This window comes from Ochotona princeps, chromosome 21 (assembly GCF_030435755.1).
Source record: "Ochotona princeps isolate mOchPri1 chromosome 21, mOchPri1.hap1, whole genome shotgun sequence".
Lineage (NCBI taxonomy): Eukaryota > Metazoa > Chordata > Mammalia > Lagomorpha > Ochotonidae > Ochotona > Ochotona princeps.
Genome location: NC_080852.1, coordinates 24,858,628 through 24,980,523, shown reverse-complemented (window position 1 = coordinate 24,980,523; position 121,896 = coordinate 24,858,628). Strand labels below are relative to the sequence as shown.

General features: G+C 54.1%; 3 protein-coding genes across 5 annotated transcripts; 1 reads left to right on the top strand and 2 right to left on the bottom strand.

Moving 5' to 3' along the window:
* Positions 1-786: 786 nt before the first annotated feature.
* Positions 787-63,933, bottom strand: POC1A (POC1 centriolar protein A). Of its 2 annotated transcripts, XM_004581519.2 has the most exons (11): positions 63,588-63,929; positions 62,646-62,730; positions 60,084-60,255; positions 59,543-59,722; positions 58,254-58,361; positions 57,243-57,358; positions 50,159-50,292; positions 42,454-42,522; positions 38,973-39,071; positions 15,707-15,850; positions 787-1,436 (listed from the first exon to the last, which is right to left on the bottom strand). In XM_004581519.2, the coding sequence occupies exons 1-11, from the start codon at positions 63,603-63,605 to the stop codon at positions 1,338-1,340; spliced, it is 1,224 nt and encodes a 407-aa protein (XP_004581576.1). In that variant the 5' UTR covers positions 63,606-63,929; the 3' UTR covers positions 787-1,337. The 2 variants fall into 2 exon arrangements, with proteins under 2 accessions (XP_004581576.1, XP_058535061.1); XM_058679078.1 differs by lacking the exons at positions 787-1,436; positions 15,707-15,850 and adding an exon at positions 30,316-30,483 and having other exon boundaries at positions 63,588-63,933.
* Positions 63,934-64,118: 185 nt separating this feature from the next.
* On the top strand, positions 64,119-98,826 carry ALAS1 (5'-aminolevulinate synthase 1). Of its 2 annotated transcripts, none has more exons than XM_058679074.1 (11): positions 64,119-64,646; positions 85,119-85,339; positions 87,257-87,484; positions 89,294-89,443; positions 89,837-90,059; positions 91,703-91,887; positions 92,618-92,797; positions 93,133-93,297; positions 95,845-96,113; positions 96,937-97,099; positions 98,535-98,826. In XM_058679074.1, exons 2-11 carry the CDS (start codon positions 85,141-85,143, stop codon positions 98,693-98,695), a joined length of 1,923 nt encoding a protein of 640 aa, XP_058535057.1. In that variant the 5' UTR covers positions 64,119-64,646; positions 85,119-85,140; the 3' UTR covers positions 98,696-98,826. The 2 variants fall into 2 exon arrangements, with proteins under 2 accessions (XP_058535057.1, XP_004581578.2); XM_004581521.2 differs by lacking the exon at positions 64,119-64,646 and adding an exon at positions 84,105-84,262.
* A 6,144-nt stretch (positions 98,827-104,970) lies between these two features.
* On the bottom strand, positions 104,971-120,918 carry TLR9 (toll like receptor 9). Its single transcript, XM_004581522.2, has 10 exons — positions 120,720-120,918; positions 117,561-117,638; positions 115,568-115,746; positions 115,099-115,194; positions 114,844-114,948; positions 114,603-114,728; positions 113,737-113,887; positions 113,536-113,657; positions 113,104-113,268; positions 104,971-108,057 (listed from the first exon to the last, which is right to left on the bottom strand). The coding sequence occupies exons 1-10, from the start codon at positions 120,742-120,744 to the stop codon at positions 104,986-104,988; spliced, it is 4,119 nt and encodes a 1,372-aa protein (XP_004581579.2). The 5' UTR covers positions 120,745-120,918; the 3' UTR covers positions 104,971-104,985.
* Positions 120,919-121,896: the final 978 nt, after the last annotated feature.

The following is a 121,896-nucleotide window of genomic DNA, read 5'->3' as shown; positions in this document are numbered from 1 at the left end:
GCTGCAGGGTCACCGGAGACAACTACAGCAGGTCCCATGAGGCCTCTTCCCTACCCACAGAACAATGACATCTAGTTTGTCATCCTACTGGGGATGCTGCAGGGCAGGGATAGGGAAGATCAGGGGGCTTCCCTAGAGCACTGCTCCACACTAGATTGGGACAGTGCACACCTTGCAAACACCAAGAGTGGCTTTGGAAATGATGAGTTAGAGGCACAGAGAGGCTTGGTCACAATGTTGAGGTCACACAGGTGGTGGTAGGCAGACCCCAGGCCAGAGAGCTTCCCTAACATTTTGCTGGTTTTGTTTGTTTTGCTTTGGTTTTTAAAATCAGAAATCAACACGGGCTTCCCCCACACCCCCTCAGTACAAGTGCTTAGAGAGTCGGGCTGTGTTCCTACCTGGAGGCTGCAAAGGCTGGGAATCATTAACCACGTACATGTGTGGTACTTGTGTTGGGGTGCTGACAGCTCCTGGGGAGATGCCCATCCTCAGCCCCCAGGGCAGGACAGGTGAAGGACACATACAGAGAACACTCACACAGAGGCAGAGGAAGATGCCCTGGGGACCCTCCTGAGCAAATGGAAATGTGGGGCCTATCAGAGGGAGGTGGATGTCACACAGGCTCTGGCTGCCTTGGTGGAGCCACTGCCAATGGAGGGTGCTTGGGCCTCACAGGCAATCCTGGCTGGGCCTGCCCCAGGCACTAAGCTCGTTCTCCTTTTATGGGCCCCAAGCACTGGATTAATGAGGTTTCCACCAGATCAAGCCATTCCTGCAACAGGATCAGTCAAGTTGGTTTTAATGTTCCAATTCCTTTGCTCTCCTGCAAGCAGGGAGGAGTGAGCTGCCAGGCCCTAGTGCACATGGCCAGGACAGACAGAAGTCAAGGTCGCTGCACAGTTCCTGCCTACCCCAGAGGGCCTGGGCAAACCTGACTCCTAAGTGCCCAATTGAGCATTTTTTTTCAGATCTGAGGAGCACTCCTGATACCTCTGACCAAGGAGCCATCCATTTCTAGCCCATGGCAGGTGTGGGAAAGGCATGAGGAGCAAGCCAGGTGGACAGGACCAGAGGTAGCAAGTGCTAACAAGGGGCTCCCTCATGGTAAACTGAACGTGGTCCTGGTAGGTTGATTTCAAACCTCTTCATCGTGGGGCTGCCCTCCTGCAAACAGCAAACTAGGGCCAGAACTGCATTAAGCCATGGGGCTCAGGGATGGATGTGATTCCCACTGAACTGAAACCTCTCCCCTTTTATTTATCCAAGTCCCATGGTACAAATCCCTGGCCTGCCACCCCCCAAATCAACTGCGTTCCTGATTCGTGCTCCCATGATCACGGTGTTGTTCTGTGCATGATTAGCTGCTGGTTCTCCAGACACTGCTTCAGCTTGTCTTCCGTCAGCGTCAGCCGCTGCTCCAGGATGGAGACCGTCTGCAAGACAAGTGACCGTCAGGGGCGCAGCTTGGGGGCCCCGGGCTGCCCTGCTTGCCTGCTTCTGCCCACTGCCCAAAAGGCTGGGGGTCCTGCCTGGTTCCCTGTCTCTCGTGGTTGTGGGTGGTACAACTCTTGCCTTCCCACCCACTCCTGGCTCCAGAGGGTGGATTTGTACTGCTTGTGAGCAGGGGCAGGACACAGTAAGGGAACGCAGAGGGCAGGTCCCACTGTTTTTGGTTACTCCCCAAGACAAACCCAAGAGTTGGGAAGACCTGGCCCTGGGGGCTGGTGCAGAGGCAGAACCAGCTGCAGGTAGCCTGGGCTCTGGCCAACCGCATTAGCCGTCTCCACTGCAGAGGTGAGCAAAGTGTAAGCCAAATGAAGGCACTGCCCCCAGGCCTAGACCCAGCTCAGGCGCCTCCTTTCCCCACCTGGAGGGGCCTCACCAAGGGGCAGGGGCTGCAGGCTGAGAGGGCAGTCCCCTGAGCTCAGGTGGACCACTGCAGGAATGTGCTACATGGGGGTCTCTGAGGAAGGGGCAAAGGCTGCAGGGAGTACATAGTCCCGGACACCTGACACAGGTCTCAGTTCTTACGCTGCTTGGCCCACATCAACCATGAAAACCATGCCTGTCTTCCTGTGTCCTTCCTGAAGCTGAGCCCTCACTCTCCTCACCAAACCCAGGATGGTGGCTGGTGGCATGTTCTGCCCCTACCTCTGGGGCTCTCATGCTTCATGGGCTGGGGCCAGTGTTGCAGACATGCCAAACTCCCAGGCACGCTGGAGAAAACTGCCCACTTCTCGTGGTTTTGGACAGTGTAGGCAGGCAAACAGCAACGAGGAGAGCCCACATGCCTCTTCATAGGGGTGGCCTACACAGCCTGCCCTAAAATCACCACCCCACTCTGACCAGGGGGCAGCTCCACCCATCACCTCCTATTCTTCACCAGGGATTGTTGAGTACCCATTGTATGCCAGGCCCACACCCAACATAGGATAAGGGCATGGGGTGGGGGGACAGATAAATGCCCCTCAAGAAGTTTTACCCTCATCCCTAGGACTCTATTCTGGGAGGCAGTCTCTAAGGCTGCTATGGGTTCTCCCAGCGGCACACACAGACGTCTGCTGCCAGGGCAATGTTCCGCCTGGCCCTTAACTCACCGAACCAGGTACGGACAGACCCTGGGAAAGTCAATGCACTAAGGGGCAGAGCTGGAAAAGCCGGCCGCATTCCCCCATGCAGGCAAGCCAGTCGTGTGTATGCACGCGCATGTGTATGATCGTGCACATGTGTCTGTAACTTGGAAAATGGCAAAGGAAACAGCCCCTGGCCCTGCATTGCTGGAAGTTTCCACCACTGCTGCAAGACTCACACAGACATGAAACATTCTTCACCCAGACTTTTTCCAATGGCCCTGGACCCAAGGCCACGGTGGGGAGCCAAGCCTTTTTTTTTTTTTTTTTTTAAGTCATTTCATGGGAAACTAATTTCCAAATGTGGAGACATGTATAATGTGCTGAGCCCACCCAACTCGGGGCCTCCAAGCAATCCTGTGAGGCATCCATCTTCCAGTTAGGGGGTTATGTGACCACCAGACCTGGTGCTGGGAAGTTCCTCTAGGCGGAAATGCATCACCAACTGTACAGCCAGCCCCAAGTGGCGATGCCAGACAGCAGAGGTATAGACCAATGCTCCCTACCCCTTAGACCTGCGTTCCTGTTGCCAGCCAGGCTCTGGAGACTTGGGTCATCTGCCTCTCCTGTATCTCCTGCCCCCAAGTCTCCTCTGCCAAGGAGGCACCCCAGCCATACTGGGTCCCACTGTGCTCCATCTGAATGGGGAGGGTGCCTGGCAGACAGGAGGTTCTGGGCTTTGTGGGCCTGGGAACCTTGGTGTCACAGTTTTCCTACCAACTTGACCCCACTGTAGCACAGTGACTCCTCACGGTGAGGCTGAACCTACAGTCTGGTCTGGAATTTTACCAGGTGCCTCTCTCCCATGTCCAAGAAGAGTCTCCTCAGTGGCCGAGAGGCCCCACTGGGGCATCCAAGTGGTGACTGTCAGCACAGTGCAGCTGGTGTGGTGAGGGGGACAACCATTGGGCCACCTGCAGGAGTCTGCCTGGGCTGGGGGGGGAGGGGAGAGGGCCTTGTGCACAGCATGTGGGTATGTGAGGCACCCTTGGCAAGGACTAGTCTGGCCATCTCACAAGCCTCATTTGCAATGTGTGATAGGCATCTGTCAGTTCAGAGCAGCAACCGGAGAGCACACGCCTACACCAGTGCCTGGCACCCCACTGGACTTGGTAAACATGTGCTGCCTCAGTATCCCCTTGCCCCACCCAGAGTCCCAGAGCCCAAGCAGGGGACCCAGGCAGACCCTGAGACCCAGCCTAGCCCAGCCTGGATAGTGCCAGCTACTCACTTCCCCTCCTGTCCTGGTCCAGCCCTAGGAATTCTGCCATGGGGCCTCTCCTTGCCAGGCTCAGGGACAAAGCCACCCCTGCGCAGGAGGGCCAGCAAACCCACCATGGCAAACATGCCTACGGGCTTTCCTCAGCCCTGTAGCGTCGAGTTTTCTTTATTAAGGGCAAAGGAGAACTGACCTTCCCGGGGACCCTGACCCATGGGACTCTCATCTGATTGTGTCTAGAGGAGCAGAGGCCAGACACAGCACACTAAGCCACTGCTTGGGATGCCTACCTCCTATACTGGAGTGTTTGGTTCCAGTTCCAGCCCCTCAGGTTCCGACCCAATTCCCTGCTAACACTCCCTGGAATGAAGCAGATGACAGTTACAGTGCTGGGTCCCTGCCACCCACTGGGAGACCCGGATGCAGTTCCTGACTCCTGGCTAATAAAAAAAAGGAGAGGCTCGGAGGAGGATCGGGTTGGGGCCAGGTGTCAATGAGGGAAACATCCCTGCCCGGCCCAGGAGTCTGTGGGCTCCAGGTCCTTACTTAGCACAAAGGGAAGCAGAAGGAAAAGCTGGGAGTGCAGGACTGCTTCTGGACAGCCTGTATGGTCAAAGTGACTGGGACAGAGGTCCATTTCCCAGAATTCCTGCTTTCTAGGAAGGCTTTCTAGAGCCTTCCACAGGCCCCTCCCATTTGCTGAGCCAGGAGGAAGTAACCCTCCCCACGGTCTGGGTGTGGAGCCCAGACCTAGGCCTGCTGGAGGAAGTCCTGGGCCTGGGCTCTAGGAGTCACCCTGATGTCTTGCTACACTCTGGCCTAGGGTGGCCCTGGCAGCTAGTACTCAGAGTGGCCACGCGTGCCCATCTGCCTTCCACAACTCCTCAGGTCAGGCTGTCCCATCTCTAGCTCTCTGAAAGAGAAAGAGGGGTACAGGTGAGCTGAGGGGCCCTGCAGGTCAGGATGATGTCAGCAAGGCGGCAGTCTGACTCCTCACGGGGCTAAGTAGTAGGGCCTGACAGGGAGGGTCCTACAGAGGTGCTGGGGACCAAAACCCAGAGTGGGGCTGGCTCTTGGGAAACAGATGGAAGATCTACGGTCTGGGGTTTCCACCCTGACGCCCAGGTTGCCTAATCCCCTTGGGAACAGGAAGCCACAAGTCCCAGGACCCTCAGCTACAAAGGATGAGGAACAGGGGACGCCTTCCACGGGCGAGTATGGTACTCTGGCATGCCCAGGGCCAGACTGAAGAATGCAAGCTTTCCGGAATGGGAGAAGAGGCCTGGCTACAAGCTGAATAACAGAGGGAGTGAATCTGTGCTTCAAACCACAGACCAGGAGTGCATCCCGAGCCAGGTCCCTTCCAGCAGCTGCTCTACCCACCTCAACATCCACTGTAGCCTCTGCTGAAGACCTGGCTCAAGCAGCTGGAGCCATAATTTCTCCAAAACCCTGAAACCACTCGAGGCCCTCAAGACTCTCCTCGGGAACATCCAACATCAAGTACCCTACCTCAGCTGGTCCCCCACCATGTTGCAGCACCAGTGCTGGCTGGCTGCTCTAGCACTGCTGACAGCAAGCGACACTTTGGCAGGGGAAGAGAATTAGGTGACTACCAGCCACTCACTCAACCTATGGCTTACAGATAGCTCTGCATGCTCAAGGCTGCTCCACAGTCCCCCAGCCCCCTCTAGCTCAGGTAGCCCTTCCGCCCAGCAGCCCTGGCTCACCCTGGCCAATATCCCTCCTCATGTCCTCATCTGCTCTCACCACAGGCCTAGGTGGTGCCCATGCCCTCTCAGGTGAATGTGCTGTCGGTGTCTATGGTGGAGGTTCCTTCCTGAGGCTTTACCGTGAACTGATAGGTGGCACAGAGGTGCCCAATGATAGGTGTGGGCTGAGAGACAATAGTCAGTCACATGCCCCCAAGCTAGAGGCACAGCAGCAAGGAGAGCTGCAACTACCTGGGCTCCTTCTGCTCCTGTGCTGAGCCTCCCAGCACTGGGCCTTTGCTCTCAGTACTTTGGGGCTACCTCCAGCTGGCTCCCCTCAAGCCCCTCATCCTCATACCTGGGCTTTGTGGACATTCTCTCTGCCCTACTCCTGAGTCCTTTCATCTTCGGCCTCCACCATGTTTCTGCCTATCCCATTCCTGTCCAAGAATTTGGAAATGAAGACCCAACTCCTGCATCCTAATACCACTGTCACAGCCCAACTCCTGTTTCAAGGCCTGTACCAGCTCCTCTCTTTTAAGACACCCTTCCTAGTCCTGCCTACCTTCCCCTCTTCCCAGGGTATTGTGGCTTTAGCACGAGTGTGCCCCTAGGAAATAGAGTGGGATGGCCGGTAAGTAGGGACCTCTGGCCTACGCATTATAAACACAGGCTAAGGAGCTGTGTGGCTTGGATTTTAATTTAAACTTGACCTCTACCTTGCTGTGTGGCTTTGGGCCAGCTACCTGCCTGAAATGCATTTTGCTTATAAAACCCATGTCTCCCAGGATCAGTTGAATGTTCATTTCTACAATAAACAGCTATGCAGCATGTGCTGTGGGCCAGTCTGGCACAGTGTACACTGTGGGCAACCTGACTGCCCCAGCCGCTGCCCTGGCTATGTCCTGGGGATCAGGTTAGGCAAAGCCCTAGGCACAGGTAGGGTGTCGGAGGCTGGTTTCAGATCAGGCATAGGAGAGTCTGAGCCATCAGGGCACATGGTGGTCTGGCTGTTGCTTCAAGCTCTCTCGAGACAGCAAGTTCCTTTTAATCACTTTCAGGGCTAGGGTGAATGTGTCTTTCCCCAGGAGGTTCTCCTGGAGGGGCCAGGGCTTCTTTAGCCACCTTCATCCCTAACACAGGAGTCAGATTCCTCAGGGGCTATCCTGCCCCACCACTGAGGGGCACCCGGGCCAGGCCAGGGAGGTGTGCTGGGGCTGGCCACCAGCACCCATGCGGGTCTTCACTGTGCCATACAATCTCCTTTGGTTTCTCTGCAAACACAGAAAATGTGGAATTAATCTCTGCTGTAGCTTGGTTTTGACTTCACTGAAATCCTGAAGATCTAAAACAGATGTAATAAAAGGGGACTCTCTGCCATGAGGGTCTTGTGAACTATTAAAACAGAGCAAGGCTGCTGGGCCCTGTGTTGGCCTCACTCCGCCTTGTTTCCTGGTGTGTGTATGTGTGTGCTTGTCACACGCACACATGGAGGGACATGCCTTGCTAATGGTAGGCCATGTGTTGGGGTTATCAGAGGCTATAGAAGCCAGCCCAGCCCACCACCCGAGTCTCTGCTGCTCAGTCACAGACACTGACTGCCCAGTGCCTAATGGTCTGGCACAGGGGCCTTCGGGCGGGGGCCGGGGTAAACGCAAGGCCTCAACAGCCTGTTGGCACCAGTATACTAGCAGCACCACCAAGGCGCAGGCTTTGTCCTTCCTTGCTGATAAAGATGCCTGGCACACAGGAGATGCACACTGAGTGCTGGCCACGTGTCCAGGGATGAGCCTGGCTGGCAAGGAACATCACCTAAACTTGGCCCTGGGCCCTGGCAGGTGTGAGGAGAGTTCAGGGACAGGTAGGAGGGTCTAACCTCCTTGTACCATCTCTGCCGAGCTGGCCTAGTGGAAGGAAGACTCCCGGTCTCAGCAGGAAGTGGGGGGTGGACAGTGGACCAACAGGCACAGAAGCAGCTGGTTCCTCCCCTTCCTCCTTGGCCCAATCTGACAAAGCTGAGGCACTGAGGCCTGGATCTCAGAGCACAGGGACAGAGGGACCCAGGACCACATCCAACTGATCCCCCCCATAGGTTCCTACAGAAATTCCTCCCACCTATCGGGGCTTGGCTATTATCTGCCTAGCCACGCTCTCTACCCTACAGCCTGCTGCAAATACCACAAATGAGCTTTGGCTCCCCCAGCCCAGTTCACATTTCTGGTTCACATTAGCTCAGGAATATAGGATTTCTGTGCAGTTTCTGCATCCCTGCCCCCACTTTTCCTCAGGCTCAGTTCTCTTTGGGAAGTTGGGGAGGCAGTGCTTCTATCCATGTATTAGCTGTTGCTGGATTAAGGAATCTCAGCCAGTTTACCGTTCTCAGTGCTTCACTGTAGCTTCTTTTAAGTAAGTACAGCCCTTCCCACAGCCCCAAAGGAGAAGCAACACAAAGCAGGCCTATTTGGGCCTGGCGTGGTGGCTTTATGGCTAAAGACCTTGCCTTAGGCATTCTGGGATCCCATATGGGCACCGGTTCTAATCCCGGCTGCTCCACTTTCCATCCAGCTCCCTGCTTGTGGCCTGGGAAAGCAGTCGAGGACGGCCCAAAGCTTTGGGACCCTGCACCCATGTGGGAGACCTGGAGGAAGCTCCTGGCTCCCGGCTTCGGATCAGTGCAGCACCCACCATTGGGGTCATTTGGGGAGTGAATCAACAGATGGAAGATCTTCCTCTGTCTCTCCTCCTCTCCGTATATATGACTTTTCAATAAAAATAAATAAATCTTAAACACAAACAAACAAACAAAGCAGGCCTATTCACCAACATTCACAAAACTGGGTGCTCCTGAGGCCCAAGGGGTGTCATTCACACCAAAGGGAGACCTGGGACACAGTTGCGCTGACACCAGCCTGGGTTCTAGCATGTTCTTTGCCATGCATATGCAGGCTACCAGTTGGAGGATGCCTCAGTAATGGGCTCAGCTGAGCACTCCGTAATGGACTCAGTTGTACTGACTCCAAAGGGGAGCATGGGGGGCCTGGGCCCCCGTCTGCCTCCATTTCTTCAAAGGTTTAATTCTCCCAACAATCCACTTGAAGTAGTCAGTTTACCAAGATCGGACAAAATGTGATCAGGCCAAGCCAATGAGATGGCTTGCAGCTTGGGATGTGATGAGGGGGTGTTCTCAAGGTACAAGCCCAGGGTCCACGGCAGAGCAAGGGAAGCCGAAGGGAAGCCTACTGCAGCCTCCTCAGCCTTTCACTGGGGAGACTGCTAAAGGCCAGTCAGCAGGGGTTCAGTTGAGAGCAGCCATGCAGGTCCCTTGGCAGGTACTGGGGCTTCACACATAGGCCTTCTCTGTCCCCTCGCTTGACCGTTCCTTGGGTCTCCAGAGGAGCAAGAGCAAATCACCCAGAGTCCACTCCTTCCCTCCAGGGGGAATAAGCCCCGAGTCAGCCTGCCTGACACAGGGCTCTGCGCCTGCTCCCTGCCTCACAGAAGCAACCTTGAATGACTGAGCATGAACACTGCCAGGCTCTGGAAGTAACCAAAGCCATGGCCCAGCCCATCTGGCAGCAGGCAAGGGCCTTCAATCTGCGGCTTCACTGGGGGAGGGGCTGCTTTTCGTCACAACCACAGACGGGATCAAAGATGGAAAACCACAGAGTTTTCTGCCAGACCCCCATGGGAGCTGCCACCCAGCCCCACAGGCAGTGACAAACATGAGCTTGCCCTGTTTTCCAGGGCTGCTAGCGGGCTGCATGCCATGAGGGGCGGTCAAAGCTTGACACTTGCAGAAGGCGTAGCCTCTCTGGCCCCTCTGGCTCTGCAAACACAGAGGGGTGCATGAGATGCCAAGAAGAATAATGGGGCTGACAAGAAGTTGGGCCTCATCCCCAGCCATCTCCCCCAGTACAGATCAGACAGGATTTGGATCCCTTGGTCTCCCAATGCCAAGTGGTGGCACTCAGGCTGTCTTCAAGTTGACTTCAGCCAAAAGTGTAACTCTTTACTTTGAAGAATGGGTGATCAATTCCAGCCCAAGTCCACAAAGTGCTGGATGTACAGCTGATGTGAGAGGACTCGTTTGTATCAAGACAATCACGAGCCAACAGCCTAGGGGAGGAGCAGGGCTGGGCCTGTAAGTATGCGTGGGGGACTGCTACCGTACACCTCCCTAACAAATCTGGTCTGGGTGCCCTTGGGAGGACAGACAGCTCACTGAACAGGGCAGAAAGTGACAGCTGGCCTCCTCAGAGAGGGACACAGGAGCCCCCATCAAGCCCCAGCACTCCCATCCTCCCACTAACGCAGACCTGAACACTCATCCAAGCAGCCATCCAACAAGGAACTGCTGGGAGCATGGGGGGAGAAGAGGGAGGCTCAGCTCCTAAAGCAAACAGGACGTTCTAATCGCCCTTCCAAAGCAAACAGGCAAGCTCCTCGGCCTGCTCTAGTTAGCAGAGCTCAATGACCTGGGGTACTGAATGAACTCGACCTCCAAAGGGGCCCGGGCCGGCGGGGTTAGCTGGGCTGCTCCCCGCCTGCTTCCCACGGGGTGCAGCTCCAAATCCCGGAGGCCCAGCAGTCTCTGAGTCACAGGCCCCTGAACATGACATCACAGCATTGCTGTGGCCAGCCTGAAGCCCTGGGCACCATAAAAAACAGTTGGAGCAGGAATTTCAAGGCTTGGTATTTTTAAAAAGCAGCAAGATGTGAAACTGGAGTAAAAAATAGCTGCTGTGTGCTTCTGAGGCAAAACCACCACACAGCTCGCTGGGTCCGCGCCACATCCCTCACACACAGCAGCTTCCTCCATTCCTGTCAGCACCCAGAGCCCCATGCCCCACGTTCTTGGCTAAGAGAGACCCCAGGGCCTCTGCAGCTTGCAGATACCATGCAAACCTGTTATCCATGCAGGGTCCAACAAGGAGGCTTGGTGGAGATAGACTTGGCAGCAGTGCTCATTGTAGGAATCGCCTCTCCCTGCTGGCTGCCTAGGTTTCCATTACCTACAAGGGGTACCCCAGGTCACTCTGCAGTGCCCTCACAAAAACCCAAGGAGAAAGAGTGCTGGTCCAGGCCTCTGCCTGCATACCTACTGACAGCCCAGCCCTGTTGGGCGGCCTGGTGATCCAGCCAGCTGGAAACACTCACTTCTCACTTCTGCTGTCCACCCTAGGAAATCAAGAGACAGATGGGCAGCATCGAGACCCTCCCTGCTAAAGTAAAGCAGGAAGCAGAAAAGCTGGGTCAGAACAGCTGGGGCTTCTAGGGATTTAGGCTTCTCTTTGGACCCTTGGGGTCTCACTGAGGCAACTCTTGGAAGCCCTGGGAGGGCCCAGCAGGTGGGTGGCTCCCAGGCAGCCATGGGACAGGAACTTGCTCTCACCAGAAGGCTCAGGGCAGGAACACCACAGAGCCCGTGCACCATGAGGGAGGCACAGCATACAAACTCCTGACCTCAGCCCTAGTACCACCTGAGAATTTCCAAGGGGGCATGAGGAGCAAAAAGCCCTCCAAAGAAACATCTAAACTGCATGCACTGTCAGGAAATAGATTTCCCCTGCAAACCATATTAAAGAATGACTCAAAGAATGACTGGCGGAGCCAGTGCAATGAAGTGGCAGGCTAATCCTCCACCTGTAGCATGTATGGTTACAGGTTCATGTCCTGGCTGTTTTACTTACAATCAGTTCCCTGCTAATGATCTAGAAAAGCAGCAGAGGATGATCCAGGGCCCTGGACCCCTATAACTATACAGGAGACCAGAAGGAGGCAGATTGAAGATCTCTCTCTCTCCTCTCTAATTCTTTCAAGTAAAATAAATAAATCTACAAAAGATAAATATACAAACACCACCTGCTCTTGATTTACTCTTCTTTTTCTTTATCTCTTTTTCTTTTCTTTTCTTTTTAAAACGTTTTTAAAGATTTACTTTTATTTGAAAGGCAGAGTTACAAAGAAAAGGAGAAATAGAGAAATCTTCTATTCACCAGTTCACTCCAAATGGCAACAATGGCCAGAGCTCAGTTCATCTGAAACCAGGAGCTTCTTGGTCTCCCACGTGGGTGCAGGGGCTCAAGACTTGGGCTATCCCCTATTGCTTTCCAGGCATAAGCAGGGAGCTGGATCAGAAGTGGAGCAACCAAAATGTGAACTGTTGTTCATCTTGGATGCTGGTGCTGCAGGCTTAGTCTACTATGCCACAGCACTGGCCCCTCAACAGTTCCCAGTGCCTCCATCACTTTCTAGGACAAGAAAGACCTCTTCTTCCTCTCCCCTCTCATTCTCCTGCCTTGGTAGTCACTGGAGGGTCCCTGGCAGCTGACAAGCCTAAGTATGCCCACTCCTGCCACTCTTGTACCTCCTTTCACTGCCCCCTGGAGAACATGACTGGCCTGGGTGAGCATAACCAGGTAACCATGAGCATCCACAAGGGAGGGTCTACAGCTCTGGGAGCCACATCACCTGCCCCAGGTGTGCCAGGTGCTGAATGGTGGAGCTGACGGGCATGTGGTTGCCTGGATAAGCAGAGCAGCCCTGAAACCCACAGCTGGGGGAGGTGTGTGAAGCTGAGCACACTCTGGCTGCCCAGAGCATGGCCTCTGCTGGCGGCAGGGCCCTGGAGAGCTCAGCAGAGGAACCAGGGGAACCCCAAACAGCAACCTCCCAGGCTCACGGGGGTATTTCCCAAACAACAGTGGGCCAGAGCTGGGAGGTGCTTGCTCTCTGCCTGGTGACCTCAAGGGCCTGACCTGCTGGGTTCTGTCATCACAGGGCCCTGCCCAAGGACTTGGGGCCTTGGGTTTCAGGAAGGTCAAGCCTGGGCTGCAGAAGAATTTATTGATGAGCTGCCCCAAACTCCGCCACAGCTGTTAGATGACAGAAGTTGAGGACACTCTGACATACGGTGGCTGAGATCAAGAGGGTCTGGCTTGTTGGAGAATCCCTGGTAGGTGCAATGGGCAGACAGGGCCTTACTGGCTTGATGAGCCATTATTACAGCCCCGTCTGCATGTGGAATGACATCTGCCGCCAGATCCCAGGTGAGAGGATGAAGTGAGGGCTGCAAAGAAGAGTGCCGGGAGAGCTGCAGGCCTCAGATACCCAGGATCACATCCCTGTACTCTGAGGACCTTCCATCTAACCCAAAAACACTGGAAGACCCAGGAGGCCAGCACCTACTAGGGAGGGCAGTGAGAGGCCATTTAACATGCAAGACTATCCCAAAGTCTCTTTTCCCCATGTAAACACACTTTTGAAAAATAGCATAAGCATTTATAGAAAAGATATTTCTAAGTGTGTCATTATTTTTTAAGGAGTTATTATTATTATTTTGGTAAGAGAATATGCCCCTAACTCAGGGTTAGACAACTAGAATTTTTATGCTGCACAATCCCCAGGTTGCTTTGGTTTCTTCTAGCCCAGGAAGGACTACAGGAAGCCACCCAGACTGCAGGCCTGCTCAGGAAGTCAGAGGCGCAGAAGGGCCAGCCGTGTCACTGCTTCTTTATCACCCCCTTCCTCTAGACCACAAAGCAGAGCAGCTACAGAAGCTGCTTCCCGAGGGCAGGACTGTGACAGCCCTGCTCATGGCCAAGTCCCAGCCCAGACTGCACACAGGGGTCAGGTCCCTACTCTTTTTGCTCAGAGTCCCAATGAGGAAGCCTCTGTGACTATCCCCCACCTCAGAGCACCCGTGGCCTGGCCCAAGAGGCTTCCACCTGACCTGCTCCTCCTTGGAGGCCTGGCTCTGACAGTAGTCAACTGAGCCCCGGGGTCTTCCCAAAGGTGGGCCTGGGGTTCCTTCAGGACCCCTTCTCCCCAACAGGACTCAGTGCTTGTGTGTGCGTGGAAGGAACCCGTCACTCCACTCTGAGGCCAAGCAGTGACTTGGAGCAGGCAGCAGGGAATGGCATCATGGTGAAGATTTCCACCCCCTGACCTTCCCGCCCCCAGCACTGGCCTTGGATCATGACAACGGTGGTGGCAGTAGAGGCACCTGATGCATCAGCATCACAGGGCTCTGCTGGGCACTGTTTCACGAGCTTCACGTAGGCGGGCACAGTGAATTCTCCCAAGTAGCCATTTAGCAGCCGGTGTCCAGGTTTGGAAAGTGAGGCAAATGAGAGGGTCAGTGACTTGCCCAGGTCATAGAACTAGGCCATGGTGAAGGCAGAACAGCTCTGAGCCACATGTCCCACAGACCCCCGAGCTACCTGGCCTCAAGGCCTTTGCTTTGCTCAGGGCACTGCTGAGGAACTACCCTGGAGAGCACAGAGCCTGGGTATCTGACAGCCACACTGGTGCTAAAGGGGCCACATCCAGCCTGTTCAGCAGGAAGCCAGGCTCCCGGGAGTAAGCCTCTAGTGGAGTGCACTGGTTATGTCATCCAAAGGCCAAAGGCTCCATGCCTTACCCACTGGCCACTGCCTGTCACAATCCCCACAGCAATTCCCTGGAAGCACAGTCTGTAGGATGGAGACCTGAAGGTCCTCAGCAGTCACTTGACAAGTGGATGCAGATGGGTGGCTTTGAGAGAGGAGTCAGTGCTGGAGTGACAGACAGCACATTGGGCAGAGGCTGCCCACAGCCAATATCCACAGACCAAGCAGGGAGTCCAGCTACACAACACTTGGAAAGGGTGGTGGTGGTCATTTTGGCTGCAGGTTCCCTGAAGTAGATCACTGTGGACCAGCAGAGCGGGGTCGGCCATGGACCTGCCCTCTGCTGGCCAATCTCAACTTGCCCACGGACTGTGGCTGGAACACCCCAGTGAACGCCCCCAGTCCCAAAGGGGAAGCAGGGCCTGGAAAACAACTGAAGGCCAAGGCCAAGGAAAGCAAGGCCAGATGAACACGAACACACTGGCGTTTCACCCAAAGAATCCAAGTTTCCTTAGGACACACTGGCCTATCAAGAAGGCTCCTCACTTTGCAGCATCTGGGAACACATAGCTTTGCAGGGCAGGTGACCCTTAGCCAAGTGGACTTGCAAAGGAGCTAAATGGTGGGAGGCAGGACAAGAGCAGCAGCAGCACACAGACATGCGGCCACTGGCGAGCCCTCCCTCATCCCATGTGATGTGTGTGTCTAGTAAGGTTACCATCCTTGTCGGAACTGAGAACACATCAGTCCTCTGCACGCACCCTGGAGACGCAACGACAGGAAATGTTTCATGCTATATTCCTCAGGAGCCAAAGAAGCTATTTTTAGTCCTCTTCTCAGACTTAATTTCCAATTTTATCCTATAAGGTTCAAATTAATTCCACCTCCCCTCATCTCTCACTTGATGAGACCATGCAGAACATTATAGGCAGTGTACAGCGGGTTTGAAGTAAGATGTTTTTAAAGTCTTTGCACACTGCTCATATCTCTCTGGGCACACGTTCCTTCTCAGGGACCTTCCAGAAATGCCCTGGTATTGTTCCCAGGCGTCCCACAACCTCCCAGTCTGACACACAGACCCTTGCCTTCACGTGTGCTTTCTTCAGGGGTGCTGCCCAGCTGGGCAACCATGACACAGCTTAGATGCCAGGGTACCGCATGGAGGGCCACCACTACTGGTTGCTGCTTCCTGCCAGGGCTCTGACTGAACTCATTGCACTACAAGGCTGTGTTACCAGCTGCCCACATCTGCCCTGGAGCTTGCTAATGACTGGGGCTCAAGGGCATTGATAACATCTGTTGAGCTGTGGTCTAGTCTTACACACCCATAATCCTCACCATGAACCTGGAAGGCAGAGTCCACAACTACTTGTATATTACAGAAAAGCACAAGGTTGTGTGGAAGACAAGGAGAGGTGTGGCCTCAGACCCAGAGGCTGCACTCTTGAAGTCTCCATCAGCTGTTTGCTGTTTCCTGGGAGTGCCCACCTGGTCATGAAGCCAGTTCTGGTTGGGTGCACTTGGCATGACCAGCACTGGTGATTTTGGAGTCTAGTGGGTCCCTTCTGGCCAGGGCTCAAAGGGCTCTGAGATCTGGGTCCTTGGGTGGGTCTGGCTATTTTATTTATTTGGGATGGAAAACAGATCCATTATATTAAGCTTAAGAACCCAGTTCCTGCTAGCCATCTTCAAGTGGTTCAAATGGCAAACCAGTCAGAGTGGGCGACTGAGTAGGCTCAGCCGGCGGCCTACCTGGGTGAGGACATCCAGCTGGCTCACGATGTGCTCCAGGGTGCTGGTCAGCGCCTGGGGCAGGCTGCTGGGCTCCTGTGGCTGGCTCTGCACCGACTCCAGACTCCTGCCTGCAGCTGATGGCAGGCGGAAATCCTCTTCTGGCTGAAGACACAGAGAAGAGACTTCCTTAGTCTGTTCTGTGCTTGACGAAACACTGAGAGGAACATCTGCTCTGAAGGAGTCAATGGAAAACCAGCAGTTCCAAGTGTCAGAAAGAAGAGAAATGTGGCAGGGTTCCCGCCTCTGTTCACATGTCTGACCTTCTGGGCAGGGGCCAGGCTGGAGGGCGCCAAGGGGTAGGGCCTGGGCAGGCAGGTCTGTGAGTGCCCACAGCTTATTCAAAAGCCCTCTAGGAGGTGGGCTGTCTCCCGACTCTTCACATAGCTTGCACCTTCCAGCAGCATCTCTGTGAGCCCAGAGACACCAAGGCCCACTTTGGCCCTCACAGCACCCCTCCTCCAGGTCAGTTTCACTCCAGTACCTATCCCCAGGACTCCCCAGGCCCCTCCTCAAGGCCCAGCAGCTGCTGCCCAGAACAGTGATCTGGATCACCTGCGGAGACAAAGGCTCTGTGTGACTATCCTAGCCGACGGTGGCAGGAGTTGGAACCCATTGAGCTGTGAGGCGCCTGTTGTCTCTGCTTGACTCTCTGCAGCTCCAGACTCTACCAAGTCAGAGCCTACTAGGCACTTCTGCAAAGCTTTACCCAACCTCGGGAGTACGTGTTCAGTAGAAGGGGTGCCTGCAGCTACATGTGCCTGCAGGAACACTATGATCGGTGATGGCTCACACTTGGGGTTCGCCCCAAGGCCTCAGAGACCCATAGACGCTGCCTCACCGATGGGCACTGCCAATGTTACCACCTCATTGCCCAGCTTCACCAATCCTCGTGGGTTCTCTGCAAGGTAGCACAGTGGCCTGCCTCCTGCTCCCACACCCTGGTGTCTCGTTCACGGGCACTCACAGCTGAAGATGCCTTCAGTCACCTGCTTCCTGTGCCACGTATCCCATCCTCTCCTTACCCTTGCAACTCCTGAATCCCTAATCAGGAACTCTTTGCTGCCTGCTTGCCCCAGCATCCTGTGCCCCCCCCAAAACCCAGGACACTGACAAAGATCAAGGCCCACCAATTTCCCGCTTATCACAGTCAAGGCTATCCCACCCAGAATCCTCCTGCCCACTGTGCCACGGCCCCTGGAGTCTCCTGGTTATGATGATGCTCTGTGAGGATGCTCATGTACTCACCCAGCCTGTGGCCTTGACGACACTGGGCTACCTGCAGCCTGGCCTGCTGTCCTTGGCCTGGGCCGCAGCAGCCCGGTCCCAGGTAGATGCTCTGCCCTCGACAGGCCTGGGGTCTCTGAATCATCCCAGGAGAGGACTCCCAAGCAGCAGAGGAAGACCAGGATGGCATGAGCAGCCCACCTGCAGGCTTTTTGCTCATTAGAAAAGTGTTCTAATGCCATGGGTCACAAACTCATGAGGGCACACTGATCTGAGCGTGGACACATCCAGCTTTGCTGAACATGAGACCCAGGCAGAGGAATGTTTTCGAGCCATGGGTGGTGCCATGTCCTTGTGCCCTTCATCAGCAGCCTGGCTAGGCACTGCTACCATTCTGGCAGACCATGGCCAGGAGGGCTAGGCTCTTCTAGTTCTTCAGGAATCGACGCCCATCAGTGTTCAGTGCCCAGATAAAAGTCTATCCCTCAAGCAAACTTGCCAGTGGCCCACCAGCCTTGCTAGGATAGCCTTCCACCCACCACAGGGGCCCACAGGGCCAGGCAGTGTTGCTGGGAAACGCAGCAGGGTGCAGTGGTTAAGATCACGACTCACAGAGGACATGGCTAAAATCCAAGCTCCACCCGTTGGGCCAGTGTTGTGGCATAAAGCATGTTAAGCCTCTGCCTGCAGTACCAATATCCCATATGGGTGCCAGTTTGAGTCCTGGATGCTTCACTTCTGATCCAGTTCCCTACTAATGTACCTTGAAAAGGCAAAGAAAGTTGGTCCAAAATACTCAGACCCATGTAACCTTCATGAGAGAGCCAGATAAAGCTCCCAGTTGCCGGCTTCAATCTGGTCTATTACAGCCATCTAGGGAACAAATCAGCACATGGGAGATTTCTACGCCTCACACACCACACCACGTAACTCTGCCTTCCAAATAAGTAAATCCTTAAAAAAAAAAAAAGCTTTGCCACTGACCAGCTGAGTAGCAATGGCAAGAAAGAGGCCAAACTTCTCTAGTCCTCTACTTCATCTGGAAAACGAAAATGATGCCTGGGTCAGTCCTTAAAAGGCTGAGTTGTGCGAGGGGTCTGTCTGAAGTTACCAGCACACTCACAGTCCCGAGCCCACGGCTCCCAGGGGTTCCACTTCCAGCCAGGGACACTCTTGCCCTAGACGCCCAGTCTTCACTGCTCCTCCAGGCAAGGCCACTGGAGGCGGGCTGAGGGCCAGCAGTGGGCCAGACTGCTGTGCCTGGCCTGGAAGGGATGGAAATTCTGAGTGCTTCTGCAGAATGGCCAGAATCTCCTGGAGCTAAGCTGCACTTCTGGAAGCTGTGGGGGTGTAGCGAGCACACTGACTGCAGTGACAGACACGCTTCTTCTGAGCCGCAGTTGAGCCAGCTCCAGGGGTGCTGAAGACAGCAACCACAGTGCCCTGGCCCAGTGGGGTGGTCTTCTGAAGGCAGATGAAGGACCATCCAGCTTGCCCAACACCATATGCTTTCATGGGGTCTTTCTGTTTTATCACAACAAACTGGGAAGGACTGGTTGAGGGCACCCAGCTTTGACTCCACGGCTGCCCCATGTTTTTCTCCACTTCCTTGTCAGCTCTCATCAAAGACATGGCAACACCGAGCTTGCCAGCAGCCTGGTGACCACCGTTGTTCATCTGCTGCACTGGCACCCTCATCAGTATCCCCTCACCTCATCTCTTTGAAAATAGTCCTTCCCAACAAGCACATTAACCGTATTCTTCAAAAGGGAAAACCTGAGTTCAGAGAAGTTAAGTATCTTGTTCTAAATCACCCAGCACAAGACAAAAATGACAAAAGCTTGGGCCTGAGCCCCAAGAGTAGGTTCTTCCCAGATGACAGGTGGCCTCTGGCAGGTGACAATGGCTGTCACTGGGCTTCCACAAGCACAGTTGCTTTTCTGCACCGCCAGGAGGCCCCAGATCTTGAGTCTGACACTTCTCACTTGGCTCTCCCAACCATGCCTGCCATGGAATGTCTGCCTGGCACCGAGCTGACAACACAGGAGGCCTCCTGAACACTTGGCTGCACCTCAAACCCCCCACGATGAATTCCTGTGCAGTGAAATCTCCCCAAAGTCTGTGCTTTGGCAAAAGTCCAGAAGCCCTGCCTCCCTATGGCACTGCTGCCACTCCTCTACACTCCAGTCTTCTAGAGTGGGGCATTTCCCTGAGAGCTTGGCAAATAAGCAAGAAAGCCAAGATAAGAAAATGACACAGGGAATAGGGAGAGACACTCCTATCAGGGTCATGAGTAATGATGGGGGCAAAACAACCAGAGTGTTTGCAGGCAGTCATGCCAATAGTGTGTGTGTCCTAGTATCAAGGGTCCTGGGAGCTTTGGAGGGTGCTGAGTAACACCATGTCAACTTCTTATACCATGTCAACTTCCTATACCATGTCAACTTCTTCCTTGCATCAAACAGAAATATCTTAATCCCACAGCAAAAAGAAGGGTGCATCTCCACAATCTTTCTTACCTAAAGAACAAAATCATTAGGGTTTGAGGAAGAGCAGAGATAAAAACCCTCTGTCCTTAGGGGAGAAGCAGGAAACCATCTTGAGTCGAGATCTCCTTGGCTGAGGGTGAGGCAACCCTGCTGGGAGTGCCCTACTTCTGTGACCCCAGGACACAGGGCCTGCCCAAGGTGGAAACTGGATCACGATGACAGAGAACGCCCTCTTTCCCCTCCCCAAGCTATACAGTGGACAGGTACCCAGCAACAGGCATCTCCTGGCATGGGAGAGAGCAAGCCCCCCAGGGGATGCCCCTCAGAGAAGGCTGACAGAGGCGGATGGCACAACACTGAGAAAACCCCTCCCACATCCAGTGCAAAGTAACACTCAATGAAACTCAACTGCTAGGACTGTGGGTTACGTCTTTTCTGCCCTGGACCAGATGTCTGGCATTCACTCAGAAGATTACAAGACACACAAAATGCAAGGAAATTAGACAAAAACCAAACAAGACCAAGAGACAAAGCAATGAGTTAAATCCAATTCAGATGATCCAGATGTTGGCACTATGACCCAGAATTTAAAAACAGCGGATTTTTATGTTAAAGATTCCACTGAACAACGTGCATGAACAGACAGGAAATGCCAACAGAAAAGTAGAGATTGTAAGGAAGACAAGTAGAAATGCTAGAAATTAGAGACTCAGTAATGGAGATAAAGAACTGCTATGGTGGGCTCAATCGAGCTAAGGATGCTGTATTAGTGCCCTTAAAGAGAATGAACAGAGCATCCAAAAGCTATAAGACACATCAAGCTGACACATGTCTAACAGAATACCAGAAGAAGAGATAGAAAAGATGTTTCTATCTGTACAGGTTTGCTGGCAATGAATTTTTCCATTGAAAAAAAGAACCCCCACCCATGAAGAGAAGTGCAGGTTCCATGGTCTGCCATGGAGTGCAAATGCCAGAGCCGAGCCTCCTCAGAGGCTCAGACGGAGCTGTGGACAACACAATCAGGTGCATATGGAGGATATGGCAGTCTATTGGAACCTGCAGAGGATACCTGACATCACAACAGAGGACAGAACAAATCAACCAACTACCCCAGCCATGTGCTGGCAGTGAAAAACTGGGCAAACGGAGACTCTAAGATGGACTATGTCAATCAGTGATTCTGCAGCAACTTCATTGTGCTTGGAACGGCGAGATTGGCAGCAATTCGTAACTGTTGAACTATCAAAACCACTTGAGCAAGACCCTCAGAGCATGCCCCACATCGGGGACCTGGATGGGTGGGAGGCTGGGTGGGGCTTCTCCCTTTATCTCCCCCTTTACCTCAGATACAGAAAAAAAGGGAATGTGGAAATAATAATCTTACCCACTTTCCTGTAGCCCTTGAACCTTTGTGCCCTAAATTAACCATGTAAAGATTATCAAGAATAAATTTAAAAAAAGTCTTTCCCCTTCATTTCTAAAAGATACATTTGTTAAGCACAGGATTTTGATTGGCAGACTTTTTTTTCTTTCACTATCTTTAAAAAATGGTTTATTTTATTTATATAAAAGGCAGAGTTACAGATAAAGAGAAACAGAGATTCTTTGAGCCACTAGTTGACTTCCTGAAAGGCTACAATGGCTGGGGTTGGGCCAGACTGAAGCCTGGAGATTCATTTGGGTCTCTCAAGCACGTGCAGGGGCATAGAGACTTGAGACATCTTCTGCTGCTCTCCCAGTACATTAGCAGGGAACTGGATTGGAAGTGGAGCAGCCAGAACTTAAACTGGTACCCATATGGGATACCAGCACTGCAGTTGATGGCTTTGCCCAGTCCACCTGCATCTCCAGCCACAATAAATCTATAAGCAAGAGAAGACAGGTGTGGGCATTGTAGCTCAGCAAGTTAAGCTTCTGCTTGCAATGTCAGCATTCCATAAGCACCAGGCCAAGTCTCTCATGTGGGAGACCCACATGGAGACTCTATTTCCTGACCTCAGACTAGCCAGGCCCTGACTGTTACAGGTATTTGGGAAGTGAATCAGTAGGAGGATGATCTCTCTCATTCTTTCAATAACATACACATGTTTAACAATATATATATGGGGCCCGGCACAGTGGCCTAGTGGCTAAAGTCCTCACCTTGAACGCGCCAGGATCCCATATGGGTGCTGGTTCTAATACTGACAGCTCCACTTCCCATACAGGTCCCTGCTTGTGGCCTGAGAAAGCAATCAAGGACAGACCAAAGCCTTGGGACCCTGCACCCATGTGGGAGACCTGGAAGAAGTTGTGAGCTCCTGGCTTCGGATCGGTGCAGCACCGGCTGTTGCAGTCACTTGGGGAGTGAATCACCGGACGGAAGATCTTCCTCTCTGTCTTTCCTCCTCTCTGTATATCTGACTTTACAATAAAAATAAATAAATTTTCTTTTTTTTTTTAAAAAAGATTTATTCATTTTATTACAGCCAGATGTACAGAGAGGAGGAGAGACAGAGAGGAAGATCTTCCGTCCGATGATTCACTCCCCAAGTGAGCCGCAACGGGCCAGTGCGCGCCAATCCAATGCCTGGAACCTGGAACCTCCTCCGGGTCTCCCACGCGGGTGCAGTGTCCCAATGCATTGGGCCGTCCTCAACTGCCTTCCCAGGCCACAAGCAGGGAGCTGGATGGGAAGTGGAGCTGCTGGGATTAGAACTGGCGCCCATATGGGATCCCAGCGTGTTCAAGGCGAGGACTTTAGCCGCTAGGCCACGGCGCCAGGCCCAAATAAATAAATTTTCAAAAAAAAAAAAAACTATTCCTTTAAAAAATATATATATATGGAGAATGAGGCAGGCATACTGGTGCTAATCTTCCATCCTGTGATGGAAAATTATGTATCTATTAATTCCATTTACGTCAAATTTCAAAAATTACAAACCCAACAACAGTAACAGCAAGCAAATGAGTGGTTTCTGGGCTGGAGGTAGAGCAAGCGGACTGACTATAAAGGAACACAGGAAAGTTTCTGTAATGATGGAAATCTTCCTTATCTTGACGGTGGTGGTTATAAGTCCGTATTATCTTCTTGTCAAAACACATAGAATTGGGATGGGCACTTGGCCTAGTGATTAAAACACTGGGTTCCTGTTCCACGCCCATGTCCCATACCCAGTCAGGCTCTAGTGTCCTGCTAATGTACACCCTGGGAAGCAATAGTGATGGCTCATGTAGTTAGGTCCCTGCCACCCATGGGGGAGACCTGGCTAGTTTCCACCTCCCAGACTCAGCCTTGATTCAACTGTAGGTTTCCACAAGCATTTAGGGAGTGAACCTGAAAATAGGAGTGTTTGCTCACTTGAGCTCGCACATACTCCCTTTCTGACTCTCAAATAAATACATTTTTTTAAAAGATTTATTTATTTTATTACAAAGTCAGATATACAGAGAGGAGGAGAGATAGAGAGGAAGATCTTCCGTCCGATGATTCACTCCCCAAGTGAGCCGCAACAGGCCGGTGCGCGCCAATCTGAAGCCGGGAACCAGGAACCTCTTCCAGGTCTCCAGGTCTCCCACGTGGGTGCAGGGTCCCAATTCACTGGGCCATCCTCAGCCATCCTCGACTGCTTTCCCAGGCCACAAGCAGGGAGCTAGATGGGAAGTGGAGCTGCAGGGATTAGAACCGGCGCCCATATGGGATCCCGGGGCGTTCAAGGCGAGGACTTTAGCCGCTAGGCCACGCCGCCGGGCCCAATAAATACATTTTTAAAAACTTCAACTCACAGATGCATTGTTTTGAAAAGTGATAAATATTACTATTTTCAAATGACAAAAATTGAGGGAAAAAAGAGAGAGAAGACATGCAACTGCAATGCCCATAGCAGCACACTTATCTATCCATCACCTATACCTACCCCTGATATCAGCCAGCATTGACACCTTGCACTCAAGGTAAAAGCCACAACTCCACAGGCTGGGATCAACAGGCCAACCTCAAGGCCAAAGACTCCGGGTCAGGCCATAAGACCCACCACAGATGTGGGAATCACTTTCCAAATGCAGAAAGCCAAATGGTCCCGTTTCAGTGCGGTGCCAGCCTCAGAGCCTCAACCCGACAGAGCAGCAGTTTCCCAGGCCTCAGGGCCTCAGGGGTTCATCCACAGCCCAAGACAGGGGTGAGGTGTGAGTGTAGTCAGCCGACAGGCAGCTGTGGCTGGAACTTGACCATCCAACACCATGAGCAGACCTGACAGAACCTCCTCTGGTGGTAGAGCAGACAATGATTAACGCCTGCTCAAGGTGCCAATTTCTCTGTTTCTCTTCATCTCTTAACACTGGAGCTTGCCTGCTGCCTGGCCTGCTCCTGAAACTGACACTATATAACAGACAAAAGTGTCCAAGATCTGGTCCACAGACTGAATATAGGACAGTGAGGGAAAAGGAGGTGAACTGGGTGCGGTGGTGGCAGGGGAGGCATGAGCTGGGCTGTCTGCCAGGTGACTTTCTTGTACAGACCCAGCTGGGCAGCCTGTCTGGCCAGTGTCCACTTAAAACACCAAAGCATGTCACCATGTTGCTAAAGCAGGGCCAAGCGTAGTACTGGAGGGCACACACACAGCCTGGGCCTGAACCGTTTCAGCTCTTCCCCCGCACGCAGCCATCTGCCGAGTGAGGATGGGGACTCACATACACAAGAGCTTCAAGTCCTGCTCTCAGGCCTCTGGCTTCGGCAATCTGCCCTCAGAATGTTGACAGGCAGCCACGTCTGCTCAACCTGGCCCTGTTGCAGGAAGCAGAGAAGGATACAGAGCTCGCCTGGGCTCTACCCATGCCCAGCTTATCCAGTGGAACGGGCAGGGCTGTTTTCCTGAAACCAAAGCTTAAATGAAGCAGCAAGGATTGTGGTGCCTCAGGTTAAGCTCCTGAGATGCCAGAATCCCACATGAGCGCCAGTTTGAGTCCTGTTTCACTTACAATCTAGGTCCCTGCTAATGCACCTGGGAAAATGGCGGAGGATGGTCCAAGTGGACAGGCCCTGCCAGCAACATGAGATCCAGATGAAGCTCTTGGCTTTGGTCTGGCCAAGTCTTGGCTGTTGTGGACATTTAGGGAATGAACTAGCTGATCCTTCTTTCTGTAACTCTGCTTTTCAAACAAATACTTAAAAATTAAAAATCTTGCGGGGGCGGGGGGGAAGGCTCAAAAGAAGCTTGGAACCAAGGCTGGTGTGAAAGCTCAACTAGCTACTCTTATACCTGCAAGTGTCGGGATCCCATATGGGTAAAGGTTCATGTCCCAGGTGATCCACTTCCCACCCAGCTCCCTATTTGTGGCCTGGGAAAGCATTGGAGGATGGTCCAAAGCCTTGGGACTCTGTGCCCATGTGAGACCCGCAAAAACTTCCTGGCTTCAGATTGGCTCAGCTCTGGCTATAGTGGCCTTTTGGGAAGAGAATCAGCAGATAGAAGACCTTTTCTGTCTCTCCTCTTTGTAAATCTGCCTTTCCAATAAAAATAAATACACCTAAAAAAAAAAAAAGTAAAAGCAGCAGCCTTGTCATATACTCACTCTACATATTTGCAGATCAGATAAACTGTTACAGCCTTATTTGCCCTATAATTTAGGGTTCTGGTCTGGAATCCAGCGAGAAAGGAAACTTCTGGTTCTAAACATAGCCTTGGACCCAAGAGGAATTTTGGTTTCTTAAAATCGTCTGTTTGGCAGTCTTGCCAGTATTCCTCCAAGCCAGGCCAAGCAGGAACAGGGGATTTGGTTACTGTGACTGGCTTCCATCTTCAGATCAAGCACCAGAGTCCCTCTTTACAGCCCCAGCCAGGCCCCAGCACGGGTGGGGTGCAGGCTCACCTGTGAACGCTCACAGACTCAGGGACTCGGGGCCGGCCCACCAGCCTCTGAATTCAATCAGGCCTGTGCACAGCACTGTCGGGTCTTAAAACACCTCAACTGCAGGCCTCTAGCTGTCAGAAACCGACATTGGGTCCTCTGGATTAAACTGTGCTGACACTGAAGGGCAGGTCTAAAGTGGAAGATGAGGGCTCCTCATGTCTGCTCCTGCCCCGGACCCCAGATCCAGTGGTCCAGAAAAGCAGTGTGCCTAGGCTCCAGGCCCCTCTGTCACTCCATTACACTTGTGCCTGAAAGCATGTGGGTGAGTTTAAATATTCCAGGCCCAAGGCAAGCTGAGGTTCCCACTCCAGGGCTGGGACAGCTACTCTTCATCACTCTGCTAAGTCACTTACCTCATTTTACACGGTTTCTTTCTTTCTTTTCTTTTTTCTTTCTTTCCTTTTTTTTAAATTGGAAAGACAGATATATAGAGAGGAAGATCTGTTTGCTGACTCACTCCCCAAACGGTTGCAATGGGCAGAACTGAGCCAATCTGAAGCCTGGAGCTTCTTTCTGTGTCTCCCACGTGGGTGCAGGGTCCCAAGGCTTTGGGCCATCCTTGACTGCTTTCCCAGGCCATAGGCAGGTGCTGGATGGGAAGCGGGGCCACTGGGATTAGAGCTGGCACCCATATGGGATTGCGGTATGTGCAAGGTGAGGACTTTAGCTGTTAGGCTACTGCATCTGACCCTCTGCACGGTTTCTAAGTGCTCCCCACATACAGGTGGAAAGGCTGCCTTGGCAGGCAGGCAATGGCAAAGCTCTTTGGAATCTGAATATGCCCCTAGGAGCCAGAAGCAGAGCTGATAGGTCTTACTTAATGGGCAACAGGCTTGGGAAGCAGGAAGGAGACAGGAGTGTGTGAAATTAGAAGCAGAAGGCTAAGCCACCTCAAACCAGCAGAGGTCAGGAGCCTGCCAGCACCCATGCCCACTGCAGCAAGGAGCCCCGGAGGACAACTCTACCCTCGTCCCTGTGGGAGTCCATGAGCTAGGAAAGCAACCCTCACATCATTTTTTCAAAGATTTGTTTTTTAATGTAAAGTTAGATTTACAAAGCGAAGGCGAGACAGAGACAAAGATCTTCCATCTTCACAATTCCCTCTGCACACACACATGCTGTCTTAGGCAGCTCTTACTCGGTTCCATCCCACAAACATCCCAAGGGCCCACTATTGGCTGGTACTGAGAAGCTTAGGGTTATCTGCTCTCTACATGGAGCCAGAAATCCCTCCCTTCCCCACACAGAAATAAACACCCAGGCACCTGGAGCAGAAGGAAAAGGATTCTGATGAAGTCCTGGGGTGGACTCTAGTGTGGGTTTTTTTTTTTTTTTGGTTGGTTGTTTTTAATTGGAAAAGTGGATATACAGAGAGGAGGAGAGACAGAGAGGAAGATCTTCTGTCTGATGGTTCATCCCCCAAACAACCGCAACGGCTGGAGCTGAGCCAATCCAAAGCCAGGAACCAGGAGCTCTTCTGGGTCTCCCACACGAGTGCAGGGTCCCAAAGCTTTGGGCTGTCCTCGACTGCATTCCCAGGCCACAGGCAGGGAGCTGGATGGAAAGCGGGGCTGCCGGGATTAGAACCGGCGCCCATATGATATATGGGCATGTTCAAGGCGAGGACTTTCAACCACTACGCTATTGCACCAGGCCTGTTTTTTTTTTTTTTGTTTTTTGTTTTTTTAATTAAACTGCTCTGAACTAATTTTAGACTTGGAAAAAAGTTGCAAAAAATAGGATCAAGAATTTTCATAGATCCTTCTCCCAGTGTGAAGATCTTACATAACAATAAGACAATGATCAGGCCAGAAGTGAACACTGGATAACACTGTCAGTGTAAGGCAGACGGCCCTGGGGCTCCGCAGCACACCCAACAGCTCGAGATATCATGGCCTCAGAAGCACACCTAGGATTTCACGCTGTCTGCATGCACCTGTGTGTGTTTCTCTGAATGGCAGAGAGGCAGAGGGACACATAGGAAGATTCACCATTCACTGGTGGTTCACTCCCCAAATACCTGCAATGGTCCGGGGCTGAGCCATAACTGAACTCCATCCAGGTTTCCCACACGGGTGGCAGGAACCTAGCCTCTTGAGTCATCACCCTGCCTTCCAGGATGCAGAGTGACGGTAAGTCAGCATACCAAGGGGCGCCTCAACTCCAATCCAGAATCCCAAGTGGTGTTTTAAATGCTACACCAAATGTCCACCCAGTGCTGCACTGTCAACATTTATCCACCTGTAGTCTGTGTCTGTCCCTCAGTCTTCCCTTGTCTTTTTTGAACTTGAGACTTTGGAAATAACTTGGTTCCCTTGTCAAGTGTCTGATGTTTCACATGACTGGGTTCAGGTGAGAATTATACACCTTTTTTTTTTTTTAATTTGAAAGACAGAGATTTCTCATCTATTAGGTCACTCCACAAATGCCCGTGATGGTAAGGCCTGGGCTAAAGCCAGGAGCTGGGAACCCAATCCAGTTCTCCCCCATGAGTGGCAGGAACCCACTCACCCAGTCCATCACCGCTGTATTCTTGCATTAACAGGAAGCTAGTGCCAGAGCCTGCTGTCAGAACCAGGTGTTCCAATATGCGACACAAGCCTTTCATCAGCTTCTCATCACTGGGCCAAATGCCTGGCCCAGCTTGTGAAATTCTGACACCACCACAAATAGGCACATCACAGGGTTCACGTAGACAGACTTATTTCTAGCATTATTGCCCTTGATCAGCAGTGATGGACCTTTGCCAGGTCCCCTATTCCAAAGCTACCAACTTGTTCTGTGTGCTAACTTCAGGATGCAAAGATTTATTTATTTTTATTGGAAAGACAAATATACAGAGAGGAGGAGAGACAGAGAGGAAGATCTTCTGTCTGATGGTTCACCCCCCAACTGGCCACAACGGCTGGAGCTGAGCCAATCCAAAGCCCAGAGCCAGAAGCCTCCTCCAGGTCTCCCACATGGGTGCAGGGTCCCAAAGCTTTGGGCCGTCCTCAACTGCATTCCCAGGCCACAAGCAGGGAGCTGGATGGGATGCAGGGCTGCCGGGATTAGAACCGGCACCCATATGGGATCCTGGAGCATTCAAGGTGAGGACTTAAACCACTATGCTATCGCGCCAGGCCCTTTTTTTCTTTAAAGATTTATTTGTTTTGATTGCAAAGTCATATATACAGAGAGGAGTAGAGACAGAGGAAGATCTTCCATCTGTTGATTCACTCCCCAAGTGACCCCAATGGTTGGTGCTGTGCCAATCTGAAGCCAAGAACCAGCTTCTTCCACGTCTCCCACGCGGATGCAGGGTCCCAAAGCTTTGGGCTGTCCTCGACTGCTTTCCCAGGCCACAAGCAGGGAGCTGGAAGGAAAGCAGGGCTTCCAGGACTAGAATCGGCGCCTATAAAGGATCCTGGCACCTTCAAAGCAAGGACTTTAGGGCTCTGCTAAGAATCTTTAAAGGAGAATGTGTTGGTTAGGAGGTGTAATAGCAGCCTCCCTTATCAGAGCGCTGGTTCCAGGCCTGGATCCTCTGCTTCTACTCCAGCTTCCTGTTAATACACCTGGGAAGGCAGTGGACGATGGCCCTAGTCCTTGGGCCTATCACCCACATGGGAGACTTGAATGGAGTTCCAGACTCCTAGATTCAGCTTGGCCAACCTCTGGCCACTAGCATTACTTGAGCTGTGAACCAGCAGAGGTAAGATAGCTTTCTGTCTTGCCTTCTCTCTTGCTTTACCCTTCAAATATAAAATACAGAAAAAAATTAAAAGGAGTGTGTTGCTGCCACTAGGAACCCCATGCGTGAGCCGTGCTTGCCGATGCTGCAGCTGCCCCACAGATGAGGAGCCGACATCTCGGGGAGATGCTGCTCAGTGACAAAGAGGAACAGTAGCAGTTTATTTATAGATCCACTTGAAGACAGCTCATTGTAACTACTGGAGTTGAATTTTTAAAACCTTGGGGAACAAAGGCTGGCTATTTTAAACCCTCCTTGCACTTAGTTCAATGGAGAGTGCTGGAGCCACCGACCACACCCCGGGCAGTACTCCCGAGCTCGGTAATTCATATTTTGTGCAGCATCACAGGACACCAGCAAAGTCTGCCAAGGCAGATCACCAGCACTGGCTCTGCCCAGCCTGCAGAGGCAACGAGCTCAGACCCCCCGCAGTCTTTGCCAGTGGCCCAAGGCTTCCAGAGAGGAATCCTGGCAGGCTGCAAGCGCTCCCCACACTAATCCCCCAGCCCTGAGTCTCACGGGCTCCCCTTTCCTGGAAGATGATGTTGCAGACAGCTGCTGTGAATCAAGGTCATATCATCCCCCACCCTGGCCTCAAAGATGGCCAGCGCCCCCAAGTGGATGGCTGTCCAGGACAGCGGGCAGTAGCTGGCCCCCCAGCCCAACACATCCCCAGCCAGCAAAACAGGAACTCCTGACCCAGGCCCACTGCAGCTCCAGGCCCGGGTCCTCAACCCCTCTGATGTTCAACAGCCACGGTAAGGGGTGGGGGAATTTCTGACTTTTTTCAACACTCCTCACATCCTTATTTAAACAAAAAAGCACTAAGCAAAACTCTGGACAGAAGGCAGAAAAAGGTAAATACAGACTGGGAATTTGATATGAACGAATTATTAATTTTGTAGGGTGTGATAAGACTGCCATTATATAACTGAGAAAAGTTCTTATTTAGGCTAAAATGATGTATCTAGAATTAAAAACACTCCTAACTTCTAAAAATGTAGGGGGTTAGGCAGATGAAATAAGATTGGCAAAATGTTGAAGTGAGATGAGGGGCACACAGGGACTTATTACATTATCCTACTTTTTGTGCCAGCTTGAAAATTTCCACAATACAAAGGTTTTTATTTTGTTTTAAGAACAAGACAAAACAAAAACAAAAAACCCCAGCTGCCTGGTGACTGGAGTGAGCTCTGTAGCCGAGGCCAGGCAGGGGACCCCGGCAGGAAGCTGAGCCAGAAAATCATCGCCATGCTGGTGTCGGACGACTTGCACGACGGCAGACAGTCATCTCCGTCTAGGTCCACCCAGGGTTCAGAGCAGCCTTTGGAGTGGTCAAAGAGAGAGCTGCTGATGGCATCAGGAGTCTTCAGAGAACTCTACAGCAATGTCCAGACCTTCAAAGAAACTAATTGTAAGATAATCTCCATGGAAACCAGCTATTCTGATTTTTTTCCCCATGGTAACCAATAAGAACATAAACACAGGCATTACCCAACACCCTTGCACCACATGGGCAATGCTGCTATCCAATCTGGAAAATATAAACTAGAAAGGCTTTTTTCCACTTAAAATGGAAAAGAAGTTCTGAAACTTCCAGTCCAGACACGCAGATTCTGCCACCCTCTGTTGCCTGGTCACCACCCCTAACAGTCCATGCCAGCTGCCACCAAGCCAACAAACGAAGCCAAAAAGTGGTTTCCTTCACTCAGTCTCGAACCTTCTGGAATGTCAAGAGAAAAGAGTCAGAGCCCTTCACGCTCAACCATGCTGCTCACAGGCAACAAGACATGTGTCCCCCCCCATGCTGACTTTCAGAGCACTCCAGGCACCAGGCACATACAGGACACAGGGGCATAGCAGGCCCCTGCTCCCAGGGAGACAAGTGAAGCCTGCAAGTAATTGGCAATGGGAGACAGGGGAATGTTCCAGGAAGGAACAGGAGGGACTCAGTCAGTTGGCTAGCTTTCAGGAAGGCTGCATGGAGGAAGTGCCACTTGGAAAGAGACTAAAGGCATGAACATAACTCCACTGGGAACCAGGGAAAGTAACCCCAAACAGCAGATTAAAAAATTGAGTATGCTTCTGCATGTGACTCAAGTCTTGTATTTTCAGGTTTCTGAGTTTTTATAAAATGTAATAAAACTAAGAGGGAAATTAAAAAGCAAAGAGCCTCACATGTGGAGGCCTACCCTTCTGTTGTGCACCACACCACTGGTGTGAGGCTCTTCCTGTGGCCCTGGATGCCCCCGTGTGTAGAAAATGACCTATCAGCACAGCCTGATGGGCTACAGGGGGATTGCCCAGGAAACCAGAAGGGCGGTATCCCAGCAACGGCCCCTGTGCTGATTGACAGGTGCCCCCGAATGTGCAGTAGGTTCTCTGGAGGAGGGGAGTTGGCCCAGGTAACAGACAGCAAGAGAGACACCAGAAAACCTGGACTCAAAAACCAACCATCAGATGAATGGCAGTAGCAAAACACTATGTATGGCAAGGGCTCAGATGGGATGGCAGGCCCAGCAAAAGCTCGTGGTAGGGTTGTGGTGAGCTCCATCTTTCTTCCTACACACACAGACCCTCAGCTAGGGGTAGAACCACATGCTGCCTGCCCAGTTCTAAACAGAGCTTGGCAGTGCCTTTGTGTTTAAAGGGTCCATGGGGCACTGTGACATGTGTCTTTTAACACTGGACAGAGAGCAGAACTAAGGCCATTCCCTCCTCCACCTCCTCTGGAAAGCAGCAGACTACAGAGGGCTAGGACATGAATTCCCCAACCATATCTCTCAGGCTGTGGACCACCAGAGTTGAGACCCCTTTTCTTCCCTGATGCCAGTCACAACAAGCCAGAGTGTTTCTGCATGGGCCAGTGGTTCCCAAACCAGACCCCTGGGAAGTTGTCAGAAATGCAAACTCCACACTGAGTCAAACAAATTGGATTCAGGGTGGGAGGGTGCCACACAACCAGGTTTGAGAACCAGGCAAGGGTCACAGCTGTTCTCTGTAGCTGCTATCTCCCGACAAGGTCCTGCAAAAGTCACCCTAGACTGTCCCCTGGGAGCTGTAACACCGAGTAAGTCCCCAAAAACACATGATAACAAAGTCTCCACCATTCCCAAGTCACCTCACAAAGCCTCGGTCCTGTGAAGTCTCACAACCACCAAGCCTGGCAGGACGTGCCCCAAGGAGAGGTTTTGCTCTCCTGTTTCTCACCATACTCTCGCTCCTATGGCAGCTAGTCAGCCAGAACCCCTCCCGACTTCTTGGTCCCTGCGGACACCCTGATGAAAGGACAGCGGCCACTAACTGTGCCGGCAGCGCGGGCTCCACACAGCCAGCCGTGGAAGTTTCGTGGCCACCTGGCATGTATCGACTCATTGGCAGCAGGCAGAAAGCCAGGAATTTCCCCCTCCTCAACCGACTTTAAGTGTTGAAAACATTGGCAAAGGAAGGTACTCCTCTCCAACACACAGAGATCTGAGCATCACACCTGCTCCAAGCCCCTGCAAAGCCCCTGCTGCTAGGGAGCACCTGGAATCCACTGAAAGCCAACACCATGCCAGACACTGTTTCCAGTGGAGACCTGAGTCCTCCATGTTCTCCAGCAGGGAAGCAAATCAGCCATGTCAGAAGGCTTGTGTTGCTCCAAATTCACATGCCAAAATAGTGATGTGCAAGGTAGCAGGACAAGGAGGTGGGGCCTTCAGGAAGTCACTGCCCTCATGACTGAAATCAGTGTCACTGTAGAAGAGGCCCCGAGATGGAGCCAACTGTTCAGCACGCAGGCACGCAGCGAGATAGAGCAATCCACGCACCAGAAAGCAGGCCGCGGTCAGTGAGTCTCTGGTACCTTGTTTGGACACCTCTGCCTGGAGACCCTGAGAAACACTTGTAGTTTATCAGCTGCCTGTCTACAGCACTGCATCACAGTAGCCCAGACGGACTACAAAGCAGGGGATGTAGGGCCCTTCTCCTGCCCACTTCCAAGCCTCCACCTAGCCAAGGCGCCTGACGTGAAAACCTGGATCTCCAGCAACCACTGCTGGCACGCAGGACCCAGAGGTCCATGGCAGAGGGCAAGATCGAGTGCCATGAATATCCAGGCCAGGAGCTGGAGCTCCAAGACACCCTAAATGCACACCGAGGCAGTGCACTGGGAGTGCCAGGCCTCATCCTCAGGAAAGAGGAGCCAGAAAGGAGAAGCAGCCTCCTTACGTGGCGCAGGCACCAGTGTGCGGCCCTCTTCCAGGTAGCAGTTCTATGCCGGTGGCTCTGGGGGTCCGGCCAGGGCTGGGGGCCAGAACAAAGCACAAAGCAGGTCTGTTTCTACCCCAGGCCAAAGGTATGCTTTTCTGCTGCATCTGTCATCAGGAAATACAACTAATGCCTGCAAAGGGCCGAGAACTTCACTGGTCCTTTAACGTCAACCCACAGACACGTCAACACACAAAGCCACAGCTGAGACAGAACCTTCCTCGCCCTGTTCACTGTCCCTCACCATAGCAGGTTTGGGACACACAATCACCAGGAACAATTTAAAAATAGCTACAGCTGGGTGAGCCCTGGCTCTTGGCCAGGCATGGTGCCCAGTGCTGCTTGGTATGTACCATCCAGGAGCTCTCACGAGGAGGGCCCACATCTTCCCATCTGGGAGCAGAGGCCGCCGGGTCTCATGGAGAGCTGGTGTCTCCCACAAGGCTCAAGCAGTGTTCCATCATGGGCTGGCCACAAGCCAGACAGCTGTGCTCCTGACCACAGGTGAGTGGCTGGCTCTCCTTGAAGCGAGCTCTTGAGGGATGAAAGGAGACAAGTCCTCACCCTACAACTCAAGGTTAATGTCTGAACAGGAGGGCAGTCAGCTTGAGGACTCAGGAAGTGGTTGAATTTTTTTTCTGGTTTCACTGAAATATCTCAAACTCCGCATTCCGCCCCTCCCACTGCACGACTTCCCTTCCCAATTGCATAAAAGGCTCTCAAACACTCGGAGGGAGGGGGGCAATCAGAGGAAATCCAATTAAATGTATCTTTGCTATTTGGTAGTGGCTTAAAAAATGCTACCGAGGCTAAGGCAGAAACCTGTCCTCAGAGAGCTGGCGCTTGGGCACTTGACAAACCCAAGGCCAGCTAAGACACCCTGTGCAGGACGGAGCCGTGCAGGTGGGATGACAAGGCCAGGCTGTGGCAGGGAACACTGCAGAACACAAGTGCCTGAAGCCACATCACAGGCACCTGTTGCAGACAACTCCCAGGGCCACTATGTACTCCCAAAGGACCCCACCCACTTTCCTCCAGCCTGTCACAGGTCATGGGCAGCATGGAGCTCTCTGCTCACCCTCAGCTCAGGGCATGGCCCAAAATTCTCCATCCTCTGCAACCTTCCAAACAGAGAAAGTCCCCCCATCATAAGCCTTGAACTCCCTCCTCACGCATAGCTCAGCCAAGAATAAAGGAAAAATGGAACCCATTATTCTCTTTCTGAATGGCTGGGAAATGGCTTTTGCTTTTCAACATGAAATGTGCCTAAAAATAAGCTGTGAATTTCAACCAGAGGTTGAAAATAGCTCTGCAGTGAACAGCGCTCTGTGCAGAGTGGGCTCAAGGACAGCCTCCGTGCCGGGATCCGGGCACTGGAATGCATGGCCACAGGAGGGATGTGAGCAAGACATTTTCCAGGCGGAGGGACTGGCCCAGTTCACAGGCTGCCCCTGCCTGGCTCTGCGGGCGGTGAGCTCAGCAAAGGCTGTTTGCTGGGTCTGCCCCCTTGGATTTTCAGCTGCCATGCCAGAAAGAGCCATGTGGTTGGGAATCCAATACCCACAACACTTGGCTGATGGGTTTCCTAACACACCCAATGCCCAGAGCACTTCAGGCAGCTTTGGAGCCAGTGGCCCAGCATGGAGACAGCGCTCAAGGAGGGCGGGAGGGGAAGATTCCTGAGAAGTCATGCCACACTGCTTGGCTACCAAACCCCTCTCCAGATCTCATCTCAGAGCCAGGAAGACCTGCGGGGCAGGAAGGGAAGGAGTACATACCTAAGTGAGGAAAATTAAATGGCCAAAGGCAAAAGGCCTTTTCTATCACTATTTACAATCATCTCTAGAAGACTCAGTATCTGACACACCAAACATTCCTACAAAGCAAGCTTCCATTAGAAACCTAGGCCGAGAAATCTGGGCCACAGCTGCTGCTGCTCAGAGCCCAGTCCAACCAACTGGAGTCCACACACACACAGGTGGCTTTGAATGGCCAGTCCTCTGCTCCTGTCCAGCCCCTCTCAGTGCTCAGCAGTCCCTGCTGGCCACATCCATTTCTCCCACTATGAGGCCAGCTTCCCATGGCAGAGATTCGCAGCTAAGGCAATGTGCACACACCCACATACACCCCTATCCCACATCATCTGTCAAGGTCTGAAGGCACTGGGCGTCGTCACGGCTGGGAGGGGGCAGCAGACTACCAGCTTCTGGTGGGTAGGAGTCAGGGATGCTTCTAAACGCACCCCCCCCCCCCGAAGTGCACAGGTCAGCCCCCAGCAACAAAGAACAAGCCAATCCAAAGGATTCACACTACCCAAGTTGAGTAACCCTGAGCTAATGGAAGCACACGGTGTGGAACGAGGTGGAGGAGCTGCAGTGCTCCTGGCTCTCAGGGGAGCTGAGATACCCTGGCCAGCCACAGAAACTCCACGCCAGAGAAGTCTTTAGCAGGAAGGGCGGGCGCAGACACGTCAGCTCCCTTTCCTGTTTCAGGAGCAAACCTAACCACTGAACAGGGTTACAAACATGAGACTGCCTCGGCCTGGGCAGGTGACAGAGTTCAGGGAGCGGGTGGTGACAGCTGCATGCCCATGTGCAGGCACTCACTGCCCCGGTACTGTATACCTACAAATGACTCACATGGCCAATTTTATGTTACGTAGACTTGACCACAGTCTATCAAACCCACAAAGAGTATGGCATTCCCCTCAGCCTGGGAGTCCTGAGGAGAGAGGAGCTCTGCCAGTGGACACTGCATGGAGTGCATGTGTTGGTGAGGACGTGGGCCAGCAAAGGACCCATGCATCCTCTTGGAGTCCCAAAGGAGCCACAACAAATAAGGAAGGAGCCCCAATCTCCACTAAGAGCAATTAACAAGTCGCTCACCCACATTATATTGGGACCTCATGGCTGTCTATGAGGTCCTCAGAACCCATGATGAAGTCAGAGGATTGGGCAGAGAGGGTGATTTGCCGGAGCCACACAGCCAGGGCTCAGAGCCGTTTCTCTAATCCCGAGCTCACAACCTCTCCCTTGTTTGAGCCCCACATGGCAACAGCTCTGACATGGTTCTGAAGGTAATGTAGGGACAAGGGGCTGCCCTACATCCTTCTGAGTGGTTTGCCTGGCCACGCTTCATCCCGCCCTGCTGACGACCCTATCCCATGTGCCTCTGTCTGAGCGTCAGGAGTCCTACAGCTTGAGGAACAAGGTGAAGTTTGTGCAGGCTTGAGCAATATTCACCCCCAGGCTCATAGATCCAAATCATTCTCAACAGGCAGAGGACAATGCCCCCTGCTCACCCGGGGCCTCCTGCAGTTTCTAGGTGGGTTGGCTCTGGTCATAGGGGTCAGTCAAATCTCTAACCCAAAGTGCCTCATCTGAGATTGGGCCAGTGAGTTTACTCAGCTGTTCTGTCAAGAAACAAACACAGGGTAAGGAGTTCAGAGTCTGAGCTGGGTCCAGAGAGGTCCTCAACTCTGCAGCTTGGAAATGTCTTTCTGGGCCTGGTGCAATGATTCTGTAGCTAAAGCCTTGCATTGCACACCTAGGATCACCTAGGATCCCATATGGGCACCAGTTTGCATTTTGGCTAGTCTACTTTCCATCCAGCTTTCTGCTTCTGGCCTTGGAAAGCAGTAGAGGATGGACCAAAGCCTTGGACCCTGCACCCATGTGGGAGACCCTGAAGAAACTCCTGGCTTTGGACTGGCTCAATTCTAGTTCTTGCAGCCACTTAGGGAGTGAACCACTGGACAAAAGATCTTTCCCTGTCTTTCCTTCTCTCACTGTAAATCTGCCTTTCCAATAAAAATAAACCTTAAAAAAATAAAAAAACACAGAAATGCCTTTCTAGATAGAAGATGAACTAGCAGCAAGCACACCACTGTGTAACTTGGCCACCTTTGACAAACCCAAGTGCAGAGAACAGTCCCCCAGACGTGAGGCAGGCCAAGAGGGCTGCCCTAGAAAGCAAAACAGAAAGCTGGAGTCGGAATTGTGGCAAGGGGTGTGAATTCACCACACCCACTATCAGAGTATCAGTTCAAGTCCTGGCTATTCTGTTTCTGATCCAGCTCCCTGTTGATATACCCGGCAATATGACAGAGGATGGCCCCTGTGCTCATGTGAGAGACCAGGATGGAATTCCTGGCTCCTGGTATCAGCCTGGCCCAAACTTAGCTGTTGCAGGCATTCAAGAAATGAACCAATGGTTGGAAAACTACTCTCATGAGGATGGAGTTGTAGCCCTAGCCACTGCAGCTCTCTGGGGAGTGACCAGCAACTGGAAGATTCCCTCTCTTCCTTTTCTCTCTGTCTCCCTCCTCCTTCCCTCTCTGCCAGTCTGTCTTTCAAGTAAATAAATCATAAAAAAATAAAAAAATAAAAATTACCACTCTCTTTGCCCTTCAAATAAACACATTAAAAAACAAAACAAAATACTGGGCCCGGCACAGTAGCCTAGTGGCTCAAGTCCTCGCCTTGAACACGCCAGGATCCTATATGGGCGCCAGGTCTAATCCGGAGCTCCACTTCCCATCCAGCTCCCTGCTTGTGGCCTGGGAAAGCAGTTGAGGATGGCCCAAAGCCCTGGGACCCTGCACCCATGTGGGAGACCCAGAATAAGCTCCAGGCTCTTGGCTTTGGATCAGCTCAGCTCTGGCCGTTGCAGTTATTCAAGAGTGAATCAACGGATGGAAGATCTTCCTCTGTCTCTCCTCCTCTCTGTATACCTGACTTTTCAATAAAAATAAACAAATCTTTAAAAAAAAAAACACTTAAAAAATGCAAATATATTTTTAAAAGCCAAAAGAGAAGCAAGAAACCCCAGGTTGACCTACTCCTAGAGGCCCACCATACCCAGAACAGAGGCTGTGAGAGCGTTTGGGGAAGGGCACGTCCGTGTGCCACAGCCACAGAAAGCCCTACCCCGGGCGCAGGAGACTTCCTGCTCCTGTTCTCAGCCCAGCCTTGACTTGCTGGGGGCCTTGGGCGAGCTGCTTCCTGTTGTCCAGGCCAGCTGCCGCCTGTGGGGGAGGGAGGCACAGCCTGTACAGGAGCTGAGGATCCTGGGGCTGTCACAAGCCTCGCTGAACTATTTATTTCAGTCAAAGCTGCAAAACCCTTATAGAATGAGACCATTATCAGTTATCAAGTTTTCCCCCAAATATCTATCAAAAACATTAAATATTTTTAATTCAGGAACACCAAAAGCCTTTTTACCAACAGATACTAAAAAAGTTTCTTGGGTAAGGAACTTCCTCTCTATGGTTAAAAAAACAACAAAAAAAGAGGATCAGGCCCTCAGTGGGCCAGGCTGTGTCTTCAGGTCCTACACTCTGTTAGAACCTGACACTTAAGGCCTGCACCCAGGCTCACCATGGGAGAGGTCCTGCTTCCCAAGGCCTCCATGTGCCAGAAAACATGGCTGCTGAGCATTTGCAAAGCTGGGCACCTGGCAGTCACTCCAACAGCCTCTCCGGGTCTCGAGTGTTCCCTCAAGATTAGAAAGTGAGCACCTCGAGCAAGCCAAGGGCATATCTGGTAGATGACGGGTTCTGACCTCTAGGACCCCAGTGTCTCCATAACCACTGCAGAGTCCCAGAAGCTCAGGACTCACCTTTCCAGTCACTTACCAGAGTCCTGGCAGAGTTGGCCAGCGTGGCTAGGGGCTTCTGCACTTTGATGGCTTCTCCATAGGCAGCAACGTCAAAGTTACTCTTCCAAACCATCACCTGTCAAGATGAGCACTCAAGATGAGGGGCAGAAAAGCCCTTGCCAGTCCCTTCCTTGAGAAAATGGACCCAGAGGCCACCCTACCAGGCCACTGAAGAACAGCTCAACAAACACTAAGGGATGTCTCAGTGCCACCCTGTGGCCTGCCCCATCTCCCTGGGGATGGGGCTTCATTGTGCAGAGCTGCCAGGCACAGGTGTCCTCAGGGTTAGTAGTTACTTCACCCAGGGTCTGTCCCATTCACTTGTTTATCAGCTACCCACCTCCCCGCTGGCAGACACTCCTGAGCATGGAGGCCAGGATGTGACCCTGGGACAAGGCATGAATACACAGATTCCAGGCCAGACCAGAAGGTTAAGATCCTGGCTCTGCCCTCCTTGTGTGGCCCCAGGCAAGGACCTCAAGCCCTACACCTCAATCCTCTCATCTAGTTTCCACACTACTGGGCTGCTGCTAGTCACACCAGAGATTGTTTGGCACACACACTGGCACCCAGGAACCCTCAGCAACATGCCCATTATCCCAAGGCAAAGCTCAGTCAGAACACGCCCCACTGAAGTATCTGCAAAAGCAGAGGAATCAGCCCTACTTGAGAGCAAGAGCACCCCCTGCTGGAGGCTGTCAGCCGTGCTCAGCTGTGTGCTTCAAGGATCTCAAGGCATGGGTGCACAACAGACCAGTGGTGGGTCAGTGGAGGCCAGAGAAAACCACCATGTCCACCCAAAAGGACACAGCCCAGACATCACAGTTGTCGCAGCTGTCCAATGCAGCTGGGAGCTTGGTTCTCCAGGAGGCTCCCCACCATGACCTGAGCAGCATCATGGATGACGGATCCCAACCACAGGGACAGCTAGGCTATCTCACCAGTCACCTAATACATGGTGTTTCGGCCCACACCCACCCTGGTTTACAGGATCCTGTGTAGCTAAAAACCTAACTGCAGAATACACTCCCAGGAGCCAAATGGTCATCATGAACACGAAGAGATGGTGTCAATATCCCCTGTCCCAAGGCCTTCAGGGCAGACTTTCAACAGGCAGCAAGAGAGGGCAGCCAGCGTTGTGGTGCTGCAGGTGAAGCTACTGCCTGCTATCCCATACTGAGACACTGGCCTGAGTCCCAGCTGCTCACTTCCAGTCCAGCTCCCTAATAATGTATCCTAGAAGGTGGCAGAAGATGACCCAATTGCTTGGGTTCCTACTGCCCACGTAAGAGACCAGATGGAGGTCTGGGTTCTGGCTTTGGCCTGGACCAGTTGTGGCAATTAATGACATGAACCAGTGGACAGGAGTGTTTCATCTACTGTCTTATAAATAAAATTTAAAAGCATTTTAAAAAGGCAGGCAGCCAGAAACCAAAAAGGCAAGCAGTAACTGCCCAAGAAGACCCAAGAAACACAGTTTTTCCACCAGGCTGCCTCCAGTCCTGTGGGAATTTATGCTGCCACAGTGCTATTACCATACCACTCCCTGTAGTCCAAGCTGTAATTCAAGCTCCATGCTCAGGGAAGGCTCAAGGTGCCCTGTGCCTTACTCCGCCTTTGTCCACTAGCAAGGAAGAGTGTTCACGTGAGAAACATCTGCTGCCTCTTTTCCAGGCTGTGGTCAGAGAGCCTCAAACCACCCTTTCTGCTTTACTGATGGCAGAGATGTAATGAAAACTCATGTGTCTGGCTGGGGCTGGGGCTGTAGCCAGTACTGTGCACAGAGCACTGCCAGTGGTGCCAATGGTGCCAACTCCCAGCTGTGGTTTCGAGCAGTCAGACTGGCTCTTGCCTAAGGGGCCACTGCATGGCTGTTCTAGAGACTGTCTGCTGCAGACAGACCCCTGTGCTTCCAGTGCTTACCAGGAGACAGGCCACTGCTGAGCAGGTTGGACAGGAACACAGACAGGGTGAAGAGGCAGGACAGCACCTCCTCACAGCAAGCTTTCTACAGCCATGGAGATGCAGCAGTGACACCCGTCCCGAGGACACACGGTGGGTTAGGGGGCAAAAGGCAACAGAAAATGTAGTAAGGGCTTTCAGGCCAAAAGGACAGCTCTCAAAAGTCTGAGGAAAGGCAGGCACTGCAGTGCAGTAGATCAAGCTGCCATGTGGAATGCTTGCATCTCATAGTGAACTGGCAGTTCAAGTCATGGCTATTCCACTTCCAATCCAGTTTCCTGCGGGATGCTCATGTGGGAGACATAGGTAAAGTGCCAGGCTCCAGCCTCATTCAGATCTGGCTGTTGAGGGCATCTGAAGAATGAACTAATGGAAAGAAGATCTTTTTCTGTGGCTCTACTGTCCAAACAAACAAAAATAAATGAACAGTTTTAGGGAAAAAAAAGATAAAAGCAATGAAGTCAGATGAACCCTGGTGCCCTGTCCCACTCTGCATTTGCTGGGATTCAGTTTTCCCATCCACACAATGGGAGCATGAGAGGGTCTGTCCCATTGGACTACGATAAGCATAAAAAGAGGAATGACATTCTTATTGAATTGGGCACATTCGCAGGTTGCATTTAAGATCTAATAATTATTAACTGTTGGTAAAGAATTAGGGAAAGAACTGAAAGACTTCAACCTTTCTATGACACGATAGCCCAGAATCCTTCTCACCCATTCCGGTTTCAGCTGCAGGCGCTTTGAGAGGCTGCCATGCAGTCAACACCTGCCAGAAACCTGTCCTGGGCCTCCTCAGTGGCTAAGATGCACAGTGGATGGCTTGCTCAGATGCACATGGAGGATATGGCAGTCCACTGGGGCCTGCAGAGGACATCTGGTACCATAGCAGAGGAAGGAGGGCAGAACAAATTGGACAACAAATTGTTGACAGCAAATATCTGGGCAAATGGAGACTCTAAGGTGGACTACATCAGCCAATGGACCTTGGAAGGATCTCCTCATCCTTGGATCGGTGAGATCAATAGCAACTCAGAACTATCGAAACTGCTTGAATAGAACCCTTGGAATATGCCCACAAGGGGACCCTGGGATGACATCGAGTGGTCGTTCCCCACCCCCAGGTACTGAGGCAGATGGGAGGCTAGGTGCGGCTTCTCTTTTTACCTCCTCCCTTCCCCCAAATACAAGCAGAAAAAAAAAATTTGAAACAATGTTCTCATCCACTTTTTCCTAACCCTCAATCCTTCCTACCCTAATCAACTATGTAAACATCATATCAAAAATAAAAATTAAAAAACAAAAACAAAAAACCTGCCCTAGGGTGGCAAGGACTCTGGACCTGCGTCCTCATGCCGAGGTCTAGGAGGGCCTTCATGGTCCTTGAAAGCCACCAAGCCAGCTGCTGAGCCACAGCCCGGCCCCAGGATGGTCGCCAGGCTCCCATCTGCATCTGGGCAGTGTCCGTCCCGAATCCCAGGCCACTGGGGACTTACCTGCTCATCAGAACCTCCAGAAGCAAAATACTCCCCAGTTCTTGAAAAGGCAACAGTGGTGACAGGACCCTAGCAGAGGAAACAAAAAAGGACAGACACCAAAAGTTACTCTGGATTCCATGCATGGGAAGAAAGCAGCTCCTGAACGACAGCAGAGGTAGGTAAAGGACCAAGAGCCCAGGCAGCCACAGTCCTCCCCAACCCCAGCAGAGAGGTGCCTGCGGGTGCCAAGTGCCAGCACCACTGCCAAGTCCTCTGTCCTGGAGTGCTACAGCAGGGCCAAGACCAGGCCACAGGAGCGAAGGCAGGCAGATGAGGGACCCTGCCAAGCTGGCATCATTGTCCCTACGTCCCCAGCAAGAAGCTGAAGGTCAAAGCAATGCACTAAGCAGCCCCAGGCCACAGCACCTAAACTGTGCAGCACTGTTGCTGACCAGAGCAGAGAAGTGGGAGTGCCAAGGAAGAGCTCCAGAGACAGGGCACAGGTGGGCCCTCGGGGCAAGGAAGCGGCCAGGGAGGGGTTATGGAAGTGCCTGGGCAGCAGAGCACTGCCGCACATCTCTCTAAGATGCACGTCACTTTTTCAGGCCTCGGGGGAAGATGGGCCTGCTCTGGCTGCCCAAGTGCAGAAGGGGCACAGGAAGCCCAAGCACCTTGAGGGCTGTGAGCATACCCAATCTTGGGAGAATGTGCATGATCTCCTGGTAAACAAACCGGTTTCCTGTCCCACACCTGAGATTCATTCCAGAAAGACGCAGAGCGGGAATCTGCTTTGCCACAGTGACACAACAATCACAGCCACTACCCTCTCCTTGGAACAAGGCTCTTACCACGGTCAGGGCCTGGCCCGTCCCAGCTAAATCAGACCACAAAGCTTTCTCTCCTGCATGAAGAGAGCGTAGCCACTGCTACACAGGCCACCCAGGTCAGGCACACCGGGCAGGCGGGAACATGCGGCTCATGTCCGGTGACTCCACCCCTGGCTCATCCTCTCAAAGTTGCTTGTAAGTGATCTAACTTGCTAACCACTCAGGCTGGCTCTGAGCACTTAACCTACACTGATCCATTTAACCCAAATCTACTTTTCCAAAAGCAGGTGTGGCCCAGCGAGGGAAATGAGCCTGAAGGGACACAAAGACAAAATCTTCAGACTGTGCATGCTTGTCACGTGCCTTCTCCGTGCGCTGGTCGGCTTGCGGGGGAGAACCACAACCCCCAGCACCCCTGGGAGTCCTAACCCACCATTCACAAGCATCATCATTCACTATGGAGAGGAACAAAGCCCAACAGCATCACTGAGTGCGAAGTGCCAGGTGCCAGGCATGAGCTGTGTGGCCCCATTTGCTGAACACTGGCTGCATGTGCAGTGCCGGGGGGCAGGGGAGGGGGTCAGGTGGCCCTCAGATATCCTTCTGAGCAGACAGCCCTCTAAGAAATAACAGGGCTTAAGGGAGGGGTGCAGTTTTAGGTAACTTTTCCTTGATTCCAAAAAATCTGTCATTTTCAATACTAATTATACAATGAGTATAGTAGAAGGTACTGCCACAATTATTTAAAAATAAAGTTATTTTCACTTTGAGGAAAAACTAGAGAATAGAGTAAAGGGAAGGAACCTAACACACTGAGCATCAAAAATGATGGCCAGCTCCATGGTGTAGTAGGCTAAGCTTCCACCTATGGTGCCAGCATGCCACGAGTGCTGACCCGTGTCCCAGCTGCTCCACTTCAGATCCAGCCCCCAGCTTATGAACTGTGAAAGCAGCAGAAGACCCAAGGACCCCCTGCACTCATGCGAAGACCCAAGAGGAGGCTCCTTGCTCCTGGCTTCAGATTGGCTCAGCTCCAGCTGTTATGGTCCTCAGTGGAGTGAACCAGATGATGGAAAATCTCTGTCTCTCCCTTCTGTAACTCTGTCTTTCAAATAAAAATAAAACAAATTTTAAAAACAAAACAAAATGATGGGCCCTTTGCTGCCTGGAGCTGGCTGAGCAATGGCAGGTTTCCAAGGAGGCACGATAACTCAGGAACCAAACCCTCCCTTTTCTGTCATGGCTCGATCAGCACATGCCAAGCTGGGAAGACAACACTGGAGGCAGAACAGCACAGCTGTGGAGGCCAGACTCAGGCCAGAACCAAGGACCAGACAGCAGGTGTTGGCAGCCCTGCAGCTAAGAAGTTCTAGTGCTTGCCTCAGAGACCACGTCTCAGGAAAGCTTGGGATGGAGGGGACCAGCACACCCGTGGCACCTGCAGTCCTGTCAGTGACCAAGAACATAGTTTAAACTCTTGCACCAGGCCCCTCCACATTCCTAGAAAGGGCAGCCTTCTACAGAGGCTCCGTTTGCCTGTCCAGGGCCACCCCAGCAGTCCTGGACACTCAGGGGACAGGAGGGCATAGCCAGACTTGGACTCAGCTGTGGGCCAACACACAGGCTGGCAGACAGTAGGGACTCTGCGGCTGATCCGCTGTGGGGCCTCACAGGCCAGACCAATCAGGCTACTGCTGACTTCACCAGGCCCCACACCCTGCCCACACTGAGGCTCCGACCTTCCAGACTGCTCACCGCTTCTCAAAAACCGTTAGCCACAAGAGGTCTCCTCCTCTGTGTGCCTTCTATACTTCATGCACTGACTCTTAGTTCAGTCATTTTTAATCTTTCTTGGTCTTAAGTTGCTTCATTTAAGCTGGGGGTCTGGGGGCAGAGAGTAGGCTGGTGTTTGGATCACTGATTAAGTTGCAATTTGTGATTCCAGCATCTCATATCAGAGGGCCTGGTTCAAGTCCTGGCTCTTCCAATTCTAATCTAGCTTCCTACAGAGTATATCCCAGGAAGCAGCAAATGGTGGTTCCAGCACATAAGTTTCTGTAACGCATGTGGGAGACACAGAATTTTGGGCTCCTGACTTGGACCTATACCAACCCAAGCTGTTATGGGCATATAGGAACCAATAGATGGAGGATCTTTCTCTCTGCCTTGCAAATGAAGTGAAGACCATTTTTTTAGTTTAGTTAAGCCTACTAATTTGTCTCTAGTGACCACTTCAGATGGATCCCACGAGTTCTAATATGCAATATTTGTACTGTTATAACTTACTTCCAAATGTTTAGTTTCCATGGCAATTTCCTCTTTAGCCTATTAGTCAACGGGAAGCATATTAGAATGTTTTCAAATTTTGGGATCTTGGAAGAGATCTTTTTTAAAAACATAATTTTCATTACTTAATTGTATTTGAGCAACAGAGAAATACATCTCCCCGGGTGGTTCACTTCCTGCAACAGTCAGGGTCCCAATGCAGGCCTCCCAGGTGCTTGGCAGGGACCCCAGTACTTGAGCCATCATCTGCGAAGAGCAGGCCCTTTGGCATGGAGCACGGGCATCCTCCCAAGAGGCACCTTAACGGCTGTGCCCAATGCTCACTCCACGGCCTCTTCCTGGCATCACCAGCAATCGAACAGAACACCTGGTCTAACCTCTGCTGATTGACTCCTCTGATTAGTCTCTCTTGTGCAGGAGGACATGGGTTGGAGGCAGGGATGTTGCCAAGCTGCTTCTTCCCACAGGCCAAGCCTGCCCTGGGCACCTCTGCAGGAACACCTGAGTGTGACTCTGAGAAGTAACTCCTGGCCGGGCCTGCAGTTGCTTGGATGGCAACAGCTCCGACGGTGCCTCCCTGCCTGCAGCCAAGGTTACTGTCCGCCTCCAAAAACCCGGCTGCAGGGACTCATCAAGGCCTGCTCTTACTCTGAGAGGCCAGCCAGTCTTTTAAAGCACATCTTACTCAACCAAACTCTCGCAGGAGTTGCTGCCAGGGGAACTCAAGACTCCTTCTCAACCCTAGAAGAAAACACCTGCTCTCAGCCCTCCACTCTGGGTGGCTGGCAGGGACCACAAGGCCCTTCATTCTGCTGTGGTCCAGGTTTATCAAAACATCCTTCCAAGGGGCTGGTGCTGTAGTGTATCAGCACCTGAAGTGACAGCATCCCAGTGAACACCAGTTCAAGTTCCAGCTGTCCACTTCTGACCCAGCTCCCTATTAAATGGGAAAGCAGCGGAGAATGGTCCCAAGAGCTTAGGTCCCTGGACCCAGGTGGGAGGCCTGGAAGAAGGTCCTGGCTTTGGTCAGGCCCAGCTCCAGCTATTGTAGCATTTGGGAAGTGAATCAGCAGATGGAAGATATTTTTCCATTGTCTTTCTCTCTGATGTTACCATTCAAATACACAAATAAACATAAAAAAAAAAAAAACCTCCATAAAGCACCGCCCAGACAAGGGCCAGCAGAGCACCTGAAGAAACCAGGGAGGCGAGGTACATGTTGGAGAGTACCCACTCCCAAAGTGGCCCACGTGTCAGGCTGCTCTGGCCCACCTCTGTCTCCCTTCCTCCTTCCCTACCTCCAGCCCGGAGCCTGGCGTGCCACAGCACAGAGTAAACACTGCACTCAGGCTGAGCCCCCACCACCGAGTGCAGACCAATGTCTTGTGCGCCTCTGGGTTGGTGGCAAGGGCTGCTCACCTGAGTGTGGGGTCGGCGGGGGCACACACCCATGTGCAGCTCAGTCACTCTACTGAGACACACAGCCTGACTGCACTGCCACAAACAACAGATTTAACTCGCCACCCACGCTCGCCCACCACTCTCCTAAATAACTCTAGGGGATTTCAGCCAAAGGAGCAGAGCTCAAGATTTTGCTGCAGAAACTACAGGAAAAGTAAACCCGTATTCCAAGCACACTGTCCCCACTCTCACCACAAGGAGCTGTGGGGCACAGGGGGCTTAGGACAAGGCTCAGACCATGGCTCCTCTGCAGCCTTACCATCCAGTGGGAACAGAGGACTCCCTCTCCTCCCACTTTATTGTCATGGCAATGGAAGCGCCCCCAAGTTGCACCCTTAGCACTGGCAGCCCCACGAGCTAGGGCTACCCTGGAGGCCTGGGTTACCCCAGAAGCCAGGCCCTGGGAAGGATGACTCAATGGGCAGGACTAGCAAAGGGTGCTTGCCGCCCAAGACCCACCAAAGCCCCCACCAAGGCAAGAAACACTCAAGTCAGGAGCAGCCCCAGCCCACCCACCTCTAGATTTCAGGAGCCACGTGATAAGAGAAGCAAAAACCCCCGGGACCCTGAGGGTACATGGGAAGAGAGAAAATGGGGGAGGCTGGCATTTACCTTCCTGTGCCCACAATGGAGTCATTAAGCAAAAACCCATAGACTCCTTTTCCTAAACAACAAGCACACACCCTCTCCAACTGTGCGGTGCCAGGGCCAGGTCCACAACAAGAACCTGTAACAGCATTCTAATGGGCTCTTGCCCAAGGCAGCCTGGGCTCATGTTCCCAGGGGCGCAGTGGAGAGACTCACATTGGGAGGAATGACCACATTTGCTGGGCCTCCTTTGGAGATAGAGAACAGGGAGTTAGCCTCATAGGTGAGCAAAGAGGCCCAACCAAGTCAAGGCATTGGCCTCTCACAGAGAGGCAGAGCTGGAATGACCTGAGCCCAGTGCCCTGGCCCTTTTTTCTAAAGGCTAGACTGTGGACTGAACAAGAGGGAGGAGTAGCCATGGTTTTCCAAAATCAGCAAGGAGTAGGTGCTAACTGTTTGCGTCTGGAGGTACTAGGCTTTTCTTTGTAAAGGTGAACATTCCTGCTCAGCACACAAGGCCTTGTGAGCCTTGGCTCCCCAGACACATCCCAGAACCCAGGCTCGGGCCAAATAGAGCTGGCAGAGGGGATTGGTGTTCTTGGGACAAAAACCGAGGAAGGAGGACAACGCGTCACCCCATGGCAGAAGAGACTCCCCAGGATGGGCAGATGCAGGCTGCAGGGAACATGCCAGCCACCTCTCAGCCCAACAGGCTCCTTTCTCTGCCTGCCTTGCCCCCATTGCCCTGGAAAAGGAGGGATGAACTGGGAAACCTGCAGTCAGCCCGCTGCACCAGCTACAGTGGGGACAGAAGGCCCATCCAGCTCTCTGGGCCACCTCCAAATCACTCAGCAATATGCATGCCCCAGAAGCCTCTGAGGAGCCATGTGGGCCCCAGCTGCAGCCCAGCGCTGTTCCCAGGGGACGGCATGCACAGCACTAGGGGGTGTCTGAGAAACAGGTGGAGGAGACAACCTAGCCCCTCCCTGTTTCCCCTCTACAGGAGAGCAGCCCAGTAGCTTCCAGACTCGGGATAAACTTGTAACCATAACTCTTGCTGTAGCTAGAATGGTTTCATCTCCCCCAAAGTTCATACTGAAACTGAATCCTCAGTATAACAGTCTTGGGGGCTGTGGCCTCTAGCAGGTGACTAAATCAATGGAGCCTGATCCTCCTGAAAGGAACTGGTACCCTCCCAGAAGGGCTGCACGAACAGAGCTTGATACCCCTTTCGCACACAACTTCACAGGATATGGCATCAAGCACCATCCTAAAAGCAGAGAGCAGCTGCCCTTACCACATCCAGAAGCCAGTGCCTTGGTCTGGTCTTCCCACCCCCAGGACTGAAGAATTCTGTTTCTTACCAATTACTCGGGTTATTTGGTTATAGCAACCCACATCAGACTCAACAACCCTCCTGCTCCACAGAGCAAGCATGTCTAAACACTGCAAAGGGGGGCCAGGTATACACCACAGAAACAACAGAGGGCCCACATGGTAAGATTTCTTGGCTGGAGTACACGGGTCTACCCAAGAGACCCAGGGACTGGCGGTTGGCAACACCCTCCATCCATATACTTCCTGGGCCTTAAACAACCAAAAGGCACATGAGGGCGACCACGGCCTCAAACCAGGCAGCACTTTTGCCCTAAGCCTGCTTCGTTTAGCCTAGACCACCCCACAGTGCCCTAGAGAGATCTCCAGGGGCCTTGTACTCATCACAGGGCAGGTGTACTTCCCTGATGCCCAGGAGCAAGGCTGCTCTCCCCCAGCAGCAGCTGCCTAAGACTGACCGACCGCTCAGCTGACCTCGGCCCCAGCCGATGCTGTCCTCTTACAGGTACTGAGGAAGCATGAGGGGATCACTCCCCCAATGCCAAACAGCTGTGTGGGTCTATCTGCTCAGCTCTCCTGGGGCAGTGCCCAGGGACTGCTGTAATCAGGTCCTTCAAATTCAGTGTCATGAAGTTCCCTTGTGTGGACCAGAACAGGTCATGCAGCAGCAAAGCCAGATGGGACACAGGTCATCACGGGGTCTGCTGGCACCTTACCCAGACCAGGGATCTAAAAACAAGACAGAGATCACAACTCTGACATAAAAAACCCTGTGTGGGAGATGAGTGTGGTAGAAACTGCAGACACTGGCGCTTGGCCCAGCTCTGCCCTTTAAAAGACACAAAGCCATGGCAATGCACTTGGTTTCACCACATGGACTCCAAGTACTTCAGAATCTGCCATCCTCCTCCCTTTTGGGTTTGGGACCCACTCAGGAGTCGTGGAGCTGCTCAGCCCATGGTTCAGGAAGTGGCCAGGCCACAGCTGTGCTCAATAGGATACAAAGGCACCAGCTCCTACTATAGCACCACCTCCCAGGGCAGGATGCAAAGGCTCAAGCCCCAGGGGCTTCACACTGTCTTGCAAGGACAAGCAGGGCATGAACCCTGTGAGTGGGGAGCCCATGAGGACCCCACAGTGGGAGCAGAGCCTCTGAGTGCAGCTCTGGGGGACAGCCCAGTTCCGCAACCCAGTCCTTGCTGCTCGCTTCAGAGTGCTGCCCTCACCTGATGCCCGTGCAGTGTGTAGAGCAATCGGCCCTCCATCAGGTCCAGGATCTTCAGGGTCGAGTCGCTGGATGCTGTGATCAGGTAGTTTCCCGTGGGGTGGAAGGAGAGGGAGTTCACGGCCGCACTGTGCACTGCGGGAAAGGCATCAGTCAGGCGCTGCCCAGGAGGTCAGCCATCCAGGGAGCTGTCCAGCAAGGTCCAGGGAACACAGCCAAAGCCTGACATGGACCAGCAGGGCCAAGCAAGGCTCGGCAAGGCCTGCAGGGATGGGGAGGGGGGCAGGCCAGGTGACCACTGCACAGAAAAGTTGTGGAGAGTCCCACAGACTGCTCGGAAAAGGATGCATTCAGAGCGAAGGGTGGGCAGTAGGAGACTCAGACAGGCAGAGACAGATGGGGCAGAGGGCACTGGTGCCATCCCCTCTCCTACTCCAGCTGCTGAGCAATGCTGTGGCACAGGACAGCGTGCTCAACACGACACAACTGTGCCCATATGATGTTCCTGCCCTGTGCAGGAGGCAGGTGAGCAGAGAACTCCAATCCTCTGAGTGACCTGTCAGGCCTGGGTCCTGAACCCCAACAACCTCCTGCCCAGCCTCCACACTGACCCTCTGTGGGACCTGGGGCACCCCCTTCTTGGCACTGGGGCTCAGGCTAGCCATCCAGCAGGACGGGGTGCTGTGAGGATGCTGCCAGGTAATGCTCAAGAGGCCTGTGCAGCAGCTGAGCCCTCAGACCCTAAGGTGCACGTGGCTGTCCCTCACTTCTGCCCCAGGTCCTACGCAACCCCAGTCCTGCCAATTTATACATCCCATTCACGACTCTTTTTCCCATGGTCCCAGTCCAAGCACAATCTGTCTTGGTAATCCTCATGCTTCAACATCTGGTAACCGAGCAACAGCAACTTAATACTCCTGTCCAACAGGGCTAAGATACTCTTAGCCTCCTCTTTCCATAATCTCATGTCCACTCCAGTCAGAGCCACCTCTGCCAGGAAGTTTCCCCTGATGTCTTTTTTGGGATACTCTCCTTCATTTGTCCTTGCAACGTTACCATCCACTGACTCTTCACATTTATGTGCAATGCCTGACCCATGCCTTGGTCTCCCATGTTGAATCCCTGGCTTTCAGCTCCGTGCCCAGCACCCAGTGGGCTGGAAGATGGGTGGTGACCAGGTGCTTGGGCTGCATGTGCTGAGCACTCACTGTGAGGGACCCAGCTTCTCCCCAGGGCTCAGGGCCTGTGACAGTGGAGCTGGTGGAGTGTGCACAGACCCAAGCAGTCCCTATGGCAATGGAGTTACTCCATGGCCAGTGCACAGATCAACAGGATCACAGACTCTCGGAGAGCTGCCATCCTGGCACCCTGGTACCTTTGTGCCCATTGCCACAGGTGTGGCAAAAGAAACCAGTGGAGTAGAGCGAGGAGAGAATGCTGAGCACTAAGTCATGGTGACAAACAGCAGGGCAGGCTCTGGGACCGCCCCCCACCCTGGCACAGAGAGGACCTGTCAACACAGCCACCAGGAGACAGCCCTGCGGGGGCACACAGAGCCCTCCCAAGCAGCCCAGCTGAAGCACTGGAGTGCTGGGGAGTGCAGACATGTTCCCAAACATACTTAGGGGGCTCTGCCAAGCTTTATGTAACAATGATATTTATATCTGAACAACACCCTCCAGGTGCTGGCAGCTTGGAGGAGGCTAAAGGGGTCTCTGCAGCCAGTCCTGGAAGCAGGGCACTGGGGACCTGCAGGTGCCCTGGGACAAAGGCTGCCCCCACTCCCACCTACAGGGAAGCTGGCGAAGGAACAGCCAGGAGCAGGAGGGAGCAGGGAGCCCAGGGTGCCCCTACACTCTGGGCCACACGGGTGGTAGGGACACAGCACCCTTCCACCCTTACCAAAATGGGTGACCTGGAAAGCGGAGGAATAAAGTCACAACCAAGCCCTGAAGCAGCCCAACAGGCACCACAACCAGCAGGAAGAAGAACAGGAATAAAGCAGGGAGTGTGACAGTCACCACCCACATGTGACAGCTGTGGAAGGAAGCAACAGATAGAGTAGGGATTACCGGGGGAAAGGCCAAGAACAGGGGACTTCTAGAATACATTTTTTGAACCACAAAGGCAAAGTTGGGGAATCCGTAAGAATCTCTTTCTGCCCCCAAAAGGATGCTCGCCTCAGGGTGGCTGGATCCCCTGAACATGTGGGGCTGGCATCAACAGGCAGTGCCTAAGCAGAGATGCAGTTATACCCCGAGATTTTGGGCCCCCAGGGATGCCAGCCTGTGCCCTCAGGGGTAGAGGGAGGACAGAAAAAGGAGACAGAACAACCTGTCCAGGGGTTCCTGCCACCCTAGACTCCTCAACTGCACAGCAGGCCAGCCTTGAGACAGCCCTTAGTGCTGACCTCACCACAGCAACAGCGAGTTCTCCAGCAGGACTTCACCCTGAGCTCTGGGGCAGGCACCCTCCTCCTGCTCTATACCGAGGTGATGGCCACCCAGCCCTCCACCCTTCCAGAGTTGGGGCTAGTGGAGCAGCAGCCGGTGGCAGGAGAAACGCGGGGTGTCCCCAGCTCCCCTAGCCTCCAGACCACACCTCCCACCCACCTGGTTAGGCCCACCCAGGGCGGAGTCCATCCCCCACAGCAAGCCAACAGAAGCCCACTCCACCAGAGATATCAGGAATACCAAAGGGGCAGCAACTGCAGAAGAGGCCTGGCCTGGTCTGACAGGCTTCGGGGCTACCCTGGGCACCAGGACCCACCTGCCTTGCCCACGTGCTCCCGTCTTATCCACCAGGCATGCCTCCTTCACTCTCCTGCCTCTCGCCTCTGAGGTGGTGGGGAGGGGCCAAACCACACAGGTCTTGTCGCTGCATGACAGTCCCACCACCCTGCCAAGGGCTAGGCAGTCCCAGGAGTCGGGGAGCCTCCTATCACGGTGCCTGGATCAACAACTGTCCAAGAATGGCCAACGTTTCAACAGGCCAAAGCCGCAGGCCCTCCTGGTGGCATCATGGCAGTCAGCACAGAGAACACTAGAGTCGCAACTGTGACTTCCTAGCCACTGCTCCCCCTCTTCCTTCCCAGGGGTCAGAGAGACACCCATATCAAACTTCAGCAGCTCACCTAGAGCACAAGGAGGCTGGGACAAGGCTTCCCGGTGGTGCTCCCAAACAGACACAGGACCCAGCTTGGGTGGCAAGAGGCCTAAGGTGAGCACCTGGGGACCACCCTGCCTGCACCGAGAGGCCCTTAGCAAACATGGGCCCCATGTCCAGTGGGTTCTAAACTGGCCAAGGGACTCTGAGAAAGCCTGGGTGCTCAAATAGGAGGTACCTTCATACGGAAGACCAGCCTAGGGCTTAGCCTAGCCCCCACTCCCTGCTACAAAGGGCTCAGCTCACCCCAAAGGAGATGGGTGGCTTCTCGCGCACTACCAGTATTCCTGGTGACACAAAGGTACTCTGCTAATGCCATGCCAATGTCTAATTCAGATGACAGGGAGGCCAAGCCAGCAGCCACATTAAGTGGGATGGGCAGTGCATTCAGAACAACCCTCTCACATCAAAACACCAAGGCAAGTGTCCAGGCCAGCCCTGTTACCTGCACAGCCCAGAAAATCCACATGCCCGGCTCTCGTAGGGCACTAGGGCAGGGCATGCTAAGGACAAGCAGACAACCTGAGCCTGGACAAGCTGAACCCTGCTGCCAGCCAGCCAAGAATAACACCTTTCCTAGCACCCTCAGGAATGGGATGACAAGCAGAACACTGGGCGTGGGGGCCCTGAGGTGGAGACCCAGCTAGGTAGCTCCCAGCTGCAAGTCGGAGGGGAATGCAGAGTGGCTCTGCCTTGCTGCCCCCAGGTTTGTCATATGCCTGTAAACAAGGCACATTCTAGTCCGGGACGGGGGCCGCTGCTCAGATGTCTGAACAGTTGTGACGTGGGCTCACAGCATATGGAGTCTGGCCCACCGCCATGTGGACCGGTGCCTTCCCCCAGCTCCACCAGCCCTCCACTCCTTGAGGAACTGGGAAGAGAAAGCTGCTCCCTGCAGTGGCAGGCTGGAGCCAAAATTTGCATGCCTAAGAGCATCATCCACAGCCTCAGGCCAACGATCCCAGCTACTGTGGCCCAAAGCCCCAGGTAGGCCTCAGTCCCAACAACCCAACCCAGGTCAGGAAGCGGCCTCCAGAGATTACAAGCATTGCTGAGCGGCTGCACACAGGCAGGTGGCAGTCTGTCAGCAGTGTTATTAATCAGATCCTCCCAGGAAAGCCCAGCAGGCTTGGCTGCCTGAGGGCCACTCATAGCACCTGGTACTTGCCCAGAGCTGCCCGCGGAGACACGAGACATCACTGTACCCTTGCAAACTTCCACTGGGCTTCCGAGGTGTCAGGGATGGGAAACAGATGAGGCAGTTGCTGCCCAGGTGCTGGGAGCCCTTTCCATGGAATTGGCCTCCTAAGGAATCCCATCGCAGCCCTTAAGGGGGGCCTCTCAGCAGGGAGGTTTAATCACGGAACAATCTAGGGGAGCCCCTGGATGGAAACAGACTGACTAGCAGGAGGGTAAGAGCTGCAAGGCCTGCCCAGGGAGCTCACAGCAGCCTGGCCTACAGATCACCAAGGGTGTATCCTCCTGAGAACAGCTGTGCCAGTACCTGCGCGAGGAGCCCCCGAGGTGCTCCAGACCCCTGCTCCACACTGAAGCCACCTGAAGATCCAGAAGCCACTGGCCTGCTAGGGGGTCCATCACGAGGGGCAAGGATAGCAGCAAGAGCAGACTGACTTGCCCAGCCAAACCTGTCAGCTACACGCACTCCGTGCCGCACTGCACTTGTCTGAGTCCATCCTGCTTGTCCACCTCCCGACCCTGCCATCACTGGGCTCAAGCCCTGCCCACTGGCAAGTCTGCTCCTGGGACAGCCTAAGCCAGCACCCTGGTGCCCACAGCTCTGGGAAATGGGCTCACAACCCTTCCTCTGGCATTGGGTCCCTTTGTAGCTCCTCAGTGACAGGAGCCAACGATGCATCCTCAGCCCCTCTCACCTTCCAGGTCCCAGGTTCTGCTGGTTCCCATCCCAAAAGGGCGAGCATCCGCCTCCTCTCAGGCTCCACAGCCCGAGATCTGGAGCTGATGCCTCCCTATTCGAGCTGACAGCAGGCACAGCAGCCCCTACCCATGCAGACTGAAACCACTAATTTCAGAAGTGTCCAGCCTGTTGGGCCCAGCCCCAGGGCTGCCAGTCAGGCCACTGCTCTGGGACTGAACCATAGATGGTATTCAGAGCCTCTCAAGAGGCTGTGAGCTGTCAGCTGTGAGCCCCAGGGCGAGGCTCCTGGCTGATGAGAAATGGTCCAGGTCCTCCCAGAGTCACATGGAGATCATCTCATTCCTGTGTCAAAATGGATGTGGCATAAACCACACCTCCCACCTCCTCTCAGAGATTCTCCACCTCAGAATCATACTCCCCACGAGGAAGGCCCAGTTACCATCCCAATCACCAAAAAGACACAGAGCCTTCCTCCTGACCACATCATCAACCTCCCCTACCCTCCTCTCTCTAACCAAGCCGTCTCTGCTCTGTACCTGCCTACCTTCCCCAGTCCCCCAGCCCTTAACTCAGGCCTGGGCCAGAGCAAAACAAAGGCCTCTGAGCAAGAAGGAAAGACAGAAGTGCAGCCTCTAAGCAGATGGAAAAGCTAGCTACAGCTCCATTCTCGAAGCCTTTGTCTGAAAGAGCATCAGTGACACACCTCAGGGTTCCCTGTGCAGGAAAGAACCAGCTATTATGACCAGCTCCTGCCATCTGGTGGTAGTGTATGGTACTGGAAGTTCAGAACAAACCAGACTCAAGATGCAGACACCAACATGCAGACAGCACCACCACCACCACCGTGTCTAGACCCCATTCTCTGCCAGCACCCCTACAGTTCTTCACAGACACCAACTCATTAGCTACTAACACCTTCTATGACAAGGGCCCTCTCACTGTCCCAGCATCACACCCCAGGAACCCCAGAGCTGATTGCAGAAACCCCTCCCTGACCTTGTGTTTCTCTAGACCTGGAGCTTCTCCCTCTCCTTGGAAGGTCCACTCACCTTGGGCACCCCAAGAAAAATGCCATCCTCAAACAGCTGAGAGCCAGCTAGCAAGAGCTGGTAGGGGGTGTCAGGAGCAGCTCCAAGCCCCAAACCCCACAACCTGGCCCCAGCTGTGTCATTCTCCACTTGGATTATGGAAGTAAGCCCAAGCACATCAAATGTAGCTCTAAATGCACAAGTGCAGTTCAGATACCTCCAGCTCAGCTCACCTCCTACCTTTATCTCTGACCTACAATCTTGGCTTCTGTACAATTCCCAGTCCCTCCAGAGTCCTGTACCCAGAACTAAGGGCTCTCACAATTTTGCCCAGTCACCTTGCTCTCAAGGCCTGTGTCACACCCAACATCTTCATATTCTGACCACATCACAGCCACCTCACCCCTGCGTCACTGGAGTCTCCTTTGCTCATGTCAAATGCCCAATTCCCTGCCTTGTAAGGGCTAGCATTAGGTCAAGATGCACAGTAAGGAGCCTGTCCCTGACTAAGTCAACCCTCCACATGGCCTGACAAGACACCATGGGGTCAGAGTAGCCAGGGTTCCGATCACACTGATTTTGATTGGTAGACCTGCCCCCTTCACCCTAGTCAAAGCACATCAGCTGGGCCCTGGAAGACAAGGTTACCATCACAGAGAGGCAAGCGACATGGACAAGCCCTAGGCAATGGCCTTCAAGGGCAGCCCTGACCAAAGATTCACTGAGGATTTCCCACAGGGTCCTCCCAAGTATGTGACTGTGTCACCTCACAGATCAGCACCAAAGGGCTTAGTGAAGCCAGATACCATGCTCTCTCCTGGCTGAGGTGCTAAGCCAGGACAGCCATGCCCAGTCCCAAGATCCCACAGACCTAGGACTTCTCCTCACCCGAGGACACCCTCAGGGCCATATAAGGCAACATGGCAATCGAACACTTGCCACTGGCACAGTCCCACCATGGCCACTTGTGTGTCCAGGGGCTGTCGCACACTCACACTGATAGTGCTGTAACAGCCGGTGGGTCCGTACATCCCACACCTTCACTGTGTTGTCCATGCCGGCCGCAGCAATGCAGGTACCACTGGGATGGAAGTCCACGTAGGTGACAAAGCTGGAAAGATAGGGCCACTGAGCATGGGGGAGGTCTGCCCAGTCTCCCAAAGTGCCTACAGCTTCCCATCCCTGTGCGGCTGATCACACTGCTCCCTCAACCCAGAAAGCCTTCTCCCCACCCTGCTTCTTTAGCTGGTGGCCAAGAGGAAACAAGAAGTACAGCCTGAGAGCCATGGCCAGTAGTACCAAGGTGGCCCAGCAAGAACAAAGGGTCATCAGCAATTTTTAAGCCCAAGTAGAGAAGCTGTCTTCAGAGCCTCAGCAAGCCACGCTGCACTAAAGCTGGCATCCTCACCAGGACTGATTACAGGGCAGTTGACCAGCTCAGGCTCAGGCAGGATAGTTCAGCAGGGGACAGGGCTGACAGCCCATCTGGCTCAAGGAGCCCCAAACTTGATACTTGGCTAGTATGAGCCATGCACTCAGGGGAAGCCCTTCACTGTGGCTTCTAAAGAGGGCAGAAGCCAGGGTCCACTGGAAGACTTGGAGCAGTCTGAGCTCCTCCTCCAAGGCAGGCTCCTCCTCACTGGTTGAGGCCCTCATTCATAAAGCCACCACCATAGGTAACAGACTAAGCAGCATCCAAGTGCAACTGGGGGACCAAGCTCAATGGCTCACAGACACATAGCACAACACTGAGAACTAAAAAGTGAAGGAGGAAGACGGAGGCCAAAAGACGGACGTGACACCGGGTTAAGCCTTCCCTACTGCCTGTTGAATGGTATAGTCTGAACTTCCCATCCCCACAGAGAAGGGTGCCCAGCCACACAATGGACAGTTGCAGAGTCAAGGCTGCTGGACAGTACAGCGCTGACGCCAAAGGTTGCTGGGCCTCTCTGGGCCCCAGTCTGTGTTGCGTAAAACCCCAGCAGAAGGCTGATTCTGGGACTCACCTGCCATGCTCACAGTACGAGTGGACACATTCCCGGCTGCTTTTGTCCCACAGCTTGACAGTCTTGTCATCACTGGCAGACACGATGAGTCGCCCATCGGGGGAGAACCTGAGCCAGACAGGGCAGAAGCCACATGGCTGGTTAACAGACATTCTGGGCACCATATGCCATCTTCCACAGCCACCCTGACCTATCTGTGACAGGACCCAGAAACTGCTGGGGGCTGAGTGCCCTGTTCTGATTCCGAGCTTATCCAGTCAAGCACCTTCCCACTTTGTGAGACACACACGATGAACGTCTACCGCACAGAGTGACACCAGCTCCAGAAAGCCCCAGTCCATGGAGGAATGCTTACAACAGCAGTGGCCAGAAGCCCCATGAATATTATTATCCTGCTCCCAGGTCATCCGAAGCAGCCAAACACCATCTGCTGCCAAAAAGGCACAGAGGTCCCCAGGACCCACCAACCAAGGCCCAGGCTGGATGTGACCCTGCCAGTGTACAAGCCTGGGTCCCTCCCTCCTGCCCCCACCCACCTCAGCACCTAGATATGAGACCTTCCATAGCAAAGAAATGGAGGTATCCTAGAGAAAATGTAACTTGCAGGGGTCCCAGGGATTCTGAGCTGACATTCAAGATGTCCTGGTGGTTTCTGATCACACCCAAAGCCCTCCTCTGTTGCACAAGGCAGGCTACACAAGAAGGCTCCTCTGAAAGGAACCAAACAAGCCAGAGATAGACCCAACTGTGTCAGCAAGGACCTGGTCACCTGCCCCACCCATATGACCTCAACACCCCCACCAAGCCGAGGGCCAGTTGCCAGAACATGCCCCTCAAAGCCAAGTCACCACAACTGGTTGCTTGGGAGCCAAATAAACCTCTGGGAAAAGCAGCCCAAGGGCCAGCAGGCAGGCCTTGGTGCTGGGGCCTCAGGTTCAAGCCCACCCCTGCTCCACTACTGCCCCACCCTGGTGGTCAGACGGCAGGGCTGAGCTCACCTGGCTACCATGAGGCCCAAGAGAGAATGCACACTGGAAGAAGTGGCCCTGTTGACCCCTCTCATGCTACATCAGTGCAGAGGTCAGGGGATCATCTGCCCAGCAGGAGCCTGCCTGTTGTCACATCTCAGCACAGTGCAGTGTCTCAGTAACTTGAGAGGCAGGAACTACAACTAGCTCCATGTTCACAGATGAGGAACACAAGACTCAGGAAGAGCAAAGCTGAAGGGGTTCCCCAGAGTCCCCAACTCCCAGGTCCCCCCAGCGGTCTCAGAACAGTACCAGGCTCACCTGGCACAGCGGACCCAGTTGATGTGCTGGCTCAGGGAGAACAGGAACCTCTGGCGATGAGTTGACCACACCTTGACAGTCTTGTCGTCAGAGGCCGTCACAAGAGACTGGCCGTCACTGCAGAAGTGGACACTCCTCACTGTGGCCGTGTGCGCACGGAACACAGTCGAATCCCCTTTGCTGTGAAGACGGGCGATCCAGTCACAAAACCCCTCTGGGAACAAATAGCCCCACTGTCCAGCGAAGCTCTCCTTACCCTCAGGAACCCTCCCAAAGTCAGCCCAGAGCAGGCACCCAAGGGAGACGCCAAGCTTCTGCAGCAGGATCAGGGCACTGCTCCCCAGCCCACCCAGATTCAAGCAGTATCAGGCAACACGCCTCCAAGACGAGCGGGGGCCGCTCAAGGGACTCTCTCCTGACCCTGCAGAGAGACCCCGCTGAAGCTCCAGGCCCTGGTGGCAGGGTAGATGTCCCACTGTGACCAGTCCAAAGCCAGGACAGAGGGCCTCTGATGAAACCCTCGAAGGCTGCAACTACTCACACATTGGGTACCCAGATTCGAACGGTCTTGTCACGGGAGCCTGAAGCAAGCAGGTGTCCCGAGGGAGAGAAGTTGACGCAGGTGACAGCATCCTTGTGGCCGGAGAAGCGGTAGGCCCGTGACTGGGGCTTCATGTGCCAGACCATGAGGCATGAGTCCATGGAGCCACTGGCTGAGGAAAGCAGGAGATGCTTTGACCTTTGGCTTTGGCAGGGCTCAAGCCTCCACCAGGAAACTGGAGCTACAAGGGCAGCTACGGGCCCAGCTCCACCTTGCCCAGCACCCATAGACAGGCGGCTGCCACAGGGAGCTGGTAAGCCTGTGGCCACGGTTCTCCCAGTAGCAGGCCCACACAGGACACAGACGGAAGAGGTCCTTTCACATGCCAGGCCTTGGCTGCAATCCAGATCTCTAAGAAACTTCGGCCCCACACGGGCTTAGGTGGCCTCACAGATACATGGTTAAGGGTACTAGAGACTGCGTCCTCCCAGTGCTATAGAGCCAGGCTACTCAATGAGCCTTTTAGCATGAAGAAGGCCACGAGGAGGTCCCCAAAACAAACCAAAGTGACTTTCATTCCCTTAATTTGTACCTATGCAGCCTGTGGCAGGGAACCTTCACAACAGGATGAATGGGTGAGCTTCAACTATGGGAACAGGAAAGCTGCTGTGTCAAAGACACACATGGGGACCCAGCATGGTAGCTTAGTGGCTAAAGTCCTTGCCTTGTATGCACCGGGATCCCATGTGGACGCCAGTTTGTATCCCAGCTGCTCAACTTCCCTTCCAGCTCCCTGCTTATGGCCTGGGAAAACAATCAAGGACGGCCCAAAGCCTTGTGACCCTGCACCCACGTGGGAGACCCAGAAGAGGCTTCTGGCTCCCGATCAGCTCAGTTCCAGTTGTTACAGCTGCGTGGGGAGTGAATCAACAGACAGATCTTCCTCTGTCTCTCCTCCTCTCTGTATATCTGCCTTTCCAATAACAATAAATAAATCTTAAGAAAAAAAAATTAAAAGAGAGCTCCCATGTGATCAAACAAGAGAGGTAGCACTGAGGCAGTGAGGGAAGGTCTGGCTCAACTTAATAGCAAGAGGCAACAGGACCCATCAGGACCAAGGAAGGGATGGGCATTTAGGCACAGCAGGTTAAGCCATCATTTGGGATATCTGCATCCCATATGCAAGTGCCAGTTTTGAGTTCCAGTTCCTCTGCTTCCAATCTAGCTTCCTGCTACTACATCCTGGGAGGCAGTGGAAAATGGCTCAGTAGTTTGAATGCCTAAGGTTCTGCCGCCATGTGGGAGACCTTTTTTTTTTTTTTTTTTTTTTAAAGATTTATTTTTATTACAAAGTCAGATATACAGAGAGAAGGAGAGACAGAGAGGAAGATCTTCCGTCCTATGATTCACTCCCCAAGTGAGCCGCAACGGGCAGATGCGCGCCGATCCGAAGCCGGGAACCAGGAACCTCTTCCAGGTCTCCCACATGGGTGCAGGGTCCCAAAGCATTGGGCTGTCCTCAACTGCTTTCCCAGGCCACAAGCAGGGAGCTGGATGGGAAGTGGAGCTGCCGGGATTAGAACCGGCGCCCATATGGGATCCCGGGGCATTCAAGGCAAGGACTTTAGCCGCTAGGCCACGCCGCCGGGCCCGATGTGGGAGACCTTGATGGAGCCCTGGGCTCCTGGTTGCAGCCTGGCCCAGTCCGGGCTATTAGAGGTATTTGGGAAGAAAACCAACAGACACATAGCTTGCTCTCTTTCTCCCTTTCCCCAACTCTGCCTTTCAAAATAATTTTTTTAATGTGACATTTTATTTGTGGTAAACCTTTTTTTTTTTAAAGATTTATTTTATTTTTATTACAAAGTCAGATATACTGAGAGGAGGAGAGATAGAGAGGAAGTGGAGCTGCCGGGATTAGCCCTTTTTTTTTTTTTTTTTTTTTTGCAAAGTCAGATATACAGAGAGGAGGAGAGACAGAGAGGAAGATCTTCCATCTGATGATTCACTCCCCAGGTGACCCAAATGGCTGGCGCTGTGCCAATCTGAAGCCAGGAACCAGGAATTTTCTCTAGGTCTCCCACATGGGTGCAGGATTCCAAAGCTTTGGGCTGTCCTCCACTGCTTTCCCAGGCCACAAGCAGGGAGCTGGATGGGAAGCAGGGCTGCCGGGATTAGAACTAGCGCCCATATGGTATCCTCACCTTTAGCCGCTAGGCCACCATGCTGAGCCCTCAAATAATTTTTTTAAATCTTAAAAAAAAAAAAAAAAAAAAGACTCAAGGGAAACGGTCCCTGTTCCCAAGAGATGGCTATGATATACAGAGAAAAGCCCAAGCTCACCCTCTCACCCTCCAAGGCTTGGGGACCAAACAGGACCCCAACCTACCAGGAGCCTCACACTCTGGTAGGACCCAGAGGGCTGGCAGGAGGAAGCAGGAGGCAAGTGTATCGCAGCAGCTGCGTATCTGTTGTGCTCTGCCCACTAATCCCCCAACACCAGATTTCCGAGGTAGGAGCTCAGAACCACGCTCCTGTCTGGGACAGGATGCCTCCTCTTACCCAGCTGCTTTGTACTGAGGTTGAAGTCGACACAGGTAACTGCATCTCGGTGGCCCTTAAAATGCCTCTCCAGCGAGGGGTCCTCCTGGGGGAGAGCCAGGGACAGTGTGAGAAGTCTGGATGAGTAAGGGGATACCCCAAGGCAGAGATCCCTCCTGCAGCAGAGATGAGGGGCTAAAACTGCTCAAGGTGTGATCCTGCAGAAAGGAAACCCTAGCAAAACATGCACAATTTCAAATAAATGTCCAAAGTACTAAAACTATATCAAACAGGAGCCGGTGTTGTGTCAGGCCAGGTTAAATCCTCGCTTGCAATGCTGGCATCCTATTGCCGATCACAGGTTCAAGTCCTGGCTAATCTGCTTCCCAATCCAGCTCCTGCTAATGGGCCTTGGAAGGCAGCAGATGGTGGCCCAAATTCTTGGATCCCTAACACCTACTTGGGTGATCCGGTTGCTGGGTTAATAGCAACTGGATGAGAAAAAGTAAAAAGCCTGGATCCTAGCCTGGGCCCTCTACTGAGTCTTCAGACTCCTAAGAGACCCCGGGCTACTACCCAGCCCATTCAAAGACTGGGTGGGCTCTGGAGGGGTATAGCCCGGCCAAGGCCATATTGCAAGTGTGCCTACCCAATGAGACACGACGTGCCTTCAACAAGACCAGCCAGCCAACCCACTCGCGCCTCAGCACCGGGACCGGTCCCGCATCACACAGGAGGCGGGCCTCACCCAGATGCAAACCCTGGCTCTGGGATTCTGTTCACCCCAGAAGCCTCTCACAAGGCACCCCTCCCTCCAGCGACGCCTGCAAAGATGGTAAACTGAGGCTGCGCAAGCTGGTCCTGGAACCCGGAGCCTCTCTCGCAGCCGTCCCTTCGTCCGACTAGGTGTCCATCGGCCGAGAGTGGAGACTAAGGGCCGGGCGGCAGCTGGCAAGGACTTACCAGGCTGGGCGCGGCCATGGCACGGCCGGCAGCGCCCCCGCCGCCCGAGAAGCCGCAGCCAGAAGCCGAGGCCGTTGCAGCGGGTTCAGTTTCCGCGCCCCTAACCGCCGCCAATAGCAACGCGGGGCGCGACGCTGCGCCCCGCCCACCGCAGTTAAAGGGGAAGCCCCTTGGTAGTTTGACCCTCTGCCGGAGCTAGAGCTGTAATACCGGAGCCCCGGCTCCGCGCCCAGCTAGACCAGACCAGGGCACTTCCAGACGCTGCCACGAAGACCTCTCTCCGCCGCCACCCGTTCCTCTTGAGAAATTAAAAAAGCCCAGGATGAGGGGTTCTCCCTACCGGCCCGTCACCCGGTGACGTGTGGGAGAGCGCAGCCTTCTGGGAAGTGTAGTTCCAAGCCGCCCCACACACACTCTGGTATGGAGGGAGGTGGAAACACATTTCCCGAGATGCCTCGGGAGGGCGGGCGGCGTTGGCTGTTCCCAGCGCGGGCCCAAGAATCCCGGAAGCGGGCGACGACTGTGTTCCTGTGTCTGTGTTGCTTTAAAACACCTGATTCACTGCCGGGATTTTGCAGGAGACCCGCTTGAGAGCCAGTGACTCACTCCTGTGGAACACTAAAGGGTTCGCTACTCCGAACGCACTTCAGACTCAGATCAATTTGAAAGAATGCGAGTCACTAAAAATCGCGACAACGGAGTTAGCTGTGTGTGTCCGGCGCTTTGGGCTGCCTTCACGCCGAGACACTGCAAGAAATTATGCTTGTGAAAGCGAGGCCATTTGGGGCCCTCCCTAGGCTGTCCCTGGTTCTTCCCTTCTGCCTCACTCGTGCAGCTGGTTCGAACCGGATGTTTTGCAAGATTCAGGAACTTTCTTTGTCATCTCCAACTTGTCAGGACTCCAGCCCTAATTAGGGTCTGGCCACGCTCTGAAGTTGTGGCCTCCCGAAACGTGAGACTCTGTGTCCCTTGGTCTGAAAGCCACAGTAAGTTCCATAAGTCCAGAAACCAGTCAGAAGAAAGGAACTGGCACTCCGACCTGGAACGCCCCAAGACCAGGTACAGGAAAGGGGATATGTTTAATCCCTTCTCCTCTGGGATTTAGTATAGAGTTGGTTCCTTTGTGTTAGAAACGGTTGGGCCAAAAACAGAAAATTAAAAAAAAAAAGAAAGAAAGAAAGAAACGGTTGGGCTAATTTAGACACCAAAAATCTTGAAACAAATTGTTCAGGCTGAAGTTTGAATAGTGTTCCTGTAAGGAGTTATTCCAATACCCGTCGCCATTCCTTCTTCCTCACAGCTCATGAAGTTCGCGCCGGCCTAGCTATCCACCAATCGGATGTAACCTGGCTTTCCACCTGAATCCCACCTCCCAATCTTCCAGCCCCCTCCCCAACCCCGCCCACTTGCCAATCATCCCCAGGCATTCACCTGCAGGCACCAATCCCCTGGGGGCCTGCCCTCAATCCCTCCCAATCCCCACCCCCTACACCTGGCCGACAAAAAGGCTCCCCCAGGTGCGGCCCGCTCTCTTACCTCTCTTTTCCCGGCTCTTATCCCTCCCCCTCTTATCCCGTTCTTACCCCTCTCTTCTCTCTCTCTCTTCTCTCTTGCTTTTCTTTGCTCTCCCGTTCCCCTCTATCCATTCCTGCTCCGTTGGAATAAAACCTCCAAAAGATACCTCGTTGCGTCTGGTGTGTTTCAGCTCACGGTAAAGAACCAGCTTGTGGGAATTAGCTGCGCGTAATAATATCGTAATATCGTATGAACTAGAACTCTATCATCTTTTTAAAATAACTAACAGTTCCAAGGACAGTTTTCAAGACTTTCCACTTTTCACATTTTACTCCGTTATTTCTTGACTGCCAGGCAGACATTGGAGGTGAGAGTCAGTATTGAATAGATGATGGGCCCTTACTGTGGTGTAGTATGTTAAGCTACCACCTACGTTGCTGGTTTCCCATGTGGGCTCTGGTTCGAGTCCTGACTGTTCCACTTCCAATCCAGCTCCCTGCTAATGAGCTTGGAAAAGCAGCAGAGGATTTCTCAAGAGAGTGCTTAGGTGCCTGTCACCATCTAGGAGAGAGACCTGGATGGAGTTCCTGGGTCCAGGTTTCACCGAAACTGGGAGCCAAGAAATTTCTCTAGGTCTCTCACGTGGGTGCAGGGTCCCAAGGCTTTGGGCTGTCCTCAACTGCTTTCCCAGGCCACAAGCAGGGAGCTGGATGGGAAGTGGAGCTGCTGGAATTAGAACCAGCGCCCATATGGGATCCCAACGTGTTCAAGGTGAGGACTTTAGCCGCTAGGCCACTGCACCGGGCCCTGTATAATATGCTTTTCACAAGTCAAGTTTGTGACAGGGAAAGGGAGGTTTTGCTCATGCTCCCAAATCTGCCCAGACCCCACTGGCTTGCTTCTGTCCCTGTTTGCCACACAGAAGATGCCCTTCTCCTTACTTGTTTTTTTGTTTTTGTTTTTTCATCACAGATGTCAACTCTCAGCCCATCACCAATACCTTAGTGACTAAATCCTTGCTGGGTTCCCATAAGGGTTCCTATCATGTCCCGGCTACTTCTCATCCAGGTCCATGCTTGTGGCCTGGGAAAGCAGTTGAGGACAGCCCAAAGCCTTGGGACCCTGCACCCGTGTGGGAGACCCAGAACAAGGTCCTGGTTCCTGGCTTCGGATCAACTCACTCTTGCCATTGTGACCACTTAGGGAGTGAACCAGCAGATGTAAGATCTTTCTATCTCCTCTCTATATATCTGCTGCCTTTCCAATAAAAATAAATAAATATATATATTTTTTATGTCAACTCTGCCACCACGGCCCAGATGACCCAGAACTTGCTGCTAGCCCAGGCAGCCGAGCCATGATCCGTGCCCTCCCTGCCTGCCTGGGCAGGCCCCCTGCCCTGTGCCATTTTCATTCAGTTGGTTTCCAGCTCTGCCTGTAAAGTTCAGTGTTGGAAGAACTGTAATCAGGAAGCTAGAGAGAAACTTGGTTCCAAACTTCCCCAAGGCAGGAGGTCCCTGTCCCAGCACAAAGTCCACAAGCAAGTCCCCCTGCAAGCCCCTCCTCTTGCCACCACTTTCCCACCCATGCCCAAAGCTATTCCAGGGTGGGACAAAGAAAGGGGAGGGAAAGACAGGGGTCACACCCACCAGCCTGCCCCTGGAAATCCCCATGGATTTCACCAGTCAGCCAGCCTTGTACCTGCCAGTGGACAGCTCAGGACTTTCCAGGGTCAGGCAGGTCTTTAGATGTGTGTAAGCCCTGCCCCTTGCCACCTCCAAGCCCGGGTGAGCTAGCAGGAGGGACCCCGCCTCTCCCAGCCTCCATGCTCTCAATCATAAAGCAGTCCTAATAATATGCCTACCACAGTGGGGGAGGGGAGGTGCCGTGAGTTTTTAATTCACGCCAGAGCCTGAAGTTGAGCTGTCACTCAGAAAGCATGTGACTTCTTGCATCCTCTGGCCCAGCCTTCTGCTTAGCACCTCTCTCCTCTGCCCACTCCACCCAGCTTGCTTTCTCTGCCCATCCGGCCTTGCCTCCTCGCTGTTACCAGCCACACTCCCATCTCAGGACTGCTGCACTGGCTGTTAGGCCAGTGTCCACGTAACTTGATGTATCACTTCCTTCCAACAGGACTGGGTACTTATGTCATCTGCTCTGTACTTTCCCTGACCCCCTCCCCCTTAAAAATGTCACCCACCCCTCCCCCTGTTTTATTTTCCTCCACTGACTTATTACCATTGGACACATGTGAGCTGTTTTGTTGTCCCCAAGAGAAGCTCCTGGGAACAGACAGGACTGTACTCCTGCCCCCAGCAGGGACTCAGGGTAGTGGTGCCATAAATATTTGCTGAAAAATTACAGGATAGCCATACATCGTACATGGTGATTGGGTCTGTGATGGGCCGAGCTGGCTCTCTGCTGGAGTGGTGGGGGTGGGGTGAGGACGATTAGGGAAAGCTGTTCATAAGGGAGCAAGGACATGTGAACCTTGAAGCATGAATGGGGCCCAGACATAGACAGGAGAGAGAAGGAATAGCAACTTGGATACAGGGAGCAGCCTGGGCCAAGGTCTGGCTCAGGACTGAATTCAAGAACTCGGAGTGTCTTAGGCATGGGGCAAAAATGGTAGGATGAGGGGAAGACCAGATTGTTCTACCCCTAATGAGGATTGATCTCAAAGTAGCCCAGTGGCCCCTCCTGGGGCTGGGAGACATCAGAAGAGATCTCAGGGGCCTATAGCACCAGGCTCCCCTCTAGGGTGGGAGTGACTCCCTCTCCAGGGAGTCTTCCAGCAATTCTTGGTCTTGCTGGTACCCACAGTGGGCGTGGCATACCCACATGTCAGCCTCTTCTAAGGGCAGATTACATCCAGGTTGAGGAGCGCTCCACAGTGATATGAACATACAGCCTCAGCCAGCCCTTCCCCTCTGCTGGACAACAGTGGACACTCTGGTGAAAGGCCCATGCTGGTGGGGACACTGGGGACTCCCTCTGGCTAAGTGTCTAGCACAGGCCTGTCTTTCCACCTGCCAGGCAGTACTGGTGTAATGGGAGCTGGGAGCTACCACGCAGTGCCTGGGAAATAGGGGTTGCAGTGGCCCCCAGGACCCTAGGACAAGTTTCCTTGAAGTATGAGGTCAGAGCAGACATGAAGGGCCAGAGAGCACCCATCACACAAGGCCTCAGCTCCAGGCTGAGCACCCTCCCACCCTGGTAATACAGCACACAGAGCTTCAGAGCAGCCATCCTCTGCCCCGGGTGCCATTTGGAACTTCTGCAAGTGAAGGCTTAGCGGCAGGGCTCTAAGACACTTCACAGCCAAGTGTAGTCGGCTACTGGGGCTGAGAACTATGGCTCTGGCCCAACGTTTACAGAGCATTTTTGCTATGGTAGAAACAGTTTGTTGGCACCGTCTGCTGTGGTCACTGTGGTCACAGCAAGTGTAGGGTAGAATCTACATTTCATTACATTTACGTGTAAGTGGCTACATGCGTCCAGTGGCTGCTGTATTGGCTTGTCCAGTCCTAGGCTGGACTGGCTCTGTGGCCTTGGTGCTTGGTCTCCTGGTGAGGACATGGGGTAGGGATGGGGGCATGGTGTCCTGTCAGTGGTAGCTATGACAGCTCTTTCCCCTATGCCAGCTGCCTAGCTTAAGTGTGTGTGTGTGTCGGGATAGTGGAGATGCTAGTCTAACTCCAAGAGCCTGTGTTGGGTGGTCAGGAGGCCATTCAGTTCCTCCAGTGTGTGTGTGCCCTGAGCTCTGTACCTGTTCTGGGAACTCTAGGCATGTACCTGCCCCAGGGAAGCAAGGAAATCCAGGCCTCCAAGCAAATGGGGCTCAGTAGTATTCACTCTGGGGTCCCAGCCCAGTACCACGCTGTCCCTCTGTTGGCAGGGCAGAGACATCTGGGGATAGGAAGAGAAAGCATGTTGGCCACTAGAAAGGAAATGGGAGGTAGACGAGCCTCCTGGTTTCCTGCACTGTGACAGGCAGTCCTGGAGGGGAGGGCAGGGCTCCGGTCCCCTGATCCTTCATGGCTGTACCCTCTAAGCCCAGCTACAAGGAGCAGAAAGGCTCACCCAGGTGACGGAGACTTCCGTGTAATGAGTCATCCCTTGCTCCTGGGCCACAGCATTGGGCCACAGGAGCTGGAAGGGCAGGGCCAAACCTAGTTCCAGATAGAAGGGAACCGAACTGGAGGAGGAAAAAGGAGTGGAGAGATTGAGCGGAGGGTGTTTGCACCTGTGAGCCTCGCTGGTCCTGGGCTCCCTCACTCTATACGCATCAGTGGCTCCCCTTGCCCACCAGCTCTGGCCTTGCTGCCCCTGTGGTCTGGTCTTGCTTGGCCATCTGATTAAGACCACCTTATGGGGCCTGGCACAGTAGCCTAGCGGTTAAAGTCCTCACCTTGCACTCACAGGGATCCCATATGTGCAATGGTTCTAATCCCGGCAACCCCACTTCCCATCAAGCCCCCTGCTTGTGGCCTGGGAAAGCAGTTGAGAACAGCCCAAATCCTTGGGCCCCTGCACCTGCGTGGGAGACCCAGAAGAAGCTCCTGGCTCCTGACTTCAGACTGATGCAGCTCCAGCTATTGTGGCCACTATGGGAGTGAATTATCAGACAGAAGCTCTTACTCTCTGTCTCTCCTCCTCTCTGTATATCTGACTTGTCAATAAAAATAAATAAACCTTTAAAAAGAAAAAGACCGGGCCCGGTGGCATGGCCTAGCGGCTAAAGTCCTCACCTTGAACACGCTGGGATCCCATATGGGCGCCGGTTCTGGTCCCGGCAGCTCCACTTCCCATCCAGCTCCCTGCTTGTGGCCTGGGAAAGCAGTTGAGGACAACCCAATGCATTGGGACCCTGCACCCGTGTGGGAGACCTGGAAGAGGTTCCAGGTTCCCGGCTTCGGATCGTCGCGCACTGGCCGTTGCGGCTCACTTGGGGAGTGAATCATAGGACGGAAGATCTTCCTCTCTGTCTCTCCTTCTCTCTGTATATCTGGCTGTAATAAAATAAATAAATCTTTAAAAAAAAAAAAAGAAAAAGACCACCTCATGAGCCAGACCTATCCACCCTTCTTTCTGGTCTGTGCTATAGTTCCAGCACCTGGAGTGTCCTGTGTACAGACCCCACGAGAGACATCTCATTCCCTATCTAACCTTTGTCCAAATGCCCTCCTAGTCTGAGTGCACAAAGAGTGGCTACCTCCCTCTCTGGACCCCACAGAGCTCAAGCTGCTTTGGTGGTCTCAGGCCAGAGTCCCCTCCCCTAGTTCCTTGGGGCCAGGTCTTACTTCAGCTGAGGCACTTCCGCAAGGAGGGTTCTCTGACTTCATTCAGGTTCCCTCCTGAGTCTGCAGAATGGGTGGGGTATGCACCCAGCCAGCTGTGCCTGTGTCAGCCTGTGTGGCTGCACCCCTGGGGGCACTACTGTGTGTGCACATCAGGCATCGCTGTGTCTTTGTGTATGTGCCATGCTTCTGTGTGCAAGCCTGTTTGTCTGGATGTGCACCCTTGAATCTGTAAAGGGTGGCAGGTGTATGTGTCCATATGAAGCTCTGTGCAGGTGCCCAGGGCCTGCATGTCTTAGCTTTGATTCCTCCGGAAGCCAATCCTGAAAACAACTTCAACAGGCACTCTTTTATTGGGGAGCAATTTGGGGCAACGCAAGAAAGACAGGGAAGAAAAAGCAGCCACGATGGAGTTATCTGGTGGCTTACCTCACAGGGGGCTAGGTCCACTACTGATGTGCAGGGCAGTAAAAATGGCTCAGGTATCTGGGCCGGGTAGAGTTCTTGGTTCCTAGCTCTGGCTTGGCTCAGCTCGGCTGCTCCAGCTGTTTAGGAAGTGACCCAACTGGTGGAAGATCTCTCTCCCTTCCTCCCTCCCTCCATCACTGTTTCTCCCACTCTGTGTCTGCCTTTCAAATAAAAACATAAATATATCTTCTCTTTAAAAATGGCAAGTAGGGGCCTGGCGTGGTGGCCTAGCGGCTAAAATCCTAGCCTTGAAAGTGCTGGGATCCCATATGGGTGCCAGTTCTAATTGTGGCAGCCCCACTACCCATCCAGCTCCCTGCTTGTGACCTGGAAAAGCAGTTGAGGACAGCCCAAAGCCTTGGGACCCTGCACCCGTGTGGGAGACCCAGAAGAGCTCCGGGCTCCCAGCTTCACATCAGCACAGCACCAGCTGTTGTGGTCACTTGGGGAGTGAACCATCGGATAGAGGATCTTCCTTTCTGTCTCTCCTCCTCTCTGTATATCTGACTTACCAATAAAAATAAATAAAATCTTTAAAAAATGGCAAGTAAAAGGGACTGGCCTGAGCTTCAGCCCAAGCTGTCCCACCATGTATCCATGCTTTGGGGACATGCTGGGGTCCCCTGCCATGCTGCCTGGGCCCAGGATTCTAGAAAGGTCAGCCCGACATCAAGCACATTCTGGTCTTGCCCTCTTTTCTGCCCTGGACCAGGCTGACCAGGCCCATGCCAAATGCAGTCACACACCTGCTTTGGGCAGTTCAGCACTTGACCTTGGACTAGGCATCAAAGTGTAGTGTGGTTCCATGAGCAGGGAAGGCCTGACTGTGGGAGACGCAGAGCCTCCTCTGCTGATCCTTGCTGCCCACAGGCTATAGCTGGAGAAGGAAGGGCAATGTGACCTCTACCCTACAGGCAGTAGGGAATGAAGGCAACTGGGGGTATCAGGAGAGGCTCCGCCAACTCCCCTTTAGGGGATGCTCTACAGTAAGGGCCAGTGGCTGAGCTGCTGGAGAAGGGAGGCTGGAGGTTTTGAAGACAGAAGTGGGCAGATTGTACAAAACCCTCTGTGACAGGTGACTAGCCAGAGGCTGGAGGGGGTGGGTACCTGGTATTTTTCCTCTTAGGGGATAGTTACTGTCTTGGTCAGATTTAAGTTCGGGAAATTTGGACATGGCTGAAGGGGGCCCTAGGGAACAAGGGGGAGCCAGCAGGTCTCGGTGGCAGAGTTGTAAGGGAAAGTGGAGGGAGTGTGGAAATGAACTAAGGAGGGTGCCCAGGGCAGCAGAGACCATGCCAAGGAGCTGGGGTAAGACAGACTGGGAGCGGGGAATCAGGGGGCATTCTGGTAAAAGCCCAGGTAGGGAGGGGGATGTGTACACAGGGACATAGTTAGGGCACCTGGGAAGCACCAGACTGTGGGGACCAAAATTCCCAAAGAGAAAGTTGGAGTGGAATCCCAGTTAACGCTCAGTACAGGGTAGCATAAAATGTAAGGGCAGGTGGGAGTTGTGGGCAGCCTGATGGACTGGCCTGCATGCTGCACATCCACACGTGTGCCTGGGGGGTATTCCCTGGCAGGAACACATGGCTTGGGAAGCAAAGCCCCCTCCCCTGACACAGTCACAACCCAGAAGGGCAGGGACATCTGGATTGGGGGGCTCAGCCCACCTGCCCAACCAAGAGAATCTCAGCATATCCTGGCAGTGGCCTGCCAGAATCAAAGCACAGAATCGTCAGAAACTGCCTTGAACTTCTTGTGCAAGGCCACCACTGACATCACATGCAAATTCACACACAGTCCCTGAAACCTAAGGTTGCATATGCCCTTGGCCTTGGCACCAGGGAGAGGGCCACGGGCTTCAGCCAGCACTGCCATGGTCAAGGAGGACTCAGGATACAGAGGCTTGCAGGACCTACTCCCCCAAGAGGAGCTGATCTCAGAGTGGATCTGTGTTCCCCAATATGTCTGTGTTTCTAGGAGCATTCACACAGCCCCAAATTGAACTTGCCCCACTCTGCCCAATTCGCTCATGGGGGTTACCCCCAGCCCAGGCCAGAAAAGTGAAGCGAGATGGACTGTCCTGACCCTTGTTTGTGCCCAGCACAGAAGCTTTGGATCCTGCCGCAGGACACACTGTGAACTCTTCAGGGTCACCGTTGGCAGCTGCGCCAGCTGAGTTCATGCCTACTGTGATCACCTCTGGGCACCACATCAGGAACATGCAGTGCTCCGCTTAGGCCTCCAAGATAAGGCTGGTGGAGCCAGTGACCCAACCCACTGCGCTGCCCAAAGGGCCACTCCCCAGTGCCCTGGCCTGGACACCTCCCTCCCTGCAGCCTCCCTGGAGCACCAGGAACCTCCCCTTGGCTTCCTCCTGTGTCAGGGTCCTGGTAGCTCTGGCCTGGAGTAGGCCTGCACCCCTCAGCTCCCTGCCTGTGACAATACCCCAAATATACACACACATCCAGGAGTGAAGCCCTGGCCTCGTGGAGTTGGCAGATGCCAAGAATTCACTCCAAGTTTATGTTCACAACTGCAGAGGGAGGCTAGTGGTTGGCAGGGCAGGGGCTGGTGGAGCAAAGACTTCTTGGGAAGGCAAGGGTCCAAGGCTTGGGTAGAGACACAGCTGCAAGGGCCAGTGTTGGAGACCACCTAGATGGAGTGTTAGCCAGGCAGGTGCCTCTGGCACACACCTGGGAGGACTTGGCTGCTATTTTGAGGAAGACGGAGCCTCGGGAGCGGTGGGGGGTGGGGGGTGATGCTTGCTATTGTGCATCCCATGCAGTTCACCTCTGAAAGCACTCCAGCATTCCCAGGCCAGAGCAGCCATTTTTCCATAGGAGACCCCAGATGGTAACCCTGGAAACCCTGCATGAACCCAACTCCTCGGGCCCTGCTTAATTAGCAACCTTGGGCTGGGTCGCAGAGATCTGTGTGGGAAGGAAACCTCCCTGGGGGTGCCCCAGTGGCCAACCACCATGACACTAGGACTTCAAACACTCCAACCCTCACCTTCCCCACACAGTGGACAGCTGTGACACAGGCTGCTGGCCCCCTCACACACATCGCAAAACACTTTGAACTCACAGGGCCTGTGAAAGATTCTGCCAAAATCCACAAAAAGAAGCTACCTCACCTTTGTCCAGGCCAGGAGGATGACCTCGTGTACTTTGTCATTGACCTGACAGTGGATGGTTTACTTTCAGAGAGTGTGTAACTGCCCTTGGACCCACGTGAGACTCCTGTTTCTGGTGCATTGTGGATTCTTTTTTTTTTTTTTTTTTTCTAAAGTTTATTTTATTTTTATTACAAAGTCAGATATACAGAGAGGAGGAGAGACAGAGAGGAAGATCTTCCATCTGATGATTCATTCCCACAGTGGCTGCAACAGCCAGAGCTAAGCCAATCCAAAGTCAGGAGCCAGGAGATTCTTCTGGGTCTCCCATGTGGGTGGAGGGTCCCAAGGCTTTGAGCCATCCTCTGTTGCCTTTCCAGGCCACAAGCAGGGAGCTGGATGGGAAGTAGGACACTGGGATTAGAACCAGCACCCATATGGAATCCCGGTGTGTGCAAGGCAAGGACTTTAGCTGCTAGGTTCTTTTCTCTGGGCACCTATACTGCACCTGGCATTAAGTGACCCCAGAAGCTCTGGTCTTTTTGTGGCAGGAATCTCCTAATGGGGCCCTTATTGGACTTCGGTGATTTACAAACCCCTTGACTTTGCTGCACTTTCTGGGGGGCACTGACCCCCTTTGCTGTCCTCCAAGGGGAGGCCCAGAACAAGCAGGGGAGAGAGCAGGGCCCAAGAGCCATAGACTTCCTGGAATAACAGTCACCTCTGGTGCTTGGAGTTAGGACCCTGCTGGAACCTTAGGCTGTGTTGCAGATTTTTTGCCCCAGAACCACCCTCAAGGCAGAGATAAGGAGCTGCTTACAGAAGGCGTGGGTTGCAACCCTGAGGTCAGTCCAGCAGAACTAAACTGCACCCAAACTGGAAGTCATATCCTGGCCTTGCAGACCTGCTTGGGGGACCTTGAGGCATGGGAGATTGTCAGGCTCTCCTTTGCTCCCAAGGAAAGTTCCCTTGGACCACCAATGATTAGTGAGAGGAATCTTGTCACAGCGTTCCAGTCAAGACTCAGGAACGACATGGCCAAGAAGTGCTGGAGGGGTCACAGAATTAAAGCTGTGCCCATGTGAGAGGAAAGGCTCGGAATCCCCAAGGTCATGCACTCATGAACAGGTGGAAAAGCCAGCTTTTTCAGAAATGAAAAAGGAGATTATGATCTCACAACTGGATCACAGCGGCCCCAGGGCCCTTCCCTAGTCAGTCTCTGGGCAGTTGAGTCCTTCTGTGAGGGGGGGGGTCTCCAAGGTTACTGGGCCAGCTAGATCACCAAGGAGGAGACGGCAGACAGAGTGACAGTCAGGTTCAAGATAGCCCTAACTCTACCAGGGGTGCAGGTGAGGGAAGGATGGTGATGTCGCATCCCGGGGAGCAAGGCCGTACTTGGGCAGGGGTAGGTGGCACGGTAGAGGTGCAGGTGAAGCATCAAGCCCTGTGGCCCTGCACAGCTCAGCTGTGGGGGGGGACACTGTGTGTAATGATGTGCTGGCCAAGCTTACTAGGGCTGTCCTTGTATGTTGCCTGGAACAATGGGATTTTGCAGCTTCCTATGACTCCCTGTTGGGCCTCTGAACAGAGTGGCCAGGTGTGTGGCTATGTGTGTGAGGCCATTTGTGATTCTGGGCACCCACAGGCCTGGCACCGTGCATGCATTTGTGGAAGATCCTGCATATGAGCCTATGACTGTGACCAGCACACTACCAAGGCCCTATGAACTTCCAGACTTGACTGTCACTTCAGAGTTCCCAGTGATTTTCTGTCCACTAACACAACATCAATAGGTCAGGCCTAGAATCAAAGGAGAGAGGTGCTGAAGAGGACAGCATGGACTCCAGTGAGTGCCCATGGCCTTCATGTCCAGCACTGGCCGTGCAGTGCCAGGGTGTTGGCACTTACAGAGCTCCCTAGGACAGGCTCCCAAAGATGGCCAAGCATGTGGTACCCGGTGAACGGCCTTACTCAAGACATCCCACCCTTCTTGGGCTCTCTGCTGGCCAGCTGTGCTCAACCATCTTTCCCTACCTGCACTCCTTTCTGATACAACCTGCCCACAAACAGCCACATCTCTAGGGCCCAAGGACCCTCCCACCCACAGACACTTGTCTGCACAGTCCACAGTATTTGTCCACTCCACATCATTCATTTGATTCAGAAGCACCTGGGGGGCAGCAGCCCTGCTTGCTGACCTCCTCCAGCCCCTGCAAGCCACAGTACTGAAGGCACAGTCTCAGCAGGCTTCCTTGTGAGTGACTCAGCAAAGAGGAACCTAAGGTTAAGTGTGTAGGTGGCCGTTAGACAGAGGGAAACCCTGAGCAGTGTCATAATCAGGTCACCACTAGGCTGGCTCAGACCAGATGGACTCTAGGGGTTGGGTAAATGCCATGGCTGCCCTTCCCTCCCCAACCCCTGCGAGGCCCCCGCAGGCGGGGAGGGACACAGTCATCCTGCCTGAGGCCCATGGTCAACCTCAGCAGCAGTCATAAAGTACAGTGCTACATAAACAGGCCTAGATCTTTGCTGGCAACAATTCCCTTGAGCCTGATTGCCTCTGTGGCTCACCCCTTACCCCTCCTCCATCCCGCCCCGCCACCAAACTCCTCTGGCTTCAGTGAGGACTTGGAGGATGAGACCTTCTGGCTCCTTCCCACTCCCTCTGCATCCCTCTCCAGGTCCTTCAGGGACCATCTCCCAAGGGCCACCCCTCTCCACCCCTACCCCCAGCTTCTTCCTCTGCCTTCCTGCTCAGCCATGGAAAGAACTGGATATACAGCCAGCTGCTTGATGCTGGGCTCTCATGGGATCAAGCAAATCAAATATAGCACAGTGCTGCCTCCCCAAGCCAGGCCAGCTGCTGGCCAGCTCCACTGTCCTCTCCACCTGGCTGCTACCTCCTCCTCCTTCAGGACCTGCCCTGATTGTCCTCTCCACGCCTCACCCCCTGCCAGGGCAGTGGCTCCATTCCCATCACTCAACTCCCCAGGTGCACTCTCACGAGATCACAAACCTAGGTAAACATGTGCTACCTGTCTGCCCCCCTGGATGGGCACTCCTGAGAGCAGGCACTGTAGCCACCTGTTCACAGCAGCCACCCCAGGGTCTGGATAATTGCCAGTCTATCAATTAGGTGCACCGTAAGTATTTGTTGGACACAGGAACCTACCCACCCACTTCCTGAAAGCTGCCCTTCCTGAAAGCCACTGCTGTAGGAGCTGAGGACACTCACAAGAACACCTGCTGTTCAATAGGAGAGGGGAAAATAATTAAGTTGGAATAATAGATTTTGACCTTTGACCTAATGATTTTGTTTCTAAATATTCCAGAGAATTCCGTGTCTCACATGAGGAGGCACATCCAGGTAGGATTATGGAACTAGTGGAAGCCACCAAACAGCTCGAGGGGATCGGCAATCGAGGAGTGTGGTACAAAGCAGAGTGCTACACTGTTGTGACAGGGGTGGGGATGCCCTATTAATGCAGGGAGCCCCCTGCAAGCTACAGGATTGAGTGCAAAAATCAAGACACAGATCAAGAGAAGCCTTTTTTAATGAGTGCAAAGCTGGACATATAGGTGATCAATCTAACTGCCGAGTGAAGTAAGGTCTTTCTGGAAGGACCTATGAGAACGTGGGTGAAAAGAATCTCTTTGCCTGGCATACTACTTGAATTGTTGCCATATTCAAATATTATCAATTTAAATAAATGAGTTTGTGTTATTAAAACACAGAGGCATGGCATTGCGGCACAATGGAGTAATGTCATTGCCTGTGACACTGCTACTGATTTGTCTCCCGCTAATGCACCTGCCAGGCAGCAGAAGATGGCCCAAGTGCTTGGGCACCCACACCCATATGAACCATCCTGAGGATGTTCCCGGCTCCTGGCTTCCACCTGGCCCAGCCCTAGCTATTGAAAGCATTTGGGGGAGTGAACTGACACATGGAAGATCTTTCTGTATGCCTCTATATTCCTCTGCCTTTAAAGTAAAATAAATATACATTCTTCAGAACGCCGAAATGAAATTCAGTAAGGCAGTGGTTGGTCTTCCCCGCTGCTATAAACACTGAGGAGGGCAGGGTGGGCTGCTAGCACTAAAAGAGTGGCAGGGAAGAGAAGGTCCTGCTCCCAGCCCTTGGAGCTGAGTTCTAGGGTACAAGGCAGAAAACCCTTTTCTCCTCCCAGAGTCCCCCAAGGAGGGAAACGAAGGTACAGAGAAGCTTAGCCTGGCTGTGTGCCCTGATACTCTCCAGTCAGGCAGAGTCAGGGACCCAGGTACAGGGGACTGAGACACAGCAGCATCACCACAGTATGGGGTCTGGCAAGAAGCCTGCCTCTTGAGATCATGGCCGCCTGCCCAGAGGTTCCTGGAAGTAGGTGCTTTCTCTTGTGAGCTGGCTGGTCAGCCACTGGATCGAAGGCCTGGCCAGGCTCCATGGTTGGTGCTCCCATCTGCTTGCCTGAACTAGACTTGTCACAAGGAGTAGGGAGACACTCCACTGAGACCCCACACAAACACCCGAGGCAGCAACCCCAGCTCTGGGATGCAGCACTGTATCAGAAGGCAGAGGCCAGCAGTTACTACTGTTCCCCACTTGGGCAAATGACTCAACTGCTCTGAGCCTCTGTCCTGTACATGGGCTAATGATGTCTCTGGCCTGTGGTGGCTGCCTGGATGGGAACCTGCACTTGTGCATGTAATCACGCATCAGAGCTGCCCAGCTGCCACTCTTGCCAATCGTGTTGCCATCATTCAGCCTTTTAATTGACCCTGCCCACTCTGCATCGCTGTGAACATAGCTCCCTCCCTTCCCAGCCCGTCTGGCCCTTGGTCCAGCTCCCTCACATCTGGGAAGAAAGGATGCTGAGTTGGCTTTTAAACATGTATATGGCCAGAGAGGACTCAGTCCCCACCTTGGCACTGTTGGTGGTAGAGACATTTTGTTTACACGATCTGCCTCTGTCTACACAGCCTGCCTTGGCCACACACTCTACCTACTTCCCTGGCTTTCCTGGCTCCAACCTCCCTGGCCTCCTTCTTGGTCCTCTGCTTTGCCTTCACTGAGGGAGTGGGACCCACAGCCCTAGCTGCTTTATTACTGGTAGATCTCCTTGACCCTAGGTCCCAACTCTGATATCAGAATCCACCCTCTCCCCTTGCTCTGGTTCTCTATGTTAGCACCCTTGCCCTTGCTGGCCATAGCCCCTAACAGCTCCATTCCTTATGTCTACCCCCTATGCTGGGGATCCAGCATCTCGCAGGAAGCAGACACAGAACCTGCTCCTGTCTCCTGCCTCTGTGCTGTTATGGGGTGCAGCCTGTGACAGCCAGCACCCATTGACAAGTGGACAAATGAAATTTGGCTGGGTCCCCCAACCTCTGTCCTGAAGGTGGATCCTAACAGCAATGGAATAAATTGCGTCCTCAACCACTTCCCCCACATCCTAAATGAGCCAGGATACTGGAAGTCCAATTAGTATAGGTATTTTTAGCTACCAGCCCTGTTCCTGTTCCTGTCCATCGTAAGGAGCACTAATCAACTCCTTAGCCCACAACACTTAGGTATTCGCTCCTGCCCACCTGTGACTCACCTGTCAACTGAGAGGGGACGGTATTGTTGTGTGTAACCACTCCCCTCACAAGCCCCTTTAAAAAGGTCCATGAAGCAGGGGCTCTCGCTCTCTTTCTGGCCAGGTGCTTCTGTTACTCTGGCACCCTGACTCTTGGCTGACCCAGGACAGGTAATTCCCTGAGCATGGTCCCTGTGTGCTGCTTAGATGGAACAATGGTTATTACAATGTTGTTCCTGGTCTGTGTACTATCTGGAGTTCCAGGAGGGGTGAGGCCTAGCAGTAGTAGAATGTGGGCAGAGAAGCCAGGGAAAGGTGAATGCCTGCAGCTTTGTAAGTGTGTCCAGGTTCTTTGTGAGTGTGTCCAGGTTATTTGTTGCATGTCTCTTAGGATAACATATATTGTTGGGGAAGCTGGAACATAGGTTTTCAGCTTAATGGATAGACTTAAGGATGATGACCATTTGTTTGTTTTGGGATTATGATTGGTTGGATTATGATTGGGTGGATTGCTGTATGGACTTGTGATTTGTTACTGTGCTCTATTGCTGTATGGACTTGTGATTTACTACTGTGCTCTATTACCACCAAGCTTGGTTAATCAAGACTCCTTAATAAGCCTTAGACATGTCTGGTGTGATCTCGCTCGCACCCTGCAACAGTGCCATCCTTTGAAAGGGCCCTGCTCAGACAAAAGGCTGGGGAAGCCCACCTTGGGTCTAGACATCTTATAGCTGGCTAAGTCTGTCCTTCACTCTTCACCCCACCCCTGGCCAGACATTCCTCCCAATGCCTGAGTCCATGTGTGGGCTTAGGAAGCAGGACACATAGGTCCCTCTGCAGCCCAGAAGTCACTAGCCAACTGAGTTCAAGCAAGTCCTCTCCCCTCTGTGGTCATGGTCATCCTGTCTCTCAAATGACTGAAGTCTAGCCTGATGTTTAAAGGGACAGGCAACTGTCATAATTGGACACAACTTCCTCTGGGCTAGGGACCCAGTGAAGGAAGGGCCAGCTGGGAGCTGGAGACAGTGCATCTTGCCCAGACAGGTGCAGAGGTCCCAGGCCCGTGCTTTCCTCAAGAGGAAATCTAAGGTTGATGAGAAAGCTCATCAACTAACTCATGTTTCAAAATGCACACTGTTCTTTGGCCACCTGCTCCTCCACAGTGACACTCAAGGCTGCTGCCCAGAAAGTGCCACCATCAGCTGCCTGTAGGCATGGTTGTAATGACCTCCCAGCTCCCCATCAACCACCACAAAGGTATCTTCTAATGTCCTCATTCAGGACATTGTGGCCAAACTGTGCCTGGAGGTGGACGGGGACCACAGAGAGGATGGTTTCGGCTCTGGCTGACATTCTTCAAGGATGGTTTAGAAATGGAAAAATGTTGACACATGTGGCAATGACTTTGGCTCTGTCATGTGTGTGTCATCCATACAACCGGATTTAAGGGAATGAGACTGATGTCATCCTGAGCTCATTTATTTTAACCACAATTTACTTGGAGTGGAATCAATGCTTTTCAGGAAAAAAAAAATCATCGTGTAGGTTATCTAAAAATAAATGCAGCATCTACATTCAAAAACAAAACCAAACGTAATAGAGACCAAGTGGAACATGGCTGGACCACTGCTCATGGTTGGGGGACTCTAGGCATTTCCTATTCTAGAACGGGGGTGCTGTTCTTGGTGAACCCACTTCGGATCTGCCTCCTGCAGCAGTCGGTGGCGTTGTTCATCCACCAGAAACCTCCCTTGCCCCACACCTGGCTTCGAAATGCAGGCCCAGGCCTTGCCTGCCCCTCCCAGGCTGCCCACAAACTGCCAGAGCCAGAGACAAATTCCAAAGAAAAGGCCAAGACTTGGGGCAAGTGCTTAGAACCTTGGACGTATGGAACCTTCCTGCCTAGTCCAGCCTTACTCCTAAGTTCCATCTCCCATGAGGATTCTTGAGCAGGAACCCAGGCCCTGTCATTGTCAATCTTGGAGCTTAAGCTTACAAGTTGCCAGGACAGAGCTGAGTTGTTGGCAGGATGTTTGGACATTGCCCCAGGCTGCCTCTTACCCCAACCTATCTGGAGACGAGGGTACTGACACCCCATGGAGCACCACACCATGGGCCCAAGACTACCCTGAAGACAGGCTGGCAGGATTTCTTGCTTGCCTGACAGATGTAGAAGCTGGGGCCCCAAGAAAGACACTACGTTGGCTTGGGATGAGCTCTAACCTTTGTAGAGGGGCGCTCCTAAAAATAGTTCCTGGTTCCAAGAAAAGAAGGAGGAATTCTGGGCCAAGAGTTGACCTTTCCCTTTTGCCTTGACTGCTGGGCAGGGACCATGTACAGCAGCCCCTGATGGTGCTGACGCAGACTAGGTGGGTGGGAGGAGAGGCCCCCACGTCATCCTCAGAAGGGGGCTGACCTTGCTTGAACTCCTGCAGTTGGGCTCCCCTTGCCCAGGGCCAGAGCAGGCGATAAGAGTTTAAACTGCAAGCCTGGGAGGAAGGGAGAAGGGAGGAAAGAGGCAAGAGACAGGAGACATGAGGGGAAGGAATGGTGGAGGGAGAGGGGAGAATAGGGCCTACCCAGGCTCACAAGTAGATGTGGCAACTGCCACTTCGCTGAAACACACCAAGGTTCCAGGCAGCAGGCAGTTTGCCCAGGATCTCAGAAAGCGGTCCAGTCAGGAGAGTTCACAGCTTTAGCTCTTGAAGGTCTCAAACCTTCAGTTAATCCCCAAATGGGTCTCCCAGGCAGCCAACCCTGCACTGGCAGGAGGTAGGTCTGATTGTAACATACTTGCTGGTCGAATCAAAGAGTGTGTCTGCTTGGTGGCCAGGATCCAGCTGGGGGTTCCTTGGAAAACCCTATAGCTCACTGAGGGCCTCTCTGAATTCCTGCCTCTGAGTTCCTTAACCCCCTTCCTGCCCCATCCCCACCGACTCACACACCCCATCAGACCTGGGCTTCCTTCCCCACCAAGCCTTCCCCCAGCAGCCTCCCAGTGCCCTGTGCAAGCATCCTTCCAGCTGGGACCTTTTTCTTTTATGGAAACTTCCTGGTGGCTGGGACCGCCTCCTCCTCTGTGTTGAAGTGGCTCCTTACATTCCATTTCACTTTCTGTGTGAGCCGGCCTTGTTTCCCAACCCTTCTCTCTACTCAACAGGAAACTCCCAGAGGGCTGGAACCTTGTCGACTTAAACAATACGCCCCGAAATCCATGACTTCACTTGCTCTTCCTGCCAGCAGCAAGCAGCAGTGCTGGGGAGAGCTTTGAGACAAAAGCTTGGAGCCTCGAAGAGTTTGAGGCCTGCCCAAGGCCATGGTCTCAGATTCAGAACTGAATGGAGAAACCTTGGCCAGCTCCAGGGTTTCACTCTTTCTGCTTCTGCTCTGATCCCTCCAACAGTCCTGGGTGGCACGCAGAACAGGGACTATGGTCCTACTGCCCAGAGACAAGCAAAAACACTCAACACCATACTCGTTGTCAGGCACACCTCTACCTGCACTTGGTTCTGAATGCAAGGGCCAACCGTTTCTCTTCTCCCCTCTAACTCATGGAGGCAGAGCTGAGCTCCATATTCCTGGGCCCAGCAGCCTGTAGGCCTCCTCTGGGGACTCACTTTGCCTGCCCTTCTGTAGGTAGGCGCTCAGAGAGAGGGAATCAGGGCATACTTGAACTGAACTTGGTCACCACCACTCTGGACTTTGTCCCTCTAATGAATGCCCAGCTGAGGCAACAGCAACCAGAATGACCCTTTCCCCAGAGAGGAACCTGGCGCAGACCCAGCCCAGCCCATGTGAGCCAAACTGGGAAGGATGATGGAGCAAGGAGGCTGGGATGGGAGTGGCCAAGCCCTGCTCTCAGGTGTGGTCTTGGAAACATTCAAGAGAGACATGCCCCTCGGTGAACTCTGGGACTGAGCCCCAGACACCCACCCATCTGGTGTGCCAACTGGGCCTCCCTCCCCCAGCCCTGCTCTCCTCCAAGTACTGAACCCCCAAGAGACACGGGTGGCATCTTCTGTACCATCTCTGCAATATTTTGGGACCAGAAAGCACCGTGGCTGGGTCCCCTTTCGTCTCCCCAAACACCTTGTTGCATTCCTGCTGGGACTGCTTCATCTTCGGGGTCTTGCTGAAGCTCCTGTTCAGGGGAGCCTGCGGTTACAGGCACCAAAGGAAGTCCCTGGCGGGATAGTTCCTGCTTGCAAGCCAAGCCGGGAACCCCTCCTAGCCTCTCTCCTTCCCGGCATGTCGAGACACCCACTTTAGTTTGGCAAAATCAGGACCCCCAGCTGGCTTTTACATGCCACAAGGCCGGCTGAGGGGGTGGCGGGACTCTGAGGCTTCAGAGGCGGCCGCCTGGGGCTGCAGCAACACGTCTGGAGAAAAGATTTGGCCGCCTGCTCGTGGTGGGCAAGTAGAAGTGAGACCCTCTCCCCGCGCACCCGTAGCAGCCCCTGACTGAGCCCGGTCCGCCTCGCCCCAACCTCGTCAGCGAGGCGAAGGACGCGCTTGCGCGAAGAGGCCGCGCCCGCAGCGCATGCGCCGTGCTGCCGCCCTCACTGTATATTAGGCGGCCACAGTCGGGGCCTGAGGCTGCTCCGGGACAAGGGCAACTGTCCTCGTGGAAACGTCGGCCTGAGTGCCTGTCGCCGCTGCCACCGCCGCCGCCGCCTCGCACAGTGCCCCGCGCAGGTGAGGGCCCGCGCTCTGCCGAGGGAGGACGGCGCCGGCCGGGACAGCCCCGCGTGTCCAGGCAGCCCGGGTCCCTCTTCCCCGGCTCCTAGGACCCCATCCCCCAACACCGCCCCAGCCATCGCCGCCTTGGGGTCGACGCTTACCCTCCTACTCTGTCCGTGTTGTTTTTCCCCGTTTAGCCGTCTCTGCTGACATGCCTCAATAGACTGACTGCTTTGCACTGTTTGCTCTGGTTGACCCCGCCTCACCCCAACTCCCCGAGAACTGCCTCCCTTCTACCAGATCCGCCCCTCCTTCGCAACCCCTACTACCCTCCACTTAGCCCCAACGCATTCCTCTCACGCCCCTGGGCCCCTTCCCTGCTGCTTTCTGTCTGGTGCCGCTGACTGTGGGGCTTGACCTCGGGGGAATCCTTGCCTCAGCCATCGGTGCTGGGCTGGCTGCCCTTCTTGGGTTTTGGGGATGGCAGGGTGGGGGATCCAGGATGTTTGAGCCCTCCCTGCCCGTGGATGCCAGCGGCTTCTCCCCCACCTGGGTGTGTGCTAAGGTGTCTTATCTGCTTCGAGTCACTCTCAAAGCAGCCTTCGGCCTCCCAAACCTGTTTCTGACTTGTCCCTCGTCCTTCCCATCCCTTAGGTTATTCATGGCCCCTGTTCATTGAATGGAGTTGCTTTGGGGGCACGTCTGTGTGGAACCCCTGGGAAAGAAGGAGACCTGGTAGAGTGTGATCAGCACTCAACCTCGTGCTGTCCTGAAGAGGTTTTTGAGTGTCCCTAGAGGCCTCACAGAACCTACCCTGGCATCCACCTGATGGACAAGAGTTGATGTCCCTCACTGTCGCTGTTTTCTGCAGGAGCCAGCACACTTCCTGGACGATGGAGACTGTGGTGCGTCGCTGCCCATTCTTGTCCCGGGTCCCCCAGGCCTTCCTGCAGAAGGCGGGCAAATCACTGCTGTTCTATGCCCAGAACTGCCCCAAGATGATGGAGTTTGGGGCCAAGCCAGCTCCTCGGAACCTGTCCACGTCTGCTGGGCACTGCCAGCAGATCAAAGAAACCCCTCCGGCCAGCGAGAGTAAGTGTCCATGGTGAAGGAGCAGGTGGGAGTGCTGACTGCGAAGCAATTGAGCATCCACAGTGGTGGTGAGGGCTGCCCGCAGGCCAGGATCCCGCTGTGCCCAGGGCTCTGCCACAGGCACCTGGGATCACGTGTCACTGTCGCCCTATCCCCACCTAGCAGGCACATTGACTTTTCCCGTTTTTAAAGGTGGAATCAGGGCCACATTACCAGTTTCTTCTGGCTTTTGCATGTCCACAGTGGTTAGGATTTTAGTGTTTCCTGTCTGCCTCATTTGCATAAATACTAAATTGGAGTGCTCTTTGAACTTTTTTTTCTTTAAAAAATATTGTTGTAGTATAATGCACACAGCATGAGATTTGCCATCCTTATTGTTTTTAAGTACTAGTGGATAGCAGCAGATAAATTCAGTCTAGACGGCGGTCACCACCATACCTTTCCAGAACTTTATCTTCCCAGACTGAAATTCAGTCTGCAGCCACTGTTTGTCTCTAGGTATCTGGCTACGCTACATGCCTCCCAGCATTGGAATCATACAGAATTTCTTAGATTTTCTAACATAGTTATCCTTATTTTGTATATAAATCTTTGTTTTATTTTTAATAAAGAGCTTAGTTGCCCTCTGTTTTGGGCTGGTGCTACCAGAAAAGGATAAAGTTTTCAGATTTCGCTTAATCCTAAGGAATATTTTAGGTGTGTTTTCTGGGTGTGTACTTGGAAAGAAAGACATGTTTTTTTTCCTTAATCTTTTCTAGATTTAATCCTTTGTAGGTTTATTTCTGGAGTTGGTCTTTTTTTTTTTCCTCAGACTTTTTCTAATGAATATGTATTACATTTATAATTAATAAAATTAACTCCAGGATAGTTTGGTTCACTCCCCAAAAGGCCGCAATGGTCAGAGTTGAGCTAATCTGAATAAAGCCAGAAGCCTCTTCCAGGTCTCGCACTCAGGTGCAAGGTCCCAAGGCTTTGGGCCTTCCTCTACTGCTTTCCCAGGCCACAGGCAGGAGCTTGATGGGAAGTAGAGCAGCCAGGACATGAATTGGCGCTCATATGCGATCTCAGCACATGCACAGCGAAAACTTCAGTCACTAGACAACCATGTGGGGATCCCTTACAGAAGATTTTAATGAAACCTGTTGAAATACCTTATCCAATTTAGGAAAGGCTAGCCACTGCCTACCAAGATTATTCCAGAATGATGGAGAAAGACTTTTCTAGAAGGAAGGTGAATGATTTGTTTGAGAGAAAAGGGAAGTCTTTGTATCTAGAAGTTGAACCTCCAGCCAGCTCTGTTAAGTCAGACATTGTTTGATAAATTTAGGTGAGAAAGTGGGTAAGGTCTGTGGTAGCGATACACCTATAGCTTTTCTTCTTAGCATACCAGTAATTTTAACTCCATTTAACAGCAACCCAAAGACCTACATTTAGTTTAACTTCTTTTACTTAGAAGAAAACGGATAGTTTTTATGTTAATTCACAGCAAGCGTCTTTGTCAGGAATTTGCTGAGAAAAGAGTGGAGGAGAAACTTGGATGAATACTTCCAGCTCCCTGAGAAACTGTGGTGTCATGACATACGCTGAGTATATTCGGGGTAGAATTCACTGGGGATGAGCCAACTCCAGGACTCAGGGTTGTCTGAAAATAGAAAATAGTATTTCTATTATTATGGGTTTGAGAGGCAATTAGTATTGCCTGCTAACTCTTTATAGGAGTGTTATTGCTAGTGCAACAGAATAGAAAATCCCAAGATGAACAATACCTAATAAAAAGTTAAGATCTGGACTAACCGTGGGGTGGAGGAAGCATGAAGTTTATTTTGGGGAGGCAATAAAGGGGAAAAAAATAAATGGGTTTCCTTGTATAATGTGTAACCAGATCTGGTGGTTCACTTTTTCCACTTCCTCCGTCAGAAGACAAAACTGCCCCAGCCGAGGTCCAGCAGACTCCTGATGGCACCCAGCGTCCTCTGGATGGCACACAGCTTCCAGCTGAACACCCCTCACCAGCCCCGAGCCAGGGCACTGCCAGCAAATGCCCCTTCTTGGCAGCACAGATGAGCCAGACGGGCAGCAGTGTCTTCCGCAAAGCCAGCCTGGAGCTCCAGGAGGATGTACAGGAGATGCATGCCGTGCGCAAAGGTAACTGGGGGCCCAGAACTGTTCGGGGGTTGTGGGAGGGCCTGGGGCTCATTAGGCCCCTCAAATTTGTCTGTTGCGATTTGTTCATATCAGGATGGTATCTGTGAAAACACCTTCCTCTTTTAGGACTGAGGAGGAAGATCCTCAAGACAGTTAAAGGACTGCGTAATAAATGTGGGGCTTTCTTTCTGGCGGGTGTATACAGTGTGACCAGCTTGTGTGGGCACTGCTGAGCTTCTGCAAGCGCCCTGCAGTCCTGGCTGCTGCAGCTGCCTCAGGGCCTTGGGTCTTCCCAGCATCTGATGGGAATAGAGGGTTGAGCCTCTGCAGGAAGTGCCACAGGGCTTCCAAACCATGGGCGACCTCATGATCAGTGAACAGCAACTTCAGTTCTAGCTCCAACTGTACCCACGCAGCCAGGCCCCCACTCCCCAAAAATGTCATCAGCAGACATGATACAATGAAAGTTCTTTTTCTTGTAGAAAACAAATTAGGGCAGGGGGCTTGGATGGTTTGAAAATGCTTGCCAACCAAATAGAAAGCCCTGAATGCAAGTGGTTTTTGTTTTGTTTTAGATTTATTTATTTTTATTGGAAAGGCAGATTTACAGAGAGAAGGAGGGACAAAGACAAAGATCTTCTGTCTGCTGGTTCACTCCCAAAGTACTCACACTAGCCGGACCTAAGCCAGTCTAGACCCATGAGCTTCTTTCAGGTCTCCCATGTGAGTGCAGGGTTCCAAGGCTTTGGACCATCCTCTGCTACTTTCCCATGCCACAAGCAGGGAGCTGGATGAGGTGGAGAGCAGCCAGGTCATGAACCAGGATGCATATGGGATCCTGGTTGTACAAGATGAGGATTAAGCCATTAGGCTTAAACACTCATGCCAGGCCCAGAAGTGTTTATTAAAGTGGGCTGGCAGGGACTAGCATTGTAGCCTGGCAGATAAAGCCACATATGATGATAGTATCCCATGTGGATTCCAGATCCCATCACAGCTGCTCTACTTCAGTCCAGCTCCCTGCTAATGCACTTGGAAAAGCAGCAAAAGATAACCCAAGTGCTTTTACCCTGCACTCCCATAGGAGACCCAGAGGAAGCTCCTGATTCCTGGTTTTGTCCTGAACCAACAATGGCCGTTGTGGCCATTTGGGGAGTGAACCAGTGGTATGAAATAATCTGTATTTTCTGGGCCCTATGCAGTAGCAGCTAATGTCCTTGCCTTGCACGCACCGGGATCCCATATGGGCACCGGTTCTAATTCCAGCAGCCCCGCTTCCCATCCAGCTCCCTGCTTGTGGCCTGGGAAGGCAGTTGAGGATGGCCCAAAGCTTAGGACCCTGCACCTGCATGGGAGACCAGGGAGAGGCTCCTGGCTCCTGGCTCTGAATCAGCGCAGCTCTGGCCATTACGGTCGCTTGAGGAGTGAATCATCAGATGGAAGATCTTCCTTTCTGTCTCCTCCTCTTTGTATATCTGACTTTCCAATAAAAATAAAATAAGTCTTAAAAAAAAAAATCTGTGTTTTCTTCCTCACTCGCTCTCTGCAACTCTGACTTTCAAAACTACATAACTAGATGAACAAATAAGGTGAACTGGTAGTTGGAGAGCAGAACAGTACCCAGAGCCAGCAGTTACAGTAACTAAAATGGAAGAAGAGGTGCTTGACATACCCAGTTACAGCTAACTGGTTATGATCGGCTTTTTTAGCAAGCTAGGCTGTGAGCCATATTTGACAATATGTCTAGAAGGAATTGTAGATATGAAATAGGATGTCAGTCACATTTACCTCTTACTGCTTTTGTCGCAGAGGTTGCCGAAAGCTCGGGGAACCCCAGTGTGATTAGTGTGAAGACTGACGAGGGGGACCCCAGCAGCCTTCTGAAGAACTTCCAGGACATGATGCGAAGGCAGAGACCGGAGAGAGTGTCTCATCTTCTTCAGGATAACTTGCCAAAGTGTGAGTCTTAACACTCTGCCTGCTACAAGAGAGAACTTCCAACTTCACCAGACATCAGATTGGACATAGCATTGTGGGGGATTGAGGGCGGAGAGCCGTAGCCCTGGCTTGCCCAAGTAGATGCTCTGGCCTTCGGTGGCAGCAGATGCTGTTGATAGCCTGCTCTCTCACTTTTCACACTTGCCATCCACCCTCTGGCCCATGCCAAACCCTTACCATGAGTGATCGCATTCACCTGCACAAGGTGAGGGCATCTTATAACTGGCTCAGGATCCCCCTGCTGCCAAGTGGCCCTGCTGGGCATTGAACTCACATCCCTCACTGTCACCCAGATGTCCTGACCAAGACATCTCCTTAACCATCACACCATACTGTCTTGTCTTTGGTTTTCAGCTGTTTCCACTTTTCAGTACGATCGTTTCTTTGAGAAGAAAATTGATGAGAAAAAGAATGACCACACCTATCGCGTTTTCAAAACTGTGAACCGAAGGGCACACATCTTTCCCATGGCAGATGATTACTCGGATTCTCTGATCACCAAAAAGCAGGTGTCCGTGTGGTGCAGTAACGACTACCTGGGAATGAGTCGCCACCCACGGGTGTGTGGGGCAGTTATGTAAGTAGCACTCGACCTGTAAACACTTCCCCAGCATTCTTTGGCAAAGTCCTCATGATTTATAAGAGTCGGGTCTTTTATCTGGGGATTATGCAATAGTGAGAATGTGCCAGAACATTTTAAGACTTGCGCACTTTAAAAATGTACTTAAAAAACAAAATAGCAGAGAAGGAGTGGTAGCATTGGTTTACTCCCCATAAACCTGTAGCAGTCAGGGCTGGACCAGGCCAAACCCAGGAACCAAGAATTCCCTGTTGGTGGCAGGAACATAAGTGCTTGAACTATCACCTGCTGCTCCTGGGATGCACATGAGGAGGAAGCTGGATGGGAGGCAGCAGCAGAACTCAATCCTTGGCATCCCGACATTGAGTATAGGCAGCCCAGCAGCAGCTTAATCCTGTGCACCACAGTGCCCACCCAAGGGTTACTTTTAAAGAAACATGCAGGTGGCTGATGGAGCCTTTTAGTGTATGAGAGTTCAGGTTCATGGACTCAGCTCCCTACCTACCACTCCACAAGGGAGTGTGTGTTTACTGCCAGGTAATCTTGCCGAGCCAAAGCCAAGAGCCAGGAGTTTCATCTGGGTCTCCCATGTGGGTACACTTGGGCCATCTTCCTCTGCTATTCCCAGATACTTGAGCAGAGAGCTAAATCAGAAGTGAAACAACCGGGACTCGAACCAGCATTCATATAAGATGGCCACAGGGCCAGCCTCAGTTTGCTAATTCTCAAGATTCTGTATTGGGAAAAGAATGTTGTTTCTCTGGGTGGGTATTGACCTAGTAGTTCAGAAGTCCGTATCACTCAGTGCGTGTATTAAGTCCTAGAGCTGGCTCCTGATGCTAGCTTCCCACAAGGTGGTGGTGATGGTGACAGCTCAGGTGACTGAGTATGGGAGAGCTGGCTTGTCCTCAGCTCCTGGCCTGCCTTAGTCCCAGAGGTTGCACACTTTTAGAAGTGAACCAGCAGATGGGAGCTCTGCCCGTCTCTCTACTTCTGAAAGAAAGAAAGGAAGGAAGGAAGGAAGGCAGGCAGACAGACAATTCGGCCAGTACATCACAGTGAATACTTTTTGATGATCCCTGCAGGCCCATCACCTCCCCAAGGTGGATATCTTGTCCTACCTGGTTTGAAGGCAAAGTCAGTGGGAATTCCTAGCCCCAGATGTCACAGTGAGAGTGCCTGGATCAACTTGAATTTCAATTTCCTGGGCCTTGGAAAGATCAATTCACTGGAGCCAACACTGTGGCATAGCAAGTTAATCCTCTGTCTGCAGCATCCCACTTAGGCGCTGGTTCAAGTTGCGGCTGCTCTACTTCCAATCTAGCTTCCTTTTAATGTGCTTGGGAAAGCAACAGAGGGTAGCCCAAGTGCTTGGGCTCCTGCAGTTATGTGGGAGAGGCAGAAGAAGCTCCTGGCCTAATACCCACCCAGCATTGGCCTTTTCAGCCATTTGGGAGTAAACCAGTGGACAAAAGATCTCTCTTTCCTTCTTCCTCTCCTCCCTCTCTAACATTGCTTTTCGGTCGGGTAAAAAATAAATAAATCTTCTTAAAAGATTAATTCACAATTCACATTGTTCACATAATGTTTGGAACCATGAGCTTCTTATTCTTTCTGTTTTGTTTTTGTTTGAAAAACAGGGACACTTTGAAGCAACATGGTGCTGGGGCAGGTGGTACTAGAAATATTTCTGGAACTAGTAAATTCCATGTGGATCTTGAGCGGGAGCTAGCTGACCTGCATGGCAAAGATGCGGCCCTCTTGTTTTCCTCATGTTTCGTGGCCAATGACTCGACCCTGTTCACCCTGGCTAAGATGATGCCTGGTAAGGAAGCCTGGCCCAAGTGCCATGAAGTTGCGGGGTTTTCTTGGTAATAACCAAAGTACTGACCACAAAAAAAGCTTACCAGAAGCTCTCACTTGAGTGTAACAGTCCCAGCTGTGTCCGTCTGCCCTCGGATCAAAGGTGAAATGCTAACTGCATGGTTTGAGTTCCAATAGAATGAGATTCCAGGAAGATTCAAACTTGAATGGTCATGTCCTTAAGCTACTGGTGTCAAATGTGGTGAATGTCCGTCTTAAGACTCTTTGGAGAAATTTCCTAATTCATTTTTTTTCAGTCATCTCTTGATTGAATTTTGAGATAAGCAGCTAAATTTGAAAGATTAGTTGTAGGGCCGGTACAGTGGCATATCAGGCTAAGCTTCCACCTGCCACACTGGCATCCTATATGGATGCCAATTTTTGTACCAACTGTTTCACTTCCAACCAAGCTCACTGCTTGTGACATGGGAAAGCACTGGAGGATGGTCCAAGTCCTTCAAATCCTGCACTCGCATGGGAGACCCGGAAGAAGCTCCTGAATCCTAGTTTTAGCTCAGCCCCAACTCTGGCTATTGCAGCCATCTGGGGTGTGAACCAGTTGATGAAAGGGTTTTCTTTCGCCTGTAACTTTTAACTTATTTTGTCAGGAAGAAGCTGGCACACAGTGCCTTTTTCCCCCTGGGCATTTTCAGGAGAGTCTGTCTCTGACCCTGGTGTTTTTGTCGTGGCAGACTGTGAGATCTACTCTGACGCCGGGAACCACGCCTCCATGATCCAGGGCATCCGCAACAGCCGAGTGCCAAAGTACATCTTCCGCCACAATGACGTCGGCCACCTCAGGGAACTGTTGCAGCGAGCTGATCCTGCTGTCCCCAAGATTGTGGCATTTGAAACGGTCCACTCGATGGATGGTAAATCAGAGGAAAGGCTGGTTGGGACCCAAGATGAAAAACCAGGCCTGGTTGTCAACGTGTGGTGGGTGGTGTTGGTGTTTTGTTTTTCTTTCATGCCCGCTAGCATGTATAATTGGTGGGTATTGTATAGGTCTGAACACACAGAGATTTTCTACTCTGGTTTTTGCCAGGATCTTAGAAAAGCACAAGGATAATCTAGAAACTGGGGGATACCCTCTTTCTTCCTAGTATTAAAAATGACACCTTGGGGAATAAACTGTCTGATTTGGTCTCTAACCAAGAGGAACTTCTGAAAAGGAAGTCCTGCAGAGCAGTCTCTGTTCCCCCCTCAGGAGCTGTGTGTCCACTGCAAGAACTGTGTGACGTGGCCCATGAGTTTGGAGCGATCACCTTTGTGGATGAGGTCCATGCCGTAGGACTGTACGGGGCTCACGGTGGAGGGATTGGAGATCGGGATGGAGTCATGCCAAAAATGGACATCATTTCCGGGACTCTTGGTATGTACACCCCACATACTGTCACCTAACAAGGCAAGGACTAAGTGGTGTACCTTGAGTCAGGTGCGGAAACAGTACGACAGTTGAAAGCCTTGGCCCCTGAGTGTTTTTCTGTCCCAGTGAGCAGGGGCCCAGCTTAGAGGCGTGGTCCCAGAACTCCATGACTGACCACAGCAGAAAAGTCCTTTTTTTCCCTCTGAGCTTAGCCCAACTGTACCTGTGGGTCTAACTGCATGTCATGGCAGGGGTCCGTACCCTCTGCTCCTCAGGGTGTTCCCCTGCATCGCTTATTTAGGAAAGAGACAAAACTGTGAGCCACATTCACTCTCCTGATGCCTGGGCTAGGCTGGCACCAAAGCTGAAGGCAACCCACGCAGCCACAGAGGTCGCAGAAGCCTGAGCCCTCATTGCCACCTCCAAGAGGTAGCAGGAAGCTGGGATTGAGAATGGCAGCTGGGAGTCAAGCCCGGGAGCTCCAATGGGAGGCGGTGGTGTCTTAGCTATTAGGCTGAGCACATACCCTGGTTTCCCTCAAACAGTAAAATAAAGAGTAGCTGTCAGGTTCAGGTGTTGTGAGCTGCTGAGCACCGCCTAGCGCAGGGAATGTTCCTGCCGGGCCTGGCTCTCCTCTGTGCCTTGACCCTTAGATGAAGTGCCTCATGAGAGCTGGGAGCCTGCTGGAGCCGTGCTGCCAGAGCGGAATTCCTGTTGTGTAACCCACTCATTGTGCCATCTGGCGTTGGTGCTAACCCCTGCCCTGCGGTTTCCTCGTCAGTGCAGGGGAGGCACAGGAGGGCTTCACAGCTCTGTGGGCCTCACGGCTCTGTGGGCCTTGCCTTTGCTCCGCAAGCCCTGTGGAGATGGAGATGCTGTCTGTGTTCTTTTGAGGACTTGTGTAGCCCTTCAGCAGGTGGGAAGGCAGTGGGAAGGCAGCCAGACTGTCAGCTGAAACACCAGTGTGTAGCACAGGATTGGCAGAGGAACAGGTAGACAGGTGTCGGGGAGCATGGTGTGGTACTGCTGAGGGCTGTGGAAGCTTCGAGTGGACCCCACAGCCTTGGGCTCCCAGGGTGTTGCCACGCTGGGAAAACATTGCCTCGTACTCCCTGTCCTGACTCAGCAGCACGCTGCCCTGAAGGGGTGCTCTTGGTGTGGGCTCCTGGAAGGCATAGCCAGCGGGAGATGGAAGAGGCTGGTGCAGGAATTTTCCACTGCCGGTGTTTAGAGTGGCACAGCCCTGCCCATGGGCCTGGCAGAAATGTCCATTATAGAACACAGTGTTGAGGTTTCCGAGTGTTCTTCAGGAGGCCTAATCACTGAAACTTGAGATCCAGAATTGTGCAAAAGTGCTTGACCAGTCCTGAGAAACAAGTCTGGCCTTCAACCAGCCCCAACAGGTTCTGATTTTTTGTGTTTATCTGGCCAACACTCATTGTCAGGCTTTGTGTTTACATAAGTGGGACATGACACCAAGTGAGTGGCTCAGTGGGGTGGCATCCCAGCCCCAGCTGTGGCTGACGCACACAGTGAGAGGACGGTGTGGGCACCACTGCTCAGACCTGTCCCAGAGCACAGAGTGGGGGAAACGGTGCTTGGCCAGCTGGTAGCGTGGCACACTGGGCGGGAGGGGCAGCTGAGAGCAACATTCAGGAAGAGGGGCAGCTCCCCCATGTTGGACTTTTCACAGGGTACTGGCTGCATCTTGATCCCAGTCGTACGTCCTGGTCATGTGATTTGTGCAAGTCTCTTTCTTAACCCTTCTTTCAACCTTTACAGTTTAAAAATGGGTACCCTGAGGCTGGCATTATGGCTCAGTGGGTTAAGGTAGCATCCCATATGAGCACCACTTTGAACCCTGGCCACTCCACCTTGAATCCTACTGCTGCTGATGCTCCTGGGAAAGCAGCAGGACATGGCTTAGTGTTTGGGCTTCTGCTGTCTGCATGGGAGACCCCAGAGCAGTATCAGGTTCCTGGTTTCACCCTGGCTCAGTTATACTTGTTGCCATTTGGGGAGTGAACCAGCCAATGGAGATAATCTATGTCTTCCTTTCTCTCTATAATTGCCTGTCAAATCATTTTTTTTAAATAGGACCCAGAGCAATAGCCTAGTGACTAAATCCTCACCTCTCACCGGCTGGAATCCCATATGGGCACTGGTTTATTTCCCAGCTACTCCACTTCCCTTCCAGCTCTCTGTTTGTGGCCTGGGAAAGCAGTGGAGGACGGCCCAAAGCCTTGGGACCCTGCACCCACATGGGAGACCCAGAAGAGGCTCCTGGCTCTGGGCTTTGGATTGGTTCAGTTCTGCCATTATGGCCACTTGGAGAGTGAACCAGCAAACAGATCTATCTTTCTGCTTCTCTCTCTGTAAATCTGACTTTCCAATACAAATAAACAAAGTCTTAAAAAAAAAGAAATAGTTGGCCATCCTTGCACTTTTGTCTGCCACAGAACAGATTAAGAAGATGGGGAGAGAGCTAACTGCTTAGAGGGCCCTGTGTATCTCGAAGCGATTGCTGTAATTAATGGTGCCGGCTCCCTGCAGGCAAAGCCTTCGGCTGTGTGGGAGGGTACATCGCCAGCACCAGCTCGCTGATCGACACGGTCCGCTCCTATGCGGCTGGCTTCATCTTCACCACATCCCTGCCGCCCATGCTGCTGGCTGGAGCCCTGGAGTCAGTGCGGGTCCTAAAGAGCGCCGAGGGCAGGGCGCTGCGCCGCCAGCACCAACGCAACGTCAAGCTCATGCGACAAATGCTCATGGATGCTGGCCTCCCCGTCGTCCACTGCCCTAGCCACATCATCCCTGTGCGGGTAATGGTCTCTCCACGCTGGGACTTGCTGGGGAGTTGGGGGACTGGGCCGCCACACCACACCTTCTTTAAGTGGGGCTCAGGCAGCAGGGTGACTGCCATGGGGCAGGAGGCCATTGTTAGCACCCTTCTGCTGGGGCTCCACTGCTGGCTGACTTGAGAATGAGAATGAAGCTTTTGAACCCAGCAGGCTGGAGCAGTGGGCCCCACTCCAGAGCCCTGAGTTGGTACAGAGTTTGGAAAGTTCCAGAAGTCTGAACTGGGCCAACTTTGGCATATGACCTTATGTTTACTAAATTTCAAAATATGTTTTGCCTTTCCTGCTACAGCTGACAGCTCGGTTGAGTTAATACAATTGATCCAGCTGCTGGGTTACATCAGTGAGGGACATAAAGGCTTCTGGGAAAGTACTGTGAACTTTTTGAAACCCGCCTGCATGATGGATACAAACTCCAGCTGGCTTGGCTGGGACCTGTGCCTTGCCCTGTGAGGCCAGGGGTCGGGTAGGGTGAACTTGCCGATGTGAGGTCAGAGTGTGGGTAGGATTTACCTGCCCTTGTGAGGCCAGGGAACAGGTAGGGTGAACCTGCTCGTGTAAGGTCAGGGGGCAGGTAAGGTGAACCTGCCCTCTGGTGGATATGGATTCTCGGGTGAGAACAGGGCCAACTCTGTGGATACACAGGTGTCTGCGTGGTGTTGGCCCTCTCTCAAGCTCGTCTGCGTTCCTCCAGTCTGACCCAAGCCCAGGGACCCCTGTGTTCACTGGCATCTCTGCTGAGGGGTGCTCCAGGCCATACTGATGTCTCTCTCTGTCACACATGCAGGTTGCAGATGCTGCTAAAAACACAGCCATTTGTGATGAGCTGATGAGCCAACACAACATCTACGTCCAGGCCATCAACTACCCAACGGTGCCGCGGGGGGAGGAGCTCCTGCGCATCGCACCCACCCCCCACCACACGCCGCAGATGATGAGCTATTTCCTGGGTGAGTGCCTGGGAACATCTGGCAGGTCTCCACAGAGCTGCCCGTACGCCTGTCCCCAGACCCTGAGGGGGCCTTCTGCTCCCCTGTCTGCTCTTCCTAAGCACCTGAGAACCCCCTCAGTGGGTGCAGGTCTCTTACACACACTTGGTTGAGGGCTACAGTCATTTGGACAGCTCCAGAGTCAAGTGTTCCTCTCCTCCTCCCGCTGTGTTCCCACGGTGTCCTGGTGCATGTGACTCGAATACACATGGGGAACAGCTGTGAGAGGCAAGAAGGGGCCAGTGCAGGCCTGGGTCTCCCTGGGCCTACCAGGTCCAGCTCACACTTACCTGTGGCGCTCATGGCTCCCTGACGTCAGTGGGCCTTGAATGAAACCAGCCTGATCCCTCTGAGAGTGGTTGCTCCCCATCTGATGCTGCCCCATCCTCACCCTCTTGTCCATCTGAAGGGCAGGGACCCGGTTCGGGGTGCTTTTAGCCACAGGTTGCCCCTGCCTCAAAGTTACGTTGCCCTCTTGATCCCCCTGAGCCAGCTCAACTTCCCGACAGGTATTCCATTCCTTCAGAAATGTTCAGATTAAAGTAGCCAGTGGGCTGGCCTGTGCTGTGGGCCAGCAGGTAAAGTGGCCCCTTGGGCTGCCCACCGCCTGTCTCGGAACACCTGATTCCAGCGTCAGCTACTCCTCACTTCTCATGAGGCTTCCTGCGAACATTTCTGGGAGGCAACAGATGACAGCCCCAGTACTGGGGTTCCCACTGCACACAAGGGGGGCTAGGATCGCTGGCTTTGAGCTGGCCTAGCCCCCTGCTCTTAGTGGACATTTAGGAAATGAACCTGGGGGTGGCCAATCTCTCTCTCTGTCTTTCAAATAAACACGCTAGTGTGATCAGAGCAGCTTCTTCCCAGAAAGCCTGGAAGTGCAAGCCCCAGGCTGGTTTTGTTTCTGTTTTTATTTCTGTATATTGCAGCCTTATCGAGACCATAAAATCCACCCTTTCTGTACTTCTTACGTCAGGCCACCATGTTACACAATCATACCCGCTGATTCTAGAAGGTTTTTACCACCTCAGTAACCCTGAGCACATTAGCAGCCGTTTCCTTTCTACCTTCTGCCTTCCCCACCCCAAAACTGCTGCGCCACCTCTGGTCACCAGGGATCCCTGTAACCTGGACATGTCCGCATGCTGGCTTCTTCCTGATGTCAGGGTCTCAGGGTCCATCCCCCCCAGCGGCACACATCACTGCTTTGTTTCTTTCATTCCCATGTCTGTTGTGCAGACTGACATGTTATTTAGTCACCAGTCAACAGGTGCTTGGGCTGTTTCTACTTTCTGGCTACCAGGAACATCGGGACACTGGGCACACTGTGTACGGGATTCTGTGTGGGCACAGGCTGTCTCATACTCTCTTTAATGTTCAAAACTGCTCCCCACAGAGAAGCTGCTGGCCACGTGGAAGCAGGTGGGGCTGGACCTGAAGCCGCATTCCTCCGCCGAGTGCAACTTCTGCAGGAGGCCGCTGCACTTCGAAGTGATGAGTGAGAGAGAAAAGTCCTACTTCTCAGGCCTGAGCAAACTGGTGTCTGCTCAGGCCTGAGTGGGACTCGGTGACACCACCCAGCCCCCAGCCCGTCATAGTCAGCTCTTCGTAAGCGAAGTAAATTATATATCACATGTTAATCTAGAGTGCAAACAGTCCTGAAAATAAATTCCTGTTGAGGTGATGGGTCTCCATGCCGTTGGCCTTGTGTCATCCTCCCTGTCAGACAGGCTGTGTGAAGATACACTGGCCCCATGGCATGGCAGAGGAGGCCCTGGAGTGGCCAGACCTCCCACCCTGGGCCACTCCACATCTTCCCCTCTAGTGTGGAGGAGGCAGGCGGCGCCGCCCCGCCTCAGCTCTGGTGAGGGATACGCCATCAGGAGGAGCCTGAGAGAGGAGGGTGTGCCTCCTGGGACCTCTGCCTGTGCATGAGGCCCTCTGTTTTCTCATGCATTCCTACAGCTCCTTCCTTCCCTCTCATGCGCTCTGGCCCCTCTGCACTGTTCTCACTGACTTACAGCAGGCCCTGGCATCCGTCCTGCAAACACAGGAACTGGGGCTGGCGTGGCACTGCAGGTTGGATTTCCGTTTGGGGCTCCCACAGCTCATGCTGGAGTTCCAGTTATTCTGCTTCCAATCCAGCTTCTTGCTGGTATGTCCTGAGAGGCAGCAGGTGCTTGGCGCAAGTGCTTGGTCCCCTGCCTCCCTATGTGGGAGACCCCGAGGAAGGACCTGGCTCCTGGCTCTCATACCCATGTGAAGAATGAACTGAATGGAAGAGCTCCCTGGAGTCAGTGCTAGCCCACGAGGCTTGCCTCAACTGCACACAACACACCCACGCCCAGCCCACATGACATCCCTACTCCAAGACCCGCTGTCCCATGTGTCCACTGTCCCCTGGGTGTCTGTCAGGACTAGAGGGCAGCAGCAAAAAGTCTGCACACCCTGGGGCCTCGGCCTCTCCCAGACCCTCCCCAGTGCCTGTGTAGGTCCACCCGGCCCTGCCCCAGCCACTGCTTAGCTGTACCCCGCCACTGCCTCAGCTGAGCTGCCTACACCCCAACAGAGACCTTTGAAAACTCAGCTCCCACCATGTCCCTCTCCTGCAGGAAGTCGTTGGGACTGCCCCCACACTCCACAATTGCTGAGCCCAGGTGCCCCCACCCAGCTGGGGTCTCCACCCTGCCAGGTGCTTTCAACTCCCCAGGCCAGCCTTGGGCGTGGGCTCCCAGGCCTTGGTGTTTGTTGTTCTTCCTCTGCCTGGCTTGCCCTCCCGTGGTCGTGAGGTGGCTGCCCCTGTGCCCCCAGGCACAAGAATCCCCTGGGATACCTTCCCAAGCATGGCGGCTAGGCAGTGCCCCTGGCGTTCCAGCCTGTGTGTGGATCCCTGGCATCCTGCCCTTTGAAGTCTGACCACCACCAAGAATGACATCCCCCTGCTGATAATTTGTCCTGTCATCGTGTTGTGGCATCATCTCCTGTCTGAGGTCAGGTACCTGTCCATTAACTCACTTCGAATCCTGCAGTCCAGTCCGGTCCAGTCCCCACTGCACAGTAGGCCCTGTGTATGCAGCAGGAGCTGAGCAGGTGCATGTTGAGTGAAAGAAGGAACCCCTAATGCTGACACTCAAGTCTACTGCACTGGAAAAAAAAAAAAATACATGCAGAAGTTGATGTTGGGGGCCACGGATTAAAGCCACCACGTGCAAAGCCAACATCCTGTATTGTGGTACCAGTTGGAATCCCAGCTGCTCCACCTCAGATCCACCTCCCTTCCAGTGCACCTGGGAAAAGCAGCAAACGATGGGGTGCAAGTGCCTGGGCTCCTGCATGCATCCTAGATGGACTTCTGGGCTCATGGTTTCAATTTTGCCAAGCCCTGGCCACTGCTGCCATTTAGGATGGGAACCAGTGCATGGAAGAGCTCTGTCACTCTGCCTTTCAAATAAGATGATCAGGTAGCCTGCAGAGCACCGCACTGGAGTGGGGAGAGCATCTTAGCCCACCACGCCTCTTAGGGTGATAGAGAGGGCAGCGTGTTTCCTGACGTGCTTCTTGCATTCCACACCCTTCCTTGCAGTCTGGGAATGGCCTCCCTTCCCGGGTCCACGCCCTGCCTGGGACTGGCACCAGCACCAGGGAGAGCCGCTGAATCGAGGTCCCATCAGATAAAATTAGGCATGCAGGCCAGCCACTAGCGGAGACTTCACACCACCTCTGAACCGGGGTCCGCCTCCTTCCTGCTCAGGAAACACCACTGCGTTCCCAGCACTCTGCCCCGGATGCGCATTCAGGACTGTCATTGTCCTGTGTATTCCCACGCCTGGGACACATCCCCATTCGCCTTCCTTGCACCTCCTTTCCTTCCAAGAGGATTGCTTGCCTCGGCTACAGTCACGTTTCTGCCTGGATGCTTAGAGGAAAACCCACTAGCCCTCTGTCAGCCTCTGGGCCTGCAGGGTCAGGGAGGCCAGAGCTGAGCTATCCTTGAGGTCAGCAGACAGGGATGGGGGCTGCACAGAAGGCTCAGCTACCGCCTGTGTGGCCAACATTCCATGTGAGTACTAGCTTGTGTCCCGGCTGCTCTACTTCCAATCGAGCTCTCTACTAATGGCCAGGGAAGGCAGAGGAGGATGGCCCAAGCGTTCGGACCCTTACACCCACGTGGGACACCTGGCTTTAGGCTGGTTCAGCCATGAGTGTTGGGAAGTAAACCAGCAGATTGAAGATCTCTCTGTCTCTCCATCTCTGTAACCTTTCCTTTCAAATGAGTCTTAAAACAGGAAAGCAGAGAGGAGGAGAGACAGGGAAGAAGAAATTCCATCTGATGATTCACTCCCACAGTGGCTGCAACAGCCAGAGCTAAGCCAATCCAAAGTCAGGAGCCAGGAGCAGCTTCTGGGTCTCCCAAGTGGGTGCAAGATCCCAAGGCTTTGAGCCATCCTCTATTGCCTTTCCAGGCCACAAGCAGGGAGCTGGATGGAAAGCAGGGCTGTGGGATTAGATGGGGTGCCCATATGGGATCGCGATACATTCAAGGCGAGGACTTTAGCCACTAGGCCACCCACCACAGTCTCCCGGCCACCCCACTAGGGACTTCCCATAACCTCCGTCTAGGGACTAACACTGCTCCTGTATTCTTTTCAGGGAACTAGCACTCAGAGCTCCTTCCTGCTGGCGTGCAGATGCGCCCATTATAGAGAGCCTAACTCCCTAGGTGCCCTGTTCCCAGGCCACAGACAGGAAGATGGGGTGGGCGTTTGGCACGGCTGCTAAGACCACCTGAGACATCCACACCCCATATGGGCTGTCTAGCTTCGCATGCTAGCTCCACTTTCTGTTTGAGCTTGCTCCTGGGATGCACCCTGAGAGGCAGCAGGTAAAGACTCAGCTACCTGGCTCCCTGCCACCTACGTGGAAAGCCTTGGGTGGCACCTCTCAGCTTCAGCTCACACCAGCCCTGGCCACCGTGGGCATTTGGGGAGTGATTCGAATCAGCAGGTGGGCTCACTCTCCCTATCACTCTATCTCTCATGTAAAGGTAAATTCATTTTTTTTAAGATTTATTTATTTTTGTTGGAAAGGCAGATACACAGAGAGGAGGAAAGACAGAGAGGAAGATCTTCCGTCCATTGATTCACTCCCCAAGTGGCCACAATGGCCGGAGCTGAACCAGTCTGAAGCTAGGAGCCAGGAGCTTCTTCTCGGTATCCCACACAGGTGCAGGGTCCCAAGGCTTTGAGCCGTCCCTGACTGCTTTTCCAGGCCACAAGCAGGGAGCTGAATGGAAAGCGGGGCTGTGGGATTAGAACCAGCACCCATAAGGGATCCCAGCACATGTTCAAGGCAAGGATCTTAGCCACTAGGCCACTGCACCAGAGCCAGTAAATTCTTTTTTTTTTTTTTTAAGATTTATTTTATTTTTATTACAAAGTCAGATATACTGAAGAAGGAGAGACAGGAAGTGGAGCTGCCGGGATTAGAACCAGCGGCCATATGGGATCAAGGCGAGGACCTTAGCCACTAGGCCACGCCACCAAGCCCCAGGCCCAGTAAATTCTTAAACATTTGAAACATACGCATCCTCCAGGGCAGGTATGGTTGGGACTCCACCTGAGTGCCATCCGTTTTGAGGGTCAGGATCAGCTCCCAGGCATCGCTCTTATCCTGGTTCAGACACGCAGCATGCACCTGGAACTGGTGCTGGGCTCACCTCACAGTCCTCTGGGGACCCAGGTGGCCCTTATTCACTTGCCTCTCCTACCAGGGCCTGGGACCAGCCTTCGCCGCATAGCATGACACAGCCACCAGAGGGCGCAGTCCCCAGGAACTCACCGTACAATTCCCAATGGTTTTGGAAGGTACATTGTCCAGGACTCGGGGCCTGGGGAGGCTTGGCTAGGAGCTGGAAAGGAACCAGATTATGCAGGGTCTATGCTCTCAGGGCATTTTCAGTCCAGCAGATGACCAATACATGACAAATCCTGGCCGGGCTTCCAAGCCCACCCTGGGACAAGCTGGGCACAACACCGGCTTTGAAGTATGTGTAAGCGTGAGTGTGTTGTATGTATGTGTGCATGTGCATATGTGTGCATGGGGCAGAGAAGGAGCAGGCAGTTTTTCCCTGTTCCCTAGGAAGCACCAAAGACCACATGCAGCGACCACCTACAGAAAAGACATCGGTAGTAAGGCTGTGCCCCCCTGCAGTCCTCGGCCCGAGCTTGCCCCTGGCCAGCTTCACTCCTTGGCAGCTTGCAGCATTGCTTCTCCTTTTTTTTTGTTTAAAGATTTATTTATTTTAGGGCCCGGCAGCGTAGCCTAGCGGCTAAAGTCCTCTCCTTTAACGCCCCGGGATCCCATATGGGCGCCGGTTCTAATCCCAGCAGCTCCACTTCCCATCCAGCTCCCTGCTTGTGGTCTGGGAAAGCAGTTGAGGACGGCCCAAAGCTTTAGGATCCTGCACCCATGTGGGAGACCCGGAAGAGGTTCTCTTTTTTTAGAAGTTTTTTTTTTAGATTTATTTATTTTATTACAAAGTCAGATATACAAAGAGGAGGAGAGACAGAAAAGAAGATCTTCCGTCCGATGATTCACTCCCCAAGTGAGTGCAACGGCCGGTGCTGCGCTGATCCGAAGCCGGGAACCTGGAACCTCTTCCGGGTCTCGCACATGGGTGCAGGGTCTCAAAGTTTTGGGCCGTCCTCCACTGCTTTCCCAGGCCACAAGCAGGGAGCTGGATGGGAAGTGGAGCTGCCGGGATTAGAACCGGCGCCCTTATGGGATCCTGGGGCGTTCAAGGCAAGGACTTTAGCTGCTAGGCCACGCCTCCGGGCTCAGCATTGCTTCTCTTGTGCTGCCCACACCTGCTGGCTGGATGACCTTCAGGAGTGTGAGCCCACCTGAGCTCAGAAACCAGCAAGGTCACAAGGACTTTATTGGGAAGTGTGATGGGTGGCACAGGTTGCAGTGGGGGTAGGGGCCTTAAATGGACAAGCAGCAGTGCAGGGAAGTGAAAATTCCCCAGCAGGGGGCATCTGTGGGACCCACCAGAGGGAGGAGAGGTGCAATGCAGTAGAGGCGATGGGACCCACAGGAAGCAGGGAGGAGCATGCAGACACAGGTGCCAATGTCCATCCAGCTAAGCGTGGGGCCTCAGGACGGGCCCTCCATGGTGTCTGGCTTCAGAGCTGCAACCTGTTCTGGCAGCCAGCAGTCAAAAAGCAGGCCTCTTATAACCCCATGGCCTCCCAACGCCACTTATTTTGAGAGGCAGAGACAGAGGGGTGGGAAAAAGAGACAGAAGAAACTGGTCCAGTCCCCTAAATGGCTGGAGCTGGGCAGCAACTGCAGCTGGGAGCCAAGAACTCCAGTCACATCTCCCTGGTGGGTGGCAGAGAGCCAAGAACTCCAGTCACATCTCCCTGGTGGGTGGCAGAGAGCCAGGAACTCCAGCCACGTCTCCCCGGTGGGTGGCAGAGAGCCAGGAACTCCAGCCACGTCTCCCCGGTGGGTGGCAGGGAGCCAGCTACCTGAGTCATCATCTGCTGTCTCCCCAGATGCCCGTGAGCAGGCAGCTGGAGTCAGAGTTGCTGAGCTGGGACTCGGAGCCAGGCCCTGTGACATGGGATGCAGGCATCTTAGCCAGGAGCCTTTACAGCTACATCAAACACCCTCCCCATGGGAGAAGCTCCCTCTGCAGTGCTCCTGGCCTGATTTCCCCTGGGATTTCACAGTAGCATGGACTTAGGGCTTGCTGGATGACAGAGGCCAGAAACAAAGACGCAGAGCCAGGCAGTAAGGCCAGGAGTGTGGAGGTGCACCAGGTCCCGGCTGTGGCTCCCGGGCTATTCAGTCGAAGGTCCCTGGCAGAAGTTCTGGTTATAGAAACGGCTATTGTCCCTGGTCAGGGCCGTGCCCAGCTGGGCCCAGAAGCTGCTCTGGCCATTGGGCTGGTGGGGCCAGAAGAGGACGCTCTGGCGGCAGAGGCGTTGGCGCAGCCGCACGTAGCGGGAGCGGTGGGCAGGGCGGTGCAGGAGCACCAACACCACCACATCCCTGCGGTCCTCCAGCAGCCGCTGCTGGGCGAGCAGGAAGCAGGTGCGCAGCAGGCCGCTGAGCCGCTCGGTGTGGGCCAGCACGAACAGTGTCTTGCGACTGCCATAGACCGAGGCCCACAGATTCTCGAAGAGCGACTTGCCGGGCAGCCAGTCCCGCTCTTCCAGACACAGGCGGAGTGCCTGGCGCCCACGGCACTCCTCCAGCTGCCTTCTCAGCTCGTTGTACACCCAGTCGGCCACATCACTCTCCGCCTTGTCGAAGACCACAAAAGCATCGTAGGGCAGGGCGTCAGCAGTCTGCCGCTTCTGCTGCCGCGGGAGCCAGGCCAGGCACAAGTGGGAGCAGTACCAGAGATTCCACCCGCAGAGGTGGTGCAGCATGGGCACGGCCAGACCCAGCACCACGGCCAGCAGCGAGCAGCCTAAGCAGGCCAATGAGAGGATCTCCTCCTGGCAGAAGCGCAGGTCCTGAGCAAAGATGCTGAGGCCCTGCACCTGGCTTGGGCTACCGCATTTCACGTTGGTGGACAGGCCAGGCACAGCGTTCTGCACATCCAGCAGGAAGTCCATGAATGTCGCCCCACAGGTGCAGTGCAGGGGGTTGGCACTCACGTCCAGTGATTGTAGGGCACCTGCCAGGGGCCCAAACCATGAGGACTGTATTGTCTTAAGTGCGTTGTTGCTGAGGTTGAGCTGTCGCAACTCCCGGGCCAGGGCAAAGAAACCAGGTATCACAAAACGGATCCTGTTGCGGCTGAGATCGAGCGTGTGGAGCTGGGTGCCGTTGGGCAGGCTAATGGTTTTCAGGCTCTTCAGTTGGTTTCCTGCCAGGTCTAGGACTTCCAGATTGGGCAGGAAGACTAGGGATGTCCAGTTGAAGAAGCCCAGCTGGTTGTCCCGGAGCCGCAGCAGGCGCAGACTCTTGGGGAGGTTGGCCAACCTGCTGGACGGGAGGGTGTGTAGGTGGTTCTGGGACAGATCCAGCCGAAGCAGCCCTTGTAGGCCCTGAAAGAAGTACTGGTAGAGGTTGCCCTCGGTCCACATCTGGCCGAGGACATTGCCGCTGAAGTCCAGAGCCTGCAGTGAGGTACTGAAGAGCTGCGGTGACACACGGCTGTGGATGCCATTATGCGCCAGGCTCAGGACACGCAGGCGCTGCAGCTGGGCCACGAAGCTGAGGTTGTGGCCCACACCCTGCATCCTGAAGGGCTGGCCATTGTGGCTGAGGTCCAGAGCTTCCAGGCAAGGCAGCTCCGTAAAGGAGCGTGCATGGTAGAGGTCCAGCTTGTTGTGGGACACGTCCAGCACCCGGAGGCTTTTGAGCAGCACAAACTGTGAGCCATCGAGTGTCTGTGCAATGGAGTTGTGGCTCAGGCGTAGGCACTGCAGGTGTGAGAGCCCCATGAATGTCTCCCGCTGGACACTAGCCAGGTTGTTCCGGGACAGGTCCAGGGTGAAGTTGAGGTCGCTGCAGTGGGGCATAAAATTCTCAGAGTCATGGGTGTCCAGGGTAGTTGGAGCCAAGCACCCAGACTGCAGTGGAACCTGGTCCTCGCCATTGTCTGCTGTCCCCGTGACGGCAGCCGCTACTGGTCTAGAAGCCCCGCTGATGCGGTTGTTGGACAGGTTCACGAAGCGTAGACCCCGGAAGGCCTGGAAGATGTTGAGCTGGGCGTGGGTGATGAAGTTGGCCTGCAGGTGCAGCCTGTGGAGGTGGGGCAGGTGGAGCAGTGGCTGGAGCGTGCCTGCGTCCAGTGAGCGGAAGAAGATGCCACTTATGTCCAGCTGCCGCAGGGACAGAAGGCTCGCAAAGGAGGGCGTTAGCCGCAGGTGGGCAAAGGACACCTTCTCACGGTAGTTGAAGGACAGATTGAGATGGCGCAGTCGGGCCAGGCCCTGGAAGGCCATGGTGTCGTTGATGCAGTTGTATAGGAAATTTTCGCTTAGGTCCAGCCTCATGAGGTTGCCCAGACCATGGAACCACTGGGGGTCTAGAGTGTGGAGGGAACTGTCTCTTAACACCAGGCTTTCCAGGTGGCTCAGGAGGCTGAAGGTGGCGGGCTGCAGGGAAAGGGAGCTGCGGCTGCACTTCACACAGGGGTTGGAGGCGTGGTCACAGCGGCGGCAATTGCCACCCACATCCAGCACACGTAGGGCTGTCAGCTTGGCCAGGTCCTCGGGTGCCAACTGTTCAATGCGGTTGTAGGACAAGAACAAGAACTGCAGGCTGGGCGGCAGCTGGAGAGGCACCTGCGTAAGGTTGTTGTACTTTAGTGACAGGTGGGTAAGGTTGCTTAGGCCCTGGAGGGCCCCGGGCATCACTTCCAGGGCCTTCTCACAGGGGTTCTTGTAGTAGCAGTTGCCATCCAGGAACAGAAAGCGGAGGGCGTGCAGGCCAGCCAGGCTGGCCGAGTCCAGCTGCAGGATACAGGTGTGGCTCAATGACAGGCTCACGAGGGAGCTGGGCAGGGCGGGCACCGTGTGGATGCTGTTGTAGCTCAGGTTCAGTTCCTCCAGGGTGGGCACAGCCAGGAAGGTATTGGGCTCAATAATCAGGTGGCAGGCGATGGGACTGAAGCTGACCGGTGGGCAGTTCCACTTGAGGTTGAGGCGCCGCAGGTTGGGCAGGTGTGCAAAATCAGAATTGTGGAAGTAGTTGATATGGTTGAAAAGCAGGGACAGGCTGGTGACATTGCTGCGGGGTGCCTCTGCCGAGAAGCGGGGGACAGCTCTCAACTGCAGCCAGTTGCAGTTTACCAGGCCAGGGGGCTGCAGCTCGCAGGGCAGGAAGGGGGGCAGGGTCCCCAGGCCCCTACCTGCAACCAGCACCGCAGCCTTCAGCAGCAGCAACAGGGGACGCTGTGGGGAGGAGGGGAGAGCTGTTGAGGGTCCAGGCCTTTCTGGCTCCAGCTATGCCCGCTGGGACTTCCAGTCCCACCCTTTATGGGTGCGCACACACACACACACACACACACACACACACACACCAGCTTGACCCTGCAGCACAGCCTCTGCTTGGCCTGGCCTCCATCCCTGGGAGCCTTCATCCCAAGCAGCCCCCAGACCTCCAGCCCTTCCCCCTCAGAACCCACTTCTCTTTCATCCTCTGCAAGCTGGCGGCTGACTCCCCTCCCCTCGGCCACCCATCGGAAACCCCCTCGTGACCCTCCCCCTGCCCCCAGTAAGGGCTGGGGCTCTCCTGCTGGTCAGCTGTTCTGGCTGCCACCCAGAGTTCTGGACTTTTGTGGTGGGCACTGCCAGCTTTTACCATCTGCCTTCCTCACCCTAGGCTGAGAGCCAGCAGTCTGTGGTGGAGAACAGATCAGAGAGGCGGCGAATGCAAAGGGTCAGGTGCCTCTCAGCCCTGGGCTGTCCACTGAGAGCGCCCTCTGCTCAGACCTTACCTGCTGCAGGGGCAGGGGTCTTGCTGCTCAGAGCAGGGCTACTGTTCCAGCAGCTTTAGGGCCCCGTGGGTGATAGTCCCTGCCTCTGCTGCCCATAGTTGCCAAGCCCGCCTCTCTCCCACCTCCCCAGGGCAGCGTCCTCTTCCATCCCAGGAGGTGAGGGGCAGGGAAACCGAGAGCAACTGTCCTACCATGACCAGAGCAGGGTCTTCTCCAGAGTGGGGGATCTTGGCCCCGGGACTAGGCAGCAGCTGTTGGAGCAGGAGGCTCCACACACAGGTGACAAGTGACAGAGGAAGTGAGAAGCTCTGAACAGCCGCCTCGCTCCCTCGCTCACCCAGAGGGAGCAGACGGGTGCAGATGAGTCAGAGTATTTGCATGGGCTCATGGCAGGCAGCCCCTCACTCCTTCCTGTTTCCACTCCTCCTCAGATGATCTCCTTCTCACGTGGGTTCTACACCTGTGCCTGTGGAAGCCCACCACCAGATCAGTGAGGTGTCTGATGGCAGGGCAGCTCCTGTCGGGGTCTGCTCCCCCCACCCCACGTGCATCCCTGCTCTCCAATCCCTGGAGGACTCCTTCACCTTTACACCTGAGCCCTGGGATGCTCACACACTGTGTCCTCAGCACTGCGGCCACCCTGTGAGCCTCTCTCCCCAGCCATGTAGGTGTATGTATTCCTGCCGCTGGGGCAACAGGCTGTGACTGCATCTGCTTGCCCACAGCCTAGCCACCTCTGCTGGGAACAGGAACTGCTCTTCTGCACTTCTGGCTCCCCTGGCGCCATCATAGCACAGGGACTGCAGCCCCCCTTCGGCTCCCCCCAGGTTGCTTCTTTGCCTGGACCCCCCAGGCAGCTCTGGAAGCTCCACCTGCGCCCTCTGCTCACCACCTGCACCACCCATTGACTCTGGCCTGGACCCAAGCTGTCACCACCTTCTCTCAACTGCCCCACCCCTGCTGTCATGCCTCACAGCCTCCCGAGGGTCTACACAGACCCGCTGGTGCCCACAGTTGCTCCCCTACTCAGACCCCTCCAGTGCTGCCGCTGCAATCCACACGACGGCCGCCAAGGTCCTCCATGCTGTTGGCTGGACGGACGTGCCCTCTCCTGTTCAGGGTCTTGGAGTATGCTGTTCCCACTATCTGAAAGTACCTCCCCAACACTCTCACAGGGCCCCTTCCTTCAGCTTCTCAAAGGTGAGGTCTTCTCTTTGCACCCCCGGGGCCCTGGACAGTGTTCAGCACTTGGTGCTTAGCTTTTGCTCAGTCTCTGGGTTCCCAGCCGCACTCAGCTCTAAGCAGGCGGAGAGGAAAGGAATTTTTGAACAAAGGCTGAATGGGGGTGGGGGGCAACGAGGTAGCCTAGTGCCTAAATCCTCACCTTGCATGCACCAGGATTCCATATGGGCACTGGTTAGTGTCCTGACTGCTCCACTTCCCTTCCAGCTCCCTGCTTACGGCCTGGGAAAGCAGGGGAGAAGGGCCACAGCCTTGGGTATCTGCACCCGTGTGGGAAATCCAGAATAGGCACCTGGTTGCAGATCAGCTCAGCTTTGGCTGTTGTGGCCATTTTTAAGGCATGAATTAGTGGATGTAAAATTCTTTTCTCTGTCTCTCTCTCCTTCTCTCTGTAAATCTGTTTTTTCCAGGGCCCAGTGTGGTAGCCTAGCGGCTAAAGTCCTTGTCTTGCATGCGCCAGGATCCCTGATAGGTGCTGGTTTATGTCCTGGCAGCTCCACTTTCCATCCAGCTCCCTGCTTTTGGCTTAGGAAAGCAGTCGAGGACGGCCCAAAGCCTTGGGAACCTGCACCGTGTGGGAGACCTGGAAGAAACTCCTGGATCATGGCTTCGGATCGGCGCAGCACTGGACGTTGCAGTCCCTTGGGGAGTGAATCAATGGATGGAAGATCTTCCTCTCTGTCTCTCCTCCTCTCTGTACATCTGACTTACCAATAAAAATAAAGCAAGCTTCTTAAAAATCTGCTTTTCCAATAAAAATAAATCTTTTAAAAAGGGGGAGACTTGGGGCCGGTGTGGTGGCCAAGGGGCTAAAGTCTTCACCTTGAATGCACCAGGATCCCATATGGTTGCTGCTTCTAATCCCAGCAGCCCCGCTTCCCATCCAGCTCCCTGCTTGTGGCCTGGGAAAGCAGTTGAGGATGGCCCAAAACCTTGGGACCCTGCACCCACGTGGGAGACCCAGAAGAGTTCCTGGCTCCTGGCTTCGGATCAGTGCAGTACCAGCCATTGCGGTCACTTGGGGAATGAATCATCAGATGGAAGATCTTCCTCTCTGTATATCTGCCTTTCCAATAAAAATAAATAAATCTTTAAAAAGGGGGGAGACTTTTAAAAAGAGGGTGAAAAGAGGGAAGGAGGGAGGGGTGAACAGTGCAAAGCAGGGCTTCCATCTGCTGCTCCATGGCTGCCTCCGCGTGAGCGCCAGGCCTCCAGTTGGCTCAGAGCCGCGGCAGCCATGGTGCTGTCCCCTGCTCATGTGGGGTCCAGGGATGGGTGAGAGAAAGCCTTCTCTAGGCCTGGTGAGGGTCCCAGCTCTGCCCTCTACAACCCCAGGGACTTCTCTAGGGAGGTGCTGGCATGTGGGTTAAGCTGCTGCTTAGACATCAGCATCCTACTGAGGAATGCGTGTTTGAGTCTCAGCTGCTCCACTTGCGTTCACCTCCCTGCTTACTATGCCTGGGAAAAGCAGTGGAAGGTGGTCCAAGTGCTTGGGCCCCTGCTACCCACAGGAGACCTGAATGAAGCTCCTGGATCCTGACTTTGGTCTTGCCCAGCCCTGGCTGATGCAGCCATCTGGGGAGTGCATGAGCAGATAGAAGATCTCTGTAACTCTTTCAAATAAACAACCTTTAAAATACAAATCAAATTTCGAAACAAGAATTAAGGCTCTGGGGCGGGCCTCTGCCTCTTGGGTTACGAGAATTAACCCCACAAGTGCATAGTTGACCACACAGGAGGGGCCGCCCCACACTGTACAGAGGCAAAAGAAGAACCCCAGCCAGAGTTAAGACTTTCCCACGGCCCCAACAGACCGCCTACCTCCTGCAGCCATGCCCTTGAGGGTAGGCAGGCAGGTCCCTGGGGGAAGCCCACACCCCACAGAGCACCTTGCATACACCCCGGACTGGAGACAATGAGACTGACGCAGATGTCCCCACAAATAGCTCCATGGCTTGCTTCAGGGTAGGGCCTTCTCCCAGTGTGGCAGCTGGATGGAGCCCCACCACACCATCAGTCCTGGGGGCCTGGGCCTGCTTCCTTCTACAGTTAAGAGATGGGCAGTACTGTAGTGTAGTAGCTTAAGCCTCTGTCTGAGGCCCCAACATTCTGTATGGGTTCCCATTCAAGTCCTGGTTGCTCCACTTCTGATCCTACTCCCTACTTATGGCCTGGGAAGGCAGCTGGAGGATGGCCCAAGCAGTTGGATCCCTGAACCCAGGTGGGAGATCTGGAGAAGCTCTTGGCTCCCAGCTTTGGAGAGGCCCAGCTCTGGCCATAGTAGCCATTTGAGAAGTGAACCAGTGGACAGAAGATCGCTTTGTCTCTCCTCGTTCTGTAACTGCCTTTTAAATAAAATCTTTTTTTTTTCCCTAAGATTTTATTTAAAGCCGATATGGGATGCTGGCACTTGTGGATGAAGGATTAGCCTGTTGAGGCATGGTACCAGCCCCAGAAAAAAACTTGTAACTTGATTGGCATGATGTAGATTATGTAGTTCAGGGTCTTGGAACAGGCAGGAAGGTGCCGGGGCAATGAAGGTAAACACCCGTGTCCCTTACTACGAGGGAGTGCTGACCACAGAAGCAGAAACGGATGCCTCCAACTTTGAAAACAGAAGAGGGGCCACACAGCAGGAGAGGCAGGCAAGCAGGTGCCAGGCCAAAGCTGTGTTGAGGACAGTGAGATCTGGGCCTGGAGAGGCACCTGCACTGCAGGCCTCCACAGCTCTGAGGAGTAAGCATGCCACGGCGCTCCCTGGCGGGGGCTCCATCCCCCGCAAGATGCATGTCTTCCCTCAGAGCCAGATGCACGTATTGGTTTAAAAATATTTTATTCTTTAGAAAATACAGCATCCAACCAGCCCACCCTGCAGTGACCCCCACCCCAGACCCCACCCTCCCCCTGCAGCCCACGACTTCTTTCTGGGCTGGCTGGAGCCCCCCTCTCAGTTCCCCTGGAGGTCAGCTTCACACCAGCCCACAGGGAGGTGGAGCAGGCCAGGCAGGGCCCCCCAGACGACGTCCTGGGCACAGAGGTAAGAGGCAAGGACAGGAATGGGGAAGGGTATCACAAAAAACGCCAGCTCTGTGGCCCCCCAGGCTCGTGGAGGGTGCTGGTGTGGCACCCACTGGCCCCCAGCCCCTCTAAGAGTCCCAGGCAGCTTTCCCTGGAGGGAGGGCAGAGGTAGGGAGCAGGGGCAGGTGGGCTGGCAGCCACCCGGTCCTCACACACCAGCTCAAGCCCCAGAGGCGCCCTAGCTGTCGTCGCCGTTCTCGCCAGGGCCGCGGATGAGGCGCTTGTGGCCCCGCTTGCCGCCGGGGCCCTTGGGCTTGGCGAAGGCCTGCTTGAAGGCTTGCTGTTTGGGGTGCACCTCGTCATACAGGAACTCAGCTGTCAGCTCGGCCCCATCGCCGATTTCCATCTGCACGGGGCAAGGCAGGGGTGGTGGCCACAGCAGCAGGGATGGCTGCTCAATGCATGCCACCCTTGGCGGCTCCCTCAATCTCACACCCCAACTCTGGGATGCCCTCCCTGACTGTGCCCTTCCCCCCTGGGATTACTGACGCTGGGGCCCACTGCCCTGCTCATGGGTGACTCAGGTGGTCCCTTCGGCAGGGGCCCCCAGGTGAACAGCCCCAGGTGGGTCCTACTCTGCTCATGATTGGGTGACAGGCCCCGGGGCACCCACCTTCTTGGAGATCTGCAGCTGGAAGTCCTGTTCCACCGAGTCCAGGAGGCGGCTCTTGCAGCTTGAGTACAGCATGCGTTCCTTGATGCTGCACTTGTAGCCCGGCATGGAGTAGATGAAAACTGTGGGGCACAGTGAGGTGAGCCAGCTGGCCTGTGTGGCCCTCACAGCCCCCGCCCCTGCCCAACCACAGCTGCTCACCCACAGACTCCAGGGGGTCGCCCTCATGCGTGTGCTTGTACAGGAAGAAGTGGTATCGGGCAGAGTCCCGGGGCACTCGTGCAGGCAGCTGGGCTACATCTGTGGGCTCCGTGTGTACCAGCTCAATGGTCTCCCGTTCCAGGTCCAGTTTCTGCCAGGCGGAGCAGGGGGACAGGGCACACGTGAGGGCTCCAGAGACATCAGCTCAATATGGAGCCATCAAGTAGGACCAGCCAGAGCATGAGGCTGCTGGGACCACTGGATCCCATGACCCACTTGCGGGGGCGGGGTGGCTCTGCAAAGCCCCGCCCGGCTCCAGCCCTTTCAAAGGCTCTAAGAGAAAAGGCTCTCCCAGCAGGGCAGCAGAGGGGCCTCAAGGGCACACACGCCTTGGGAGGGGAGAAGCACCCTGCTGGTCCTCAGGGCTGGACACAGGCGAGGAGGGCCGCCTGCTGTGCCGGAGGCCTTCTCTGGCTGTCGGAGACCCTGGTAGGCAGCAGCAACGGCTCAGGTCGGGGGGCTCCCCAATGCCGTGATGCTGGGGGGCTCTTACAGATACATGGGGAGTGGGCTGGCAAAAGGAAGCGACTTATACTTCTCAAATAACTTTAAAAGTTTAAAAAGGGTCTGGGTCAGGAGGCTTCGGAGTGGCAGGGTGAGCAGATGGCTGAAGACTGAGGGGAGTGCAGACCCCAGGGGTGGGTGTGTGTGGAGGGCGGGATCAGAGGAGAGAGGTGGGGAGGGGAAAGGCTGGCAAGGCAGAGCTGTAGGGCATCTGAGGCAGCTGGGCTGCAGGCTAGTGGGACCAGCCTGTAGGCAAGGCCAGTGTGTCCCACGGGCATGTCAGGGCAGGAGCAGACACCCACCAGCTGGATGTAGTTGATGGCTTTCTGTCGGAGCTGCTGGATGGCGCGCTGGGCCTCGGGCTGCAGTGGGAAGGCGAGGCCCTGCAGGGTCTGGCGCTTGCTTTCCACGCTGATCTCAGTCTTCACCTGGGGGCACAGGGAGTTGAGGGAGGCCCTCATCCTGGAGGCCCTCCACCAGGCAGTGGAGGCTTGGGGGGAGGGTTGCCAGGGATTGGGGGGGCCTCGGGCTGGGCTGCCACACCTCGTCGATGCGGATCTGTTGCAGCTCCCTTTCGGCCGAGGTGAGCGGGGCGGGCGCCGCACAGGACGACAGGTGCTTCTGGTACCCAGCAAGGGAAAGGTCATCCTAAGGGGTGGGGAGCAGATGCAGACGCACAAATGAGCACCTTGGGGTGGGCTGGGGGAAGCCCATCCAGGTCTTTAGCCCTGCCCACTTCAGCCCACAGCCTGGCTTGCTCAGTGAGCAGGCACAACACCTGGCCAGGTGGTGACCAACCTTAACGGTTCCGAAGAGCTCATCCTTGATGTGGCCACCCCCGAACTCCTTTTTCACTGTAGCCCGCGTGGCTGCGTACAGCATCTTCAGCCGTACCTGGAGCGCAGAGGCCAAACACTGAGACTCATCTGAGCAAAGGTGCTACTTCAGGTACTTTAGGCAGGGGACCCTGATCATTGCACTGTACCCACACACCAGCAGAAGGCGCAGCGCGGTGGTGGGCCACAGCAGCACGGCTCCCGCCAACAGGGGGAGCCCTTGCCCAGCCCAACCACTCTGTTTCCAGCAGCCAGGCTGGCCCCAGCACGGGCTCAGGCAGCCATGGGTTTGTCTAAGCACAGGGTGCCAGGCTTGCCTCAGGCTCCTAGGGGCAGGCCTGGGTCCTGTCCCCTCACACTTCCCAGGACAGGGCCTCTTACCACATCCTCCCCACCTTCCCCTGCTCCGGGTAGGCATCCCCAGGACTCACAGGGGAATTATCAGGTGACCAGGCGAGGAAGAGCCACTCGAAGCCCTGGGCATTGTGTGAGTCGAGGCGATAGAGGAGGTAGCAGGGCTGCTGGGCGTCCAGCAGCGGCAGCACAGCCCTGTCATAGTCCTGGTCCCAGCGGCCCACAGGCTCCTGCGAGGCACCGAGCACGAGCTGCTCTGGGGACAGAGGTCGGATGAGCCAGAGAGCAGTCACCGCCCTTCTTTGCCTCCCATGATGTACTCTGTCCTCTGGCTGGCCACCCAGCCCACCTGCTGGCCCTGGAGTCAACATGCTGAAGTAGGAAGCTGCATGCACACATGTACACTTGCAGGTGTGTGCACACACACAAGTCACTGAACACAAAGGCTCCATATGCACGTGCCTTGAGCCACCAATAGTGCAACCCCCACTCGGACCCTGTCCTACCGGCACAGCTGCTTACTACCCAGTCCCCATAGTGCCACCTCCTGCTCTCCTTGCCCCTTAGCTTGGGGCCCCAGAATCCCAGCACACCCACCCCTGCAAAACAAGTGGTGTCACAGCCTCTGGCCACAGGGACCTGCAGGAGCAGCCAGCAGTCCTGCTGAACACCACGCACGCATGCACACACACACACACACACACACACGGACTCCGAAAGCAACCAACTTGTTAGCGTGTGGTCCTGGGCAAAAAGGCTGAACAGGCTTCCAGGCTGGGCACACACTGGCCCTGGCAGCTGAGCCAGCAGGTGGATAACAAACAGGAACTCGCAAACGCACAGGCCTGGCCAGAGAAAAACTGAGCCAAATGGGCAACCTCCGCCTGCCCAGGAATCTGCTTACCTGACTGCCTGGGCCTCCTGATGGGGACAAGGGCACCAGGTGCCCAGGAGCCCAGCATGCCAGGTTGGCAGGCCCAGCCAGGATCGGAGCTGCAGCGCCTGCCCACACACCGGCAACTCTGAGCTAGCTGATTCGGATCACAGGCTGAGTGCACTCCATGGCACTCTCAACTTCGGCTGCTCACATGGCCACCTTTGGAATTTTCCATAAGGAATGGAATTCCCAACTTGTCCAGGGAGGACAGTGCTTGGGCCATGCCGGGAGGGGGCGGCCCTCCTGGATACTCTCAAACACCTCAGCTAGTGCCATGCAGAACTGGGGAAGTGCCCAGTTGCAGGGTGCCTGCTGCTTCAGGGGAGAGCTGGGGACTGCTCCTTAAGCATGGTGAGGCCTGCAGCCCCGAAAGACTCGGGCATCTCACTTTGTGGACCTCTGGATGAAGCCCAGCATGGCCACGGCCCTAAAGCCTGGGCTGATTCGGCTCAGGGTAGACCTTGCTTTGAGGCAACTCAGCGTGTGAACAGCGAGCTAGGCCTGTTACAACATAGTTGCCATGGGAGGAGGGCTGGAAGGAGCACGGGGCCCAGGCTCGAAGTCTGTCCCCCAACCCATCTCCAGGGACACCAAGATGAAGGCGCAGGAGTGCCCCAACCCCACCAGAGCCCAGTTCAGGTTCTCATTCTCAAACCTTCCCCACTTCAGGCCTTGGCTGAAGCTCCTGTAACCCCCTGCACGGCCCTGTCTGTCCCTCAGGCTTGAAGGCCCGGCCAAAGCCAAGGCCCGCCTGGAATTCCCTTTCTGTCCTGCAAATAAGTTGTAAGAGTTCCTAGTGCCCACCACTGGGTTTCCCAAAAGGGAAGGGGCTCAGCACAATCTGGAAGTCTCTCCCCCACCAAGAGCCAGGCTGTGAACAAATGGAGGAGGTGGCACTAGCCACGTGGGCCAGTGCCAGGACCCTCACTCTGTGCCCAGCCCAGTGCCCCGACTAGGTCTGTCTCAACGCGCAGCCTCTAAGGAGCCCAACAAGACCCTAGAACCAGCCTCAGCCAATCACGCCCACTTCCCTGGAAAGCTTACTTAGCCCCCCATCCCCACCCACGACCCCGACCCCGGAGGCAGCTGAGTCCAGCCCCCACCCCAAGCCCAGGCCCATTAGGGGTACTCACCGTCCTCGATGACGACTTTGATGAGCCGGATGGAGCCGGCCCGCGCCTTGGCAAAGAATTCCTTCAGCTCCTCAGTGGCTACAAGGACAAGAAACATGGTGGGGGGTGGGTGGATGGTGGGCCAGGACGAGCTCAGGGCCTGCTCTGTCCCACAGGGGCTGGCGATCGAGCTGGGAACTGGGTTAAATACGGCCACCACCCCCTGCCATGTGACTGGGAACCTGAGATGGCCATTGAGCACAAGCTCCCAAATTTAGCAGGCAGGGGTGGCAGGCAGGCGGCCCGCTGGCTGGGATAGGCCTGTCGACAGGGTGGAGCAGGCAGGCACGGGACAGCCCACTCGGAGATGGGGCAGGCTTTGGGACAAGTTGGGCTAGTCCAAGGCAACAGCTCCCCGCCTGGCCTCTGCCCCCCATGAAGGCCTAGAAGAGGAAGGCCTGGGATGTCGCCAGCACTGTCATACCCACAGGCAAAGAACTCTCCACAGCTGTGCCCACTGTGCATGCAATGCTGTGTCCACTCACACACACGCAAGCCCTGGCAGCTCCCACTCTGCCCAGCAGGTGTTAAGGTGACACCTACCACGTGGATGTGACACACAGAAGCACACACGCAGTCACGATGGACATGCATGTCTGGAGATGCACGCGCACACACGGTCCCCCAGACAGCCATGGGGCTGAGGTACACGTGCAGCTGGGAGGATCTACACAGCCCCCACACAGACACCTGTGACACGCATACACACACCCAGTCAGGCTCCGGAGGGGGCATGGGGGACACTTGGGCAGTAGCTAAGGGACTCCATCCTGGTCTTCAGAACATCAGAGAACACAGAGGGGTAAGGCTGGGATGCAGGAGTGAGGGCACTGTGGGAAGTCACGAACCCACCAGTGGACAGGGAGACCAAGGCCGAGTACAAAAGGGCCCTGTGTGGGTCTCTGGGTGAGCAAGGCCAGGCCAGCGCGACCTTGAGGTGGCCCAGAGATGGGGTGAAGTGGACAGGGACACAGCTGGAGAACTTAGGTCAGAGAATATTTATAGGGCCTGGAGTGGGCAGCTCGGAGGCGGGGGCACCTCTAGGCAAACAAACTCATGTCCTCAGGTGGCCTCCTTGTGAGGGGCCCAGGGGCCCGAGGCCATAGCCCTCGGGGATTCATGGAGGCACCACGCGGGAACAGCCCCCATCTGCAGACCTCACCATGTCCCTGAGGCTCCAAGCCTGGAGCTCTGGGACCCTGATCTCTCTTAATTTGAACCCCAACTAGGACAAGCGGCTAGCCGCTAACAAAAAGGGAGAAAGATGGCGGCCTCTCTTGGTAACAAGCAATTTTTGCTGCTATGACAGCAGGGAGGGCAGTGATGCCAAGGTGCCTTCCCAGGGGAGAGGCAGGCCGTCCCCTTCTAGTCTTACCAGGGCAAACCGACACCCAGGCAGGGGACGAGACCCTGCTTTGTACACCCCCTTGGCCATCAATAATCCAGAGGCCAGGCGGGGACATCCGAGCCATCATCATCAATGATTCACCAGCTACCACCACCCCTGCCCACAACACCCCCTCCTCCAGCAAGCCTTGGGTTACAGGTCCCTCCCGTGCCCAAGGTCCCAGGTCAGCAGGACACGGCTGACACCTGCTCCTCCGGGGTGGCCTCTCCCGCCACCTCCCCAGGCCAGACACAGAAAAGAAATAGGCTGCTCACCACTGTGTGGAGGGCCAGGGGACAGCCCATCCCGTACAGGCTGGCAATGAGGCCAGGCACTGGCCACAGCACCTGCCAGCTGCTGAGGGAGGTACCAGCCAACTTCCTGGATCTCCTCCTGGCGGGAGGCAGCAGCTCTGACCACACACCCAGGGGAAAGCAGGGGCAGTTCCCTCCTGTGGGAGCTGAGTCACAGAGCTGGCCCCTCCTGGCCCCGCAGGAGACAGATGACCCACCTGGCCTGGCTGGCCATGATCCAGGTCCCTGCCTTCCCCAGATCTCGGGTTATAGGGGTGGGGCCCAGGCATGGGCGGAGTCTGGGAAACCCTCTCTTGGCAGTCTAGCCACTAAGTGGCCACAATGGCAAGGCCGGGATTCAGGTGGTCAGGCAGGTCGATGGCACTGGCCAGCATGGGCAGGGGATGTTGCTGCGGCACGAGGAATGGCTAGCAGCCAAACCACCAGGCTGTCTGTGCAAGCTGTCTGGGCTTTGCCCACAGACCAGAGAGCCTGACCAGGCTTGGGGACAAGGAGATTTGAGCAGGGTCAGGGCTCCTGGCTGCTACTTCTCTCCCAGCCTGCCCAAGGAGGAACTAAGCACCCCTCTCCCCACCCAGGGTGCTGCTCTGGGTTAGAAAAGCTTTGTGGGAGATGGGGTGCACGCTGGCCAGCCTTCTCCAGTGCCAGGACCCTCTCTTGCAAACCTCCCTCTCTAAAAACTTTCCTGCTTCCAGCCTGGGCTGAGACCTCGGACCCCTGGATGGGGAACACTCTGAAAAAAAAAAATGAGTTCAGAGGCCAAGGTCAGACCAGGGACTCTTCCCATCCCACTTACAGGATCCTAGGTTTTGCCCAGCCTGGCCTGAGAGAACATATGAAGATCCTGGAAGGCCAAGAGCCTCCTCCACACAGGTACACACATGCAAGCCATGGACACGTCCAGTATTCAGAGCCATGGTATGTCCAGATGACAGCGGCGCCTCGCTGGAGGACACACATACAGACGCCCACAGCCCTACGCACCCTGGCAGGAAACGGATGTCTAAGGTGGTCCTCTTGCTGCCTGCAGGCTGCATTCAAATAGCCGCTGAGTGCATGACCACGACTGACCCTGGCTATGCACGAGCAAGCCACACACAAGCCAGCTCACATAGGACTGTTGGCGGAAGACGTGCCCATGCATGTACGCCCACCCACCCCCAAGCAAAAAGGAACACAACCCAGATGGGCACATTCGCCCCCAAGCCGGCACAGCTGTGCTCGCGCGAGTACTCCCACTCCTAGCCAAGTACAGCGAGTCCCCACTCCCCAGCCGTGCCCACCCCAGGAGACCCGCGGCTGCAAAAGGAAACAGGAAGCATCCCTCAGCTGATGCCCCGCGGGGGAGGAGCAAGGAGCTGAGAAAGTCGGGGAGCCGCGACCCGGGGGGCCCCCTGCCCACCCGCGCTACGCCCTCACCGTGGATGCCCGTCTGGTGCGCCATAGCTCGGCGCTCCGATGCGTCCGCGCCGTCGGAGCCCTCGGCTTGGCCCTAACCCCGCTTCGCTGCCTGGACCGGGAGGAGGAGGAGGAAACGAGGAGGAGGAGGTGCAGCCGGAGGAGGAGGAGGATGTGGCGGCGGCTGCCGAGCCTCGCGCAGCTTCCCGGGCGGTGCCGCAGGACCCGCCCCCAGCGGCGCCCCGCCCCCGACAGGCGAGGCCGCGAGGGGCGGGGACTCGGGGTTGCGCGTGCGCACTTTGGGTGTGGGAGTCGGGGCGAGCTCGAGGCGTGCGCGCGCATGTGCGTGCGTTCCTCCGTCAAGTCATTGTGGAACGCGCTGAACTCGGGGGGCTGCTGGGGATGGGGAAGCATATCCGTGTATGGACGCCCAGCCAGGGGGAGTCGGGGCCGCTGTGGGCCCGCGCGTGTGTGACCGGCGAGAGGGTCTGCGTGGGGGTGCGCGCCCGCGGGCCGTCGCTGCCTCAGCGCCTCTCGTCAGCTGGTCAAGGCTGACAGGCCAGGCTGGACAGTTAGTGGTGGAGCAGTGTGGGGGGCCACGAGGGCTGCTGAGCGGAGAAGCTGAGGGACTTCCAGGAGGAGGCGAATTGTGGCCGGTTTCCTCGTGAAACATCCTGAGGAGCAGAACAAAGGAGAAAGTTCTCTGAGAAGAGGCTCCCGGAGTGTGAAGGGGGGCTTGGCGCCTGAGGAACTTGGCCAAGGCCCTTGAACAAGGCCCTGTTGGCCTGCCAGTGCTGTGCCTGCCTGCTGCCCAACAGCCATGAACATGTTACTGAGTTAGGCTGACCCCAGTCAATGAGCAAGATGAGCCGAGGCCATGTTTTTGGCCCCGGGGGCTGTGGGGGGTTGTGGAGACATGACAGGGGGTGGCCTGCTTGGAATTGGCCCCTCTTTTATCCCCTAGGGCAGCGTGGAGACCTCTGTGCCCCCAATGAGGCCTCTGAGCGTCTCATCTCCTGAGAGTGTGCTGAGAGCTGGGTGGGCTGCAGCCATCATCACCCCCGACCCTCACAGTGGCAAACAAAGCAGATTGATTGTGCTTATTGGAAAGGCTCCAGTCCACCGGTTCATTCCTCAAAAGCCCACAGAGCTCAAGGCTAAGGCAGGAGCTTAAAGCTCCACCCTCACAGGTGGCGTG

What these genes read in the sequence shown, in the direction of transcription:
- TLR9 (XM_004581522.2), bottom strand. Translation starts at nt 120,744, where the DNA reads ATGGCGCACCAGACGGGCATCCACG. An exon ending in CAAAGTCGTCATCGAGGACG is followed by an intron (nt 115,747 to 117,560) that starts GTGAGTACCCCT and finishes CTCTGTCCCCAG; the next exon opens with AGCAGCTCGTGCTCGGTGCC. An exon ending in AGCTCTTCGGAACCGTTAAG is followed by an intron (nt 114,949 to 115,098) that starts GTTGGTCACCAC and finishes CCCACCCCTTAG; the next exon opens with GATGACCTTTCCCTTGCTGG.
- ALAS1 (XM_058679074.1), top strand. Translation starts at nt 85,141, where the DNA reads ATGGAGACTGTGGTGCGTCGCTGCCCATTCTTGTCCCGGGTCCCCCAG. An exon ending in CGGGTGTGTGGGGCAGTTAT is followed by an intron (nt 90,060 to 91,702) that starts GTAAGTAGCACT and finishes TTTGAAAAACAG; the next exon opens with GGACACTTTGAAGCAACATG. An exon ending in CATCATTTCCGGGACTCTTG is followed by an intron (nt 93,298 to 95,844) that starts GTATGTACACCC and finishes GGCTCCCTGCAG; the next exon opens with GCAAAGCCTTCGGCTGTGTG.
- POC1A (XM_004581519.2), bottom strand. An exon ending in TCGTACTGTGAGCATGGCAG is followed by an intron (nt 57,359 to 58,253) that starts GTGAGTCCCAGA and finishes CTATCTTTCCAG; the next exon opens with CTTTGTCACCTACGTGGACT. An exon ending in CTGGAGGTTCTGATGAGCAG is followed by an intron (nt 39,072 to 42,453) that starts GTAAGTCCCCAG and finishes TCATCTTGACAG; the next exon opens with GTGATGGTTTGGAAGAGTAA.